General features: G+C 45.7%; 3 protein-coding genes across 3 annotated transcripts; all 3 read right to left on the bottom strand.

The window, feature by feature from the left end:
- Positions 1-58,786: 58,786 nt before the first annotated feature.
- Heatr6 (HEAT repeat containing 6) lies at positions 58,787-91,545 on the bottom strand. The gene is made up of 20 exons (XM_057774818.1): positions 91,303-91,545; positions 89,409-89,516; positions 87,341-87,481; positions 86,446-86,561; positions 85,292-85,406; positions 83,588-83,689; positions 81,992-82,129; positions 79,787-80,085; positions 78,953-79,130; positions 77,102-77,308; positions 76,650-76,749; positions 73,519-73,874; positions 71,510-71,632; positions 70,867-70,953; positions 67,238-67,372; positions 66,332-66,454; positions 65,632-65,756; positions 64,265-64,361; positions 63,580-63,784; positions 58,787-61,869 (listed from the first exon to the last, which is right to left on the bottom strand). Exons 1-20 carry the CDS (start codon positions 91,519-91,521, stop codon positions 61,298-61,300), a joined length of 3,546 nt encoding a protein of 1,181 aa, XP_057630801.1. The 5' UTR covers positions 91,522-91,545; the 3' UTR covers positions 58,787-61,297.
- A 1,133-nt stretch (positions 91,546-92,678) lies between these two features.
- LOC130878603 (protein Wfdc21-like) lies at positions 92,679-96,630 on the bottom strand. The gene is made up of 3 exons (XM_057776639.1): positions 96,406-96,630; positions 94,264-94,364; positions 92,679-92,821 (listed from the first exon to the last, which is right to left on the bottom strand). Exons 1-2 carry the CDS (start codon positions 96,500-96,502, stop codon positions 94,270-94,272), a joined length of 192 nt encoding a protein of 63 aa, XP_057632622.1. The 5' UTR covers positions 96,503-96,630; the 3' UTR covers positions 92,679-92,821; positions 94,264-94,269.
- Positions 96,631-136,370: 39,740 nt separating this feature from the next.
- LOC130877042 (WAP four-disulfide core domain protein 18-like) lies at positions 136,371-137,211 on the bottom strand. The gene is made up of 2 exons (XM_057773954.1): positions 137,130-137,211; positions 136,371-136,519 (listed from the first exon to the last, which is right to left on the bottom strand). The coding sequence occupies exons 1-2, from the start codon at positions 137,209-137,211 to the stop codon at positions 136,371-136,373; spliced, it is 231 nt and encodes a 76-aa protein (XP_057629937.1).
- Positions 137,212-144,179: the final 6,968 nt, after the last annotated feature.

Raw genomic sequence — 144,179 nt, 5'->3', positions numbered from 1 at the left:
GTGCCCACCCCACCAGGGACCTGTGTAGGCTCTGCACAGCTCTGACCTCTCAGGGGACCCAATCAGGAAGTTACTGCAAGCCCCAGACAGAATCTGAAGATCATATTTATTGCTAGTGAAAGAAAGATCCCTAGGGCAGCCTAGTCAAATACAGATGAAACTATTGTAAAACATTTTTAAACTCTTTAAGATTAAAAACAAACAGGTGCACGGTGTCAGAGTAGCAGAGGGAGAGAGAGAGAGAGAGAGAGAGAGAGAGAGAGAGAGAGAGAGAGATCGTCACTGGGACACGACAACTTTCAGGCGTGACAACTCATGAAGACTCAGATTGCCAGCTTGATCCTTGTTAATGCCTCCTTATTTCAACACCATCCCAAGAATTCAGGCACTCACGGCTTTTATAGAACGGTTATTCAAGCAAGGGCACCTGGAGGACTCAGGGCACTGCCATGTGCTTAAATGATGTGATGTAGTTAAGCCCATCACTTATAAGTGTTTGTAAAGATGGGGCCCCCAGACCCTGGTCACGTGATGAGGAAGGCTGCCTCTGCCCTCTGCACACTTCAGCTTGAGGACCCAGCAAGGGGAAAATCATGGCATTAGTCACCAGGGAGGGAAGTCACTAACCTGTGAAGGAATAGACAAAGGCTCCTTTTCAATGGCTCACCCAGGGAAAATGATCTGTTCTTCCTTTGGGGGCTGCTTAGGATACCTGTATATGGAAAAGGGGTCTCCGTTATCACCATACCTGTGTCCAGCCTGCATGCGCCTGAAGCCTCTTGTATTCTAAGCTTCGAGAGTCTGGATCTTTCTAAACATTGCTGCACTTTTCTACCCACTGCTCCCAATTCCCACTGTCTCTGCACCGGCCCCTGCCTGGCTTGTATTGGATCACAATTGGTCTGGGTATGGTCCATGGGTCATGGCACCAGCATCATCTGGGAGCTTGTTAGACTGCATATGCAGATCATCGGGTCCAGCCTAGACCCAAGCAGGGTCGATGTTTCGCCAAGCTCTCCAGGGGAGGAGTGTGAGAAGCCCTGAATTAGGGAACTGATGTTTGATGAGTGTGAAAGGGTGGTTCACCAAGAGGCACGGCTCACCCAGCGGCTACCACTATCTATCCGCAGGAATGAGCAAGCCACTGAACAGCGTTAGGCCTTGCATTTTTCATGTTGACATGAGGTGTATGGTCTGCACCAAACGATACAAAAGTAATCTGTGATCATTTATAACAGATGGACCGGCATGAGCCCGGCCTTCAAGGAGCTTACGGTCGAGGGCTGACAAAGGAGACAGATCAGCAATGATAATACAAGATGAAAAATGGAAGTGGCCCAGAAGAAGAGCCACTGTGGTGCTCCCAGACTCAGAAAGGGAGGCGGTCCTGCCAGCTCAGCCTGAAGAGTCCTGCTCAGAAAAACAGGTTTGTGAGCTCCTGTGGAACACGCACTTGAGACCTCCAACTGTTGCCCAGGCTGACTGTCCTAGGTGACACCGTAATTGCAGTGGGACCGATCGAGGGGATTTAGGTTCGTGTCACAGATTCTAGCCTGCTGAGTAAGTGGAAATAAAAAGAAAAATGAAAGCTCAAAAAAGCTTTCGCTTTCTACCCACGATAACCTGCAGGTAACGAGGGCAGAGCCTCCCCCCTGCTCATCTCCATGGCCCCAGGGCATGGGCACAGGACAGGAGGATCCAGCAAGAGCGCAGTGTGTACAGAATGGACCACACTGGGAAGGGAATAGAGCTCTCTGATCACAGAGAGCTTTCCTGGGAGGCCTGGGCTCAATCTCTAATAGCATAAACAACATAAAAAAATCTCTCCTAAGAATGGACCCCAAGGGATGGTTTCCATGGACAAGCCAAGTATGCACTGGGAACCTAGGGAGCAAGGATCCTTGGGCAGTTTCAGGACCCTGACAGTTTGCTACACTGTAGCAAATGGTTGGTTATCCTGGTTTCAGTTTAGCAGGCACACCTTCAGTCTCAAGCATGGACTTGAGTTTTCTGAGGATCATATTTCAGTCTCTCTCCAGTGGCCTAGGGCATTTCTAAAGCCCATAAAGACAAGGCAGTGGGTGGAGGGGATGATGTTGGGATTACAATTGTTGAGAAGAAGTCACAGGGCACAAAACTTTCATGTGGAAAGTTCTTTTAAGAAGTTATTCAGGACCATGAGGGGTGCACCCAACCACTGAGACAGTGGGGCCGATCTATTGGGAGCTCACCAAGGTCAGCTGGACTGCTACTGAAAAAACATGGGATAAAACCGGACTCTCGGAATGTGGCGGACAATGAGAGCTGACGAGAGGCCAAGGAGAATGGCACAGGAACTTTCAACTGGCGATGGATCGAGAGAGAGACAGAGACCCAAATTGGAGCAATGGTCTGAGCTCTTAAGGTCCAAATGAGGAGCAGAAGGAGGGAGAACATGACCAAGGAAATCAGGACCACGAGGCGTGCACCCACCCACTGTGACAGTGGAACTGATCTATTGGGAGCTCTTCAAGGCCAGCTGGACTGGGACTGAATAAGCATGGGTTGAAACTGGACTCTCTGAACATGGCGGACAATGAAGGCTGATGAGAAGCCAAGGACAATGGCACTAGGTTTCGATCCTAATACATGAACTGGCTTTGTGGGAGCTTAGCCTGTTTTGATGCTCACCTTCCTGGGCCTGGATGGAAGTGGGAGGACCTTGGTCTTCCTGTAGGGCAGGGAATTTGGACTGCTCTTCAGTATCGAGAGGGAGGGGGAATGGACTGGGGGGAGGAGAAGAGGAGTGGGGATGGGGGAGTGGAGTGGGGGGAGGGAGCAATGTGTGGGAGGAGGGGAGGGAAATGGGAAACGGGGAGCAGTTGGAAATTTTAATTAAAAAAGAATAAAAAAAATGGTCAAAAAAAAAAAAGAAGTTATTCAGGGGACTGGAAAGATGGCTCAGTGGTTAAGAGTACTGACTGCTCTTCCAGAGGATCCGGGTTCAATTCCCAGCACCCACATGGCAGCTCACAACTGTCTGAAGATCCAGTTGCAGGGGATCTGACACCTTCACACCAATGCACATAAAATAAAGTTAAATAATAAAACCATAAAAAATAAAAAAATAATAAAAAAAAGAAGTTATTCAGAACTAGATGCAAAGAGATCCCCAACCAAGCACCAGGCCAAGCTCTGGGAATCCAGTCAAAGAGAGGGAGGAAGGAAGGAATATCTGAGCAAGGGAGGTCAAGATCATGATGGAAAATCTACAGAGACAGCTGAACCAAGCTCGTGGAGACTCAGGAACTCTAGACCGACAGCTGTGGAGCCTCTATGGGACCGAACTAGGCCCTCTGCATGTGGGGGACAGTTGTGCAGCTTGGTCTATCTGAGGGGCCCCAGCCAAAGGACTAGGATCTGTCCCTGGTGCATGAGCTAACTTGTTGGAGCCCATTCCCTATGGTGGGATGCCATCCTCAGCCTCAATGAAGAGGCGAGGGGCCTGGTCGTGCCTCAACTTAATGAGTCAGATTTTGTTGATTCCCCATGAGAGGCTTACCCTTTGGGAGGAGTGGATGGAAGGGACTGGGGGGCAGGTGAGGGGAGTGGGAGGGAGATCTGGGGTTGGAATTAAATTAAAAAATAAAAATATATTTTAAAAGTCATTTGGTTCTCTTCAGCACACTATGTCCATTGTCCCCAAAACATAGCTGGAGAGGAGCTTGGTCTGCGGTGTTCATAACGTTGTCCTCCACTCAGAGGAGCTTACCAGAATCACCAGACTGTCCGTGTTTCCTCAGGAAGAGAGACGTGGGAAGAAGGGCGGCTTAGGGATTTCTGTTTCTGATGTTAAGCCGCCTTTTATGCACACAAGAAAGATCAGATTGCAGAACTAGAAACTCATATATTAGCAAATGTCTGGAGACTTCTAACTGTGCTTACTTCTGTTATAAAAATCTGGATTAAGGAAAACCACACAAGATTTTCTTTTCCAAATACATTATTAAATGGGAGGGAAAGTGAGTCTCAGATTCAGTGATAGGTCATGGGGGTTAAGTTTTTAAAATTATTTTTTAAATTTTGCACACGCACACACGTGTGTGTGTGTGTGTGTCGATGTTGGTGTCAGTATCAGTGTATGTGATGTGTCTGTGGAAGCCAAGGGAGTCAGAGTCCCCTTGAAGTTGGAGTTACAGGTAGTTGTGAGACATGGGTGCTGGGAACTGAACTCAAGTCCTCTGCAAGATCAGCACACATTCTTACCTGTTGAGTCATTCCTCCAGCCCTAGAAGTTAATTTTAAATACTCAATGGGGACACAGAAGGCAAACTCTGAAGACAGGGGGAAGTGGAGTTGAGGCCTGGATTGCAAGGATTGGGACTGGAAAACCGCTCCAGCATGGGGAACAAGGACGCAAGTAGGAAAACAGACACTGAGCAAAAAATTCTACCTTGATTTATCTAATTTGAAGGTGTGGCATTTGAATCAGAGGTGGGGTAGTAAAGCAACTCGTTCATAGGTCTAAACTCCCCAGGCCCCACGAATCAGTGACACAGGACTGAATGTGTCTGCTGAAGAAGATTCCAAAGAAAATCAACAACTTCGCTGAGCCGGAAGGGTAGCTCAGGGGTAGAGCATTCTCTCTCTCTCTCTCTCTCTCTCTCTCTCTCTCTGTCTCTCTGTCTTTCTCTCTGTCTCTCTGTCTCTCTCTGTCTCTGTCTCTCTCTGTCTCTCTGCCTTGTCTCTGTTGTTAACAAAGTATATCAGGAACAAGCACTCTGGAGTCAACAAAATTGTAGAAACAGAAGATTCTGAGATTATGAAGTGTTTAAAACAAGCCAAGAACAGAATAGCAAAACAAGAACAAACATTTAAAAGTGAACATTTTAAAGTGAAAATAGGCCGGGCAGTGGTGGCGCACGCCTTTAATCCCAGCACTTGGGAGGCAGAGGCAGGTGGATCTCTGGGAGTTCGAGGCCAGCCTGGTCTACAAGAGCTAGTTCCGGGATGGACACCAAAGCTACAGAGAAACCCTGTCTCTAAAAACCAAAATAAAATAAAATAAAGTGAAAATATAGTTATTGAAAGAAAGAGATGGGGAGACTTTGTTGAATGTGGTAGACACGCCTATAAGCCCAGCACTGAGGATGATGAAGCTGGAAGATTTTGCATGACCAAACTTTTCTTAGGAAGATACAGCACACACTCCAGATAGGGAGCCCACGACAGACTAAAGGATGGACACCACCAAAGAGCAATTTGGTAAACAATGAGTTTTATTGGGGGTACTTACAAGATTAGGGTGAGGGGTTATTTATAGAAGCAGAAATGACTTAGAGACAGTTGCATCACCAAGACCCACCCCAGCACGGGTGACAGCTCACAGAGCTGGGAACCTAGAACACAGTGCACAGCCTGCAGGCAACTCAACAGGCTGGAGAGGGTCCTTTCCAGGTGACCCTTGTCTAAACCTCCTGCAAGCAGCTTGGCTGGCTTCTGCTTTCCCCCAGACTGGGGCTCCGGATCTTTGCAGCTTGGCTCCTCCCGGAGTCTTTGCAAGTCGGCTCATCTGAGAGTCTTGCTGGCTTGGTGGCTCTTTTCCCTCAATCTTTAAGGGACTCTAAACTTTTCTTGCTAATTCAGACAGGGAGGAGCCTAGGGGATCTGGTCATTTTCAGGGACTTCCTGGAGGTATTTTGTGCTGTTTACCTTCCCGTTTTGGAGTTTCCCTGCAGGAAGAAATGCTTGTCTCAAATGAAACTGTTATGCAACACAGGCTAACCTGGGTTATAAGATGCTATCTCAAAAAAAAAATTACTTTTTGAGTCAGGGTTCCTCTGTCCTGGAACTCCCTCTGTAGACCAGGCTGGCCTGGAACTTGCTCTGTAAACCAGGCTGCCTTGGAACTCCATCTTACTCAACAGAGATCCGCCTGCCTCTGCCACTGAGTGCTGGGGTTAAAGGTGTGCATCACTACTGTCTTGCAAAAAAAAAAAAAAAAAACAATTTTTGTTTTTTGTTTTTTGAGACAGGGTTTCTCTGTAGCTTTGGAGCCTGTCCCAGAACTAGCTCTTGTAGACCAGGTTGGCCTTGAACTCACAGAGATCTGTCTGCCTCTGCCTCCTGAGCGCAACAAAAGAATTTTTTTAAAAGTGTGTTCCACGACAGGCACCAAAGCTACAGAGAAACCCTGTCTTGAAAAACCAAAAAAAAAAAGTGTGTCTGGTGGTGAAGGTCTGTAATTACCAACAACTGAAGAGGTTAAGGCAGAAGGATTGAAAGTTCAAGGCCTGCCTGAGCTACAGAGTGAGCTCAAGAGTGGCCCAGGCAACTTGATGAGCTCCTGACTCAGAAACAAGAGCTGGGCCTAGAGGGTGACTCAGTGGTTAAGACGGTGAACTGATCTCCCAGAGGACCTGTGCTCTGTCCACGTCTGAGTGACTTACAATCACGTCTGACTCCATCAGATGCCCCTTCTGGTCTCCTTTGGCATTTGCACTCACAAGCACACATACACACACAGTCACACATGCGCACACACACATTTTGTTTTTGTTTTTGTTTTTGTTTTTTGAGACAGGGTTTCTCTGTGGTTTTGGAGCCTGTCCTGGAACTAGCTCTTGTAGACCAGGCTGGTCTCGAACTCACAGAGATCCGCCTGCCTCTGCCTCCCAAGTGCTGTGATTAAAGGCGTGCGCCACCACCGCCCGGCCCACACACACATTTTTGTCTTAAAAAAGGATAAAACACCATTGCAAGAATTGGTGATAGAAAGTATGACCCTGAAGAAGTCACCTCAGATGAAATATGGGTGCCTAATGAGGAGGACATTGGGAAAAGGAAAAAAAAAGACAGGAAGGGCAGAATGAGGAGGTCCAGCATGCTTCTGATAGATGCTCCAAGAGACAACATAGAGAAAGCATCCAGGTGATGGTGTTAAACAAACTCTGGCATCCAAACTAAAAAAAAAAACTGATGTGAGCTGGGCGGTGGTGGTGCACGCCTTTAATCCCAGCACTCGGGAGGCAGAGACAGGTGGATCTCTGTGAGTTCGAGGCCAGCCTGGTCTACAAGAGCTAGTTCCAGGACAGGAACCAAAAGCTACGGAGAAACCCTGTCTTGAAAATTCAAAAAAAAAAAAAAAAAAAAAAAAAAAAAGAAAGAAAAGAAAACAAAAAAACTGATGTGAGAGAACTCAGGTAAAGAAACAGACAGGGAAAAGAAAAACCACTTTACAGTTGGACACAGCACAATGAAGCAGCAGAAAGAGAGATAAAAACAAAAGCCCTAAAAACTAATAGTTCATGTTTATAATCCCAGCACACAGGAGACTGAGGCAAGAGGATTGCCTTGAGCTCAAGACTAGCCTGTGCTATGTTGAGACACATACATACATACATTTTTCAAGATAGGGTTCTTCTGTGGAGCTTTGGCTGTTCGGGAACTCCCTCTGTAGACCAGGCAGGCCTTAGACTCAGAGATCCACCTGCCTCTGCCTCCTGAGTGCTGATTAACGGCGTGCACCACCACCACCCGGCTAGAATTTCGATATGTGATTTTTGAGGTAGGGCTCACTGGCCTGGGACTCTCTGTAGACCAAGCTGACCTATATCCACAGAGATCTGCCTGCCCGTTTCCTGAGTGCTGGAATAAAGGGTGTGCTCACCACACTCAACCTCTAAACACGTTTCTTATACAGCAATGTCAGACCGACAGCAGATTTACCAACTATCAAAGATGCTGGAAACCAGTGGGAGCGATCTTTAAAGTGCACAAGAAGAATAGTTATTAATGTTTAAATCCATGCCTAGCTAAGACATTAGTCAAGAGCGAGAGCAACATAATGGCGTTTTTCAGATACAGAAGAGATATCTGTTATGATCCCTCAATGGGAGGATTACTAAAGGTGTGATTCAAGAAGACAACTGAGCCCATATGGAGTGGCATTATAAGAAGCAACACAAACAAAAATAAGGTGAATGTATAATCATACATTTAAATAATATTGACTATAGAATGATTTCATACAAGAATTTTGTTGGATAGAAAAATAAGATAAAACTGAAGAACGAAGACATGGCAGAGATTTGGGGATAACTAAAGTATTCTAAGGTTTTTATATTTGGGGGGACGAGCTGGAGATATCAACTTTAGCATTAAACATATACGTTAATATTTCAAGGGTTCCCATCTTAGAAAACCAGAACAGGAAATGGAATGTGGAGTTTCCAAACCAAAGGGAAATAAAGGAAATAGGATTCGTTTGCTCGGGTCGAAAGAGAGACGTGGCCAAAGAAGTAAAGATGAAAGATAAGAAACAGAGGTTGGAGAGGTGGCTCTGTGCTTAGGAGCAATGGTTGCTCTTTTGGAGGACAAAGTTTGAATCTCAGCTCCCACAAGATGGCTCACAAAGGTCTTTAACTCAAGCCACACCCTCTTCGGGCTTCCTTGAGACCCAGGCACGAATATGGCCTGCAGACATACACGCAGGCAAAGCAAAGACCTCATACACATAAGATAACTAAAAAATAAAATGGACACCACTAATGGAAACAATCCTCATTGGTTGAAACCTGACATTTCTGAGGGCATTTAGTACCAGACACTCTGCTGGGATAGAAGAGCTAAACAACTTCTTCAAGCTCAGTCTAGCTAGGCGCGACTGGACGTGATATAGGCTAAGTCATGAAAAGGGGAGCAGCGCCCTGAAGCTTAGGGAAAGGGCATGGAACGTGGGCCAAGGATGGCTTTCTGAAGATGGTGACCCCTTTAGCTGTACCCTGAAGGATGGGTGAGAAAACAGGAAAAATAGAGCATCCCAGGCCAAGACTACAGCTCAGCTCATGCGAAGACATGGAACAGGGCCCAATCTGGTCGCAGTCTTCTTTGGTTATGGATGAGGAGTTTGAAGCCCCAAAGAGGTAAGGAGAATGCCCCCACGGCCACCCAGCTAATTGGTACCAGAACTGGAATCTGTCCTAAGATTCTGTGCTTCACACCCCACCCACACCCACCCCCCCTCCCAGGGGACCCCAGCGCCTTAGGTTTGCTCCAGAAGGGCCAGAGACTGCATGTCGTTGAGGTTCCAGTCAGCTTTGAGAAGGTACTGCCTGTGGGTGTGGGAGCTGGATCTGTCTCGGGCCTGTGCCGGGCTGGAGCTGAGCCAGGAACCGGGGCAGTTTCCAAGACGGAGCTGCCTGGTTCACCCCAAGGAAGCTTCGGCTTCCAGCCACTGCACCGGCGCTGGCATTAATCATTAACTCCAGGTTCATAGGACTGGAGTGCACAGGATCTGGGGAGCGGCCTGGGTCTCTAGGGAGCCAGGAGAGAGATGGCTCTGGAGGGGAAGAGGGCAAAGTTTAGACCGGACTTGCTCATCCCTGAATGGAGGCACGCTGAGCACAGGGACGAGGGTGCTGGCTGCGACTTAGTTTTGCAGGAGTTTTTAGAATGTTTTGTTAGCTAGATTGCAGGGTGTCCTTTCAATGTTCACAGTTCTACTTTGGTCTGCCACGGGCTTCATCCAATAGGACCAGGATTTACCCACCCATTTTGCCCAACTAAATGTAGCCCATGGAGCGCAGGACTCCATCTTTCTTCCCAGCAGCCTCAGTGCCTGGCACAATGGGGAATATAATTAGCGTTGATTAAATATTTGCTGATTGAATGAAGCACCAGCTCTGCCTAAAAGTGTTTTTAAAATGTCCCCCTTTTAAAAGAGAAATGGAAACTAACTGATTTTAATTTTTGTATTACTCTTGAGACAAAGCCTGGCTCTGTAACCCTGGCTGGCTCGGAATTCATAACAATCCACCTGTTCCAGCCTTCCAAGCGCTGGGATTACAGATGTGAAATATCACCCAGCTTGTTTTCATCTTTTTTTTTTTCAGGCAATGTATTACTATGTAGCCCAGCCAGCATTCAAACCTTCTTTTCTCCTGCCTCAGCCTCTTGAGTGCTGGGATTACATGCGTGCACCACCAAGACAAACAACCGATTTTATTTTAAAATTCCAATAGAGCAGGACATTGGTGGAGCATTCTTTCCATCCTAGAACTCAGGCAAAGGCAGGTGGATCTCTGTGAGTCCAAGGCCAGCCTAGTCTACATACAGAGTTCCATGCCAGGCAGGGCACAGTGAGATCCTGTCTCAAACAAAGCAAAACGAAAAACAGCGGCAATAATAAAAAATTCAACAGAGGTGTGTGAATATCTCTTGGATAGTAGCAGAACCTGGGTGAAGTCCCTTGGCCTCAAATGAGGGGCAGTCTTCTCCCCTTTGTCCCTAGCATCTGAACAAAGACAGCGTACGTCTGAAGGTGCTTTGGCCTTCTCCAGACACAGGTGCTATTCAAGCACAAGGCCACATTTGATTGAGGAAACGAAAGCCCCGTAGGGATAATAAAGGTAACTGCCCCCTCATAATTTCTGCAATCTTGCAATGGGAAAAACTGTTGGCGGTGGCGTTGCTACACCCTGGGGATGCAATCTTTTAGAAAGGTATTTCTGTATCCTGCTAAAGCAAAAGTGCAAACGCAGACCAACACGACCTCCCCCTTGGGAAGGAAGATGCAGTTGGTAGGAGACGTCTACTTCCGGATGATTTACCCACTTCCTGGTGGGTGGAGATCGTCAGGTCTTCTTCACAAGGTATTTGTGAGGAGTTAATGACCGGATGGCATGGGAAGTCCTTGGTAGCTAAAAGATGCTCTCACAGGGTGCAAATACCTCTGTCTCTCAAAGGTGAGACTCCGGCCTGTCACAGAGCCTGATGTGGAGACATAACTTGCACCTAGAAGCCACATGAGCTGTGGGCGTCGGTTCAGATCCCAGTTGCAAGGGAAGGCTCACTCTGCTGATACTGGCTTCAAGGGTAAACATCTGTTGGCAGTGTGACTGTAGGGGATGCTGGGAGAAGAAGTTCCTTTTTCAGGAATAGCCACTGTCCTGGAAGAGCCAGCTTGCCTTTTTGGAGCTGGGCCAAGAAAGCTGATTCTCCTCTCCAGCAAAATCTGTATCAGGCCCAGGTCCCAGACAGTGGGGTCACCTGGTCAATATCAGGGAGCCCCCATTTGTACCTCCTCTGGGTGTTTTATGTTTTCAGGGTGGTGGCATATATAAGACAACCAGTCTGCCTTCACCTCATTCTGTAACTGGTGCTTCCTCAGAGTTCTGAGAGCCTTTTAAGGTTCTAACCTTCTGTGGTAGTCATATCAGGAGGTAAATTTGTTCAGAATGGACCCCAGCATCCTGCTCACCCTCGTCCCAGCTCCGGAGCCCACAGTCTTGGCGGAGAGAACTCCCTGAGCACAGGTCTCCTGCCCCTCCCCCCTTAAGTCTCACTCTCTCTCCCTAAAATCTGAGATGAAATGAAAAGGAGATTTCCAAGGGAGGTCCTCTCCTGGGGCAGAGTTCCTGTCTTTGCTTATGAGCACGGAGACCCTGAGTCGGGAGGCCAGTGGCAGGGCGCTCTCCCAGAACCAGCCCTGGGGTGACAGGTGTATTACAGATTGACTCCTTCAGTGGTGGGGGAGGGAAGAATTTTTTTAAAAAAAAAAAAGAGGAGGAAGAAAGATCCTAAGGGTTGCCCCTGTTTTTCTCTATGCCACCCAACTTGAAACTGCCTCCAGGAGAGAGAGAGAGAGAGAGAGAGAGAGAGAGAGAGAGAGAGAGAGAGAGAGAGAGAGAGAGGTGGGAGTGGGAGTAGGAGAAAGAAAGAGACAGGGAGGGGGAAATCAAAGAAAATTACAAAAGTCAATGGCCTGGAACCAAAGACAGCCTCAGCAACTGCAGTGTGACTTTGATTCTCCTATCATAACCCTGAATTAAAAATTCAGGCAATTATCTGCATGGCTTCCTTCTGATTAGAATGACCCAGAGCCTCATTAATGCATCGGCACAGAGGAAAACCATTAGGGTCTGTGAAATGGAATGTTTCTCTGAGAACAGGTTCCGCTTGATGTAAAATGCCCAGCAAAAAGAAATTTCACACATTTTTGAGCTCAGAGTCACAGGACAGCACCCTGCGTCAGGGCTACAGATCATGCCATAGCCATCCCCTCGCATCTGGCTCTGGGTGAAAGCCACCTTTGTCTCCCAGCCTGTCTCTGGTGCCTCCACTATGTTGTTGTGTGCAGGGAGGTGAGGGTCCTGAGACAGCGACTCAGCCTGGATCCCCAACCATGACAAGTACCTGAACTTGTCTGGGAACCTACTGTCCTCCTTTGCAGAAGAACTAGAAGCCTGCTGCCCAGGACAGTGAAGGTTTTAGACTCCAGAAAAGACCAAAGTATCTGCAATAGCCCCAACCATATCAGTATTTTTTTGATCCTTGTGATGACCTGGGCATCCCAAAGTAACCCAAGCAGGATCTGGTGAAGCTGGACTAGCACTGGAGGCTGGTGATTGAGAAAAGGTGAAGGGTTGGAGGTAAGGAAGGCATCCTTGTTCATCCCTCAGGCTGTAAGGACTGAACATCTGGATATACACAATTCTACTGCTCAGTGCCTGGTGCCTGTGTGAGTAGCTATCCTTCAGTGTTTAGAATGAAAAATAAAAAACAAACAATAAACCCACATTTTTTTTTAAAAAAAAAAAGACATGATCTAGTGTATTCCCAGTTGACTTGAACTCACTTTGTAGCTAAGGCTAACCCTTAACTTTTGATAACCCCTGCCTCTACCTCCTGAGTGCTGAGATTATAGGCAAGCATTACTCTATCTGGTTCATGAATGCTGAGGATCAACCTCTATACTCTTCCAGAGACTAGCCTATTCGTGGTAAGCTCTTAGATATATTTCTAGGGGTAGCCTTCTTCCCTGGGATTATAGGTGAAATAAGAGTAATTTTCTCAGTGTTTCCTGAGGTCATTTGGAAGGGGAGGATTTGACCCTACTTTGTCTAGATTGCTTTCAAGCTAGTGAGTAGGACTTGGGTTCCCTCATTCCTGATGGGTCCACATTCCAGCATAAGGATTCTTAGGACACCAAATGTTTGTCCTTGAGACAAATAGCATCGATAACTTCTTCAGGAGTGAGGCCAATCTTGTGTGGCAAAGTTCAAAATGAGAATGAGATAATTTTGTAGAAAGAGAGCCAGCCCCGGCCAATAGGATGCCAACCAGGAAAAGATCACCCTTCAAACTGAGAGAGCCACATTCTTCTCCTGGCATAACTACTAATTACTCAGAATAGGGATTTGCACGATAAAAACAGTCTGCTGTGCCTGTAATGGAGTCAACGAGTTACTGATATACTTTGTATCAACGGCGCCCCCTACCGCCCACCCGTGCAACAGGACAAGCACTAATAATTTATGTTTTTTTTGTTTTGCTTTGTTGTGAAAGCATTTTCAGCCAACCCCCATCTTAGAGGGGTGCATTCCTGGTCACCAGGGAGTTTTTTATGAAGCGTGTTTTCAATACTGCAGACAGTTTTATGGGTGAAGGCTCCCATAGTTTATCTCACTATCCAACACAAATAAGAGACTTGGTGATTTAATCATGTGCCCCCCCTCCCCCTGCCGAAAGCTCTGAGCCACGTATCTCTCTAACATTTTGCTGGACCAATACACAACACAACTGGATGCACCTGAGAGCTCCCGGTGACTTCTGATGATCCCCTTGTCAAGGGCCAACTTCTAGGCACCCAAAGTCTAGAGTGGGTGGGGTTTGTCTGGTTGGGCTTACCAGTTGGAATGAAAATGAAAGGAGTCAGCCAATGGTCAGGAATGTGGACCTTCCAGACCAGGCAGTCCCTCCCCAGCTCTGCAGGACAGGCTCCCTTCTGCCTCCGGAAAACAAGAACCTTAGCCTGTCCAATGTGTCTCTCGCTATGTTAGACATGGTTCCTCGTTCCATTCGTTTTGCTTCCGGGGAGGGCTTACTTCCTACTGCTGGATAACCATATCAGGCTTTATGCTGCAAGCAAACACAGCGGGAAAGAAGCCCAGGGTAAAGATGGAGACTGCCTTACAAAGTGACTTGGGGAAGACCTCTCTGGAAAACTTTCCTAGTACATCCTGGCAACTCACCGTTCTTTCTCAGCTCCCAAACATGCATTTCCTCTTTGACGAAAAGCGCCCGATTACCTTTCCTACTTTCCTTGACTTACCCTTTAGCTAGCTGATGATTCCACCCTTCATCTTGTGCAGATTCAGCCATAGCTTTGGTTATAATCTTGAGGGCAAGGATCCTGTCTTTTTTATGTGATCTTGAGATGCAAGGAAGGGAAGCAAGTGTGCTAAAAGCATGAACCCTTCAGTTCACTGAATGCCCCACGAAATTCCTGCAGACTCTATTCATGAATGAAGAAAGTAAGGCTGTGTTTACCCAGGGACGTACGATACCGAGTGGTGAGACTGGCTCTGGGCTATTGGGCAGCAGAGCCTCCACTCTTTTCATATGACAGAGAGTGGACCCTGAAGTCTGACAGTGTCTTATGAGTATGAGGAAGGGATGGGCTCAAGAACAGCTGCACAAAATGACTAGACATCCCCTTCTCTCTGATTTTAAGTCTTCCTTTTGCTATGAATCTGGCAACTGACAGCACTTTATCTCCATTTTCTGGGCTCATGAGCCTTCCCCGTAAAGGAAGGCGAGAGGGGATGATTTCCCAGGAGATCTCTGGCTTTCTAAGGGATGGATCTCATATGAGCTAGGTGTTCAGTGGGCTCTACGAGCCAGGCCCCCAAGCAGTAACGGTTTGAGCGTTGTGCCTGAAGTAGCACACAGAGTTGGTTCTCCCGGAGCCTGCAGGGTGACAGCATGCCGCTGTGGGTCTCAGAGCAGGCGGGAGTGGGTGGGAGAGAGGCCTCAGCCCAGAAGTTTCCCTGGAGCATAACACAGCAGCCAGTGAGATGAACACACATCTTTCTGGGAGGCATGTGGAACAAATGGACAGTTACTAGACCTTAGGATGGGAACAGGAGAAAACATAATCTGGGGGACATGGTGCCTGCGACCATGAAGTGGAGGGCTTGTCTCATGGTTGCCGTAAGCAGGAAGTGGCTGGAATTAGTCAAACCAAAGCTCTGTTGGGACCTTCTTCTGCTTTCTTCACTGCTCCGTCCTGTCCACCTAGGTTAGGACACAGCAATCAGTCAACATCAGGAGACTGAATATTTGGTGGCAGCTCTGTCCTTGGGTCTTTGATTTTAGACCTCACTGTACCTCTTCCTATCTCTGCAACCCTCTACTTTCGCTTTGCCTCATCTGTAAAATGGGGATAAAAATGGTGCTAGCTTCTCACTAAGATGGACATGCGTGAAGCACTTCCTGGTCTTACTAGCAGTCCGTGTCGCTGCCCCCACCCTGACCCATCACTGACTTAGAGTTAGAAAGATGGGGTTCCCACTACAGCACAACAGGGACCTGATAGAAATTAAGCTAAAGCCTTTAAAAAACGTGTGTGTGTGTGTGTGTGTGTGTGTGTTAGAGGATAGCTTACGGGCATCGGTTCTCTCCTCCACGTGGTTTCCAGGAATCGAACTCAGGTCTTCAGACTTGGTGGCAAACACCTTTATCTGCTTAGCCATCTCAATGGTCCTCAGGCTTTAGAAAAACAATGTGTGTGTGTTGGTGTATATTTGTGGGTGGGTATAGAGTCCAGAAGCCAATCTCAGCTATCATACCTCAGGAGCTGTCCACTGGGACCTGGGGCTCACTGATTAGGGTAGGCTGGTTGGCCAGTGAGCCCCTAGGGAGCCCACAGGGCTCCACTTCCCCAAGGCTGAGATCACAAGACTTTTCTATTTTATTATTTATTTATTTATTTATTATTTTTTGATGAGAGTGTTGAGGATTGAGCGCAAGAGCTCACGCTTGTGAGATGTGATAGTTAGCTTTACGTTAATTGCCAACTTGAGTGTGTGGGAACTAACTGGGGAAGTGGCCTCTGGGCATGCCTGTGGGTGAGGGCTTATCTCTATGTTTAATAGATGTGGAAAGACCCGTTCCCTGGGCATGGCATTCTGGATTGTATGAAACAGGGAAAGCAATCAGGGCCCTTGATGAGCATCCTTACTGTCCGCTTTCCCACTGTGGATTCGTGCATTCAACCCCACCAACCCAGTCCCAGCAGCCTAGGCTTCCTTGGACCTGGAGGCAGAATAAACTCTCTTACCCTAAAGTTGCTTTCATCAGGGAATTCTATCGTAAGGACAGAAAACAAACTAAGCCAGGGTTAGCCCTTTACCTACAGAGCTGTCTCTTCTAATCTCTTGAAACAAAACATTTACTCAACTTTGCACGATGGATCGATTTTGTGTGATATTCGTATCCGGCAAGGGAAACCAGGTCTCCCCAGGGGAGCCTTGCTAACATTTAAAATTAAGCATCCTTCATTCTCCCTACCAGGCATGTTTATATACACAACAACGTACTTGCTACTTGCTCAGCTTTCTAGAAAACCAAGTCCTCAGTGACTTGTCATTTACAAGCCTGTTGACAAAGAGCTGAGCCCGCAGGCAGGGAGGCAAAGGTGAAGACACAGGCCTTTTCCACGCTCCCCGAGGTAAGTTCCATGCAGATCTGTGTTTGTTATTTAACATGGGGTTTCCTGGAGGTGAGTGGTGGTATTTAGATTTTTTTCATTAGCTTTTTATTTGAAAATATCAGTCTGCACTTACCTTGCTTCACAGTGATCTAAATACACATTAGGGTAAACCAGCATCGTCCCTGTCTGAGCATGGAAAACCCCACTTCCTGGAAAACCTGGCAAGATTGGGCAAACTAAGTTGCTTCAGCTGTCCTGTCTGTCAATTAGGTGGACCTGCCAGTCCCAGCGGTGCTGGGAGAGGGGCACTGATGGAGAAGGACGTCCACTCAGGACAGCAGAAGAGCAACGAGTCTAGAGTGGGAAGACAAATGGTGTCAGTCTTTCCCACGCGTTCCCCGTCTCCCAGGTTTGGCAGGCCTGGCCCGGAGAAGTCCAAATTCAGAGTTTCTCTGTAGGGAGTGCTTTAGTCCTCCGTGAAGAAGTGGGAGGCGGAGCCGGGCAGTGGTGGCCCATGCCTTTAATCCCAGCACTCGGGAGGCAGAGGTAGGCGGATCTTTGTGAGTTCGAGGCCAACCTGTTCTACAAGAGCTAGTTCCAGGACCGTGTTCAGGGCCCGTCACGCCTGTCACACCCTTCCCAAAAAAGTTTTTGCTTTGGCTGAGTCTGTTGCCTGGCCCCACAATAAATCCCAGCGGCTTCCCCGAATTTGTCTGCCTGGGCAGGGGCCCTGAGATTGGTCTCTGTAGAAACACACAACCCTTCATATTGAGGCTCCTCTCTGCACACTCACAGTGCCATCTAAACCTGTGCCCCTACTTCCCTCAGGACTTAAGGCTCTTGCATAATTGTGATGTCCTCACACCTCCCCAGCGGGTGCCCTGCACAAGAAGTTTCTGGTCGCAGAGCGTGCAGCCCAGGCTGATCTGCTTCATATGGGAGCCTCAGCCAAGTGGGCAGTGTGAGGTCTGAGGTGGGGTTCCTAAGGCTGTGGGTTGTTTCCACAGGCCAAGCCTGGGCAACCAGCTTCTCCGCTGGCTGGGATGGAGCCATGACTTCTCACTTCAACCCTGAGCATCTCCCAGACACAGTAGAGAAGAAAGCCCTACCCTTTCTTTCCTGGGAACCACTCCATTCAGACTCACAGGTTTTAAAAAACAACTTCCATGCTGTTAGGAACTGTTCTCCACAGGTGAAATGAACAGGCTTGGCTGCATAACCCACGAGGCCGATAGGAAGAGGAAAAGGCAAGGGGTAAGAGTGAGCTGACTTGCTATACGAGCCTGGCGGCTTGAGTTCTACCCAAGGAAACCAGGTAAGACACTAGACCCAGTGGAGTATGCCTGTCCTCCCAGCACTCCTGAGGGAGGAAAGGAGTTGTGAACTGGAGAATGGCCTGTAAGCTTGAGAGTCACCTAGCCTGGAGTACAGAGCTCATCGGCACAAACGACAAGAGAAACCCTGCCTCATCACCAGGAGGAAGGAAAGAACTGATTAGTGAACAATTGTTCTCTAAGCTACACACATGTATCATGTGTGATCACATGTACACACACACCCCTTGCCCGGCTGTTCTGGCTCAGACACAGGAAGCTGGCCAGATGGGGAAATGCGCAGCTACCCACGCTTTTGCCGAAACAGGGAGGTTGTGAATTTGAGGCTAACCTAAGCTACATAGTGACAATTTGTCTCAAAAAGAAAAATAGTATGTTTTTAAAGTCAACAAATACTGCAAACATCACAAAATTCAGAGAAATTGTGATTTAAAATATTAACCAAGTTGGGCAGTGGTAGTGTATGCACGCCTTTAATCCCAGCACTCGGGAGACAGAGGCAGGCGGATCTCTGTGAGTCTGGGTCCACCCTGGTCTACAAGAGCTAGTTCCAGGACAGTCACCAAAGCTACAGAGAAATCCTGTCTCAAAAAAACAAAGAATAAAATAAAACAAAACAAATATTATCCAAGTGTACATACCTTTGAAACACATTCTTATGTAAACTTTGATAGCTTTTTTTTTTTTTTTTTTTTTTTTTTTTTTTGTCTTTGTGCAGCAGAGCCTTACACAAGCCAGGCTGGCATCACTGTCTGTGTAGCTGAGCTGACCTTAGACTCCTTATCCAGCTGCTTGCATCTCCCCAGTGCTGGGATCTCAGGAGCGCACCACCCGGCCACCATGTCCAGCTCCCGCTGCATGATTTCTCATCACTGCTCCAAATGACAATGGTTTGTACTATTTCCCATTCTTGCACTGGCAAGAGCATTCCATTTGAATTAGCATGGCTGATCAAAATGTGGTTTCCCCTGAGAGTTTCTCTCTCAGTGTCAAAGCTCATTATCCATCATGTCACACACACTTTTGAGGTTGTCAGCTTTGGGGACCCCCTCCCTGGAAGTGCAGTGAGGGACCTGGCATGGGGGAGGGTCTCAAGAAATGGGAACAACTGGGGACAACCATAAGCTTCCTGCTCCATTGCTTCCTTCAGGTCAGTTTCTTCCTTCTCCAGCAGCGCCCTGTGGCCCCGAGGAAAGGGATCGGAATCTGCCATCGTTATAGTTGCAGAGAGAGCTCTGGACCGTCTGTGTGACTTTGGACAAATTACACCGTCTCTCTGCGGTGTTTCCTCGTCTCTGTGCTAGGTTTGTGGTGTTAGGGATGACTAGCCGGATCAAATAGAAGGACTTTGAGAACTGCCAAACAATTTTACTAATATAAAGAATTTTTATTTGGGTACTGGGGAATCAGATTGGACATTATCCAACGTCTGTGAGCATCTAATGTTCTTTGTTCTTGGAGGCCTGAAGGAATTGCAAATTCAAATTTTGGACTTGAATCAAGTTTGGCCTAAGGACCCAGACAGCAAAGCAAGTCAGCTATTGCCACAGAAATATGTATAGAGCCTTAGCTATTGGCTTTAATTTGTAGGCAGAGACAGATAAGGCACACTCTTCACCTTTGGGGAGGGTGGCTTTGGCAAGTGGAATCCCAGATAGGCATTTTGGAATGTGGGTTCCGCTCCCTCTCTCCTAAACTCACAACCTGGGCATCACAGGGCCTCCGTGTCCCCTTCTGCAAAGGCCCAGCTGACTGTGAAAGACTCACGCAGACAAATGAACTGGGCTCTGCAAACCTGGGAGCCTATGTGGACAGGTGTCTGAGAAGACAGGCCAGGCCCAGGAAGCCCCCTGCCGAGACTGCGGCGGGGCACGCTTTGAAGTGTCTCCCTGGTTAGGGAGGCTGCCTCTCTTGTAGGTTCCATCACTTGTCATCTACTCCTCCTTTCCGACTTTGGAGGCTGCTTTCATAAACACAGGGCCTCACGCAGCCTGCTCTGTGCAAGGGAAGACTGACGGAGGAGGCTGGAGCCACAGGGGAGGACTCGCTGAATGAAGGAGGTCGCTGGGAGCCAGTGGCCTAGTGACACCAGACTCCCAAGCTTGTCTCCTTGGAGCGTAAATATTTCCAACTAAGATCACAGACTCCCTTTCCACAGAAATCAATGAAACCGCAAGGACAACGATCTCCGCATGGCTGCCCCGTAGCTATCTCAGACGGTCGCTTCCCCTCCTGCAGACCAGCTGCACTAGAGCACGGTGTAGAGAGATTCTGAAGCTGTGAGGACATCAGGTGGCTTAGTCCCCGCCGATCTCACTCTACTTGCAGAACAGAGAGCAGAAGCTCCATTTTGTGAGGGATGGCTCTGCGTCCCTCTTTCCTGCAACACTTGCTTGGCATTAGAGACCTGGGCTTGCAGGGCTCTGTGGCATATGCCTTTAATCCTAGCACTCAGGAGGCAGAGGCAGGTGGATCTCTGAGTTCGAGACTAGCTGTCCTGAAACTCATATCTGGCCTTGAACTCAGAGAAACCTTGTCTGGAGAAACAAAAAAACAAAGTAACCAAAACCCCAAGAGACCCGGGATTAGGTTCTCCCTGAGTGATTACTGATTTAGTGTTTAGGGCAAAACAGACATTCTCCAAGCTCAATTTTATGTATATAATGAAGACGGTTGTGTCAATCCTACCTGTCTTAGAGAAACAATGAGATCAAAAGACGTCTGTCTATGTGCGTGTCTTATAAAGCTTTTGATACATAGCAGGTTTTATGAAGAGATATTGTTAAAAGATTAAAAATAAAGTACTTAGAAGCCGAGAGGTGGTGCTGCACACCTTTAATCCCAGCACTCAGGAGGCAGAGACAGTTGGATCTCTGTGAGTTCAAGGCCAGTCTGGTCTACAGAATGAGTTCCAAGACAGACTCCAAAGCTACAGAGAAACCCTGTCTCGAAAAACAAAACAAAACAAACAAACAAAAAGTACCTGGAATGTGCATGGTCTTGCTATACCTCCTTATGCTGGTCCGGAACCCTACTAGATCCCCTTCAAAAACGTCCAGCTACCCGGGTGGTGGTGGCGCCCGCATTTAATCCCAGCACTCGGGAGGCAGAGGCAGGTGGATCTCTGTGAGTTCGAGGCCAGCCTGGTCTACAAGAGCTAGTTCCAGGACAGGAACCAAAAACTACAGAGAAACCCTGTCTCGAAAAATCCAAAAAAAAAAAAAAAAAAAAAAAAGTCCACTTTCTGTAGTCAACCTCTTTCCCAAGAAATATGGTCTAATTCATCCGATAGTAACTATCTGGGTGACATGCAGTTCCCAGAAGTGGAGCTTTTCGTGGTCCTGGGAGGCTAAATGGTTGAGTCTGGTCACCAGCAATGCACTCAGCTAACAATGGTGGAGACACAGGAAGTTGTGAGTGAAAACTCTCAAGGGTGCCGGGAGCTGGTTTAGTAGATAAATCACGAGGACCTGAGTTCAGATCTCTAGACCCGTGTAAATGCCAGTTTGGTGCAGTGGCCCACCTATACTCCCAGCACTCAGGAGGCTGAGACAGGGTTCAGAGCCAGCTGGCCAGCTAGACTAGTCCAATCAGAGACTCTGTGATCAAGTGAGAGGCTCTGCCTCAAAAAATAATATGGAGAGCGATCAAGGAAGACACCCAATGTCATCCTCGGCCTCTACATGTATGGAGCACATACATACATGCTTGAACACCTCCACATGTGTGCCCACATAGATGCAACCCGTACAACACACAAATGCCTCCCAACCCCGATCTCATTTGGGAAATGAAACCATTCCCTGCGGTCACTGGTTTGTTCTCTACTGTGTTCTTCCAGATGCCACACAGATGTCATGTTCTGGACGTGAGGACATGGCTTCCCCTGTGTCTCCCCTGTAAAAGGCTCCCTTTCCCTGTGGCCCCAGCTTTTCTCTTTAGGAAAATCTCTCCTGTGGACTGTTTATCTCGTATGGGATCACACAAGGTGCACACCTGGGAGGAAGTGCCCTCTGAATAAGAGACGATTCTGCTAGATCTCTTCCTGTGCCTGTGAGTCTGGGGTCTGAAATCATTATCCCAGATCATCGCGCCTCAGGCTTGAGGTTTCTTGGGCCAAATGACACTGTTAAAACATTCAGGAGATTCTGGCTTTTGGGGCTTCTGGCCAACACTGTAAATAGTCAGAGATCTTATCAGAGTCCAGCTTTGAAAGAAGAACCTCCTGTCGTCCTGCTAACGCTGGACCAGGTGCCCTGGCATCCCCTTGTGCCTCGAGCATAATGTTCCTGTCTTGGCCTGGAGTCAAAAATATGCAAAACAATAGGCTTGGGGTAGTGAGTAGCTCACAAACTCACCCATTTTTCACAATAATCACAAAAATATTGAGGGTGGCATTGTCGATCACTTGATGTTGACTTTCCTTCTCTCAAGCCTCATGATAACCCCGGTGAGACAGGAAACTGGAATCATCAGCTGTTTGGGAAAACTAGTTACAAAGCAAAAATAAAAAAATCAGGAAACAGAGATTACATGTCGGGGCCTCTTGTTTCCAATTCCTTCTGTTTGTTTTTGTTTCTGTTTTGTTTTGTTTTTTTCAAGACAGGGTTTCTCTATAGCTTTGGTGCCTGTCCTGGAACTAGCTCTTGTAGACCAAGTTGGCCTCGAACTCACAAAGATCCTCCTGCCTCTGCCTCCCGAGTGCTGGGATTAAAGGCATGCACTACCAACTCCAGGCTCCTTCTGCTCATTTTAACCTAAAGGAGAGAACACAGCTTTTCTCCCACTCCCAGACAACGGCTGTCCATTGGCAAACAGGCAGCTCTCTGATACCCGTCTTCCTCTCATGCTTTCGAGGCCGCCTGGTTCTTAGTTTTCTTCTTTCTTACCCTTCTCGTTCTTCAGCACACTCTAAAATACAATACTTTTCTTACCATATCCTTCGGTGTCACAGTTCCAGGAAGCCAGGAAAGGCTTAATAGACAATGATTCATTTGTGCATTGCAATGTAACAGAGAGTGGCCAAATCCCCTTATCCTCATCCTTCTGCTCAAACGCCAGCACTTAGCCTCATAACACCCTACTTCTAATACTAGATCTTGTATTACCCAGGAGTCTTTGCCACTCAAACGAACTTGAGCAAAACAGTTTATAAGACAGGCACGGTGGTGTAGCTGCTCAGATGTGGAGGGAGGAGACTTACTTGAGTCCAGGAATTTGAGGCCAGCTTGGGCAGTATAAGGAGAGGAGGGAGGGAGGGAAGAAAAGAGAGAAGGAGACTGTGGTGGTCTGAATGAAAGTGGCTCGCAGAGACTCACAGGGAGTGGCATTATTTGGAAGAATTAGGAGGTGGGGCCTTGTCATATGGTGTGGCCTTTTTGGAGGAAGTGTGTCACTGGGGATGGACTTTGAGGTTTCAAATGCTCAAGCCAGCCCTAGTGTCTCCCTTTCTATCTTCCTGCTGCCTTCAGATCCAGATGCTGATCTCTCAGCTACCTCTACAGCACCATGTCCGCCTATGTGCCAACATGCTTCCTGCCACCACAATAATGGACTAAAGCTCTGATCCTGTAAGCCAGCCCCAATTAAATGTTTTCCTTTATAAGAATGATGTGGTCATGTTGTCTCTTTACAGCAATAAGAACCCTAAATAAGAAAGAGAGAGAGAGAGAGAGAGAGAGAGAGAGAGAGAGAGAGAGAGAGAGAGAGAGAGAGACAGGATGAATTGATGGATGGATGGATGGATGAATGGATGGATGGATGAGTGGATGAATGGATGTGTTTCATGGCAGGCTACCAGGGGCTTAAAACATTACAGGAAGCTACAGGATGAGTCTTGGAATCTTGTCAGGAACCCAGGAGGGGGCTCTGCTTGTCAGTGCTTGCCAGAGTACCACAGCCAATGCCTGCTTATTTGCTCTTTGTTCAAATTCCAGCCCAAGAAAGGAACGTCAGATTGATCAGTCACCTCCCCAAGTTCTCAGCCAAAGATCAGTAGGACCCACCAGACTGCCTGGTGCAGAAGAGGAGAATCCAGGAGAGGTGACTGAGAAGAGTGTAGGGGAGAGTGCCCAGCCAGTGATGTGCAGACATAAATCCCCAAGATCAGATTCCCAAAGCCTAAGTCAAAAACAGATGTGGGCCGGGTGGTGATGGCGCATGCCTTTAATCCCAGCACTCAGGAGGCAGAGGCAGGCGGATCTCTGTGAGTTCGAGGCCAGCCTGGTCTACAAGAGCTAGTTCCAGGACAGGAACCAAAAAGCTATGGAGAAACCCTGTCTCGAAAATCAAAAAAAAAAAAAAAAAAAAAAGATGTGGTAATCCACATCTGTAATCCCAGCACTAGGAAGGCGGAGACAGGAGGATTTCTGGAGTTGCTGGATGGCTAGCCAGTCTGAGTGAACTCCAGATTCAGTGAGAGATTCTGTCACAAAACTAAGGTGGATAGCTCAGTGGTGATCACATACCCAACCAGAGGGCACAGTTTCGGTTCCCAACACCCACATGCAGGCTCACAACTGTCAGTAACTCAGTTCCAAAAGGATCCAACACATTTTTCTGACTTCTGTGGGTATCAGGCCTGCATGTGGTGTACATATATATTAGCAGTCAAAACACTCATACACATAAAATGAAGAAAAACTGAATTAAAAACAAAAAGAAGGTGGAGGCGAGTTGAAGAAGACACTGACATTGATCTCTGACCTCTCTACCCACATGCACACGCATGCATGCACACCTCTACACTTGTGCAAACACACTCAGTAGAATTAAGGATAAACAAGAATGTCATTAGATGGCAAGGGGCACAGGGCAAACAGCCGGCATGCAGCCAAGTTCTCTGTTACCTAGGACTCCTGGTCTTCTGGCAGCATGGCTGCTCTCCCACAGCAGTTGTGGTTGGGGAGGATGCACAGAGGCCCAGAGGACATCAAGTAGGCAGGCAGTAAGACTTAGATTCTTGGCAGAGTTGAATGTCATAGAACGACATTTCTTTAATGCTGTCTTTCATGAGCTATTTGTATCTAGGGAATGCTGATGGATGCATTTGTTCTTTGTTTTTCACTCGCTCACCCCGTGGCTGCAATAAGCAGTCATTTAAGTGTTGAGGGTTTTCTTAGTCCTAGAACCTGACTAGGAGCTAAGAAGACACAACTCTGCATAGTATAATGTGTCTTCAGATAGCAGTGGGTGATAGCAGCAGGAGAAATTCTTTAGTCAGAGTGAAGGGCTCTGAAGTCAGGTGGAGAACAGCACAGAGCTGGGTTCAAACCCTGACCACATGGCCTTGAGCAAGTTACGTAATCTCTTCAAAGCTCATTCTGTCATTTCTGCATTGGGGATGGCTCCACGTGCAAACACTATGATCTCCTCATATGCATGGCTACATGAGTATGATTTCAACCGAAATATCAACTTAAAAACGTGTGTGTGTGTGTGTGTTTGCTCATGGTGGGGACATGTGCTCTGTCACATGTGGAGACCAGAGGAAGATGTCAGGTCTGTGTGTGTGTGTGTGTGCGTGCGTGCGTGCGTGAGAGAGAGAGAGAGAGAGAGAGTATGTGTGTGTGTGTGTGTGTGTGTGTGTGTGTTTGCTCATGGTGGAGCCATGTGCTCTGACACGTGGAGACCACAGGAGGATGTCAGGTCTGTGTGTGTACTGCCTTAGTTCATTGAGACAGGGACTCTGACTGTTTTTTCCACAGCATGGCAGCTAGCAAACCTGTGACCTTCCCTCTCTGCTGTCTTCCCCTCCCCAAATGCTGGGATTACAAGAGCATGTGGCCACTCCCAGTTTTGAATGTGGGTGCTGGGGATTTGAACTCAAGAGATCTTACTCTCTGAGCCATCTCTCCAGCCCCCTGAACATCATTTTAATAAATATGTTTTGATGAACACATGCACACATGTGCTATTGGATCTTTACCCCAAAAGCATAATCTTTTTAAAAAAATATTTATCAAGTATACAGTGTTCATTGTCAGCCTCTTATTAATCTTTCTTATTAATTGTGAAAATGATTTGTATATTTTAAAGATGAGTATCTGTGTTATATATTACATAACTTGGTATCTTCCTTTTACTCATCTAATGTCTTTAAATCAACATGAAATTTGATTTTAATTTTAATTTAATCTAGTCTGACTAAGTTTTGTCTTAATGGTCTATATTTTTCGTGTCCTGCTTAAGATTCAACCGTCCTACATGGCTATGAAGATTACTTATATTTTATTCTAGAATGTTTAGAATAGTTTCTTTACATTAAGAGTGATAAGGCATGTGGATTAATTTTCAGGTATAGGGTCAAGTAGGGATTTGAAATTCTATGTTGCTAGGGTTTTTTTGTTTATATGAATTGAATAGAAAACAAAAAAGGGAGATTATTAATTTAGTATAATCTAAACACCAGTTTCCTTTGAATTCATTCCACAAAATCCTAATCAAATTAAACTTTATTTTAAATTAGTTTTAAATTTTACACCTATTATTTGCTAATTTATCTCCATTGATATATTAGTGACTTTTTTTTTTTTTGGTCACTTTGACAAAATATCTGACAGCAGCAACCTAAGGGGAGAAGGAATGATTTTGGCTCCTGGTTTGAAGGGACATAGTCCGGGGCACAGCAATAGGAGGTGCTCAGTCTGTGTTGGTCAGGTTGAGTGAGGGGGTTGTCTGTATCTCGGCTGACCAGGAAGTCTAGCTGGGACAGCACCTTGGAAGGATTGCCTCCTGTCACCTCCATTCACCAGAGTCCCACCTCCCCAGGCGGTACCACCAGTTGGGAGGAAGGGTTCAGCAGGTGAACCCTGGGGGCTTTTCAGGTTCAAGGCATACCACTCTGCCTGTGGCACCGACAGGCACATGGCCGTCTCATAACACGTGGTGCATTTAATCCTATTAAGGAGTCTCCACAGACTTGGCGGTCCCAGAACAGCTCAGAAGTCCAAAGCTTAACGCTCTTCCGAAAGACTCAGAACCCTTAGCTTTGATTCTCACCAAACAAACAACAAACCAAAACACCTCACCAAGGTATTTATTTCTAATACAAGACGGCACAGAGTGAACGATTCACGCCCAAACAGGGAGAATGGGAACAAAAGACCAGACTAAACCAAGACTGAAAGAAACCCAGCAGGGTAGACACCAGGGGCACGCCATGGCAGGATGAGAGCTCCAACAGGCTTGGGGGAGCCCCATCCCGGTGGCTATGCCACCTCCAGCAATGCCTGGTCTCTCTCTTGGGCCAGTTCCGATTGGTGCCTGCAACTTTCCCTGGTCCTGGGATTTCCAACATCTCTAGGGCTCCACTACAACTTGGGCCTCACCTTCATGGCTTTACACACGGGGCCCTCTGGGTCTCCCTGCAGGGAGGCTGACCCTGCTGCGCAGCACTTGAGGGTATTCAGGCGGTGAAGGCAGGAGTGCCTGATTGGGGCTAACCTAGGCTACACAGGGAGGCTCCGCTTCAGAAAGAACCAAAGAAAACAAAAGCATCTGCGGACAAATTATAGACAGTTCAGGAATTCCGAGATTTAGCCAATAAAGCAGAAGATGGGAGCTGACGCAGGGAGAGAGTGAAGCCAGATGCCACCATCTGACAGCTCAACTCATGTCCCTGGAGAACAGCTGGAGGGGGATGGGAGCAGAGCTGGAGCCAGTGTGGGAGATGTCTTTGAATAGTATCATTTCTGCTTCTGTAGCCTCCACCCCACTTCCCACAATGTGGCGCCAATGAACTCCGTCACGTTTTGGAAGACCTTCATTGCCTCTTCGTTTAAGAGCCCTAAGTGGCTCCTTGGGGGTTTCAAAATAAAATCTAATCTCCGGCGTGTATAAAAGGCCCTTTGTTGCCGACTCCTCTTCATCTCCCGCCACGGGTGGAGCCTCCACAGCCTGTCTGTTCTCTCATCTCTACTGCTGATACAGGCTTCCTTAATTATCCACTCGGTTATCTGTTCTCGCTAGATTATGATCGCCTTGAAAAAAGGGTCTGAATTCGAATTGTTGTGGGAGTCAGCCTGCTGAGGGTAAAGTCTCTGCCTCTGCATCCTGTCTTCCCTCTAGCAAAATGGTCTGGTAGTTTTATCTGAGGCACGTGGCATAGAAAAGGTACTCAACACTGCGTGCAGAGCGAGTCTGTGCGGGTCCGCAGAGATCCCAGGATGCAAAGGGGCTTCTCCGAGGGGGAGGGAGGACAGCCTGTTTCAGGACAGCTTCCTGAGCAGGGGTGCTTTCTGGCTGCTAGGACTGTGTACCCTGACAGTGGTGAGGAAGATCTGAAAACTGTTGGCCCTGTTCCCTCCCATGTGTATCCATGTTCATCCAAGGAATGCAGATGCTCACAGACCATTCTTCGATTTTTTTTTAAGTATGTTTATTTATTTCTCTCTGTGTGCGCACATGAGTGGGTAGGATGGGACAGGCACGTATGTCAAGGTCAGAGGACAACTTGCAGGAGTCAGTCTTCTACCACGTGGGTCTTGGAAATTGAACTCAGGCCATCAGGTGTGGCAGCAAATGCCTTTACACACAAAGCCATCTTGCTGGTTCCCCCAAAGACCATTCTTTTTTTTTTTTTTTTGATTTTTTTTAATTGATATTTGTTGAGCTGTACATTTTTCTCTGCCCCCCTCCCTACTTCTCCCCTCCTCCCTTCAATCCCCCCCTTCAACCTTCACCCCAAGGTCCCCTTGCTCTCAATTTACTCAGGAGATCTTGTCTTTTTCTACTTTCTACTTCTCTTAGTGTCCTCATTGTTGTCTGAGTTCTCTGGGATTGTGGTTTGTAGGCTGGTTTTCTTTGCTTTATGTTTAAAAACCACCTATGAGTGAGTACATGTAATAATTGTCTTTCTGTGTCTGGGTTACCTCACTCAAAATGATGTTTTCCAGCTCCATCCATTTTCCTGCAAAATTCAAGATGTCGTTGTTTTTTCTGCTGTGTAGTACTCTATTGTGTAAATGTACCACATTTTCCTTATCCATTCTTTGGTCAAGGGGCATTTAGGTTGTTTCCAGGTTCTGGCTATGACAAACAAAGCTGCTATGAACATAGTTGAGCACATGTCCTTGTGGCACAATTGAGCATCCTTTGGATATATACCCAAAAGTGGTATTACTGAATCTTAAGGAAGTTTGTTTCTCAATTTTTTCTGAGAAATCACCACACTGACATCCAAAGGGGCTGTACGATCTTGCATTCCCACCAGTAATGCAAAAGTGTTCCCTTTTCCCTCTCCAGCATAAGCTGTCATCAGTGTTTTTGATCTTGGCCATTCTTACAGGTGTAAGATGGAATCTCAGAGTTGTTTTGATTTGCATTTCTCTAATGACTAAGGATGTTGAACATTTCCTTAAGTGTCTTTCAGCCATTTTAGATTCCTTTGTTGAGAGTTCTCTGTTTAGGTCTGTACTCCATTTTTTTTATGCATTCTTTTTGTGTCCAATTTCTTGAGTTCCCAAAGACCATTCTTATGAGGTTATCAAGCAGGATATTTATTTAGGACCCATTTTTTTTCGAGTGTGAGTATACCGATTAACAATCCCTGAGAGGGGATGAGGGATAGCTCAATGGTAGAGCACTTGCCCAGCATATGAAAGGCCCTGGGTTTGGTTCCAGATCTATGCTGAAAAAGAAAGCAGCCGCTAGGGAAAGCACAGGGGTGTGCACCAATCCTGCCGCTTTGTGATCCTCTCTAAACACCTCAGAGCCTGAAACCTTACACAGCTTGTCAGGGATCTACCAGAGGTCCCTGCCCCCATGCACCCTGTCCCCTGGTTAAATGGATGTGGTCTTTCTTCATGTCCTGATAGTGGAGACAGCACTCTGTGGGGCTGTTCTACTTTGAAGGAGTTTCAGGACACAAGTGAGTGGATTCCTCTCAATCTGCCAGCAGATTTGCGGAGTGAGGGCTGGGTTGAACCGTCTGGTGCTCTTTCATGCATCCTGCAAGAAGGCAGGGATAGAGGCTTGAGGCTGAGGCGTTGGACCCTTCCTCTTCCTCAGAGGAGAGTAACACTGCAGCAGAGTTGGCGTGACGGCATGACCTCCAAGGCCCACTTCACTCAGAATTTTCTCAACTCCCTTCCTTCTGTCTTCTCCTTCTCCTCTCTCCAGGGACACAGTATTCATACAGAAAGAGCCATGGACTGCACTTGGAGTCACAGCTGTGACATGCTTGTGTGGGCAGTATAGTGAGCGCGATGCTGATTTGTGGGGGAGTGCTATGATTTTGAGGCTGTGTTGCAGCTTTGGTATTTTCTAAAGACCCAGTAGGGATCCTGTGGTCAAGCAGGGAGAGAGGCCAATGCCTATGGAGAAAGTCGGGGATTCAGGTCACTTCCCTACTGTTCTTTCCCCCCACGAAGTGTTAAACTTGAGGTTGCCCAAGAGATATTAGCTAAAGGCAGGGGTGAGACAGAAAGATTTACATTGTGTGCCGTTTACAGTTTTGATTAACATATAAACCCTTTCTTACACATGGCTATCTATCTGTGCTGTTCCGTCAAACTGAACACTGAGGTCCTGGGCTCACACTAATGCAGGAGGTATAAATTACACCCAGCCATTGCCAAAGAAAGCAAAGGAGGTCAGTGGAACATTCCAGACCTTTGTCTTGATTTTATAAGAGGTGCGGTCAGTCAGGAGCATGGTGACAGGAGGCAAGTCAGGGGACCAAGGGTCAGGCCATGTTCAGGCTTTTGGGCATTCTAAATGTCACACAATAGTTGTGACTGCATTGTCATAGTTGTTGGCTGATTCATGTCACTTTGAATGTGTTTGTAGCATGCCATACCCAAACCCCAATATTGGAAAAAGCTAACAGCCATTTACATCCGTAAGTCACCAGCTGAATTCAAATTCCAATGAACATTGAGTAATATTTTTTAGTATACATAAGCTCTGTATTACTTTAAAATTTTGTATTAAATTAATTCTAATTTAATTAGGAGTTGTATATTTTCATTTGCTAAATCTGGTGCACAGCCCCCACCCCCACCTCCACACTCACTGACTTCTAGTACTGAAAACTGACCAAAGGAGACCCACAAATGGCTAACTTTTGGACCGTGCGCCCCCTAGTGACTGTAGGAGCAAGGAGGCGAGCAAGAGACCCAAGACCAACTATAAACAGCAATAGAAAGTTTAAGAAGAAACAATTACTCTCTAATTAAAAACAATTTTTAACATTCTTTTTTACTTTCATCTTTGGATATATTTTTTCTTTATTTTATATTTATTTATTTATTTTTTGGTTTTTCGAGACAGGGTTTCTCTGTGGTTTTGGAGCCTGTCCTGGAACTAGCTCTTGTAGACCAGGCTGGTCTCAAACTCACAGAGATCTGCCTGCCTCTGCCTCCCAAGTGCTGGGATTAAAGGCGTGCGCCACCACCGCCCGGCTTATTCATTTATTTTTAATACAAGGTCTCACTCTGTATCCCTGGCCGGCCTAGAATTTTCTATGTGGACCAAACAGGCCTTGAACTAGCAGAGGTCCACTGGCAGAGATTAAAGGCATGCTTATCTGGCTTTGGGTGGTTAGATCAACTGCTTAGATTGAGCAATGAATATGTAAATCCCTTATGAGCCAAGCCTTTGAACAGCCACAGGTCTTGGGCTTTTCTATTAGCACATAAAGTCTGGCACACAGCCTTGCCCTTGTTCTGCCAGAGTTCCTCGGGTTCTTAATGATTATCTTGCAAGAAGTATATGACAGACATCCCTGCTGTAGTGGTCATACACAGTGTCAGGCAGGTGCCATATTAAATCCATGGAGGAGGCCGGGAGGGACGCAGAAGAAGCAAATGTTTCCAGTTTACTGTTTGCTGGACTGGTGTGGAGTTCATTATCAAAGGCCGTGTCTCTGGTTCATAATTATTATCACCTAGGGCTAACTATTTCTTACGGGAAATCGATGCTGGGAAGTGCCTCGGGGGCAATGGGAGACAATGTCACTGATTTTCACACTTAGAGTGTGAAAAGTCTTTTTCTTTCTTTCTTTCTTTCTTTCTTTCTTTCTTTCTTTCTTTCTTTCTTCCTTCCTTCCTTCCTTCCTTCCTTCCTTCCTTTCCTTTTCTTTTCTTTTGGGCAGTGTCTCTCTATGTAGCCCTGTTGTCCTGGAATTCAATATATAGACCAGGCTGGGTTTGAACTCACAGAAATCTGCCCAGAAATAATTCCCTGGAGTGCTGGGATTAAACGCCTGCATCACCCTGCTGACGTCTTTCTTTTTAAAAAGGTGTCCCAGAAATGGAACCAGGTTGAATGATTCTACTAACTGAAGTGTCACTGTCGGAAGAAGAGGTATGATCTTCGAACAAGTTACTCACCCTTCTGCGTTGCCATTTGCTCGTTTAACTCACCTGCCAGGGTCTTCGATGTGACTGCTGTGTTCAACAGTCATCCTGAGAGCACAGGGCAGGCGCTCAGAAAATGGGGCTATGCCTTCACACTAAGGTGAAGGGGTAAAGTCCTCCAGGAAACCTGTCCCCCCGGGGCAGAAGTGAGACCTGCCTTGGGCAACCAGGAGGCAGAATTGGCTCTGAGGCCTAGAAGGAGCCCCAGCAGGAACCTGAAGCTTGGCTGCTTGTCTACGCAGCCGGCAACAGAACCTGCAAACAGCCTGCTAAGGAACCCACTCCCAGTCACCAGAGGCTTTTCAGCAGCAGGCCACGGACGGCACGGGAATTCTGCAGAATGTGAGGGTGGGTTAGAAACCACAACCACCAGCCACCCATTTCCTGAGTTAACCTCGAGGTTAAACCGAAGCGTGATGGATGTCCTCTACAGATCAAGGGGAGAGAGGGTCAGATCCAGAAGGCAGGCAAAAGACAACTTCAAACTTGTGGGGATTTGTGGAGAAGTGTATGCTAATTGGTAGAGTCCAGTAAAAACAACCTGGCTTCTGGAATTCTGCTTGTGACAGACACATCATCCTCGATCTTCTGGAAACATCCAATATTATGTAGGTGTTCTTCACAAGGGATGGCCAGGGCTTACCCTCACGGCCGCTCCCTCTTTTTCTGCTTTAAACCATGAGCATTTCCACATAGTTAAGCTGCTGCTTCATGCAATGTTGAAGACATAAGAATAAACATCGAGGAGCTGGAGAGATGGCTCAGTGGTTAAGAGCACTGGCTGTTCTTCCAGAGGACCTGGGTTCAATTCTCAGCACCTACACGGCAGCTCATAACTATCTGTAATCTCAGTTCCAGGACATCTGACTGACACCCTCACATAGACAGACATGCAGGCAAAACACCAATGCACATCAAATAAAAATAAATCAGTCATTTAAGAAGTATAGAAAAAGAAATGAACATGAAAATCAGATTTTGCTTTGAAACTTTAGGTATTTGAGTGTCAAAATCTCTCACCCCTACCAAATCCACCAAGACCGGCAGGATTTGTTTCATTTGCTTAGTTATTTAATTTTTGAGACAGTCTCTTGTAGCCCTGAAAATAGCTGTGTAGCCACAGATGGCCTTGGACTGATCCTCCTGCATCCACCTCAGTGGGCTTGTAGTATCCACTTCCTCATTCACGCAGTGGTGGGAGCCAATCCAGGGCTTCACGCATGCTAGACAAGCCCTTTCTACTGAACTACACTTCCAGCCTCACTTTGTTTTATAGACAAGGGTACCGGGAAAAGGGGTTTTAGTACCTAAAATTCAGCCCTGACAGTTTTGGGCTTTTCTTACAACTTACCCAATACAAAACAGTCCAGACACTCCATTTGCTATTTAGTCCAGGATTTAAAAAAAAAAAAAAAAAAAATCTCAGTTTTTTTTCTATGAATAGGTTTTATAATAAATTAGAGAGGACTTAAAGTTTTTTATTATGTTTTCATTTAGTTTGTGTGTACATGTGAGGCCCACATGTGTGAGGCACGCGTGTGGCACCGTGCTGGTGTGGAGGCCAAAGGACAGCCCGGGGTAGTTCTCTCCTTCTGCCATGGGCCCTGGTGACTGAGCTTACCAGGCTGCAGCAAGCGCCCTTGCCCACCAAGCCATCTCACTGGCCCCAGAGAGGGTTTTCTATGACAAAGATTTATTTTCATTTTGGATTTTTGTTTTGACACAGGATTTTACTACATGGCTGAGACTGACCTAGAACTCTCTATGCTGCCTAGACTGGTCTTGAATTCACGATTCTCCTTCAGGAGTGTACCACCATGCCCAGCATGGAAATTTACTTTTAAATGATCCAAACTTACAAAGTGCCTTTATTTATTTATTTTTTTAAATTTTGTTTTTTCAAGACAGGGTTTTTCTGTAGCTTTGGAGCCTGTCCTGGAACTAGCTCTTGTAGACCAGGCTGGTCGCGAACTCCCAGAGATCCGCCTGCCTCTGCCTCCCGAGTGCTGGGATTAAAGGCGTGTGCCACCACCGCCCGGCACAAAGTGCCTTTATAGTTGCGATACTGATGATAAATATGCTCATAGCATACTGAGTCTTTCACTTGGCCAGCATCAATGAGGATGATTTTTATAATCCTTTGTATCTCTCCCCTCTCTCCCTTCCTCTCTCTCTGAAGCAGGCTCTTTCTATGTAGCCCTGGTTGTGCACAAGATGAATGAAGGAGTCTCTAATTGACACACAAGTGTGACTTGACATTCATTTTTTTTTATTTTTTCTCTCTCTTTATTTTATTCTTTTTTAATTAAGATTCTGCCTCCTCCCCGTTTGACATTCATTCTTGTTCCCTTCACTGTCTCTTTGGGGTGACGTTGGACCACCCCAGCCCTCTGTCCTGGTCTCTATAGGATAGGAGGTTGGCTCCAGCCCTAAGTTAGGCCTATCCCCCTTTCCACTGTGCGGCTGGAAATGATCCCAGCTCCCCTCCGTACCCAGTGACCGCCACAGCCTGGGTTCCTTTTCTTCCGTATCGAGCCAGGCTGTTGTGTTTGGGCGACACACCCTCTACTCCAATCTCATGTCACAAGGGAAACAAGCCCCAGAATGTCACAATGTGTGCTCCAGGAACCCAGTGAGCATCCCAGGGCGGCAGCACCCAGATTAGGACCCTTGTCTCGGCTGTCTCCACACCCCTGCTGACAGAGCACAAAGGCCAGAATGATGAGGGTCACAGACAAATCCACACACGCAGTGCACCCACAGTGGGGACTCTTTCACCCCAAGGGACTGTTTTGGTTCAGCAGCTCCTGTGGCTCGAATAAGTTAATCACTGATGACAAGAGATTAATTTATAACTGGACAGCAGACAAGATAGTTCAGGTCTTAGCGGGCGGCACTGAACTGTGGCGGGGCACGGCTAGAAGACACCTGGGCGTGCAGGCGGGTGCTGAGGCTGGGAACTCCCAGATCCTCGCTGTTTCCTCACAGGCACCTGTTGAGGCCTCTCCCTCTCCCTAAGGTAGCCGGTTGTCTTAGAAAACCTTCCCAGGCAATAGTCAAGTCTGCTAGGCCAGAAAGCTAGCCCAGCCAGGCCGGGGGGGGGGGGGGGCATTGTGTGGGACTGAAGGTGGGAAGAAAGGAGGTGACTAGGAGATGGGAAGAGGAGAGTGGGAGTCAGCCAACTTGTAGGATCTCCAGGAGAGGACACGCTTCCCCATCCTACAGACCTCCCTTCTGCCGCTCCCTGCCTCGGCTGCCTTATTCTGGCTTCCCCAAAGACCGAAGTTAGCACAGATATGCAGGTCCATCTGTGGCCTGCTCCCATATTGCATAAAATGACTCTTCCAGCCACACCAGAGCTGTGCGGCTGTGGGTGTCAGGGATGGCGACCACTACACTGTCGGCTGTAGGCACGTCAGGTTCCGTTCACTCACTCTCCATCCTGGCTGGCCTCAAACTCACAGAGATCTGCCTGCCTCTGTCTGCCTTCTGAGTGCTGGGATAAAAGACAGGTGTCACATCTGGTGGGGTTGGGATTTTTAAATCAGGCTTGACCTGTAATGAGGGTACCAGGTCAGGCAGGGCCAGGGGGCCAGGCTGAGCCTCGGGTGAGAGGGAGCTCCTTTTGTCATGTACATGGGAGGCATGGGGGTGGGGAGAGTGAATCCCTCGAGTCAATGGAGACCATTTTAGAAACAGCAGCTCCTGGTAACCCCTACCCCACAGCCTGTGCGTTCTCATTTCCTGTCTCTGCTCTGGTTCAAGCTTTTGGAAAACAGCATGGATATAATAGGCAAAGGTCCATTTGCCCATGCCGGAGCCTGCTAGTACACAAAGGTGCCCCCGTGAGTTCCCCCAGGACCTCCATCTGAACTGACAGAATGAGACATAGGACTTGGTCCCTGTTCATGTTCTCCAACCTGCTCTCCTCAACCTGACACCCCTGTGTAGCAAACAGTGCGGACAGCTTCTGGGGTGGCTCTGACGAGGTGCCTCTTAAGCAGAGTGGGTTGTCTCTCGGCCCTTCCCCACTGCCGGAGAGTTCCTTTATCTCACACCCTCTATGGGCATACATTGGTCTGGCTATTTAGAGAGCATTTGTTTGTGTTTCCCTAGAAATCGTTATTTTTCTTGACTAAGTTGAAATGATGATTTTAACTAGGGTTCAACTAAGTTCCTTCATATGGTGGTAATTCATGCACGTGCTGGCTGATAAGTCTTAGACTTGACGTAAGGTTCAAAGCAGAAATTGAGTTCAGATGAGGAAGGGGGATTCTTATAGTCACTGGCATTGGGACCAGTTTGGTCTCTGTGGCAGGTGCAGGGTCAGGGGGTATGGAAAACCTGGTAAAACCCCATCTTGTAAAAGAGAACCCCAAACATAGCACTTAGAAAGTATAGAGGAGGTGTTAGGGTTTGGGAGAGCTGGACAAGGAAACACTGTCTGGAGAAAGAGGACACTCTCATATGGTCACCAAGTCTGAGACTTCACAAGGGTGACCCTTAAGGGACACCTCTTTTGGATCCATCATCTAACAGTGGAGAAACTATGGCTCAGAAAGGGCTTTGGCTTAGGTCACATGGTGGGTGGTAGAACCGGGCAGGTGCTTGCTTCTACACCTGAACATGGTGCTGGTGACTTCTTCAGAGAGAGGCCATGGTGCCCGTGGTGAGGGTTGTGGGAGCTAAGGGAATAATGGCTTACAAGTCTCAGTGTGGCATCAGGGACAGTGACCACCGGGAGGGAGGGAGAGAAAGACAGAGGCTATGCTCACAGAGCATCTGGGACTTAAACACTACAACCATCCCCATTTCCCAAGGGACTGGAATAATTGATTTTGGGGTGTTGGAGGGTTGGAGGAATCAAGATGGCACCCATGCTGTGGTACTCCTCATTTCCATATCGGACACCCAGAAAACATCTTCAGTGATGTGCACGCACCTAGCACCTTGGGGGACTTGACAAAGGGTAGCCTCTCTCCATAGACCCTGCTAGAAAAGGGGCAGAGGAGGGGAGCTGCATACGGTAATCCTCTTAACAGTGCGTTAAAAAGTATTATTTCCCATATCTCACAGGGGAACAGACAGGATGCAGCCCCTGTCTGAAGTCAGCCCACCTCTCCTGGTTTCGTGCTGCTTCTTTAGGGCCAGGCCAGTGGTCTTTTAGACTCAACTTCTGCTTCCCACTCCCCAGGGACCTCCAAGCATTTGCATAAAAGGGTGGGTCAGGGAACCAGTTGCCCAAGTGGCTCCAGTACATGGGAGTCCCTTTCTTAGAGCTGTGAGGTCTAGGACCACTGTAGAATGCATCTAGGCAGGAATCTGTTTTACACCAAGACCACCCTGTTCTCATAGGCCTGTGCCCCAGCGGCGAGCCAGGACCCTTTCTGGGTCATACTTTGAAGTCAGTGTAGGGACTGAGGGAGTGGCTCAATGGTAGAGTTCTTGTCTACATTGCCCAGGGCGCTGGGTCCAATGTCCAGGACCACACAGGACAACCTCCGAGTCAGCAGTCTTCTGGGAGGCTGCTTCCTGTTGGCGAATGTCACTGTCCTTTGTTGGGGCCTCTTCCTTCCCTTGTCTCCTGGTTACTGGATGTCCCAAGGAGGGCACAACTTCAAGTGAAGACCACTAGAATTTCTTCAGTAAAACTGTCTGGTAGAAAAGGCAAGGACCTAAAGCCCAGTGGGCAGTATTTCCAGTCTGGTTAAATGTGCGCACAGACATGGACGGATCAGTGCAGAAGGGCACAGATAGGAGGGCCGCAGCCTCAGAGGGAAGAGGCTTGCACTGTGGGATTAATTCTGCAAGTTGCTTAACTTCTCTGGGCCCAAATGCCTGCTAAGGATCCTTCTTGGACAAACATATATTATAAATACTGTGATATCTGTGATACCAAATTTCATAATTCTCTATTAATTTTTTTGTATTCGTTTGTTCATTCGCTTTTGCTTGTTTATTTCAGGGCAGGGTCTCACTATGTGAGACTCCCTTTGCAGACGAGAATAGCCTTGGACCCCACTTGCCTCTGCTTCCCTTATGCTGGGATTAAAGGCGTCTGCCATTATGCCAGCCTTAGACTCTTCTTTGATTGGAGCAAAGCATATAAACCATGGCCTCTTTCTAACCACGACCCAGAACCTGAGTCACAAGCACATATACTGTAAAAGCATCTCCCAGTTGTTTAAAGTCAAACCCTGCAGATGCACAGGCGGGGCCTCTGAACTGGAGAGCTGGCCCATGTCATCAGATGTTCCCTCTGCTCAGTTTACCAACCGGGTGACCCAGAGTTAAGGAGAGAGGCCCTCAAAATCCAGGAGAGTGCGGGACAGACCTACCACATCCCATCCCTGCCTGTGATGGCTTTTCTGCATGAACGAAATCCGGCAGGAGGGACAAAGGACGCCAGAAACGCAGCGCCGCGGGGGCCACCTTACCACGTGTAAACAGAGGCCCCAAGAGTGTGAGTCGCAGTTTCAGCTTAACACACATCTTCGAATATCACTCTGGACGCTTGATTTGCATTTCCTGAAACCTCCAGGTGAGCAACTGTGAAACAGCGCTAAAGAGAATCAGGTCAAGGCTGAATGCCCACGGAGGTTTCCATGTGCCTCACTCAGCAAGTTCAGCTCTGACCCCTACAGAGCGTGGACTCTGGACAGCACCGGCATTCTCTGCGTTCAGTGACCATTCCGCACAACGAACTCACCTGTGCGGTTGTGCTTAGCTGTCCCGGATTAACTCTGTGTTTGCATGAAGATCAAAATGCTTACTTTAAGTTCGGTCGTCTTCAATGGCTGTCTTATCTGGAAAGGCATTCCCTCCTGGAATTTCCTGGGCTTTTTTTTTTTTTAATCTCTTGGAAAGTTGGAGCATGTGAGGGCAGGGGTGGAGGGGTGGGGTGCTTTCACTCTTATTGTTCTGTCCCCCACCAAACAGCAATTGTCAATCATTCTTCACTCTCCTGATGTTTTCTCTGGAGAGTTGGGATCTTACAGTGGTCATAGCTCTCTTGCTTGACCTAACCCAAATCCTGCCTTGGTTCTGCCTTCATGTTTTTCTTTTGAATTAGGATTGACATGCATAAAAAGGTTCATACACACAGCACTCATATGGGGGTCAGAAGACAATCTGTGGCATCAGTTCTTGCCTTCCACCATGGATCTTGAGGATCGGGCTCAAGCCCAACAGTTTGCTAGCAAATGTGTTTACTCACTGAACCAGGCCACTGACTAGGTACACATATATTATTGTTTCAATTGTATCTTCAAGTTCATAGCTACCGGGTCTGGGCTTTTCCAAGGGTAGGCACAGGTTAGGGAGGAGGTAGACATTCCATACGGCATGGCAATAGCATGATCCGTCACCTCCGCTCCAGTCGTTGGGAAAACACTGGCAGGTGCATGGTACTTGGGCTCTCAGTGGTGCTCTGTAGGGAAAAGGGAGCCTTACTGAATGGGCTAGACTTAATCATTACACTGCTGACACCAATGAAAAGCAAGGAATGCATGGCCCCAGCACAGGACCCACAATGAGCAGAAAGAAGGACAGATTCTGAGTAAGAGCTGGGGGCAGAGGCTGGGGAGGCAGTGTGGCATGAACCGCAGCCTCGCCTGCAGTCATCTTCATGGTTAAAGGTTGCAAATGGCCCTGACTATTTCAGAACCCCAGCAGGAGAGCAGAAGTGTGCTCCCAGAGGGTGAGCAGAACTCAAGGCAGCTTTGAGAACAAACACGTCTTTCCTCCAAATAGGAAGCCAGCTGTTTACTTATGCTTACGGGATGCTATAAAAAGGCTGTATATGCGGAATCATGGCTCCTGAGCTTTGGACTGACCCCTAGATAGGTTTCCAGAGGACGAAGAATGCTGGGCTCTTGGGTTGAGTGCTGGCCCGATGAATTAAGTGGAGGTGGCCCAGCAAATACCATGAAGACAGCTTTCTTAGCAGGTGATAAGTATAGCTGGGGGCCTGTCAAACTACAAAATCACCAGTCTGAAGCAGCCCAGGCAAAGTAGAGGTCATTATAATCTGGTTTCAGAATTTATTTTGTGATGTTTTAAAAATTGGACGCGGGGGCTGGAGAGATGGTTCGGTGGTTAGGAGCATTGTGATTTTCCAGAGAACCCTGGTTCAGTTCCCGCACCCACACGGTGCCTCACAATGGTCTGTAACTCCAGCTCGAGGAGATCCAATGCCCTCTTGTGGCCTCTGAGGTCACCAACATGCACTTGGCACAGACATACATGCAGGCAATATATTATGAAATAAAAAATAAAATAAAAATAAGTTGGGTGGCGATAGCACATGCCTTTAATCCCAGCACTCAGGAGGCAGAGGCAGGCGGACCTCTGTGAGTTCAGGGGCAATCTGGTCTACAAATTGAGTTCCAGAACAGCCAGGGATGTTACATACAAAAACTCTGTCTCAGGAAACAAAACAAAATGGGGGCGGGTGGGGGTGGGGGAAGCAGGGGCAGCCAAGATGGCTCAGTGGGTAAAGGCGCTTGTTGCTCAGCTGACAACCTGAGTTCAATCCCTGGGCCCTACAAGGCAGAAGAACAGAACTGACTCCTCTGGGTTCTCACTGGGCTTATACCTGCCCCTCCCCAGAGAATACTAAATAAGATAGAATCTGAAAACCTTAGACAAGTAGAACAGGAGCATGGACAGGATCCTCAAGTCAATGACACTGAGTGGGACCAGGCCATATGACCTGCTTAGGGATGTGGAGCCTGCCGGCCTAAGGGCCCAGGCTGGGAGTTTAAAGTGAGAGCAGCCAGCACAGATCTTGTTCAGCAGCATGGAGAAGGTGTGAGTAGAAAGGAGGCTTAACCAGGATTGTGCACTGCGCTGAAGAGAAAGGGGAGAGGGACCCGAAAGTTATGATCTGACCTCCATGTATGTCACACAGAGGGAGGGAGGGAGGGAGGGAGGGAGGGAGGGAGGGAGGGAGGGAGGGAGGGAGGGAGGGAGGGAGGGAGGGAGGGAGGGAGGGGATCATGGTCTTTAAAAGTAACCTTTATTCTTTTTGAAAGTTACATTTGTTTAGTGTGTGTGTGTGTGTGTGTGTGTGTGTACCCTCATGTCACAAGTCTTGTGTGGAGGTCAGAGGAAAATTTGTGGGAGTCATTTCTTTCCTTCAGCTGGGTCATCGGGCTGGGTGGCAAGTGCCTTTACCCACCAAGCCATCTGGACAACCCCAACTTCTTTTCTTTTTAAATGAACACCAACCTTGCATTCCAGTCCTTGCATGGCTGATTCTCAACCAGAGGAGAGGCCGGTCCTGCTTCCCCTTGGTCCTCCATCCTCTGTCTAAGATGAGATCCCTTATCATCTTACAGAGAGAGAGATGGCCTGTGTGGATCTGTCCAAATGAGTGCTACAGAGATCGCACCGCCACCCCTAAAGTCCATGTCCCCACAGCGGGGTGGACACATCCCTGATGTGTCAAGAACCTGAAGAGAAACACTCACAGGACATCTGGTCTCTGCTGTGAGTGCCTTAGATTGCAGGTTTTGGTCTTATAGCGAGAAAGGTGTAAAAAGGGCTCCTCGGATGCCTGAGGAGGAAGAGAGACATCAGACTGGGAGTGAGACCTGGATTCTAACCCAATTGTCCCTCTCCATCCTCAGTTTCCTCATCTGTGTACTGGGTAGATGCAAACTCACTCAATTAAAAAATACTATTTTATTTTATGTTTATGTGAGCATGTGCCTGAGTGTATGTAGGTAAATCGCATGTGTGTGAGAGTCTGCAGATGTCAGAAGAGGCATAGGATCCCTGGAATTGGAGTTAAAGATGACCGCGAGCCACCATGTCAGTGCTGGGTCCTCTGTAGCAACAGTAAGCGCTCTTAACCATCGCAGAACTCGCTAGCCTCTCAACTTTTTTTATAAACATTTTTTTTAAAAAAAAAAATCACGTGTGTAGGATTAGAGAGATAGTTCAGCAGTTAAGAGAACGGGCTGTTCTTCCAGAGGTCCTGAGTGTAATTCCCAGTACCCACATGGTAGCTCACAACCATCTTTAATGAGATCTGGCGCCCTCTTCTGGCTTAGAGGCATACATGCAGGCAGAACACTGTATACATAATAAATAAACAAATCTTTAAACAAATTACTTGTGTAAACTGTGGGGAAGGGAGGAGATGCCATGGTGTGTGTAGATGTCCAAGAACAACTTGCACAAAATTCTGTCTTTCCCCATATGGGTATCGGGGATTGAACTCACGTCATGAGGCTTGACTGCAAGCACCTTTACCTGCTGAGCCATTTTGTTGACACCCCCCCTCCGCCGCCACCATTTGATCTGGCCTCCACCATCTCCTGAACTAGTGGCCTCCTTTTGTCCTTATCTAACTTGCCCGGCCTGTTTCAGACTCAGAACGGGCACAGCCCTGACAACGTTATGGGTTTACAGGCCCCGAAATGTAAATACAAGGCCAAGACGCTGACAGTGATCACAGACAGACACCTGGTTCTTGGACAAGGAGGCCCTTTGGGACTGCAGGAGGAATGGAAAGTGCTGGCAGTAGAAACGTCTGTCCCCGAGTGTGAAACCAGGACTACAAGGATCGTAGACCAGACCATGAACCCCACAGGTGCTGGAATAATGAGCAGCGCTCGCCAGGATGCTGCGTTTGCACGGCAGATGGGCAAAGCATTGGGAAACAGCACAAGGTCTCCAGTGAGGGGCTCAGTCTTTCCGAAGCCCTTAGGCATTTGTTGCTGGGATGAAACGTAGCGACTCTTGCATCCCTTCCCATCCATCTCTGCGAGAGGGAGGAAACGGGCATCTGTGCAGAAGTCTTATCCCTCCACCATTTATAACATCACTTCTAATTAATGGCAAGTAATGTTACCTTTTCATTGCTTTTAGAATAGCTTAAAATGTTTTTTGTTTTTTTTTTTAATACACATTCAAGTTGAAAAAAAAAGGCTTGCTGGGCAGTGGTGGCGCACACCTCTAATCCCTGTGCTCGGGAGGCAGAGGCAGGTAGATCTCTGAGTTCGAGGCCAGCCTGTTCTACAGAGCTAGTGCCGGGACAGCCATGACTGTTACACAGAGAACAACAAACAAGCAAAAACAACAAAATCTCTTTATAGAAATATTAATACTGAAGGCTCTGCACAGATATGGCAGCGTCTGGCAAATGCTTCCTGGAGTTTGGAGGGCACTCGTGTTGGCACTTCTTCATGTGGGTAGACCAGTTAGGGCCACTGCGTCCTGACCCTTCCCAGTACTCAGGTCTTGATCTTAGAAGAGAATTACCCTTTCCTTATCCCTTAGGAATACAGAAAGACACTAGCATTTGCTTAGAAAAATATGTAGATTAGAAAGACAAAATAGGGGCTGGAGAGTTGGTTCAGTGGCTAACAGCACTAAGTCAGGCTTAGTGGTGCACACCTTTAATTCCAGCACTTGAGAGGGAGAGACAGGTGGATCTCTGTGAGCTAACCTGGTCTATATAATGAGCTACAGGCCAGCCAAGGCTTCATAATAAGATCCTGTCTCAAAAAACAAACAACTGCCGGGCGGTGGTGGCGCACGCCTTTAATCCCAGCACTTGGGAGGCAGAGGCAGGTGAATCTCTGTGAGTTCGAGACCAGCCTGGTCTACAGAGCTAGTTCCAGGACAGGCTCCAAAGCCACAGAGAAACCCTGTCTCGAAAAAACAAAAAAAAAAAAAAAACAAAAAAAAAAACAAACAAACAACAACAACAAAATAACAATGGCTGCCCTTGCAGAGGACCCGACATCCACATGCAGAGGAGCTCACGATCACCCGTGGCTCCAGTCCCAGGGGCTCTGATGCCCTCTTCTGGACTTCACGGACTCACACACAGGGCACATATACACATGCAGGCAAACATCTATACACATAAAATTTAAAAAGGAAATACAAAAATCACCCATTGTCTCAGCTGTCAGAAATAGCCACTCTAACATGTTGGGAAAATCTCTGTGTCGGAGCTGTTGATACTATGTGCGTGTAGATATGTGTATGCACATGTATGTGTGAGTATGTGCAGCTTATTCTATTTCCTTAGTACTATAGCCCAAGCACATTCCCCTTGTTTTCTTAAGGTGGTTTTGTTTGCTTATTTTATTTAGAGACAAGGTCTCTCTATGTAGCTCTGTCTGTCCTGGGATTCACTATGCAGCCCAGGCTGCTCTTGAACTCACAGAGATCCTGCCTGCCTCTGCCTCCAGAGTACTGGGATTTAAGGCATGCACCAGCATGCCTGGCCATATAAAAGTTTTTTTCTAAATAGTTCTAACATATTTAAAGTAGAGAAACCTCATACATAACGAGTTTAACCTCAGCTGTTGGACTGTCTTTGAAATAACCCATAAATGTCATGAAGTGTGTGTTCACATACACATCTTTGTCTTCGCTTCTGGAAGAAGCTGGAAGAAGCGTTTCTGGGTGGGAGGACTGATTTTTAAGCACTGGGATACATGTTGGAAGGCTTTTCTTATAGTATGGGACCTGAGGTTCCTCAGACCTGAAGGTCATGGTAAGACACAGTCTGTGTGCAGGTAGGGCTGGTACTGAGAATGAATCGGACCCGGTGACTTTGGCGAGTCCATCACCTTCACCATCTCCTGCAGGTGCAAAACCAACTGCCCCCTTCTCAGAAGTCCTAGAGTGAGCATCCGCACTGCCCATGCATCCTGTCACAGCTGGGAAGTGCATAAGCCATTAGCCACACCCTGAGAAACTTTCCCTTCATGTAAAGGGATCAAAAGAATCTTCTGGAAAAGACCTGCCATGGCCCAAGATGCCTTGTTGTCAGCAGGGGGTGGGGAGGTTTGGAAAAGCCTCCCATTTCAGGAGAAAAGTTCAAAAAGAGCTCACACTAGCTGATTCCCGCTGTGCATGTGTCAGGGGCTGGAGCTGTGCCGCCTGCACCGTGCTTAGTGACCTATTGGTCCCCAAGCAGCATCCATGCCCTGTGTTACAGAGAACACTATTATATTACTCGGGTCATGAAGAGAGAGAGAGAGAGACAGAGAGACAGAGAGACAGAGAGACAGAGAGACAGAGAGAGAGAGACACAGAGAGAGAGAGAGACAGAGCAGAGAGCAGAGATGAAACAGAGACACAGAGAGAGACAGGAAGAGACAGAGAAAAAGACAGACAGACACGGAGAGTTGCTTAGAAAAAACTGTGGATATGATCCCTCGGATTCACATGGTAGAAGAAGAGAACCATCTCCTATACGCTGTCCTCAGACCTGTGCAGGCAGGCTGTGACATTTGCTCCCCCCACCAGTCAAGTAAAATTGATATTAACAAGCTCTATGATTTAAGAAATAGCCCCGCCCCGAGTTGCTGTAATTTCCAAACTCCATCCAGCAGCTGTGACATCTGCTCCATTTCCCCAGCCCACTTCCACCTGCACGGACTTCAATGCTAAGCATAAACCATACTTTAGCATCGGGCATGGGCGTTGAGGAGCATGCGTCCTGGCAGTGATCTGAGACTGTTATTCAGAAGTTTCCCAATCAGTGAGTCATGGAACAGGAAGGGTGATATTTGCCCTCGCTGTTACATTTTGTTTTCAGACGACACCATGTTGGTGAAACTGGCTCACAAATAGAAGATAATCACAAGTGCCCCATGAGCCTCCTCCCAGACAACTGGAACTCCTTCTTCATTTCTCATCTCACTCACTTCCCTATACTGTTGTCTTTCTATGCTTGTGAGGTGGGACCAAAAACTCGAGCGATTCTTCTGGTACCTTCTCCAGCACCTTACACGCAATCCTTGTTCGAGGAATTAAACTTAACCAAGCCTTTGGGTGTTGCTCTTTTTTTTCCTTCCTCCCGTGACATTCACCCCAGGGTGTGGAAGTTGCCGAATTCTGTCTCACTGCTTGAGAGACATCCTGTCTTACAGGTCTTGTGGCCTCCTCAAATCCAGCCTTTCAGACCAGAGCTTCCTGGGCATGCCCCCTATAACCTAGAGAAAGGGTTCATCACTGTGTGTGTCTTAGCTCTCCAGAGGACATTTGGCAAGGTGTGATACACTTTGGGTTGTCGTACCTGCATCTGATAGATAAGAGGTCTGAGCCCACAATGCATCACAAGAAACTAACCTGCCCCAGGTGTCAATAGTGTGTCCTGGCTGAAAACCTTGTCTTGGAGGGCCTTCCATAAGGAGGGGTCTGCTCACAGCCCATGGTTCCCATATTCCTCCTTTTTGCGTGGGGGACAGGGCCAGTAGGGTCCCACACCCTGGTTGCCATGTCCACCTTCTCCTTGCCCTCCTGTCCATCTGCTGATCTGCCTGCTGTCCCTCTAACGAGCCCTATGTGTCCTGCATGCTACCTGCTTGTATTACTCTTTCCTGGTCAGCCCTGAATTCAGCTCCTGCCCGTTTCTGCTCGGAGCTCATCTTCCCAGGGAGGCCTTCCCTAACATTCACGCTGAGCTACAGTCTGCCCAGCGTTTTTCACCCTCCCTTGACCTGTTTTTCCATTGACACCCAGTTCACGATTGTGTTATTTCATTGTCTTACTGAAGTGTGAGATCTATGGGGAAGGATTATTTCTTTCCATCTTGTTCCCTGATATTTTCTCCTGCCTGGTTCTCACAATATGTTTGCTAGGTTTGGTATCTTCTCCAGTGAAAGAATGAATGAAAGCCATACTGTTCCCAAGCTGCTCCTTTGGCCATGTTCTTTCTGCCACCAAGTGTCACGTGACCACAGTTGCCCTCAGAGTCCACAAGAGGGCACTGGATCCCTGGGAGCTAGAGTGACAGGTGGCTTCGAACCTCGTTCAGGTACTTCCCCCTATCATCCCCAACACCCGTTTCTCCTAGTCTCAGGCAATTGCTTATCTGTTTCCACCCGTGGGGTTTGCCAATTCTGGACTTCTCATGTAAATGAAAACCTACAATCTATGTGACCGGCTTCTTTAACTTAGCATAGCGTTTCAAGGCTCACCCACGATGTGGGGTATATTCGTACGTCACCTTTTCTACAGCTTAACACTATCCTGTTGAGTAGACGTGCAGTGTGCCATTCTCCAGCTATCAGCTGGCCAGCTGTTTCCAGTTTGTTTCTGTCCTGCGTGACGCCGCTATGGGCAGCTCTCTGCTTGTCCACATCCTCATTTCTTGGGGAGTCACCTGGAGTTGCTAAGTCACATGGTGACTGTGTGGAAACTTCGGGGGCACTGCCCGCTGCACTTTCTTCCTAGCTTTATGAATCTACGTCCAGCCAGGGGCTGGGTTTCTTCCGTCCATGTTGCCTTTAGCTCCACCTAACCTCCTCTGTGGTTCCCAACTGGGAGGCTCCTGTGCCTTCTGAGGGGATCCCTCTACGGCCAACGCCTCAGTCACAAGGGAGGGAGTTTCACTATCCCAGGGTCACACCTGCAGCAGGTGACAGCCACTGGAACTTCCTCACACTTTGAGTGACACAGTGCAGCCTTGGGTGGGAACACCCCCTCCCCCACCCCATCCATGTTCCACCTGTTATCTGTGTGTTTCCTAAAGCAAACCTGTTCAAGGTACTTCAGAAAGTCTCCCCACACCACTGTGACATCTACCCTCTCACCATGCCCAGCAGTGCCTGTCTGCTAGGCCACACCTCCTCGCCTTGGGGTAGGCCACTCCCTTCTCCTTCCTTCTACCCTTAGGCAGAAAGAACTGCCTGGCTGGCTCTCCTCGTTGGTCTGGCCTCTGTCCAGCCCTCACTGCCCTCATCTGGGAGTGCCTCTGGCCTCAAATTGGCTTAACACGTGCCTTTGAATCTGCAAAACCCTGCACCTGCCTGGATTTTACTGGTTTGCTCTGGCTGTGAGTTAGGGGAAGTAACAAGTGTTGGGATGGAGGAGGCTGAGTGTCTGCTTAGGTAGGAGAGGGGCCATCAAGGCAACCCTGCCGGCTGCCCCACGTCCCGATGACAATGCCAGGGTGGGGCAGACACGCCCTGACTGTGAGTTCCACATATTTCCACGCCACAGGGACACCTGCCTGCATTTTTCCAGCTGTGTGTCTGGTGTGTGCCCCTTCTCTAGCCACGAGTACACGTACCAAGCAAGTGTTGCAGGGTCAGGGAGGACAGTTCTTGAAATTCGGGGTTAAAGTCCCAACCCGAAGATTCAGGCCATAAATCTACATTGAGTGGAAGGTTCCTTGTCCTCCGTCACCATCGATCTCTACATTTGGAAAGGTGATGCCCTCCTCTTGCCAAAGCAGACCACAGAAGAGATGGTTCAGTGGTTAAGAGCACTGGCTGTTCTTCCAGAGGACCCAGGTTCAATTCCCAGCACCCACATCGCAGCTCACAACCATCAGAAATTCCAGCTCCAGGAGATCCAGTGCCCTCTTCTGGCCTCTGCATGCACTGAACGCATGTGATAGTCACATATCAGGCAAAACACACATACACATAAAATAAAGTGTGCGTGCGTGCACACACGTGTGTGTGTGTGCGTGCGCGTGTGTGCGTGCATGTGCGTGTGTCTGCGCGTGTGCGTGTGTGTGTGTGTGTGTGCACGTGCGTGCGTGTGAGTATCCCCCTCTCACGGTTTGCTTTGTGGTGAAGGGAGGCCAGGGAGACTAGAAGCCCCCAGAAGCCGCACTCGTGCTCTATTTCAGCACTTAACCTTTCTGACAGTTTTTAAACCAGGTCCTGAGTACTCGGAAAAGCCGTGTTTGGGTAGACCATAGTCAATGTGGTAAAAACAAAATAAAACCCCAACCTTCATATGTTGAATTCCCTCATATCTGGGTTTCACACATGTGCAGGACTGTGTAGGAGACAGTATCTCTGAGATCTGAATTCCATTCCTGCTGACCCCTGGTGAACCTGGACATGGGAGCCACCATTTCTCCCTCTGGGGTGTCAGTGCTCATCTGTACAAGGGGGTGTTTGATATCTTACAGATCATTCAATAGGCTCTTGCCAGAACCTGTTCAGTGCCTGGCTGGGCTGGCCAGGCAAGAAAGGTCAATAAGACACAAAGTGACTTATACCCAGCAGGGAGACAACAGAAGCATACACACCAGGATGGTAAAGGACGTTCTTAAAAATGAGAGCTGGAGGTAGCGAGGAGAACAAGTTATTGGTTTATGAATAAAGCTGTTTTGCCCAATGGCTTAGCAGAGTAAAGTCAGGTGGGAAATCTGAACAGAGATAGTAGGCAGAGTCAAGGAGACGCCAGCCAGCAGCTGAGGAAATAAGACATGTAGAAAATGAGGTAACACCACGGCCATGTGGCAATACGTAGACTAATAGAGATGAGTTAATTTAAGATGTAAGAGTTAGCTAGAAGCTTCCCTCTTCTGTTTTTTTTTTTTTTTTTTTTTTTTTTTTTGGCGTGCACACGCGTTTTCTCTGGCTCTTTCCCTCTTTCTCTCTTTCTCTTCTCCCTCTCTCTCTCTGCCTCTCTCCCCCAATAAAATGCTTTATGCCCACAAAAAAAAAAGAGTTAGCTAGAAATACACTTGAGTCATTGGTCAAATAGCGTTGTAATTAATATAGTTTCTGTGTAATTACTTGGGTCTAGGCAGCCAGAAAAAAAAAATGCAGTTTCTGTTTATAAATGGCGCCTAAATGTTTGGCAAGAATTTCCACATAAAGCCTGAGAAGGTTTTAAAAAAGGATTCTAGATAGATGAGAGCAGAGTCAAACACAACTTTTTGGTAACCATCTTTTCTCAGGTAGGCTCTGATTGCTAGAGGCAAGCGTAGGCACAGCTTCTTTAAGAGAGGCTTCCTGACTCAGTTTTAGCCACAAAAACCTTGCAGCTCTTTGAAGAGGCCCTGCCACCAGACACTTACATGGTGTTTATGAGCAGCCGGCAGCAGGATTCTTGGTGGCGGCATGGACCTTGAAACTCCACAGAGTTGTGACAGTAAACATGACTCCTGCCAATACCTCCACCAGGAAACTAGACTCTCAGAAAGCTAAGGAATGGGGTGGAGCCAGCTGCCAAAGCCACAGCTTTAATCCAAGCCATGCTGCTTAGCAAATTTAAGACTCGTGTGCTCAGAAAAAGATAGTTAGTTATACAGTAAAGACAAATTCAGACAGAAAAAAAACCCTCTAAATGGTTTACAGTGTGTTTAAAAATATATGTAGACTTGGGAGAGAAAAGAAAAAGGATAGAGAAAGTCCTTAGAAAAAAGAAATAGAGTAGTCAGGTGTGGAGGCGCATGCATTTGGGAGGCAGAGACAGGCAGATCTCTGTGAGTTCAAGGCCAGCCAAAGATATACAGAGAAACCCTGTTTCAAAAAATCAATAATTAAAAATAAAAATAAAAGAAATAGAATAAGAAGAAAAAGCCATGTAAAGATGGAAAATAAACAGAGAATCTGGATACTATATGTTATTGTGTTGTCTTTAAATTGTTTGACTGCTAAGGAAGGAGCAACAGCTGCTAAATGACATTCAATTATAAATGCGGCTGGGTTAATCTATAATTAATTAACCTATATATTTTAAAAATACCTTGACTTCAAAATTAAATGTTCAAAAGATATATTACTTTGGCAAAGAGGTTTTGCTTTTGTTTTCACAGGAAATGAGAGGCTGTGGATTCATTCTTGGTTAAGAAAAATAAGGTTTGTTCAAGGAAGACCCCTGAAAGTGGGAATGGATAGCCCAGATGATTCAACATTTCAAAGCACCTTGTTGCAGTTTCTTCTAAGTTCTGCATCCAGAACAGTTTCAAGGCTGCTGGCTGAGATGATCCAGCCTCACAGAATGCTCCAGTCAAGACTTCACCATAATCCTAAATTTTCTTTGTATCCCTGTAAGATTATCAGCACTTCTAATCGGCAGGAAGTAGCCTAGAAAACTAAACCCACATTAACAAAAATGAATTATGGATGTTTGTCTTTGTTTAGCATGTTGATTACAAGTTGTTATGGATAATAGTCAGGAAAAAAACTAAACAAAGGAGATTAAATTTAGAGTTCTTGTTTTGAAAAAAAAAAGGGAAATGCTGTGGGATAATGCTCTTGTACCCTGTAAAGATTTGTCATTCATATTGGTTTAAGAAAATGCTGAGTGGTCAGTAGCCATACAGGAAGTATAGGAGAGTTGGCCAGACTAGGAGAATTCTGGGAAGAGGAAAGGCAGAGAGTCAGTCACCAGCAAGATGCAGAGCAAGCAAGATGAGAATGCCTCACTGAGAAAAAGTACCAAGCCATGTGGCTAAGCATAGACAACAATTATGGGTTAATTTAAGTTGTAAGAGCTAGTTAATAATAATCCTGAGCTAATAGGCCAAACAGTTTATAATTAATATAAGCTTCTGTGTGTTTCCTTGGGACTGAATGTCTGTGGGACTGCACAGGACAGAAACTTCTTACAGTTTTCCCCTCAGTTGGGAAGGACAATTTTGTAAGCCAATACCGAGTGTTCGGGGATGACTACCTCAGTGGCTGCTACCAAGCAGAAAAGGCTCCAGGAAGGTAAGGATGTTATCTGGAGCAAGGGGTGTTCCAGAAGGGTGTCTTGAATACTAGACCAGTGGTACAGGGACAGTCAGTGAAGTGATTGGAAACTCAGTTACATTTCTACTTCAGACCTGTGTATTGAAAGATCCAAATGCCTACTAAAGAGTTATGTAGCTGAGTGTGCAGCCAGTGATCCCATTACTGGGGAGGCTAAGGCAGGAGGGTTAGGAACTTAATTAAATCAAGCCTTCACACATGCTAATATCCCATCTCAAAACAATATCCCCCCAATAAAAATCAAAGCAGGGGTCTGGAGAGGTGGCTCAGTAGTTAAGAACATTTGCTGTTTTTGCAGAGGACCCAGGTTTGGTTCCCAGCACCTGAATCAGATAGTTCTTTGTTGACTAAGTTTTCTGTCCTGTCCGGTTCCCACAGTCGTTAAGTCCCAAAGAAATCACACAGAGGTCTACATTAACTATGAACTGATTGGCCCATTAGCTCAGGCTATGAGAATCATATGTTTACATGAAGTTTTTTTTTTTGTAAATGAAATTCTTATGTATGTATGTATGAATGTATGTATGTATGTATACATACACAGGGTCTCACTATGTACCCCTGGCTGGCCTGGAACTTGTTATGAAGAACTGACTGGCTTTGAATTCAGAGATCTGCCTGCCTCTGCCTTCTGAGTGCTGGGGTTAAAAGCATGAGCCACCGACCTATCCTGATTATGTTATTAACTCAGGTTTACTATATTAACGTCTTAGAATGCACTGATTTTTGAGAATAAAGATTACAACAGTCAGGGTTTCATAAATCTTCCAGAAGATAATGCAACATACCAACTTGAGACGCGTCATTGCTGCATGTTCTGACGTCTTAGACTTTGCTGGAAGTAGAGGCAATAACATAGTCGACAAAACAAAACAAAACACTCAAAAAACCTCCTAAAGGCAACGTCATGTATACTTCAGACGACTAAACTCAGAATCTGGACTGTCATAAGTTACTAACGTTTTTCCAGTTGATTTCAATGTAAAGTTCGGTCCCGCCATTGTTTCTAATGAGAGAAACCTGATACCCACACCTATCCCATCCCCAACACACTGGCGATCTCAATGACTTTGTGTTCTCTGTCTCCATCTGCTGGCCATTACGCCAAATTGCAGACACTCAACTGCTATTTGTATATGAATGAATGAAATTTATGCCCTGGCAAAGCATGCATGGGTAGCCCGTATATGGCGGTTCATATATGTCCATATTGGGTTTTATGGTTTAAGTTGATGAGGACGACTGACCAGTCTCTTCCTCAAGAGGGCACCGGTTATTTGTATATATTCCATGTATATTTGCTACATGGTTTCTCTATGTAGTCCTGACTGTCCTGGAACTCGTTTTGTATATCAGTCTGGCCTAAACCCAGAGGTCTGCCTGCCTCTGCCTCCTGAGTGCTGGGATTAAAGATGTGTGCTGCTATTTGTACTTAAAAAAAGTTTGTTACACGGATAAAACAAAAACAAAACAAATCAAAACAAAAAAAACAGAGTTGAAAATCTTAAGTAATAAAAATATGTACAAAATATATCCTTTCCTATAATGAGGTTGCCTGTGTTTTAATACATTAGTATAAAGCATGTAGGAGTCTGGGGAGTATTTGAAAATAAAAAGCCGCCAGTAAGTGTCACTTAACTGCCACTGAAACTAAGCATAGGTTATGTTTCCTTTGTTGGATACCAGTGATTCCTTTTCAGTGAATTGTTTTAATGTATTCAAAGTATATTTAGCCCAATTTTCTCTCATATATTGTTATGGGTACTTAGTGGCGAGAGGTGGTGGTGAATACAGGTCTTGGGGCTAGATAGATAGCTTAGTCGTTAAAAGTATTTGGTGCTCTTGTAGAGGCCAGATTTGGTACCCAGCCCGGACAAGGCGGCTCACAACCTCTTATAACTTCTGCGGGGGAAATCTGATGCCCTCTTCTGGCTGCTGCAGGTACTGCAGTGCTGTGCACAGGCATACAAGCAAGCAAAACATCCACATTCGTACAAAACAAAATGAGAGAAAAAAAAATCTAATTTGGGTGGCTGGGGAGATGGCTCAGTGAGTACGAGCACTTGGTATACAGGCTTGAGGATCTGAGTTCAGATCCCCAGCACCATGATCAAGTACATGTGAGGGGTGGGAACTGGAGGAGGATGGGTCACTGGGGGCTTGCTGGCTGCCAGCCTAGCTCAGTTCAGCAGGAGACTCGGTCTCAAAGAAATAAGGCAGAGTGAGGGGAGAGCACCAGACGCCTTTCTCTGACCAATGTCTACAGATGCACCACCCAAAACTTACCACACGTGTATACAATCACCACACACGGATACACACCTATCAGTACACACCCAGACACATCCACCACATCCATAAACACCCACAGACACACCCACCACACCCACAGACACACCCACAAAACACCCGCCACACCCTACAGACACCCATAGACACACATACCACACACATACACATACAGACACACCTACAATACCCACAGACATACCTACCATATACACACATCTACCACACACACATACACAACCACCACACACACAGAGATACCTATCACATACAGACATACAGACACACTTAATACACATACAGACACCCACAGACAACACTATTACACCCACAGACACAGCTATCACACACATACACACCTACCACACACACCTACCATACACACACACCTACCACACACATACAATCACCACACACACAGACACTCACCTACCACATACACACATGGTCATACCTAACACACATACAGACACCCACAGACACACCTACCACACACATATACACAGATACATCTATCACATAACACACACACAACCACTACACATACACACACATATACCACACAGACACACCTAACACAAACACACACCTACCACACATATACACAACCACCACACATAGCTCTCTCTCACAACACAGACACACACCACACAAACATATGTACACACAAAATCTAATTTCGACCCTGATAAAATACAAATTATAATTTTTTTATACTATTGAGTTCTTCAGTCTGGGAACATGATGTATTTTTCTCTTCTTGTGTCTTTTTTTATGACCTTTAGTAACATTTTTTATTTCCATCATAAAATACATGCAGGGATTTTCATTGTATTTATTCCTGGGTATTTTATTATTCATGTTGCCACTGTGAACAATGACACAAAAAAATGAAATTGATTATTGCTGATGCCTAGAAAGGTCGCAGATCTTGGCATATCTACTTGTAAGCCCTTATATAGTCTGTTATTTTCCTGAGTTCATTTTCTTGGCGGTCTGTATATGTTGTACCTCACAAGAAATGATCATTTAGAATCTTTTGCAAAATGTTTCTTAAATGTTGTTTTGTTTTAATTTCATTAGCCATTAATTCTTGCACAATGTCAGCTGATGGCATTGAGTTAGGCTTGTCTGGTTCCTATTAGATGAAAACATTTTATTATGTTAATGGATATCTTTTGTTTTATTTTTGGAGGTAGGTCTTACAATGCAGTCCTGGCTGCCCTGGAACTCACTCTGTAAACCAGACTGGCTTCAAACTCACAGAGATCTGCCTGCCTCGGCCTCCTAAGTGCTGGATAAAAAGTGTGCACAACTACACCCAGCTAATGGACTTTTAATTCCTCCTACTTTTACATTTATTAAAAATAGATTCCAACAAAAAAATTTAAAATACGTGTGTGTGTGGGTTTGTGTGCAAGAGTGAGTGCCCACAGAGCCAGAAGAGAGTACTGGATTCATCCCTGGAGCTGGAGTTCCAGGAGGCTGTGAACGGTCAGAGGTGGCTGCTGGGAACCCAACTCATGTTCTCTACAAGAACACACAGCATTCCACTGCTAAGTCATCTCTCCACCCTTCCTCTTTATTTGCAGAGGGTTTCTGAGTGGAAAAGGATGCTACATTTTACTGTTTTATCATCCACAAAGATGAGCACTCAGTTCTCCTACTGGACACACTAATATGATGCTTACTGATAGAACTGTCTGCAGTCCCACAGTCAGGCCTTACTGCCAGGCTTAGACGAGAGCAGGAGCTCACAGGAGTCTGCCCAGAGATGGGTCCTACCACTGCCCTCCTCTTCTCACCCCGCCCATGGCCACTGTCACCGAGAGCCATGCTGTGGTCCTCTGCTGTGAAAAGAGATGACAAACACATGGGCATTCATGATGGGAGACTCAGCCCCAACTACTGGAGCTGAGTTCCTTTTAGCTAAGCTGGAGGACTGGGGGGACTGGAGGGCTGGGAGGATTGGAGGACTGGAGAACTGGAGGACTGGAAAACTGGAGGACTGGGAGGACTGGAGGACTGGAGAACTGGAGGACTGGGAGGACTGGGAGGACTGGAGAACTGGAGGACTGGGGGGACTGAGAGGACTGGGGGGACTGGGAGGACTGAGAGGACTGGGAGGACTGTGAGGACTGGGAGGACTGAGAGGACTGGGAGAACTGGAAAACTGGAGGACTGGAGAACTGGAGGACTGGGAGGACTGGAAGGACTGGGAGGACTGGAGGACTGAGAGGACTGGGAGGACTGGGAGGACTGGAAAACTGGAGGACTGGAGAACTGGAGGACTGGGAGGACTGGAAGGACTGGGAGGACTGGAGGACTGAGAGGACTGGGAGGACTGGGAGGATTGGAGGACTGGGAGGACTGGAAAACTGGAGGACTGGAGAACTGGAGGACTGGGAGGACTGGAGAACTGGAGGACTGGGAGGACTGGAGGACTGGAGAACTGGAGGACTGGGAGGACTGTGAGGCCTGGAGGGCTGGGGGGATTGGAGGACTGGGAGGATTGGAGGACTGGAGGGCTGGGAGGATTGGAGGACTGGGGGGATTGGAGGACTGGAGGACTGAGAGGACTGGGAGGACTGGGAGGACTGGGAGGACTGAGAGGACTGGAGAACTGGAGGACTGGGAGGACTGGGGGGACTGAGAGGACGGAAGGACTGGGGGGACTGGGAGGACGGGAGGACTGGGGGGACTGGGAGGACTGAGAGGACTGGAGGACTGGGAGGACTGGAGGACTGGGAGGACTGGAGGACTGGGAGGACTGGAGAACTGGAGGACTGGGAGGACTGGGAGGACTGAGAGGACTGGAGAACTGGAGAACTGGGAGGACTGGGCCAAGGAGAGGCTGAGAAGCGACGTCACGTGTTATTAGTCTAATGAATGAAGGCTACTGTACCTCTTTTATTTTTAAATAAAGATTTATTTTTATGTTCTGTGTCAGTGTGTGCCTGATGCTTGCAGAGGCCACAGGAAAGCTCTGGGTCCCCTGGGCCTGGAGTTACAAATGGTTGTGAGCTGGTATGTGGGTCCTGGGAATCAAACTGGGGAACTCTGGATGAGCAACGAATGTTCTTAATTATTTGAATTATCTAGTTCATGTTGGGAGGCTGAAGAAGCTGGACTCTGATGCCAGCAAGGAGTGGCAGGAGCCAGGAGGTTGGGAAGAACAAGGAGGAGGAGAGGGAAGAGGAGGAGAAGACACTCATTCACCAGTCAGACACCTGGTAGGCAGGCAGGTAGGCAGGGCTGTGGAACTCTTTCCCCTCAGCTCTCTGTACCTGGGTTCTGGGAAGAGGCTATCCTCTCTGTGGGAGGGGTTTGAGTGAATTCTCCCTGCTCCACATGGCAAGGTGACAGGATTACCCGTCATTTGCGGTCCTGGGGAATCAATCTCAGCGCCTCACAGAGGGTTGCCAAGCACTGGGCTACACTGGAGTCTGGAATCCACCACTACTCTGCTATTTCTATATTACAGAAAATCCTATGGATGTAGCCTGTGCGGCAGCAGGCTGTACTCACTGCTCCTGCACCAGGTGGCTTGGGAAAGGTGTTGCCTTGTGCTACAGGCCCAGGATGCCCGAGTGAGAATCTGTCCCCTGGAGACAGAAGTGGGGACCCAGACACCTGAAATATCTAGAGGTGATTTTATATTGTCCTCTTTAGGTGAACATTGGGTCCATAGACCCAGAAACCAAAGGGTCACAAAGAAATGTGAAATTTCATTCAAGACAGGAGCAGATCATCAGACGAACTGGTAAGAGCCTGTTTCACAAATATTTTTGCCAGATATACATCGGCAAAAACTCAAAGAACCAGAGAAAGCACAGTCTCTTGCTCTTATGAAAATACGTTAAAGAAGCCGTTGTAAGAATGCATGGGGAGAAAGAAGGGAGTCCCAAGAATGTGAAGAGTCATGGCAGGCCAGGGCAGATTTAACTCGAACCCTGGAGCCCTCTGTGGTAATCCATTTCAAAATCACCCCTACAGAAATGCAAGGTCACAGGATGGTCTATGTGGGCACCTCACATGATGGGGGACCCCTTTAGAGAGGCTAGCCCTCTACCAATGGAACGTGAAGACTTTAGTCAGTGTGAGTGCTATGTTCCCCGACCACTGTCTACACAGCAGTCTGAACCACTGTGACAGAAGAAAAAAAAGCAATTTAGGGGCAAAGGAAAAAATTGTGTGCATGCCCTTCCTTAGGTATGTATTTTAAGCTAAATAACAAGTTTGGTTTCTGTCGTATTCCTCGTGTGTGTGTGTGTGTGTGTGTGCGCACGCGCACACACACACATGCCTGAGGTAGATGTCAGGACTCTTCCTCGATTGGTCTCCATCATATTCACTGAGGCAGAGTATCTCAGCCGAACCCAGAGCTTGCTATGGGGATCCTGTCTCTGCTAGCATCATGCCCACCTGGCTTTCTGGTGGTTTCTAGGGATTCAGACTTTAGTTCTCACGCTTGCACAAGCGCTTTTACCTGTGAGCCTGTCTCCCCAGTCTCTGTCGGGTATTTTTATTTGTTGAGACAGGTTCTCACGGGTCCTAAAGTCCTGGCCCTCCTGCCTTAGCCTCCTCAGTGTGGGGGTCTCAGCTGTGGACACCACAGCCAACGTCACTTTAGATTTCGGAGGCAGGGTCTTGCTATATATATAGCCCAGGTTGGCCTCAAGCTCGTCATTCTTCTACCTCAGCCTCCAGAGTGCGGGATTACAGAAATGTGCAACCATACCTAGCTTCAGTCTCAATAATTAAACATTATTGCCAGAACTAAATCTCTGCATCTTTTTTTTTTTTTTTTTTTTTTTTTTGCCTAAATGGCTAGCTTTTGTCATAAAGAAAGTAAACTCTATAGAGTTGCTTCAATGCCCATCATCTTCTCTGAAGTATATTGGTGCTGTCAGGAGCAGACATGTCTCATTGTCATGAAAAGCCTTAAACATAATAAATACCACATTCTGTAGGTCTTTGAAGACCATCTATCTAAATGTTTATGACCATAAAAACATGTCTAACATGACTGTAAGTTTGACTATTATAGATGACTATTAATTTATATTTAATTATACAATATATTTTTAAATGAGCTGCACAGACATAACACCACAAACAAGAGTAAAAATATACATACAGTATAACAAAATTAACATTAAACTTGTATCAATATACAAAAATGCATATCAATGTAAAATATTTAAGACTAGTAGTTTCTTTTCTATTAAAAGTAGATTCAATAATCTACCTTTTTATCCTATCACTTCTATATCTCCCCTTTTTATTTTCAGAAAGAGATCTTTGAATCTAATCTCTTTTGTTCAGCTTTTTTCCTAACCATTACCAATAACGATTGTAGCCAACCCCCCTTAAATGATAATAAATATCCATAACCCATCTTTTGGGAATGTGGGTGTTGTTCTCTAAACTACTTCCTATTGTTTGGGGGCCCTGGTAATCTTTAGGGGAAGCTTGAGAAAATCAGGATAATTGTTAAGTCTTCTCTAGAGTATTCTGTGAGGATGGATCATTTCAGGCAGCAGTCTTGAAGCTGTTCTGGATGCTGGATCACCTGGGCCATCTGTTTTTATTGATGTCCAGTCCCTTTGGTTTAAAAATATGTAAACCTTAAAAGGTAACTTATCTATCTGCATTAATACAAGTACAGACTGCGCATTGTATATAGTCCACCAAAGACTAAATTTTGTTTTATGTTTGAGCAGGTAAAATATGCATCATGTGTCTTGTAGTTCTTTTAGGTTTATTTCTTTATGTCTGTAATCAGAATTTCAGGGGGGTCTTCCCCAATCAAGCCTGATCCATACCAAGTTAGAATGATCCCACAGCCTCTCATTTCCTGTGGAAATAAAAGGAAAACGTCCTCTCCAAAGTATCATGTTGTTTGACTTCCTTTTAAAAGTCAAGACATTTAAAAATATATATAGATTGGTTTAATCCAGTAGTTTTCATTATCCAATGTCTCCTAGCAGCCAAAAAATTTAAAGACAACACAGTAACATATAGGATCCAGACTCTGTATTTTCCATTTTTACGTGGCCTATTTCTTTTATATTACTTTACTCCCTTTTTAAGGACTTTACAATTATTTTAAAACTATATATTTCTTTTTCTTTTTAAGGCGGGGTTTCTCTGTGTAACAGCCCTAGCTGACATGGAACTAGCTCTGTAGACCAGGTTGGCTTCAAACTCACAGAGATCCTCCTGCCTCTGCCTCCCAAGTGCTGGGATTAAAGGTGTGCGCCAACACCTACCATACCTTCTTCTCCCAAGCCTACATATATTTTAAAACACGCCGTAACCCATTCAGAGTTTATTTTCCTCGTCTGAATCTGTCTTTACTGTGTCTCTGTCTTTTTCCTGACGGCATGAGCACTTTCTGTATGTGGCTAGTATGAGAGAATGCAGGAACGCCATGCAGCTTTATGCCATGGTGCACTGGCAGTTCAAGTCCATAGGCAGCAGCCAGGAGAAATGTCCCTGTGCTGTGGCCAGCATGAAAGACATGAGACTAGGAAGCTGCTCTTGGCTCTGTTTTAGAAACCCTTTTCAATGCTTTCTCAGGTTTTATATAGAATTTTTTGTTTGTTTTTGCTTTTTTGAGGTTTCTGCGTAGCTTTGGAGCCTGTCCTGGAACTCACTCTGTAGACCAGGCTGGCTTCAGACTCACAGAGATCCGCATGTCTCTGCCAAGTGCTGAGATTAAAGGTGTGCACCACCACTGCCCATTTATGTGGAAATTCTTGCCTAACATTTGGGTGCCATTTGTAGACAGAAGTTTCTATCCCATCAGCAGCTCCCAAATAAACACACTGAAGCTTATATTAATTATAAATGCTCGGCCGATAGCTCAGGCTTACTAGTAACTAGTTCTTACAAGTTAAATTAACCCATTTCTATTAATCTATTGCCACGTGGCTTGTGACCTCATTTTCTACATGTCTGGACTCCTAGGTGGCCGGCTGGTGTCTCCTCTGGCTCCGCCCTTTTTCCTCCCAGCATTCTTAGTTTGGCTGTCCTGCCTATACTTCCTGCCTGGCTACTGGCCAGTCAGTTCTTTAGTAACCAATGAGAGTAATATATATTCACAGTGGACAGAATTATTCCACAGCGACCTCAGTTTTTTGGGTCCACACTACATGTACCCTGACTCCTCCTATCTTGGTTATTACAACTCTCCAAAGTGGCTTAGCCCTTTGAGAAAAGTTAAATAGTCACTAATCCATTCTAAATAAATGCGAACCGGATGTTCCTGCCCTAGAATAACACTCCATGTATCAAATGCACAAGCTCAGTCTCTGATTCCCATTTGTGACATGTGAACTGAGGGTGGAAAAGTCACTGATCTGATGACGCAAGGAGTGCCACTTGTCCTCCTGAGGAGTCACAATGAACAGCCAGGATGTCTTCTAAGAAGGCCACAATGACCCTCGTAGCTGTGTCTCCAGCCGGTGTCTGCACACTTTGTATGTGCGTCAGGGCCACTCTGACCATCTGGTCTCTCTCCTGCGGGGTGTGGACTGCACCAGGATCATCTCCCTCTGCTCCTGATTTTAAGAACTGCAGGACGTAGGACTGGATCATATCCCCATTCAGCTCAAGAGTTTCTAGAATGCAGGGGAGGTCGGAGGCACTGGCTAGACTCAAGAGGTGAAGCAGCGCCTGGCAGATGTGGGTCCGTAGGCTGGCACAGTACTTGAATTCCAGAAAGTCTGTGGTGTCCTCACTCTTCTGCAAGGCAGTGACCAATGCATTCCAGATCTGAGCAAACTGTTCTAGGGACCCGTACTGCGCTCTCTTGCCTGGGATGGAAAGGGCTGCGGCAGATCTGATGCGCACTTTGAAGTTCTTGCATGACATCACAACTGATGTCAGGGCCTTGTAGGCCTGGGAGGTCCATGGAGCTGACCCTAGGAAGAATTCACAGTCACTGAAACTAGAAAAGGCTTAGAGTTAGACAGGGTGAGCAGGGGAGGGGTGGAGAAGCATGTATTTTATGTTTACTCCACTCTCATCATGGCCCCCACATGGTGGTCTGAGGAAGAATGGCCCCACTGGCTCATATATTCTTAGTCATCAGGGAGTAGCCCTGTTTGAGAGAATTGGACAAAGTGTGTCACTTGGGATGGGCTTTGAGGTTCCCAAAGCCCATGTCAGGCCCAGCCTCTCTCTCTGCTTGTGGATCAGGACGTAGCTCTCAGTTACTGCTCCAGCACCACGAGTGCCACCATGATCCTGCCATGAGGACAAGGGACTAAACCTCTGAAACTGTAAGCCAGCCCCCGACTAAATGTTTTTCTTTATAAGAGTTGTGGTGGGCATCATGTCTCTTCACAGCAATAGAACAGAGACCAAGGCTCCTCATAGGAGCAGGGCAGCGAAAGTCAACCTGTGGGATCCCAGGTAAGGGATCAAATACTGATCTCTGGTCTCCTGCTTTCCCTAGACAAGCCTGAAGCATGATCAAAGCCTCTGCTACCCAAATAGGATTTTATCTGTCCAAAGGGGCAAAGCTTGGTGGGAAACGCATGGATGGAACTGCACCCAAACTGCTCGTGGCAGTGCAGGGCTGCACATGTATGAAACAGCCCTCTTCCTGCTAGCAAAAGGAGTATTCCCTCCCCAGATAGCACCAGGCACTGACTCGCTGCAGCACACTGTGCATTTATTGTTAAGACATAAGAACATTTCTAATGTCAAGAATATGAAGCTTGCATGGTCTTTTCCCCATTTCTGTGCCCCCAGCCCCTCCCCCAATAGCATGCTTTCCACCCCCTCAGAGGTGCTGCTAGACACTCTGGCTTGACTGTCTCACTCCTCAAGATGGATGGCAGTTCTCTCCGTCTGTCCCCTTCTTTGCTGCCCACCCTCCAAGAGAAACAGATTCTCTCTATTCCGTGAATGCCAGTGCCACCCACAAGGGCCTCGGGTCTCAGTGTCCCGCTGTTCCTGCTCCATTCTTACATGCATCCTCATAGCTCTGCAGCCCCCAGGCAACTTCTCCACTGTCTCCCAGGCTCTGCTTTGCCTGGACAGCCCCTCACATGCTGCTTACTCTGCTGGCCCTCGTGGTTGTCCCTTAGCTCTCCAGTCCTATCAGAGGCAGAGATGTAGGGCCAGTGCTGGCATCCCCAGTGGCTAGGGTCTATGCCCAGAAGAAACTATTAGCCCAAGATGACTTGTTAAGCAAGGTTCATGGGACAGTATGAAGGGGAAAGAAGCCCTGAGCTTCTAGTTCTGAACCCACAACTTGTGAGATTTGAACCTGTGCTCTCTGTGCCAGCAGTGACACGGTAGATTTGGACACTTTCCTTCCCATCTTTTCTCCTAAGTACTTAATGAGAGGACATTGTAGAAACGAGTTAATATCCTGCTTTAGTTTAACATATGAAGAAGTATTTTCTCAGATTATAAAAAAGATTTTTGTAAATATACTTTAAAAATGGCAATAAAACACCTCATCAAACACACACACCCAATGGCGTATTTTATCATTCCACTAAACTTGATTCCTGTAGTTTTCTAGTTATGTGACAAAAACCATCATTGTTAACAACAGCACAGACGGTGCATGCTTTCTGAAGAACTCTGGACAGGCTGAGAGAGGGAAAACATCTTACCAAGTGGCAGAGCAGGGTTTTTAAAAACATTTCCAATCGCGTAGCAAGCATTCCATCGGACTTTCATGGCAGCCTCGTTTACAACAGTAGAAATCAGAGCCTGGATAGACTCCTCGATGATTTCAGCAAACCTGGGTCTCTCTATGTGAGACGGTTGTAGAAAATGAAGCAAATTCCCAAGGGCCCGGACTGCGTTGCTTTTGACCTAGAACAAAACATAAAAGGCCTTAGAGTTAATTTGCTAGAGATGTTTCAGACAATATAAATTCTACTTTAAGAAAGACCCTCCATGTCTTAAAGCAAGAGAATAAACGAGACATGAACCCTGTGAGGGTGTGAGTCCTTGGAACTGTGCATGCTCACCTGACCCATGTCTGAGCCCATGCTTTTTAAATGGACCATGTAATAGGCACATGCAAGCTTTATCTTTCTTACTTATCAATTCTACTTAAGGATTTATTCTCTTTCTTTTCAAATAACAGATAAGCATGAACATATCATGCAGTAGATAATGAGAGAGTGCTGGTACTTTCTATGGGACATAAGGCAGTAGAATAAACTGTACGAGTATGGCATGGACAGCACTCCCCTGAGTGCCTGTGGACACAGGATGGTTTAGAACCATCAGGCCACCCTGCTGGAGCAGCACAGTTGCAAGTGTGCACCCTTAACGTCTTGTGTGTACCTTGTCTTTGTCCGTGGAGGCTTGTATCGCAGACTGCAACATTTTCAAGAGCAGGAGCCCAGAGAACTCATCCTGAAAACTTGGATCTGGCGTGTCCCTGTCCCACCCAAGGCACATGGCAGGGTAAGAAAAAGAAATACCACTTAAATGTGTGCACACAAAGATACAGTCACCAAGTGTATGAGGGTAAAAACGTCAGGAAAACAGCCCAACAGACCTTTTCAGATTACACTGAGAACTCACACATCTCTTTGTTTGTTTCTTTGTTTTTGAGACAGGGACTCATTATAGGGCTTAGGCTGGACTGGAACTTGGTATGAAACTTAGGTTGACTTCAAATTTGTGATCCCCCTGCCTCAGCCTCCTGAGTGCTGGGATTATAGGTACATGCCATCACACCTAGGTTTCAATGGCAGTTCCCCATTTAAGACTGTAACCACAGGGGAACATCTCAAGATGGACATTTTATGCCCGGAAATATTCACTGCATATAGACGCCCACAAGCCTAAGTAGAACAACCATTCAAGAAGAGGATGGGTCAGGATGCGTCCTGTGGTGGAACTGTGTATCGTGTGTTTATTAAACATCCAGTGCAGAGAATGTCTGTGCGCTACACATGCTTCTTATGCAGAAGCAGGTGACAGAAAGTACAGCAGCAGCCACCCTAGGGAAGTGACGGTGTTGCAGAAAGGAGGCAGATTTTACACTACATACCCCTTATGCTCTTCTAGTTCTTTTGACCTATGACTCTATTCCTTAAAAAATACAAACTGCTTTCTCCAGTAGAATGCCACTGGGTATCAGGTATACCCCTGGGCAGGCTCCACGTTCAGGAGTAGCTGGTGACACAAAACAGACTCCATGGGGTTTGGGGGCGTAATTTCTGTCTTATTGGGTTTTTTTTTTTTTGATCTTTATTGAGAGAGAGAGAGAGAAAACAAGCATGAAGTTGGGTGGATAGGGAGGAAGGGAAATCTAGAAGTTGTATTAAGGGAAATATGATTATATATTATATGTAAAAAATTTAATAAACAAATAAACAAACAAAAGACTTTTGTGTCCAAAGAGCAGGGTATGTGTTACTAAGGTTTCAGATTTCTACTGTGATATTTTTTATAATGTGGGTATACGCTTATGTTAGCACATGGTATTTTTGAATATATATATACTGTTAATGAATCATATGTATCTGAATACACAGTAAGAACCAACTAGATTTATTGCTTAAAGGAATATTAAAACAAAGTAGTAAAGCTGTTGGTATGACATGGGGGAACTCTTGCTAATTCTTTCACAGTAAGGAGGAAAGACCCCTTTCAGAGCTCTGAAACAGTGCCGCCCTTGGAAAGCAGGCTGAGTCACTTACATGTTGATGATGAGAGTGTCTGTCAGATTGCCCAGGGACCAGGCTGCTTTGGCACGCACGTTTAATGACTTATCTTGAAGTGACATCAATATAGCATTTGCTGTGTCTGCTACAAATATGACGTCCTGTACAACAAAGCAGGCTGTATCACTCAGGGAGTTCACGCTGCTGCCGCTGAACTTTTCACAGAAAGCTGTGAGCCTTTATAATAGTTTTGATTTAGAAACCAAATTTATCTATGGAATTGACATGAACCTGTGAGTTACCTGTGCGTTCTGTGCTTGGGTTGTCTCCACCCCCGGCAACAATGTTCTGATAGTGAAGGCATTGCCCAAACACATTGTCTACACTACACACCCTTCCCACGGATGAACGTCACAGAAGGAATAAAGGAAAACTTCACTGCCTTCTTAGAAAAATGGGTATTAGCTTTCTCAATCATTACTCCCATGTGTGTAATGTCCTCTTTTTCATCTTTAGTTAATCACTCATTAATTAAACATTTGCTGTACACTACAGTCCCAGGCAGTGTGTCAAATAATTAACAAATGAAGCACGGGTACTGCACGTTGTAATAGCAATTAAGGAATCTGATTACACAGCGGGCTTCCTTCACCACTCAATGCGGAAGCTATATGCCCACAAATCCGCTGGTGGTAAAGGCTCTAAGGAAACAGGGGCAAGCCAGGCTCACTCTCACCTGTCTGAGGCAGGGGAAAAGCACATAGACACCAAGGGCCCTGGAGGTCGCAGCTTTCACTAAATGGTTCTTGCTGTCGTTCAGGCCGAGCAACATTGTAATACACAAAATCTGCTTGTCATTCTGCAGAGAAGGTTCACAAAAGGAGAAGTCAGACAGAATCACTGCGAGCCAAAGTCTGCCACAAGTAACTGAGCACTGTGACCCTCAGCTGACCACAGGGCAGGTGCCTGGACACTGGGGCAGCTATCTGAGGCATGATTTTGGGCAAGATACGTACAGCATCTCATCACATTGCATGTATGTGTAACGACTATGTAACAAGGTCATTTTTATCCTTGGCTCTTTTAGAAGGAGCCGCCTCCTTTAGAAAAGCTAATTTACATAGCTAAGAACAGATCAAAAGCCACTGAGGGATAAAGAACAGGAGCAGAATTACATGCTTGTGTACCCCAAATCAGACACGAAATCCTCACCTAAAGCGGTGGGATTGGGAGGTGACAGGCTAAGCGAATACCCCATGTGGAGACCTTAACCCAAGTATTTTCACACACTGGCTTCTCACGTGACTCCCCTGTGAAGTGCATCATACAAAGCTTTAGAGAAATTCAAGGAGTCAAAGAGCTGGGGTGGAAAGGCAAGGATGCGGAGCCAAGACTTTTAACTCGGGACACCAAGTGCTTCCTTCGGAAATCTCATCAGAGCCGTGTCGCTCACACCCACACCTGCCTTCTAAGGCAGAAGCAAGGCTTTCCTGGGGGAGTGGACGGCAATGCTCTCACGGTAAACTCAACAGAAAACAGTTCTTTTTTCTAGAGAAGAGGTTAAAAGATTTCAAAACAGAATCACACTGGAGCCCTGCTGCCCAGGATATGGTCCAAGAGTGAGGACATGAGGTTAGGTTACCGGCAGACTGCTGAAGGCCTCTGGCAAGATAGAAGACAGGGCGTCACAGGCGCTCGCTTGCAGAGTTGGGTGCTCTGAACTCTGTAGGGCGCGGGGCAAAGGACCATTCAACATCATAGTCCAGAACATCACCACCTAGAACAGAGGCACAGTTGGAACCACAGCACAGCACCCACAGCACAGAACCCGTTGAAGCCATGCCCATCGGGTGTAGCCTTGGAGAGGAAACATTTTCTGTAGTAGCTTTTTACAGGTGTTTTCACTGGGCATCTTCCACGGTGATGGAAACAACTTCTGAAATAACTAGCCAGACCCAGTAGGGCACACAGTGTAATCAAGGTGACAGCAGCAGTGATGGTGATGATGGTGATGATGGTGGTGATGATGGTGGTGGTGATGGTGGTGGTGATGGTGGTGATGATGGTGGTGGTGATGGTGGTGGTGATAATGATGGTGGAAAAACAGCAGAAGGAGCTATTTCGCGGAGGTTATCATAGGCCAGGCATTATTCTAAGTGACTGCCATACATCAACCCATTTTAATCCTCAGCACAACTAAGTGAAGTCTATACCACTACCACAATTTCTACCAAGAAAACAGGCACAAAATACATTGTAATATGCTAGTCAGCAGCAAGGTCACTGAGAATCCGGATGCGCCGCCATCTTGCTGGGTTCTTTCAATGTGACCCTGTTTGGGGCACATGTGCACATCAGTCATCAGGATCAGGGGGAGAGCTGGAGCTGTTTCCTATCCCTTCCTGTCTGTAGTACTGCCTGGTGACTTCATCTGTGCAAGCCTTAACGCCTCTTCAACCACACCGGCAAAGACATCTACCCTGAAGTCTACAGTAAGACGTGACATTGTGCTGAGGTCCTGGCACCAGGACAGGCTAGCTCTCAACTTGAGAAGCAGGCTCTGCTGTAGGCACTTTGAAGACTCATTCCTTAGCCCTCAGGAGGGTGTCAAGTTGACATGGCCCTGCCATTCCAATTCCTGACCAGCAGAGACTGCAGAGAACAAATGTTCATTGTCTAAAGATGCTACGCGCTTAGGGCTACTCTTGTGCTTGACTAATGCCAGGTAAGACAGAAAGTCTGTCTTCTCTCTAGGGGAGGCAATAATAAAGTTGTGAGCAGTTAAGAGGCTTGCCCACAGAGACGGGAAAGAAGGTTAATATCACTTGCTGCTCTTCCAGAGTTCTTGAGTTCAATTCCCAGCAACCATATGGTGGCTCACAACCATCTGTAATGGGATTGATGCCCTCTTCTGGTATGCAGGCATACATGCAGATACAGTACTCATATACATAAAATAAATCCAAAAAAATTATTAAAAAAAGAAAAAAGAGGCTTGCACACAGCAACTTGTCTAGCAAGTGGGGAAATCTGGATTCCCATCCAAGTCTACCTGATGTCCAAACTCACTCCATCTCCTTGCACGTGGTTCTATGAAAGCTCGAGTTGCTGTCTTGGAAAGGAGTTTGGGTATTTAATTCACAGCAAAGATGATGGACGTGTAAACAGCAAAGAGAAGGCAGGATGAGGAGGTCACAGGGAGAAAGCTTCACCAACACTGAGTTCATTTGGGTTTTGACACCAAGTAGAGAACATTTTGTGGGATTATATTTCTCATCCAGAGAAGTGGCAGTGTAGGGTGCGACAGAAGCAGCCTGACCATAGATTTCCCTTTTTAAACTCTCTATATACACATACATGGGAAGGACAAACCTGGCTGTCATCTTTAGGAACACTGGTCACCTCCTTTGAGATAGTTTCTTATTGGCTTGCAGTGCCCCAGGGATTCTCTTGGCCCTCCTTCCCAGCACTGGGATGAGCACCTGCCACCATACCCAGCAACTTTTTTGACATGGGTTCTGGGGATTGAACAAGCCTTTTATCAATGAGTGCTCGCTCTCCCCACTTCCCTTTTGTTCAACTTTTGGTAGGAACCATACAGCGAGAAGTGAGCAGATTAAAGAAATTCTATTCACTGGGCACGAGCATCTTCCCATTTTAAGCTTCTTTAAAAAGAATTGGTTTGTGAATTAAGGATTGTTATTCCTGTTCACAGTAGCAATGTAAGCTCATAAACACACGCCCACTGAACGATGCTTCCCAGACCTGGTTCCCTGCCTTCTCAGTCACACTCCCTGCCTTTCCCCACAATTCTAGTTTGTGTCTTGAGCAGGGAGAATAACCAAATTAAGCTTTCTTCAAGCAAACACCGGATTTATCATTGCTGGTTGGTTGTATAAATAACCGTGCTACATACTGAACTGCACCCTATTCTGGTAGTTTCATGTTATGCTAGATTACACATTGGGTTCCTTTTAAAGAAACATTAGCGTGCACATGTATACTGAAGTGCACTTCACAACAGCCAAGATATGGAAACAACCTAAGTGTCCATCAACTGGTAATATAAAGAAAACGTGGTATATAATATAATATATATATATACACACACACATACACACACACACATATATATACACACACAATCACAAGAGATTCAGCTTCAAAAAAGAATGCAATTCTCTCACTGACTGCAACATGAATGAAGATAATTATATTAAGTGAAATAAGCCAAGCATGGAAATATAAAAAAATCCACACACAGTATCTTTAATTCTTGGAGCCTGTACAAGTTAATCTCACAGGAGTTGAGAGTAGTGGGTGTCTACGAGGCTTCATCAACAGGTAGCAGGTTACAGTTCAGTAGGAATAAGAAGTCCTGGGTCTGGTGAGATGGCCCAGCAGGTATAAAGATACTTGCTGTACAAGCCTGGTGACCTGTGTTTAATCTCTGCAACCCACATAAAGGTGAAAAGAGAGAACCAACTTCACAAATTATCTTCTAACCTCCACATGTGGCACTGGTATATCCAGTAATAAACAATTTTAATAAAAAAGTTAAAAAGTTCTGTTGTGCTATTCTGGTGTAGGAGGTCCTTCTGTTTATGTGTTGCTTTCATTGGTTAATGAATAAAGAAACAGCCTTGGCCTGATAGGGCAGAACTTAGGTAGAGGACAGAACTGAATGCTGGGAGGAAAAAGGGCAGAGAGAAAGAGAAGCCATGGATCCTCCACCTGAGATGGATGCTGGTTAGAATCTCTGGTAAGCCACTGCTACATGGCGATATACAGATTAATAGAAATGGGTTAAATCAAGATGTGAGACTTAGTCAATAAGAGGCTAGAGCAAATAGGCCAAGCAGTGTTTTAATTAATTCAGTTTCTGTGTGGTTATTTCGGGGCTAAGCTAACCGGGCAGCCAGGACGAACAAGCGGGCCCTCCTCCTACAACACTATTCCACAACAGGAACACCATGGTTTGTTCTAAATTTTATTTTTTATTATTAGTAGTAGTGTGCACATGTATGGCGTTTGTGGACACATCTGTCAAGGTGCACATGTGGACATGAGAGGAAAACCTTGCAGAATTGGTTCTTTATGTGGGTTCTAGGGATCACACTTAGGTTGTCGGGTTTGCATCCTTGGGTGGCAAGCACCATGGTTTTTAACACTGGAAGAAATGATATCATCTGCTCCACTTTATTACTGAGCCTCAAACTAAAAGCACACTAGAGCATGCGGAGAGAACACTGGGAAGGGAGGTATGCTCACCACACTGATGGGCACTCTCTGCTCAGGAGCTGTGCTGGAATCAGGCTTATACTGCTGTATCAAGCCTGTACCCAGTTCTTCCAGAAGCTGCCAAGACACAAAAAATGAGCTGTCACTGTAGAGGCCATGAATACCATGCCTTCAGTTTGGAGAAATCTCAAATCAACAGGAAAAAATTGTTTCTTTTTCCTTCTCTCTCTTTTTTTGTTTGTTTGGTTTTTTGAGACAGGGTCTCATTATGTAGCCCTGGCTGGCCTCAAACTTAGAGATCCACCTGCCTCTGCCTCCCTCATGCTGGGGCTAAATGTGTGAACAGAACTTAGAAAAGGTAATTTCTGTTTGAGACCAGCCTGGTCTACAAGAGCTAGTTCCAGGACAGGCTCCAAAGCCACAGAGAAACCCTGTCTCGAAAAACCAAAAAAAAAAAAAAAAAAAAAAAAAAAAAAAAAAAAAAGAAAAGGTAATTTCTAACTGGCTTTTCTCTTCTCAGCAACTATGGCAGAAATATTCTTTGAAGGAGTAAAAACCAACACCGACGGTGTTAGCTGTCCCTGAACATAAGAACCAGGATAGGAATACATCCTCTCCTTGCCTGAAACCCGAGAAACCACGGAAGAAGATGTGTCCCTTGTGATGCAATTACCTTCACGCCATGGAGCTGAATGGAGGGGTTTGCTTCACCCATGCACTTACAGATCACCTCGCCAAGCTCCATCAGGTACAGCTGAGCCATTGAAAAATAGCCCTTTGCCAGGTGAGCCAAAACCTACACAGAGAACAGGCAATTAGCTCATCTGAAAGCAGGTAAGGCTGCAGAATCCAGAAGTGCTTCAACATTTTGGCAGCCACTCACACCTAACATGGACCTTAAGTCTGGCACTGAAGACGTGAGAAGCCGCCATAATCTAGCTATGGCTGGCATCAGTTTGCAATGTCTCACTCAAGCCTCAGGGCAATCGTTTGATGTAGATGTTTATGGAATTTATAGCTGAAAGGTCCAAGGCTGAGGATAAAGGGTCCTCAGTGTCCTCAGACAACCAGCAGAACTTGAGCTGTGATGGCTGCTCTTGGTGGTCACTAAAACCCAAGTGGCTAGGGCGTGCCTGTGAGGGATTTGTTTGTTTTTTTTTTTTCTTAATTAAATCATTTGAAGTGGGGAGACCCACTTTTAATCTGGATCTTTTGGGGAAAATCCACCTTTAATCTGGGCCATGTTGTAGGAGGCTGTTTGTTCCTGGCTGCTCAGACTCCCGAAATAATCACACAGAAACCATATTATTTGCAAAACTGTTTGGCCAATAACTTAAGTATATTTCTGGCTAACTCATATCTTAAATTAACCCATCTCCATTAATCTGCGTATTGCCACAAGGCTGTGGCTTACTGGGTAAAGTTCTGGGGTCTATCTCCAGTGGGGCTACATGGCTTCTCCTGGCTCTGTCTTCTTTCCCAGCATTCAGTTTAGTTTTCCCCACCTAGCTCTACTCTGCTCTATCAGGCCAAGCCAGTTTCTTTATTAACCAATGGTATTCACAGCATATGGAGGAGAATCCCACATCAGGGCCACACCTTTGCTCTCAGTCTATATAAAGGACATGGGAGGAGGAAGTTTTTGCTCTTTGCCGGCTTGCTCTCACCTTTACTGCAGGTCCATTCCTCCACTAGAATTAGAGCCTACTTTTTTGGGATTCTGGTTTATGCTGAAGACCAGTTCAGACATCCATCCTGATGGACTGAACAACCACTGGATTCTTGGATCTTCTCTTGGTAGACAGTCATTTTTGGGCTAGCTGGACCACAGTCTGTAAGCCATTCTAATAAATCCCATATATATACATATATATGTGAAATGGATATACATGTTCATTCTGTCAGTTCTGTTCCTTCTAAGCACTGGTTCTCAACCTTCCTAATGCTGCAGCCCTTTAGTACAGTTCCTCATGCTAAGGTGACCTCCAACCATAAAATTATTTTGTTGCTACTTCATAATTGCAATTTTGCTACTTTATGAATTGTAATGTAAATATCTGATATGTAGCCCCCAAAAGGGTCATGACCTATAGGTTGAGAAACTCTGCTCTAGAGAGCCCTGGCTATACACAACCCTGTGTTTTAGACTACATCCGAGTACAGGGGTATTTTCCTTTTTTTTCTTTTCAAAATTTTTATTTGTTATTTATTTACTTTGTGATGAGTTCTTACTATGTAAACCTGTGTGGTCCTGGAACTTGCTATGTAAACCCGATTGGCCTTGAACTCTCAGAAATCTGCCTGCCTCTGCTTCCCAAGCATTCAAATTAAATACACAGACCAACACACTCTGAAAGGGGTATTTTCTTCCTTCCAAAGAGCAATAATTTTGTTTCAGTAAATAGATACAATATGACAACAAAGAATTTATAGAGAACTAACTTTAGTTGTAGAAGTCAAACTTAATGGTATCTACCTGTCATACAATACTTGAAGTGACTACAGTAGTCTGGAACAAAAGAACAGAAATATACCCAACAATTTACAAGGACTGCCCTAAACAAAACAACAGAGCAAAAGCCACACCTAAAGGGGCGGCCACTTCATGTACCTGCCCCTCAGTCACTCTCCTGAGAAGGAATGGTCCCTTTCTAACAGAGAGGAAGACACTGCGTGTCCTACCTGCAGAGCCTCCAGCCGCATGGGGGATGGTTCATAGGTGCTTCCCAGGGAAGAGCCAGCATCACTACCTGAGCAGGAATCCTCCCTGGGCAGCACCACAGTGGAGATGCAAAGTCGGATGAGCCAGCAGGGCTCTGAAGACGCCTTTGGCGAGCTGACTGACGCTTCCTCCAGAGAGGGTCCTGCAGGGACTTTCTTCCAGCAGTCAGGAGTGCTGAGGTGGGGAGTTGCTGAACTGCTGCTGCTGAGCCCAGAGGAGCAGGGCTGCTGCAGGAGCAGCTGAACTTCCGGCAAAGGCGCATGAGTAGACACTATAGCTCCTAAGAGTGTGAGACTTGATACGCGAACATTAACATCTGCCCAGAGAAAGACAGAGCATCACAAATCACTGACATAAATGTCATAAGTGCTGTAGTTATCCCTGCTAGCAATTAAGAATTGCTAGATTCTTCTTTAATTAGGTATAATTAAACTCCTAATTTCAGTTCATAGAAAATATGGGACAATATCATGAAAAAAACCACCATGACAAATCAAGAACATTATTCTACAAGACAACTGACGAGGAGTATCCAAATATGAATACTAGGAAAAAAAATCAAAATAGGTGGTGAGGTTTCTTGATTTAAAAAGAGCACAGAACCCAGGCATGGAGCTGTAGATCTGAATTCCTAGCACTTGTGGGTGGGAGAGATGGTTCAGTTGGTAAAAGCACTTGCTGCTCTTGCGGAGGACTAGAGGTTGGCTCCCAGCACCCACACAGTGCAGCTCACCACTGCCTGTAACTCCAGTTCCTGGGGATTTAGTGCCCTCTTCTGGCCTCCTAGGTATCTGCATACACATGCACATACCCACAATCACAAAAATAAAACCAGTGTGTCTTTACAATGCTAGCACTCTGGAAGCTAGGGGAGGAGGACATTTGAGGCCAACTTGGGCTACATAGGGAGACCTCACTTCAAAAATAAAACAAATAGAAACACTATAGTGGTACATATAGTAACAAAATATTATTAATCCATGAACATGAATGATCACAGGATTTAAAAAAAAAAGCTATTAAAAACAAAAAATAGGGTTGGGGGTATCTCAGTGATTGAAGCAATTGCCCTAAGCATGAGGACTGGAGTTCAGATCCCCAGAACCCATATACATGCTGAGTGGGTGTGGCGGCCCACACATTAATTCCAGTGCTCAGAAGACCAGCGATGGGAACCCAGGAATAAAATGTCTATCCAGAGATCTGGTGCAACTGAGAAATGTTCTCAATGAAGTGGACAGACTGAAGAACATGCCTGATGCCAATCTAGGGCCTTCACATGCGTGTGACCCCCCACAAAAGATCATATACACATGCACTCACACCACACATACATAACACATGAGGGGGAAAAAGCTAAAAGGTCTGCATTTGAGTTCAGTTTTCTGCATCTGGTTGTCTAGCAGCCCTAGCACTATTTACTGAAGAGTTATTTTGGTTATTTTGCTGTATCAGCTAATGGTGATGGATGTGGCTATGTTTCCAGGTTTTCTATTCTCTTCTGACCTATATTCGACACTGTCTTTATTGTAGTTTTATAGTAGGTTTTGAGGTGCTGACACACCTGGGGTCTTGCACCCTCTAGGCAAGTGTTCCACTGAGTTGGATCTCCAGCCTAACTTCTCTATCAGTACTGTTTCCTATTCCAGGTCTTTTGCCTGATAAATGTGAGAACCTATTTGCCGATGCTATACAAAATGACCTGCTGTGCTTTTCACTGGGATCAAGTTTGGGAGAACCGACACCGAACCCTATCCACGAACAAGGACTCTTCCATTTCATCCATCACTTTCTAGTGTTCATATGAACCTGCTATAAATTTTGTTAGATTCACTCTGAAGCATTTTAGAATTTGCTCATTTTAACAATGAAAACATTCAAGTACAAAGTCAAATATTTGAAAGGGACTGTTGAGATGTGTCCATCTCCTGGGGCTAAAGATGCAACTAAAGAGAAATAGGCACCGTTAGACAAGCAGCTGCCTGCACCAGGAGCCTTGGGCTCTAACTTGTACCTCTGCCACCACTGTGACGAGAGACCTCAAGGCAGGACTTATCTTCCTGTGTCCTGATTTACAGACTCGTGGGCTGAACTTGGCCTCTTATGTCAGCCTTACAGAATAGGTGCAAGTCTTCCTGTTATAAGGAAATGGGGTTCTGGATGGGCCATAGCTGTGAGGATGGAAGAAGAGGGGGCTGTAGATCCTCAGACTGACTCCGGGGCCAGTGTCTCTCCCATAGTGTTCCAGAAAATACTGCACATTCCACAAAAAGCTCTGCAACACTGAGTGAAAACTTAGATGTAAGAGGGAGCCTGATCTGAAATCTTGCAAACAAAGAGGAACATTCTAGAGGCAGGTGCTGACAGCCCATATATATGTATGGGACATTCTAAAGGCAGGTGCTGACAGCCCATACACATGTGTGGGAACAGCCAAGACATATAAGCAGTATCTTTGCAGTCAAGGAGATGTGAACCAACCTCAAAAGACCTTATGTGAACCACACGGATCGTGTTACAGAAGTTAGGATTTTCTTTTCTCCTCAATACATGATATCACCCACCTATCCATCTATCCACCCGTCCATTCTGTCTATCCACCCTTCCTTCTATCCATCTACCCTCCCATCCACCTACCCACCCATCCATCCACCCTTCCCCCCACCCACCCATCCATCCATCATTATCACTCTAAGATGCAGTTTGCTCACTGTCCTAAGACGTCGAAGCAGCACTCAACTCAGTTGGTTCTCCAGCTCCTTCCCTTCTCCCAAACATCCGTCTAGTATTAGTTGACACCCTTGACAAGCTGAGACTAAGCAAACATCTTAGAGCTGAAGAGGTGTTCTCAATACTTCTCATTCTTTTTTTTTTTTTTTTTTGGTTTTTTGAGACAGGGTTTCTCTGTGGTTTTGGAGCCTGTCCTGGAACTAGCTCTTGTAGAGCAGGCTGGACTTGAACTCACAGAGATTCGCCTGCCTCTGCCTCCCGAGTGCTGGGATTAAAGGCGCACCAACGCCCGGCTACTTCTCATTCTTTTAAACACTGATATGTACATTTGAAAGACAAAGAAGCAGTTAGCACTACTAACCTTTGTGGCGGATGTAAGGTTTTATGTGGTTCCAGACTTTGGTCAGCAAGCTGAGTTTCAGGCGGTTGTAGGGGGCATTTGATACTAGATTTGCAAGGCACTGTAACAGAGCAGAAACATACATTTACACAAACACAATAACATTTTTTATCTTTATTTTTGTGAGTATGTATGTGTATGTGGAGGTCAGAAGGCGACTGTGGGAATCTGTTCTCTCCTCCCACCACATGAATTCTGAAGATCAAACTTGGCCTGCTGGCAAGAGCCTTTACCCACAGAGCCAGTTTAAAAGGTCTAGTTACTAGAAGAAAACCAGTCTTTTTAATGTCTACAGTAAGATTAAGTACAGACTTCCAAACAGGTCCTTTAATATAATTATTACTTATACTTTCAGGTGATGTAAGACATACAAACTGAAGCCTCTCTCAAGCTGAAAGTAACTTGGGACTTACCTTAATTATCTGAGTAAGGGTCTGGGACGATGACTCTGCCACCAAAGCTAACAGAAGACATCTGTGCAACTCTCTAATGCTGGATGCAATTGTTACGGAGAAAGGAGTGAAAGCCATTTTGTGGTCAGTGGTGTCCTCAGCAACAGAAAGAAACTGTTTTGAGCCTTCCAAGATGGCAGACAAAACTTGCAAGGCACAGGCACGTGTCTGGAATGTCAAGATGATTCACGCAGGTCAGTTAGAAGTCGGGATCCAGGCTCCCTTCTTTCCACAGGCTCAATTCTCCAAGTATGGCAAGGGGAAGCTGCATCAGGTACTGAGGGCAGCTACAAGGTAGTCACTTGACCACACATAAGGTTGCTATGGGACAACAGTGAGGCAGAACCACTACCACAGCACACGGATCTGAAGTCCTAAGTGTGGGAATGATTAGATCAGAGACCTACATATCTAAGTATCAGGCTGATGAAAAGAGAACTCAACAGCTCTCAAGAGTACCTACTTACATTCTACTCGGAAGCATCTGAGTGTGTGTTTGTGTATATTAGCAATGGTAATTCAATGTTTAGAAACACTTGGGTGTATCTGATAACGTATGTAAGCTGTGTATGTTTATGGTGTGCACATCTGCATGCACATGTGTCTTCCTCAGTTGCTCTCCACTTTAATTTTTGAGACAAGGCCTCTCACTGAACCTGGAGTTTACTGATTTGGTGGGGCTGGCTGGTCAGCAAGTCCTAGGGATCCACCTGTCTCCACCACCCGGTTCTTTACAGGTGCTGGGGATCTGAACTTATGTCTTCATGCTTGAACAGCAAGCACTTTAAGCACTGGGCCATCTCACAGACCCTAACTATGATCTTATGGATGGAAAGGGAAAAAAATACATTTTAGTCATGGATTGCTGTTTATTTAAGGAAGAGTCAGTTACAGGTGACTGTGAGCTGACAAGTGGGTGCTGGAAATCAACCCTGGGTCCTCTGGAAGTGCATTCAGTGCTCTTAACCACTGAACCATCGCTCCAGCCCCATCTTATATGTAATTAACAACTCAAATGATTACAGAGTATTCGAATATACTGTAGATTATATTCTCCTTTTAGAAAAAAACCTTAAAAATAGGTAAAATATGTAATAGGGCTAATTAAAGTATTCACTTCTGGTGGGTTACCTAAGGAAAGCGTGGTGCTCCTCAGTGTGACTTTTTAATATTCATTGCTGCACGGCTGAGAGCAGACTTTTTTCTTTCCTTGTTTGAGAGCTAGTTTCCAGAGAGGATTGAATGTATCTATCTAAACAGAGGCAGACACTCCATCGGCCACTGGGTAGTTGCTGATCCTATCCAGACTGCCAAACTATTGTTTTCTCTTTCCTGAAATTGATTTTTTTTCCCATTAAAATATGTAAATCTTTTATTTATTTTTTTAAAGATATGGGGAAATTGTTAGGACCTTATTTTATGTATAGTACTATCTTGGGTTGTCACAAAACAATACAGGCACTTTTCTAAGCTTTAGATGGCCTCTACAACCACGGACACCCTACACGCCACTGGGTTAAGCATCTAGAACCAGGTATACTACATTCTATTGAGTCAAGTCACTCCTGAGCAGTTCCTAACACCACAGCTTCAGTGGGGCTCATGGGAGATACAGAAGTGATAGCTCAGTGTGCTCTGACTTCAAGCAAAACCCTGGGCTAAGACATAATCTTAATATGCGGTCCACAGAAGCCTGTCCCCAGCCATTTCCTGCTAGCAAGGTTCTCAAGTCAGGAGCTGGGACGGTGTGAGTGAGAGCAGTATTCAGAGACCAATAGGGCAAAGGGGGAAGGACATAAAACTGTGTCTTACCTTTGGAGATGGGTCCTTTAATGTGAGCGTCATTAAGGACACAGACTGTGGGCTTCCAAGCTCGGGCGTGTCAGGAACAAAGGCCGACCAGTAGCCATACAGAACTTTTTTTTCTATGGATTTGATAGTAGAAAGAAAACAAGCTAATGCTCCTTGGCGAACCTTGGCTTGGTATGACCTTTCATAGTGAGAAGAAAGTTTAATAAGTTTTTAAAAATGCAAAGGAAGCGCTATTTATTCCAACCAGTCCAAATGATTTGAGAAATTAAGCATCCTGACATCACTAAGGATGTTACCATCCCTTTCAAAGTATGATCAAAACACATTAGGTAATTTTGCTACAAGCTATTAATAGTAAGGCTGAACCAGAGTGAGACAAGAAACAGCACCGAGTGTCCACTCATCTACCCAATGGATATGCCGAATGACCTCATGTGAGCCACAGCACTTGAGGTGGGGACACACACACAAAACCCCTGCCCTTGACATGCTTTTTAGTGGAAGTGACAAATGGTTCAAGAAAGAACTGTAACACACTTCACAACACTAGGGCAAAGGTGAACTGCAGGGTCATGTAACAGAGAGTCTAGGTCAGAGTGGAGGTGCAGGAGAAGCTTCCCAGCAACTATGACTTGTGAGCTCACTTTGAAGAGGACTAGTGGCTAACAAGACGAAAAGGCCAGAGAGAGGCAAAGAGTCATGAAAGCAGATCCAGCAGGCGGCCAAGGGTCAAAGTGAAGTTGACCTTTAAGGTCAACGCCACACGGCAGGCAGGTTCTTAAGTCACATGCAACTACAAATACCAGGTAGAGCATTATAACAAAGTACTACTACCTCATTTTCCCCTGCATGCCTCCTTCCGAATCGGAGTAGTCTGACTCACTGCTGCTGGCTCGTTTCCAGCCGGAGGAGGCGAAGGGCCAGACCTGTTCTCTTCCTGCAGCTCTGTCTCCATCCACAGGCAAACTCTGGGCGCCCCGGGGGGAGAAGCGCCAGGTGTTCTCGCCACATGTGTTCACCCTGCCCCTGCTGAGGCCTGGGGCCGCTTCGACTTCACCACTGGATTCTTCCTCCTCCTCCTTCTCTCCTTGTTGGGCTTTCTTTGGTTTTACTTTGTGCTTTTTCTTTTTGTTCTAATTTTAGGAGCAAAGACAACACACACACACACACACACACACACATATATTATGTATGTATACATACACATACACAACGTACAAACTTACATATATTGACATATATATTATATATATTATGAATCATTCCCAAACTACTTTTTAATTGACATCATAGGTACTCCCTCATTTGAAAGTGACTGGAGATGACCCTAACAAGCAGTTTGAAGAAAGGAGAAAAAAGAACGAAAGCAGAGTGGCAGGATGTGCCAGGCACAATGCATGACACAGTCCTGAACTAGAAACAAGGAATAAGGTTCCTGGACACAGCAACCACATAGCCTAGGCTTCTCCAAGTGACTCTGGAACCACTTCTGAGTATCACTCCCTCACCTGGAAGCACCAGGCACAGCTGTAGAGAAGCTGGCCTTCTCCAGAGCTTCTGCCAGAGCTGGAAAGCCTGTGGAACGTGAGCACAGCCTGTCACGCTCTAGGCAGAAGCACCCTCATCTACTGCTTAAACTGGTCCTGACCTACACTCTCTCTGAAAAAAATCTGTGCTTCTTCTCAGCCACAAATCTGACCATGTCATTTTCTATGACTCCTACATCACTTACACATAAACCACAGACTCTGTAACACTGTGTAAGACCCTCCACACACCTGCAAGCAACAGAAGCCACATGCGCACTTACTCCGTGTCTATGCAGCTCTGATTCCCATCCCTCCACCTTGTTATTCATTCTGGAGTCTCCATTTAGCTATCACATCTTAACCAAACCTCACGTATACACCAGTTTTGTTTTGCTGTTTTGTTTTTTTAAATATAGGTGACAAGGACATGAACTCAAGTCCTTATGTTTGTGCAACTGGTACTTTACCTAGTGAGCCATCTCTCCAGGCCCTAGTGCCTCAACTTTTCATGCTTCCCCCAATGTCTCAGTGCTGTGGGAGAATGCTCTTGAACACTGTAAAGATTTGTCACCTGTATTGGTTTAATAAAACACTGATGGCCAGTAGCCAGGCAGGAAGTATAAGTGGGGAAATCAGACTAGAATTCTGGGAAGAGGAAAGATAGAAAGTCAGTCATCAGCCAGACGCAGAAGAAGCAAGATTAGAATGCCTTACTGAGAAAAGGTACCAAGCCACATAGCTAAACATAAATAAAATTATGGGTTAATTTAAGTTGCAAGAGCTAATTAATAATAAGCCTGAGCTTATAGGCCAAACAGTTCATAATTAATATAAGCTTCTGTGTGTTTCTTTGGGACAGAATGGCTGCAGGACCAGGAGGGACAGAAACTTCTGTCTACATCTTAGTGTAGTCCATGTATAAATGTTGAATAAATAAAGGAATTTCCAATTTAAGCACTCTTTGTCTGCTGTCACATTTCTAGAAATAAATCCCGGTCACCCCTATGAATGCTCCAGAGTCTCCAAGAAAAGACAGCTGTCTAGAAAGGTTGGGAAATGTGACAGGAGCATCATGGCTTTAATGGCTCTAAGGAATGACTGTGACATTATGACCCAAGGCTAAGTGCAGCCCACCCTATAGCCTGTTTCTATTAAGCTTTACTGAAATGCAGCCCATCTGCTTCCGCAGAGAATTCCTGGTTGCTTTGCACTATGTTACCTGTGATAGCCAGCCCTTTACAAAAGAAGTGTACTGATCCTTCTTGGCTTTGAGGGCCTAGAAAGGAGTCTTCACAGCACTGATGTAAAGCAAATGCTTGTTTGTAGCGGTTACAATGCCTAGACCTCTCAGAAGTACAAGGTACTCTAATTGGCATTCTCAGCAATCTGATCAATTTTATATTTCTGTATTAACTACACTAACTTGAAAACAAATTCCTAGTGGCACACACATGCACACAGTAAGCACGCGAACAATCCACAGCTGAAATCTCAATGGACAGAAATATACCGCAGATAGTCGAGGAGCACTGGGCTCTGGTTGCTGTGGTTTAACAGGTGATCGTCCATCATACTGCGGAAGTGGAGTTGGGTATAGCACTGTGGGCATTTCTATGTTTAATCCAGGGAGTCCGTGAAACATGGCTTTCTGACAGGGAAAGGTAAGGAAAAACAAATGCCATATAAATCATAAACAGAATCAGCTCGTTCTCACTAAAGCACAGACCAATGTTTAAAAACTATTACAGAGGGCTGGAGAGATGGCTCAGAGGTTAAGAGCACTGGTTGCTCTTCATAGGTCCTGAGTTCAATTCCCAGCAATCACATGGTGGTTCACAACCATCTATAATGAGATCTGGTGCCCTCCTCTGGCATATAGGCATACATGTGGGCAGAACACTGTATACATTAAAAAAAAAAAAAAACTATTACAGAATAAAAATGATGGTGGTACATGCCTTTAATCCCAGCACTCAGGAGGCAGAGGCAGGTAGATCTCTGTGAGCTCAAGGCCAGCCTGGTCTATAGGAGTTAGTTCCAGGACAGGCTCCAAAGCTACAGAGAAACTTGTCTCAAACCGCCCCCCGCAAAAAAAAAAAATGGGGCAAAGGAGATACCTTATGGTTAGTGCTCAGAGAAATACTTAACCTCATCTATGTCCATGTCCCCCAATGCTCATGATTTCATCTGATTTCAGAGACTGGGTGTGGCAAGTAAGTACTGGGATGGGCAAGATTGCAGTTGGATCTGCTGCACTGGTCACACCAGATTAGGTTTAGTTTTAGTGCATCTGTAATTTTTATTTATCAAATCACTTTTATCCTGTTATTTTATTGGTCACAAATTGTTTAAACTAATTTATTATTTTTTTAAAACATTTTTTAAGGTTTATTTATGTGCATGAGTATTTTGCCTGCCTGTATGTGTGCCATGTGTGTACCAGGTGCCTGTGGAGGTCAGAAGAGGGGACTGGATCCCATGGAACTGGAGCTGTGAATGGTTGTGAGCCACCAACTATGTGCCGGGTCCTCTGTAAAAGGAACCAGCACTCTTAACCACTGAGCCATCTCTCCAGCCCTAATTTACTGTTTTTATTTATTCATCTATTTCCATATTTGTTCTTCTCTATTTAGGGATTAAGAGAAAGTAATTAAAATATTGGCCACAAAACTAGACTGTCACAGATGGTTTGACCTGAGGTGAACACCGTGTCTCTGATTCTTCCTGGATGAACTGAAGGGCTCTGGGTCTCAGAGGGTGACCCGATTTTCCCATTGTGTGCAGGCTCAGGAGCTAGCAATGGCAGCCTACTGCTCCTTAAGTACAAAAAGGGAAAGGTGGGTTCAAGAAAATCTGTAATTAAATCATTTACAGATTATATCTCACTACTGATTCTTTTCTGAGATTCCAAAGTAATTCTTAAAACTTTGATATATTGATTGTGGTTGTCCTCTGCTCTTAATTTGAACTGAGTACACTTGAATATGAACAATTTACTTTGCTCTTATAATCCACTTGAGACCCTCTAAGCCACAGAGGGGCTGGCCAGAGAGGTGAGAGGACAGGAGAGCCCACACTTGGGTGTGAAGCTGAAGACTCGCCTCACCTTCAGCACCGCGAGGAGCGCGCCCAGGTGCTCCGTTTCCGCCATTCTCATCTTCCCGCCATTAAGAAGGGACTGTATGCCTTTCAGTGCGTTCTGTAACAACTGAGGGGAGGGCGGCAGAGAATCAAGTTAGAAGGCAGAGTAAGACCTGGTTCCTCAGGGACCAACTCTGTGACAGAACGGAAGAGAAGAGCCCTCTAGACAAAGGAACACTTCATGTAGCATACACAGCAGAGACAGGGACCAGAGACCAGGGCTGATGGGCGCCCTGGGCATCTGTCTAGAAGAGCCCTCTTACTGTGTACACTTCTAAGTCAGCAAGCATAATTGAGCAAGAAACATAATTGAGACTGCAGAAGGGGCGCAGAGGGCCTGTGAGACAGCTCAGCAGGTACGGTTGCCTGCTGCCAAAGCTGACAACCTGAGTTCAGTTCCCAGGACCCACTTGGTGGAAGGAGAGAACCAACTTCTCCAACATGTCCTCTGAGCTCCACACAAGTGCTGCGGCATGCCCACATGCTCACATACACAATACATAAAGTGCACTTAAAAGTTTTTAGCTAGGCAGTGGTGGTGCATGCTCTTAATCCCAGCACTCAGGAGGCAGAGGCAGGCAGATCTCTGTGAGTTTGAGGCCAGCCTGGTCTACAGAGCTAGTTCCAGGACAGCCAGAACTGTTACACAGAGAAACCTTATCACAAAAACCAAACAAACAAAGGAGCAGAGAGATGTGAAAAGCTCTGTAATAAATTGAAATAAACACCCTGGGTGGCTCCTAAAGGCCAAAGCACGGGTGGGAGGGCAGTTCTGATCAAGACTGATTTCTTAGCTCGGTACCCTCACTTCTAGGACGCCATCCTTCAGAAATCCCCCACAGGGGAAGCGGTGAACTGCAGACTTGTTGACTTGTTGAAATAGTGAGAGAAGTTGACTTTCATGAATTACAGCTATGACAATTACATAAACTAATGCCGGCTAAACGTGAAAGTCAACAACACTGACATGATTCTGTCATGCACTTTAAATGCTTTATCTTGTGCACCACATAAAAGCCCCACAATATGGTTTTATCAATCCAACTTTAGGGCAGAACATGGAGGCACCAGGAAGTTAAGTAATATGCCCAAATTATTCCATCGGCAGCCACCAGAAACCATGACGCATATAAATATGCACAGGGAAGTTGTCTAAAAGTCATTAAAACTTAAAAAATGGGAAGGTTGTAAAACAGGGCACCAAATGATAAACATGCTCTTTAAAAAGCTGGGGCCACAGGATGAATTATTTCCAGCAGTCATATCTCAGTCAGGTACCAAAAATAACTTTTACTACCTTAGATCGATAATGTTTAAAATATATGCTTCTGAATTAAAATATCTTCATATATCATCATATTTGTCATTAAAAATGATATTATTAAACAGATTTTCTTTCTTTTTACCCTAAAATCATTCATTATCATTGTATTGTTTTTAGATTCAGGAGGAGAAAGAATATGGTCTTTTAAGTTGTCAAAACAACATTCAGAGGAAACCAAAGCAAGCAAAATGGTTCCTTATCATTTAAATTCCAAGGTGTGGCCTCAGTGCTGATGACTTACAGACACCATTTACACATCCCTGTAGCTCTATCTTTCCAGATGAATCTAATAGAGCAGTCAAATCCTCTAGTCTCCGTTTGGATGTTAACTGCAGTCCCACCTACCATGCAAAATGTTATATCATCCATATCAGACGACTTTGGAGACTGTAAAATGGTCAAGAAAGCTTGGAAGCAAACATTCTGGTAGGACTCCTCCAGGTACGGCTGTCCTGGAGCACTAAAACACAAGCAGAGAGAACAATTCAAGCAGTCTGCTTTGAAACGGTTCTTAGAGATAAGAATTAACGACAGCAATGCAGACTGCTAAGTCTAGCACACATCACTGAATGCTACTGTACTCTAGAAACGCCACTTTGGCTGATTAGGTACTGCTGAACTAACACAGGCTTGAACTACATGAAGGTGGAAGAGAAATATGTCACAGAAGCATAGTGGAGGAGGTGTGGAGAAAAAACAACCTTCTTTTGGTTCTGCCATTCAGTCATAGGAGAGAAATACCGCAGACAGATCCTGCGGAGTGAGAACAAGACCGAGTCTGCTTTCCCAGGCACCGGACAGACAGAGCTACCCAGAGACAAGGCCAAGTTTATGCTGCCCATCTGTTACTATCAGCTGCATTTTTTCTTTTTCTTTTTTTCCTGACACAGAGTTTCTCTGTAGCTTTGGAGCTTGTCCTAGAACTAGCTCTTGCAGACCAGGCTGGCCTCGAACTCACAGAGATTCTCTTGCCTCTGCCTCCTGAGTGCTGGGATTAAAGGTGTGTGCCAACCATTGCCTGCCAGCTCCATCTTCTTAAAGAATATGGACTTAATAGAAACTCTCACAAGAGCCTAAATTCACATAAATATTCTTTCTAAAAGAATATGACTAAAATTTATACCAACAGAAAATAAAACTGACTGACATATTACACACCTATCACTTCTAGCATGCATTTCTCCCTTCATTTCTTGATAGGTTTTCTTTAATTAAAAACAGACAATACAAGATAACCCTGCTAAAAAGCATGGAAAATGTAAATTAGGTTCTCTCTTTTTGTTTACTGAGACAGTCTGACCTATTGCCCAAGCTGGTCTGGAACTTGCTATGTATGATAGCCTCAAGCTAAGGATCCTCTTGCCTCAGCCTCCTGCGTACTGGGATCAAAGTCATGCATCACCAGGCATAGCTTAAGCTAGGTTATTTTTCTACAATCTACGAAAGGCCCAGGAGAGTCCTACCTTCTACTGTTGGGAAACCAGGTTGGATCCACATACCTGAGACACAAGTTTGCCATACAATGCACTGCAGCTCTCCTGACCTCAGGATCAGAGTGAGCTGAGTCACTCAACTTCATCAAGAGGCCGCTCTTGCCTAGCAGGTCTGGGAGATACTGAAACAAAATATCAACAGTATGGGTATAAGAACAGCTTCTAGGAAGACTGTACCTGTTAGACAATATTTTCTTAACTAAAGAACAGTTAAATATCAAAAAATTAACCATTAGGTAAATCCTTCAATGGCTACCCAAACATATGCCAGGAATCAGCAGTAAGAATCATGAGTAGGTAATTGCTGGGGCTCTTATAGTCTTGGAGACATGGACGAAGGGTAACGATGATAATAATGGCCAACAGTTATAGCCAAGCACTGTTTCATCCTCAGAGCAATATCTTACCATGAACAAACAAGGGATCCAGGAAGGCTATACATGCAATTGTGGCAGGATGGATATTTGAAAACAGGTATCTTGGCTCTCAAGTCTGTGTTACTAGCCTTTCAAAGGAAAGACATAACAGTTTAAAATACCTAATGCAAACCTAGAGTCACCTGGAAAGAGGGGACCTCAACTGAGGAACTGTCTCCATCAGGTGGCCTGGAGAAGCGTTTGTGGGGAGTTCCTTTAACTGCTAACTGATGTAGTAGGCTCCAGCCCACTGTGGGTGGTGCCATCCCTAGGCAGTTGGGCCTGCACTGTATAAAAGAGACAGCTGAGCAAGCCAGAGGAAGCAAGCTAGTAAGCAGCATCTCCCTGTGGTTCTGCTACAGTTCCTACCCCAGCTTCTTTGGATGATGGGCTAAAAGTTGTAAAATGAAATAAATACTTTCTTCCTTTAGTTGCTTTTGGTTGTGCTGCTTGTCACGGGAACAGAACACAACCTAAGACACTACCTTTTGACATTTTGAACCATTGCAGTAAACCAGAGCGGCCAGGGCTTGAAGAATTTCCACGTGTGTCCAAGAGCTGCACTGCTGGGCAGCTGAGATTGTATAGGTCAACAGGAAATCCAAGTTCTGCTCGTCTACGACCACCTAACAAGAAAGGACAAGACAGAGATGATCTAATGGAAGAGAGTACACATTCATCCTTTTTGTACCAAAGCATTGGCTCTAAGTTTGATCAAGAATAGGGGGAGATCGTCTTCCTGCTATAGGGTCTTGATCACTTCTGTCCCTTTGATATCTCCAAATTAGAACCTGGTAGTCCTTGTAACTTTTCCTGGAACTAATTAGAAACTGACAACTATAAACGCAGATACAAAATTCAATACACTGAAATGTCTTAATTCAATTAAACTGACTTAGTATATAGTAACCATTCAACTAATACGTAGCAAACACATCTGCTAACTACGTATTGTCATGATGTGAGGAATACACCAAGAAGATATGACAAATCCCTATCCCCTAGAGTTTATAATTTTCTCAAGAAAAAGTGGGCTGACCAAAACCCAATTTATGGACATTCAAGTCCATATTTAGTGTCATCAAATGTTAGAAAGTTGGTTATGGGCTCTGGACGCCACAGGTGTCAGGAAGTTCTCCAATTGCCAGTGACACAGAGATGAAGCACATGACAATAGTGAAAATTCAGAAGCCATCCCACATCTGTCTGTGACAGTCTAAACCTGGAACACACGCAGCCGGTCACACGCCAGCATCTAACACACGCAGCCGGTCACACGCCAGCATCTAACACACGCAGCCGGTCACACGCCAGCATCTAACACACGCAGCCGGTCACACGCCAGCATCTAACACACGCAGCCGGTCACACGCCAGCATCTAACACACGCAGCCGGTCACACGCCAGCATCTAACACACGCAGCCGGTCACACGCCAGCATCTAACACACGCAGCCGGTCACACGCCAGCATCTAACACACGCAGCCGGTCACACGCCAGCATCTAACACACGCAGCCGGTCACACGCCAGCATCTAACACACGCAGCCGGTCACACGCCAGCATCTAACACACGCAGCCGGTCACACGCCAGCATCTAACACACGCAGCCGGTCACACGCCAGCATCTAACACACGCAGCCGGTCACACGCCAGCATCTAACACACGCAGCCGGTCACACGCCAGCATCTAACACATGCAGCTGGTTACACGCCAGCATCTAACACACACAGCTTGTTACACACCAGCATCCATCCCCTTGCCCAGCAGCAGGGTTCTGCTTTTATTTGGATGCCCTCCTCTCTCGCAGTCTGAAGGATTCTGGTTGAGAAAATGCTAATTGATATTCGTACACTCATCTACTCATGAATTCACTTAGAAGTTTTACAGATGGAGAACTGCAGAACAGATCTTGGCAGAAATAACTGTGGACTTTTTATCCTGGGGCTCTCTGTTCCCAAGATACTTGTGGGGTTTTATATAGATTTCAAAAATAATAGTTTCAGGAAAAGCAAATAATATGGTGGGAAAGACATAGGGAATCATGCGACTGTGTTCTGGGATATAACTCAATCAATTCTATTTTCCATGGGAAAAAAGTCTACATTGGCATGAATGATGTTGGTTTATTGAACCAAACATAAGAGAACATTCTCATAAGCAAATATCTAGAATTTCTCAGAAAATATATTCGGTCAGAGTTCTACTTGGTCTTAATGATATACTCTTATTAAGCATTGGTTGGTACTGATGCTGGGATTGAACCCATGGCCTCATGTGTGCCACGCCCTCAATTAGGCTCTACCACTGAGTTGAACTCCCAGTTCAAGGCATTTTGTTTATTTGAAGCTTTTCAAAAGATTAGACAACTGACCTGGGCATGGTAGCAAACATCTGTAATCCCAACACTAAATAAACGTGAACAAAAAGATCAGAAGGTACAGGTCTTTCTCAGCCAACCTGAGCTAAGATCCTGTCTCCAAACAGAACAAGGAGCTGAGCCCACCATATCTGCATTCACAGTCTGAGCCCTGAAGTGACACATGTGCTTACCTGCAGTCTGTAAAGTAAATGGTGGATCAGCTGGGACACTTTGCTGACAAGGTGATTCTGACTAAGAGGCACCAACTGACAAGCCCGTACAAGAACAGCACTGACATCCTAAAAAAAATAAAAATAATAATAAATGCATCGGTTAGCCGAGTGAGCACCCCGAACACAGTCAAATGGGAAAAGTATAATGAATGTTCCACACCCAGCGAGGGTAATAGCCCAGTCAAAGCTGAGGCAGAAAATAAGGGTTGGGGGAATGAAATAACAAAAATTAGGAAGTAACAAAAAGAAGGGAAGGAACTTTTACCATATAGTACAATTAAATAACAAAAGAAGGGATTCCAGCATGGAAAAGCACACGTGCTACAGCTAAAAGTACCAAGCGAGTCAGACATTCAATGCTATGGGGCAAATCAGAAATACACTTACGTGACTTACATAAAATTAGAAAAATTACAACAATAAAAAAGGAAGAAGACGCTAGCCACAAATGACACTACCTAATGATGCTTGCTAAGTAAAAAGGCTCTGAGCCAGGCTAAAAGGCTAACCAAACATTTCCCTGAACTGACAGTCTACTGAGGGAAATAGAAAGAAACACACATAAAGTAAATTACGAACAGAAAGAATTCCACAGAAACCCGGTAGATAGGGCTCCTGAAGGTGAATTTTAAGCAGAATCTGGAATGATCTGAAGAATGAGCAGAACTTTGCCAGGCAGACAAGCAATCAAAAAGCCAAATGATGGGGATGGAGGATGCGGAGCCTTGGAGACTGAAAAGCCCTCAGGGTCGCTCAACAAGTTCCGGATGACTGCGCCCACCCGGGGGAAAGCACACCTTGTCGCTGCTGCACAGAACATCAGAGTGCACAAATAAAAGTCCCCCTAACTTCACTCTTCATTCCACTCTGCTCCCTTAGCCGTGCTGAGCTCGTCTGGGTTCTCCCCCTTTCTATATAAATGTACAATTATTTAAAAAAATCTCCTCCTTCCTTGAGCTTCATGTACTGACTGTTTTATTAAGCAAGTTGCTTCTGTCATTTGCCAATGTACATTGAAAATCTCTGACTAGTTTTACACTTTTATGGGTTTTTTTGTTTGCTTTTTTTTTTTTTTAACTAAATAGTAGATTCTGGCAAAGAACAGTCTGGAAAGGGGCTAGGCTGGAGAAGACCAGTGAGAAACCAGGGGAACAGTTTAGGCAGGAATTAGTTTACCTAAAGCACAGACAATGAGAATAAATAGGAGAGCGAACTGAGGAACATGTTTGAGACAGATTCTAATGGATTTTAATCCGACAGGCCCCAGGATAATGGAAAGGAACAGCATGTCCGCCTTGTGTGCATTTCAGGTGGGTAGCGTAGAACGGACTGGGACTGTGGGAGAAGAGCCAAATAAAGTCACCTTTGAGAGATCTCAAGTTGGAGGTGTTTGGGGGCCATGGTAGGACTGCCTCAAGGATTAGGGAATTAATGATATACAAAGTCTGATGTGTATCGGTAAGATTACTCTGACAGTAGAAGTGAGGCAAAGGAGGAGGCGCTAGCGCGGAAACAAAATAGAAAACACAGGCACCAGGGCAAACGTGGGCTCCAATCAGCCAAAACCGTGACGCTGGATCTCTGTGAGCTTCAGTGTGTTCATCAACGAAACCAACAAAAATTATTCTCGACATCCCTGGAATCGTTCGCCAGGGATGGCAGCCTAGGGCGTCAGAACAGCAGCCTTTGAAAGATGCTAGCTTGCAACCCTTCAGATGGAGGGCGGAGAATACGGCACAGACGAAGGGAGAAAGCCAGCCTGGAACTAAGGCACTCGGTGGACCGGCGACACCCGGAGGGTCCGGAGGAAAGAACCTGTCGTTGTCCAGGAAGGGTGAGGCGCGCCGCCTACCTCGGGGGCCACGCCGCCGCCCTCACTGTAGTTCTCGGAGATGAGCTGGTCGAAGAGCAGGTGGATCTCCATGCGGGACACGGTGCTGTCATCCGGCTGCAGCTCGCGGAGCCTGGCTGACAAGCGGCGGAACCCATCGTCCTGCTCGGGCGACAGCTCCCGCGGGGCCTCTCGCGGCTGCCCACAAGGAAGCGACGATGCGACCTGCACAGCCGCCATTTTTCCTACGTGAGCCAGCTGGGAAATACTTCCGGGGCACCGCTTGGGGGCAGGACTTCGCTGCGAGCTCTAGTTCCGGAAAGTATTTGCACTACCGGTTGCAACTGTGATGATGAGGGTATCATTCCATCAGCCTGGTATCTTGTAAAAGGTGGCAGAAATAAGGCTTGAAAATTTCGCCCCCCCCCCCATCCTCTCAGAAAGTTCGCTCCTGGTCGGGCTGACATTCCTAGAGTTTCAAGATTCTGTGAAGCTGGAGAGCACTGTGACATCCTTGTACTCTTACTTACATCCTACCAGAATCCTTGATCTTCCTTATCCCCAGTGAGATAAACTGATTGTTATAGCAGCGGTTCTCCTTGCTCCACACCAAGAGTGTCTGAAGCAATCCTCAAGACCTGTTCAAACATTGCACTGAGCTAGGATGTAGGGCCTCGTTCTTACCACAGTAGAGGTATGAAGAGACTGTGAACAGTCTGGGTTTAACGACATGGGTGACCCACATAAAGTGTTATTCAAGACTGAATGACCTTGGTATCATAGAGTATACTTCTAAGCTGTGAACTTCCACAGTTTTAGGATAGGAGGTTGGTGTGTAGGGGCTGCCATCATGTAGCTCAAGTCAATGCAAGCAGTCTTCAAAGGCCTCCCTGGGAACTCTGCATATAGTTTTCCTTCGTTTGGTGATGACCACAGGATAGGGATGTTCATTTTCTTGGTGGACTCACACTGCCATCCACAAGGATAGATGTTATCAGAACTCAACACATTGGCATTAATTAGTAGCTTTTCTGCTGTTAGGATTAGATACCCGAGAGGGACAGATTAAAGGAAGGAAAATTTATTTTTGGTTCCCTATTTCAGAGGTTTAAGGCTGTCTGTGGCTGGCTCTCCTGCCTTGCTCTGTAGTAAAGCAGAATTATCTTGACAACAAGCGTGTTTGGTTAAGGCTGCTCACCTAAAGCAAGCAGGAAGTGACAAGAAGCAAGGCAGGCCCAGGACAAAATACCCCAGTGATGTACCTCCTTCAGTAATGAATGCTCTGTTTCCTGAACAGTGCCATCAACTATGGACCAACTGCCCTCAACATATGAGTCTGTGGGAGACGTCATAGTCAAACCACGACAACCTCCAAATAATGCAAGCAATGTGGAGACTTTTACAATAATGATTTATTAAGAGAAACACCTCCTTGCCCCTCCCCCACTGTGTTCCTTGTAATCTTCATCCATGGCCTCCATTTTCAAGAGCTTTCTTGGGCATGGAGTTCCAAACAGGCAAATTTTTTTCAAGGTAGAAGCTGTAGAAAGAGAGGTGCAATTATTAGAGAAGATGACCCTCGAGATAATTCTTTGTTGGAGAAATAGATATAAAAAGTATACTTGTTGCCAGGCAGAGGTGACATATGCCTTTAATCCAAGCACTCAGGAGGCAGAGACAGGCGGATCTCTGTGAGTTTGAGGTCAGCCTGGCCTACAGAGTGAGTCCCAGGACAGGCTCCAAAGCTACACAGAGAAACCTGTTTCGAATGTTCTTGAGACCTTCTGTTTTGGGGGATAAGTAGCTACCTAGAATGCAAAGAGAAACAGCAGTTCCTGATTCTGGAAACCCATAGCACTGTATAGAAACCAGCAAGCTCTACAGGTGGGTGGGACAAATACAGTGTTCTGAGCATGAACAGTTTAGGTTTGTTTTGTTTTGATTTATTTGTGTGGATATTTGTGTTTGTGTATGTGCAGTTACGTGCGTGTTGTGGCCTAAGGGGACAGAGGACAGATTTTGAGGCCAGTTCTCTCCTTCCACCATGTGGATTCTAGGGATCAAACTCAGATCACCAGTCTTGGCAGCAGGAGCTTTACCAGACTGTTGATCCGAACAGTTTGGTGTTGAGAGTATATGCTAAATATGCTAATACAATTTAACCTACAGAAGCACTCCCATGACTCTAGACTGTCTTTTCAAGTCCTGTCCCTTAGACATACCATATAGTAGTTTTTTATTCCTTTTTTCAGTTAGTAGGTACTGAAAATTAAAAAGGGAAACTTATACAGTATTATGAATCCCATTAAATATATTACAGAAAAAGCATCTGCTTAGGTCAATATGGCAATGTGCATGAAAGGCTTACTATGATTATTCTTTGGTCATTGATTATATATATCAGGTTGTATCCCAAAGGAATTAATAAGGGTGTGCACATCTTAATAGTCATACAGTCATATTAATATTATAAAATAAATGTCGTAAGCTTATATTTACAAAGATTGTTGACAGAAGAGCATATACAAAGGGCCACAGAGAAGGCAAAGATGAGGACTGAGGATAAATACTGATATTAAAATTGTTGGTTAATTATTTTTAAATAGAAAAGCTAAGGAATTAAAAAGCTACAAGATTCTTGTTTTTAAATATATTTTTTATATTTGAACACAGTTAAATACGTGTCACAGTCATAAACAGACATTATTTTTGGGGTGATGAATAATGGGTGATTTTATCTTCTTGCTCAAATCTTGTCTGATTTTTCTCCTGGGTAGACTGGGTGGGGAAATTATTCTAAAGGTTTGGAAAGCGCCATCCTGTGGTAGGTGCATCTTCTTCATGGAGGAAAAAGGGGAGATACTCTAGGGAGACACATGGGAGTCTATCCTACCAACTCCTGGAAAGTCCCATGGGGTCAAAGGTCTAACTTGCCTGGTCTAGGCGAGATGTGTGGTAACAGTAAGGGTAAGATGGTTTTACCTGGTCTTAACTTGTAGCACAGACATGACCACACCCAGTGCTGACACACTGATCCCCTTGTGCACAGTCCCAGTCACCTCTGCAGAGCTCAGTGCAGGCACCTAAATCAGAAGAGATCATCTGAAAGCCAGGCAGCTCATCGGCTAATGGCCAGCCTGTACTACACAGTAAATTTACCCTCTCACAAACAGACAGACAGATGGTGAAAGCCACTGTGCTTTAGGCTCAAGTTCTGGGGATGACAGTCCTCGCTTAAGGAGTAGATTTCACTAGTTTCTTTTCGCTCAAGGCAGAGTATAATTTGTAAACTGTTACCGTTTAATTCTGTTAAAAACAAGGCACACACATAACCTCATTAAAGCAAGCCCACTTTAGAGATGTGGATAGAGGGGTCGTATTTGTGGAAAGGAAGGAAGACGGTGGCGTAAATGACAACACGTCCCCACACCATAGGACATGGAGCAGAACGGGAGATTTTAACTGTGAGGTCAATCTCCCTAGCTCCGCTTTACAGCATGGTCCCCCATGTTTCCAGTGCTGATGTTTTTCTGAGATGAGAAAGTTCAAGACCCCTTGACCCTATTCACAGTAGTGTGGTCAATCATTAAGTATTTGTGTTGAGCCTTTTCTCTATATAAAGCTTTTTCTATACATAAGGCCCCTTGGCGCCTTCCAATGCAAGTAAGACTGCCATTTAAGGTCCTGAAAACAAAGCAGTGTGTCGCAAGTGTCCTGCAAGGGGAAACTGGAGGACTCAAAGGGCTCAGAGGAGAAACGACATTATTTCTTGTTCATCAGAAAAAGCAAGCCTTGAAGTGCAGGAATAGTCTCAAGGAAGAGTAATGGGGAAAAGCGGACGGAGTGCTGAGGAAAGATGCAAAAATTCCCAAGGGGAAAATGTCACAGGGCACGGCTTCTGCAGGCCCTACTGAGGCGCTTCCACGGCTCTAGAATGACTCTTCAGGTGGTGTCCCTTAGACACACCTAATTTGCCTCTGTGTTCCCTGGAATATGGGGAGCTATGAGCAATGGCAAGGGGAGTGGGGGAGAGCTGGGCAGATTTGGGAGCGGCTGGAAGAAAAGCAGGAGAAGCAAGCACTGCAGAGGGCAAGCAGGATTTGGGGTTCCATTTGACAGGCCAAGAGAATGAGGTGTCACTTGAGAAGATTATCTGCTGCGAAAATATAGACAGAACCAGGATTCAACTAGTCAACACACCGAAGAAGGAAGAGAGGGATGGGGAGAGCTTTTGGGAGGAAGCTGTTGCAATGGCAGAACCTTGGAGTAATCAGGGCTGAACACAGTGAGATGGGAGAGCAAGGGCCGGACAAGACGCAATGTTTCAAAAACAGGAAGTTGATGGAGTAGGGAAAAGAGTAAAGAAGAGAGGCCTAAGCTGGATCTGAAGACATTTCGGAGGATACATTTCAGTAAAAGATAAACCAGGCTGCATGGTGTGGGGGGGTGCAGGGTGGGGGAGGATCAGTGTCCGGGCTGAGAAGAGTCAGGAGACTCATCCAGAGGACCCGAGAGTAATGCGTCAGGAGTTTAACGGGACAGAATTTGAGGCTGCAGTTACCAAAGGGCTAAGGGAAGAATGGGCAGAGAATTAAGACTACTCCTTTGAGAGGCCAAAGGAGGTGAGGTGGATCATGCTTGTATCCAGCATAGCAGGACCAGGTAGGAAGATTGCTGTAAGTTTGAGGTCAGCTTGGGCTACGGTCTGAGAATGTCTCAAATGAACAAAAAACCAAACAAACAAATAACAAAAAAACTATGGCAATAAAACCCTTTTTGAGAATATCGTTGGTAAAGGAGATTGACATAATGAGAAAAATGCCTTCTGTAGACAGGAAAGAAGCTGGTGGAGAGGGAGAAGTGGGAAGGTGGAGAACGGCTGTTGAGCAAGCGGGAGCGGAGAGTTCACATAGGTGACCCAGCTAATGGAGGGAGAAAAGAAAGAGGCAGAAAAGGAAGTCTGTTCTAGGGAACTAAGAGGTGGCCATCTAGGAGGATCCTAAAGAGAGCTTTCTTTCCTCCCTCTCTGCCCCACTTCCTGCGCACATGCGCAGTGGTTCTGGATGGCCTACTTCTGCCACCTTCATTTAAGACAGAGCAATGCTACCTTTTGCCCGAACTTACCTAAGAGATGCAATGGTCTCACTGCAGCCTGAAGCTCCTGAACCTCCAGACTGAGGGTGACGAGGGACACCAAGAGAAGGAAGGCCCCCAGCTTCATGCTGCCGGTGGAGGATTTCAGCAGAAATGCAGCAGAGCTGAGAACTGCTAGAATTTAAACCTTCCCACCCACTGAGCTAGAATGCTAAGTCAGGGGCGGGTCTGCACACCATGGAAGCCAAATCCCCGCCCGGAAACTAGCATTACTGGAAACAAACCACGTGTGCCCTGGGTGGTGCCACGTTACCCAAGCCAGGTTCTGTGCCAAGAACACTCTCCTCTGTCCCACAAACAGGACTCTTGAAGTTGGAAAGTTGGAGGGCCTGAGAGGCTCTCATTCATTTTCAACAAAGCATTAGAGGCCAAGTCTGGGCACGGAGCATGCTGGGATAAGGAAGGTGTCCTTAGGGAATTACAATCTGGAAGCTGGCTGTCATAGGAAAGACCTCGTCTCTCCTCACTGCTCTAGGACAGGGAGTAAACTGAAGACAGGAAGAGACAGTGGGAGAGCTAGTGGGGTACAGTCACCTGTTGATGAGACAGTAAGCCGCCGCAGTTTTCCTCTGCCTTGATGTGATTGTCTCTGCTGCTTGGAGCCTTGGTTTTGGGGAACCCTAGCTGGCAATATCCATGTTAATCCCCCACCCCAGGATGCCTCTCAGGCTGCCGCACTTGGAATGGGGCGATAGTGACACCCAGCCTAAGTGTGAACTTTCCTCCTCCTTGTAGACGTGCCTACCAATCTAGATGAGTGATTGTGTACCTCAGGCTACCCTTGGTTTGGGTGCCAGGGCTTGTACCCTCTTTCTTCCCCTAGTGGTGAGGGAGGGGCGCATGTAATGTTTGACCATGAATACTGTGTCTCATAAAATACCTTAACATGAAATGAGATGAAAGCCGGGGGTGGTGGTGAGGAGTGATGGGTAGCAGAGTCAGTTTGTTGTCCCTTGGTAGGTTCCTGGGAAGATGGCTAATTTCTTTAGAGTCAAGTACTTGGGTGGGGACTATAACTTAATGGTAGAGGGCATGAGGCCCTGAGTTTAGTTCCTAGGATCTCACATACATGCACACTCATGCACGCACATGCACACACACGGGAGAGGGAAGAGGAAGGGAGAGAACACTTGATGTTTCACAAGAACCCTGGTTCCTATTTCTGGGCTCCGGAAGAATCCCTTCCTTTCATTTGTCACAAGTCAGAGGTCCTTTGGATAAACAGCTGACTCCACACAAGCTAGCTCTCCCAAGGGGGTTAAAAGGCAGAGTTATGGGCCATGCAGAAAGTATTTTTGCAAGTTGTTTTAACCCCACTCTGTCTAGCCCAAAGGAAGATCTGCTGGGGTACAGTTTCTGCAATAGGTCTAATGCCTGGCACATCGCTGATGCCTCGTCTCTGTGATAGAATACCTGGCTAAGGCAGGTGGAAGGAGGAAGGTTTTCTCCGCTACACTGTCCGCTGTTCAAGGGTATTGTTGTGGAGAAGGCATGGTAGAGTGTGCCACCGGGACTTCTCACAGCTTTGCAGATGAGGAGAGAGAGGGCAGACAGATGCAGAAACACACAGAGACTCAGACAGACAGACAGACAGACAGACAGACAGACAGACAGACAGACAGTCAAAGAGAAATCACATAAGCCCCATCCCCAGTACCCCATGTCCCCCAGTCAAGTTCTAGCTTCTCTAACTTCTGAATCCTCCCCAGGCAGCACCAGTTAGGGATCAATTGGTTCAAACACCAAAGCCCATGATGGGGACATTTCATGCTTGATCCATAACAGCCAGGAGAGAGTTTAGAGCTCTTCAACCCTGAAACGATTACACAGCTCCTTTCCATGTGATTCCGTGTTTTTACAATCCGGAGGCCTGAAATAAAATTGTACAAACATCAATGGTATATTGAAATCATTCTCATTTCTTCTTATATAGCCTCATTTTGATTTTTTTTTTCTGGTGGCCTAAACATGTGCTTATTGGATCCTGAGGAATCCTCAGATCAGGTGGGGACTTCGAAGTTTAAATGATGTGTTCCATCCTGCCCTCTCATCTCTTCTCTTATTGGATCCTCAGATGAGGTGGGGACTTCCAAATTTGAATGATGTGTTCCATTCTGCCCCCTCATCTCTTCTCTTATTGGATCTGAGAGATCCTCAGATCAGGTGGGGACTTCCAAGTTTAAATGATGTGTTCCATGCTGTCCCCTCATCTCTTCTCTTGGGTCCCGTTGTCTCTGCCATCCAGGTGCTCCTGGTTGCTCTGTTCCATGCACATGGGTCAGTACAGTAACTTTTAACCTGCCCAGCTCGACTGTGCCTGGGACATGGAATTCCTTTCTGTTTCTTCTCTGAATGTGGGCATTCTTGTCTGTCAAAAGTCAAGTCCTTACCTATCAATCAATCACCCTAGGTCAAATGTCACCTCTAGAACTTTCCTAGGTCCAACCCTGGGAGAGGAACCGGGTCTTTGGACTTGGCATAGTTCTTATTGAGCTCTGTTAACACCTTATACTTAATTACTACTGACTCTGCCTTGCATGTCTCTCCTGGGAAGGTCTTGACAGCTAGGGTGGGTTTGTGTTCAGGGCTCCTTGACAGGTGTTTATTGTCCTTAGTGATTATTGGGGGTGGGTGGTTAATTAATCTATTTATTTATTTATTTATTTATTTATTTTTCTAACCAAATGATAAAGTTAGAGAGAAGAACAAGAATGGTGAATGATAGAGGTGTGTGTGGGGGGAGACAAGAAGTGGAAGGTGGGCCAACCTAGGGCCCATCCTGGGATCCTGAATTCGCCGAACCAGATATTCCATAAAGGTCCGCACTCTAAAACGACAGCACTGGAGCTCAATAAACCCCACTGGAATCCCACCTTTTTGCCACTGAAAGTGTGAGTGTGGAGAAGAATTCGTGTTAGTGAAAAAGACACAGCTGGCGTTCAGTGCAGGGACTATAGAGGCAACCAGTATAGGACTTAATTTTTTTGTTTTGTTTGTTTTTTCAAGACAGGGTTTCTCTGTGTAACAGCTCTGGCTGTCCTGGAACTCACTTTGTAGACTGGGCTGGCCTTGAACTCACAGAGACCTGCCTGTCTCTGCCTCCCGAGTGCTGGGATTAAAAGCATGTGCCACCAGGACCAGCTAGGACTTACTCTTAAGGAAGCTTCCTCTTTAAGGGAGGGAGCTAGAAACCAGCAAGTAGCCTGTGAGGAAAGCAAATGTCTAGAAACCCTGCTGACTGAGAACAAAGATAGTGTCAACTTGACACAGGCTTGAGTCATTTTGGAAGAGGGGGCCTCAACTGAGAAGCCACTCCCACAAGATTGGCCTGTAGACAAGTCCGTAGGACATTTTTAGAATTAGTGAGTCACGGGGGAGGGCCCAACCCATTGTGGGGGATGGCATCCCTGTGCTGGTGGTCCTGGTACTTTAAGAAAGCAGGGTGAGCAAGCCATGAGGAAGAAGCCAGTAAGCAGCACCCCTCCATGACCTCTGCATCAGCTCCTGCCTCCAGGACCCTGCCCTGTATGATTTCCTGCCCTGACTTGCTTCAGCAATGGAGTATAACCTGAGAGCTGTAAGCTGAAATAAACCTTTTCTTCCGAGAGTTGCTTATGATCAAGGTGTTTCATCACAGCAACAGAAAACCCAGCTGAGACAGAGAGTATTTTATTTACAGAAATAATAAGTAGAAACCAAAAGTCACCTTGCTTGCCCAGGACTACCAGAGGTGACTCCATTTGCATTTTGCATGAGTGACAGGCTGGGTTCGCCACCAGCTCTCGACTGTCTGTGCACAAATGCCCTTGCTATATTTAACTTGTGCTGACTCGTTTTAGGCTGCCAACTAAATAGATACTTAAACTTTGTAAATCTATAGTGCCTCGGGAATTTAATTTTCTCTTGTGGAGACCAAGAAGTCAACAAGACCGGTGCTTGAGTAGAGGCACACTCCAGACGTGAGCCAAGGGTGTGACTATTCGTCTGCCTTTGCTGAACCTTTGAGTTAGTCCAGACTAAGCCTCTCCACTGCCATTCTTTCTTTTTTTTTTAAATTTTTAAAATTTTTTTTGAGACAAGGTTTCTCTGTATAGCCCTGGCTGTCCTGGAACTCACTCTGTAGACCAGGCTGGCCCCGAACTCACAGAACTCCGTCTGTCTCTGCCTCCTAAATGCTGGGATTAAAGGCGTGCGCCACTGCCACCCAGCTTTACACAGACGTTCTTGCAGACATTCCTGTACTTAATGTTCCAACAGGTGGTAAGGTGGTTTGTCAGTCAGTGTTGATTGCCCAATGGGAGAATTTGAGTGAGGATGTGTCAGAGCCAGGTCTGCTTCATCGTCACTTCAACTCTGTCTTCACTCTCCTCTAATCCCCTTCCTCTGCCTCAAACCCTGTGAGGGAGAGTCATCCCCAGGATACTGAAGGTGAGAATTCGATCAGTGTGGCTCTAGTCAGTCATCTTTCTAGCCTTGGCGGTTTTGTCTGTGAAGTGGGATGAAGTAGGCTAGAAAGCAAAGATGAAGGGTCATAGGAAGGGAAAGGAGCCGCTCACCCTCGGAGCGAGTTTGTATCTCCTGTTGTCAAGGATGTTTGAAAGAACAAATCCTGCTTATTTAGGGCTAGAGTGTTTGTGGCCCTTCCTTTTCATCTCTAAATCTAAACAACACACCCCACAAGCCATCTTATAATTTCATTTGCACACAGACTTACTTCAACATTGGGAGCTGGAGAGATGGTTAAGAGGACCTTGGTTTGAGTCCCAGCACCCACATAGTGGATCACAACTGTCTGTAATCCCAGTTCCCAAGAAATCTAATGTCCCCTTCTGGCCTCTGTGACTACCAGGCACACACATGGTACTCAGACATACGTACAGGCCAAACATCCATACACATAAAATACTTTTTAAAAATTTACTTGATTAAAAACATTACTTAATCTTTCAACCTTTTTATAAATGACATTCGTTAATGTAGTTTAGAAATCACAAACCATATAAATAGGTGTTGCCAAGACAATTGAGTGTGATTCTTGCCTTGAGAAGCCCACACTCACGTCTTTGTCCTGTATCATCCTTTCCCTGTCCATCTTCCTGTCTAAGTACTGAAACTCACTAACCTTGCCCTCTTCTGCCTCATCCTGAAGTTCTTTCCTGTAGAGTCAGAGGTCTGGCTCTATTTGGATGAAAGTCTCTGAATGGGCAGGGAACTCCTTAGGTTGCTGATGGCATTTCTGGGCTGCTTTCCCTGCTGCCGTGATCAGAGGCCATTTTTTATTGGGCATATGAGAAACACACACACATGTGTTGTGTAGTATGTATGTATTCATACTCTTGGCACCGCATCCTTTGAACTGTCGGCTGTCAGTACTATGAACATCTACAAGAGGGACTGTTGTTTTGTCTTCCTCGTCTCTGCAGCAGGCCTCTTTGGGAAACTTGTGCAATGCTGTGTGAGGGACTGAGGAAAGACTACAAAGTGAATAAATAAAAATGAGCCAGAACCTGTTCGCGTCTTATTCCACTGGACATTATAATTAAGCCATGAAGAGACTCCAGGGCTTAATCTAGCATTGCTATTAACTCTGTGATCACACATGGGTTCATGCTTCCTACACAAAGGTCAAGAAGTATAGCATGTGATCTGTTTCTGATAAAGAGTCATTCCCTGGGACAAGATTTAAAAAATGTCACAGGCAATAAAGAGCACAACATTGACTAGAGGGGACTGTCACCACCCACCACCCAAAGTGCCTTCGTTCTTGATGAGAATGCTTGCAAGACAAAGGGATTGTTGCCAACTAATGATTAGCAAGAACCGAACTGTTCCAAATACCAGCTCTCCTGCCCCCTTAGACTTTGAAACTAGAGCGTGAGACCTGGCAGGGACCACAGTGTAAGGTCCGCACCCTGGGAGAATGAGAGGCATGTTTTCTCCCACCTACACCTTCTCATCTGAACCAGATCTAGACAGTATAAGGGTCTGCTGGGCCAGACCAGACCAGACTGTCTGCACTTGACCCCAGCTCCAGCCTAGCAGACACCTGTGCAGGACTGAGAACACGGTCTTTAACTCCAGCATCGTGTTGCTGTGTGAAGTCTCCTTTGATATGGCACAGATGGTCCGAGACAGAGAGAGGATGACACATTTCCTCCCACTGAACCAGGCTGGCATCTGCTACCTAGGTCAAGACAGGCATGTGAGGCCTAACCCTGATAAGTATCTGATGTTTCTGAATGAAAGATCTTTCTTCGCATTGAGTAATGCCTTACTTTCATACCAGCATGCCAAGTGGAGGAAAATAGCCGCTGTCTCATAATTAAAACCACCAAAGAATGGAAACCACTCTGAGTGACAGAGAGAAATGGGGTGGGGAGAAAGGGAATTGACACATACTGGGCACTTGTACGTGCTGTATTTTACACACACACACTGTGCGTGTGTGTATCTCCCAGCTTTATCCCTGTTGTTAATGTTATTATGCTATCAATGTTAAATATATTATTATCACCCCTGTTATTAAAATTCTCAAGGGCTAGTTCCTTTTCGCACATGGCCTTACCTAGTCTGGTTTTACACAGCTGTTGCCCCCTCCTCTCCCTCCTCCTCCTCATCATCATGTTTGCGGGCTATATGTGCATCGGTGTGTGCATGTGTGTGTGCAGGTGCACACACGCGTGTGCTCATGTAAACAGGCCAAAGAGGACATCAAATGTTCCACTCTGTCACTCTCTGCCCTACTCCCTTGAGACAGGGTCTCTCACTGAAGTAGAGCTGTGCTGGCAGCCAACGAACCCCATGATCCTCCTGTCGCCGCCTCATGGAGTGCTCCAAACTCATAGGCACAAGGATGTCACACCTGCCTTTCAGTGTCGATGAGGGATTTGAACTCATGCCATCACATTTGTGCAGCAGGAACTTTCCCACTGAGTCGTTTCCCTAGCCCCGATCCAGCTTCTTAATTACCTGTCTTTCCATCTGTAAGCTCTCTCCTCCACACCTCCCCTCTGTGAACCTGCATATCCACACTTTACCTCTGTGTAACTTGAATAGCTCCCCATCCATTCACCTGGCATTAGATCCAAATCTCAGTACAGTAGAGCACAGGGCTTTGCCTAGGAATAGGGACTGGAGTCCTCTTTGTTTCAATGCCCAATATGCCTAGAATTGCTCACGTGGTTGAACTACATGAGATGCTAACAGTGCCCCACACTGCACTCCGAGGGGCACAGGTGGTTTAGAGATCTCATTTCTGAGTAACCATGGCGGGGCAGCCATTGAGGAACACCACATTCTTACTGCGTTTAAATAGCACCATCCTGTGCTGTAATTCTGTTGTAACTTTGTGCCTGCCTGTTAGATCACTTTCTGTGATTGTGATGGCACATATCTAAGGTAAACTTACAAAGAGACAAGGTTTATTCTGGCTCGTGGTTTTGCAAGTGTCCGTGCATAGTCAGACAGCTCCATTGCTTATGGCGCCTGGAGCAAAACCGTGCATCACGATTGGACCATGTGGAGAGGAAACTGTCTACCTCAGGGCAGGCAGCAGGCAGAAAGAGAGGGAGCAGCCCTGAGTGGCCCCGATATCTGCTTCAAGCTCATGCCTTCAGTGCCCTAACTTCCTCCAATTGTGTGGCACCTCCAAAAGGCTCCCCCATCTCTGAATATGCTAGAGGCTAAGGGCCATGCCTTTATCACGTGGGTCTTTGGATGGCCATTTGTCAAAAACCATAGCACTTTCAGACAAGGGAGGCAGGGGTGGATGGGAGGGTGGGAATGGGGGTTATGTCGTTATAACTGTTTTGCCACACAAGAGAGGGAATATCTGTGACCCTCTAGGATTTCAGCAAAGAATGAGGCAGCGAAGTTCAGAGGGAAGGGCAGGGCTGACAAACGCGTTGCAGTTAGCCAGCAGTAAGAGCAGACTCATGGGCCACCAGTATCTGTCTGTTGCACAGATCCATTGAAAGAAATGAAGATTCTTGGATTCCACATCAGACCTACTGAAGCAGGAACCCTGGGTTTGGGGTACACTGGTCTAGGGTTTAATGAGACTCCCCTCAGTTAGGAACCTTATGCATGCCCTTGCTGCACAGTGACCCCTTCAAGGCCTTCGTACTCTATCAGGATAGCACCGCGGAAGATGCAAGCTGGGTATTATACTCACAGAATTAAGTGACTACTTTGGGTGAATCAAGTTGGTGCCTCTTCGTCAGGAGGATTCCCTTGCATTCTGTCCCCGCCCCTACAGATCTATGCTTGACCTGTAAGCCTGAGATTAAGTGTTTGCAAGCTGTTCTTGGATTGCACATTCAGTCTCAATTCCCAGGCAATTCTGACGCACCTTCAAGATTTACAGGGGCAGCAATCAATCCTAGGCTTTCAAGAAAAAGCGAGGGGTGCAGAGGTACAGTGACACGGTGTATCCACCAGGTGGCAGTATGAATGGTGGGGAGTAGTGGAATGAATGAAAGGCCATAGCGTTTCACATCAGTCAGGGAGCAAGGTTTGGGCTAACTTTCTTACGACCCTCTTTTTCCCCCGCTGTTGTTGAGAATAAGCTGATAACTAATGCTATTTAAACTTTTTTCTACTAAGAACATTCCCACTCTTTTAAATTTATAAAGACTTCTAAGCAAGGTACTATCCATCTGTATCTTCATGGGTCTTCGGATCATAGAGAAATGGTATGTTTCCTAATTCTCAGAGGCCGTAGCTGCCTTCTTTCTCTAGTGTCTAGACAGGCCTTACTGCTATGATGTTGGTTTTGACATCAAGCAGGTAGGTCTATGTCCAGCCATGGATACACAGGATAGGGTGTGTGTGTGTGTATGTATATATGTATGTGTGTGTGTGTGTGTGTGTGTAAGCTTTCCTTTAGGATGTAATGTGGCTTTCTACGTGGAAAGACTGTGGATAATACCTTTTCTGAATTTTCCACAGTGAACACATATGTCTTGTATAAGAAGAGCAGGGATTGAGTTCCGGGTGGCGGAGGCACCAGCAGGCAGGCCTAGGCGGCGGAAGCACCAGCGCGCAGGCAGGCCCAGGCGGCGGAGGCACCAGCACGCAGGCAAGTCCGGGTGGCAGAGGCACCAGCGTGCAGGCAGGCCCGGGTGGCGGAGGCACCGGCAGTCAGGCCCGGCAGGCAGGCCTAGGCAGCGGAAGCACCGGCGCACAGACAGTTCCGGGTGGCGGAGGCACCGGCAGGCAGGCCTAGGCGGCGGAAGCACCGGCGCGCAGGCAGGCCCGGGCGGCGGAGGCACCAGCACGCAGGCAAGTCCGGGCGGCAGAGGCACCAGCGTGCAGGCAGGCCCGGGTGGCGGAGGCACCGGCAGTCAGGCCCGGCAGGCAGGCCTAGGCGGCGGAAGCACCGGCGCGCAGGCAGGCACAGGTGGCGGAGGCACCGGCAGGCAGGCCTAGGCGGCGGAAGCACCGGCGCACAGACAGTTCTGGGCGGCGGAGGCACCGGCAGGCAGGCCCGGGCGGCAGAGGCACTGGATGCAGGATAGTGCGGGCAAGAAACAGTGAAGCCTGCACTGAGAACAGATTGCCCCGCTACAATTAAATCAAACCCAATAGATAGCATCGGTAAGAGGAGATGGGCAGACGCCAAGGCAAGAATTCACCCAACAATCTGAAAAACAACATGAAAACACCAGAACCCAATGATCTTACAACACAAGGACTTGAACACCCTATCACAGGAGAAGAGGAAAAAACTGACTTTTTGAAAGCAATAGAGTCCCTTAAACAACATGTAAAAAACGCCCTCATAGAAATGGATGAGAAGTATAACAAAAAGTTTGAAGAAATGAGTAAATACGTAAATGATACCCTGGGAAGCCAAGAAAAAACGATCAAACAGGTAATGGAAACAGTCCAAGAATTGAAAACTGAAATGGAAGCAAGGAAGAAAACACAAACTGAGGACCAGCTGGATATGGCAAATATAGGTCAACGAGCAGAGACTACAGAAACAAGCATAATCAATAGAATACAAGAGATAGAAGAAAGAATCTCAGATTCTGAAGACAACATAGAGAAAATAAACGGACTGATCAAAGAAAACACCAAAACCAACAAATTCTCATCAGAAAACATTCAGGAAATATGGGACACAATAAAAAGACCAAACCTAAGAATAATAGGGATAGAAGAAGGAGAAGAGGCACAGCTCAAAGGTCCAGAAAACATTTTTAACAAAATTATGGAAGAAAACTTCCCCAACATAAAGAAAGATATTCCTTTGAATATTCAAGAAGCATACAGAACACCAAACAGACTGGATCAAAAAAAAACATCCCCTCGCCATATAATAATCAAAACACAAAATATACAGATTAAAGAAAGAATATTAAGAGCTGCAAAGGAAAAAGGCCAAGTAACTTATAAAGGTAAACCGATCAGACTTACACCTGACTTCTCTATGGAAACCATGAAAGCCAGAAGGTCCTGGATAGAGGTACTACAGAAACTAAGAGACCATGGATGCAAACCCAAACTACTATACCCAGCCAAGCTATCGTTCACTATCAATGGAGAAAACAAGACATTCCAGGATAAGAACAAATTTAAACAATACGTTGCCACAAATCCAGCCCTACAGAAAGCAATAGAAGGAAAATCACAACCCAAGGAATCCAACATTGCCAACACTGCCTACAATAACCCAGGCAACTAGTGACCCTTCAACAGCACAACTCAAAGAAGGGAGACACACAAACTCTTCTACCAAAAGCAGTAAGAATAACTGGAGTTAACAACCACTGGTCATTAATATCACTTAATATTAATGGTCTCAATTCACCAATAAAAAGGCACAGGCTAAGAGATTGGATACGAAAACAGGATCCAACAGTCTGCTGTTTGCAAGAAACTCATCTCAACCACAAAGACAGGCATCTACTCAGAGTAAAGGGTTGGGAAAAGGTTTTTCAAGCAAATGGTCCTAAGAAAAAAGCAGGTGTGGCCATACTAATTTCTAACAAAACTGACTTCAAACTAAAATCAATCAGAAGAGATCAACAGGGACACTTTATACTCATAACAGGAACGATTCAGCAGGATGAAGTCTCAATCCTGAATATCTATGCCCCTAATATAAAAGCACCCACTTATGTAAAAGAAATATTGCTAAAACTCAAGGCAGACATCAAATCACACACACTAGTAGTAGGAGACTTCAACACACCTCTCTCACCAATGGACAGGTCAATCAGACAGAAAACTAATAGAGAATTAAGAGAATTGTTGGAGGTAATGAATCAAATGGACTTAACAGACATCTATAGAACACTCCACCCAAATAGGAAAGAATACACCTTCTTCTCTGCAGCTCATGGAACCTTCTCGAAAATTGACCACATACTTGGAAACAAAGGAAACCTCCACAGATACAAAAAAATATCAGTGTCCACCTGTGTCTTATCAGATCACCACGGATTAAAGTTAGAAGCCACCAACAAAGCTACCCCCAGAAAGCTGACAAACTCATGGAAACTGAACAGTCAACTACTGAACCACACCTGGGTCAAGGAAGAAATTAAGAAAGAAATTAAAGTCTTCCTTGAATTTAATGAAAACAAAGAGACAACATACTCAAACCTATGGGACACGATGAAAGCAGTGCTAAGAGGAAAGTTCATAGCACTAAGTGCCCACTTAAAGAAAACGGAGAAAGCATACATTGGGGACTTAACAGCACACCTGAAAGCTCTAGAAAAAAAAGAAGCAGACGCGCCCAGGAGGAGTAGAAGACTGGAAATAATCAAACTGAGGGCAGAAATCAACAAAATAGAAACACAGAAAACAGTCCAAAGAATCAATGAAACAAAAAGTTGGTTCTTGGAGAAAATCAACAAGATTGACAAACCCCTATCCAAACTAATTAAACGACAGAGAGAGAACACGCAAATAAATAAGATCAGAAATGAAAAGGGGGACATAACCACAGACACAGAGGAAATTCAGAGAATCATTAGATCTTACTACAAAAGCCTGTATGCCACAAAACTGGAAAATGCAAAAGAAATGGACACTTTTTTAGATAAGTACCATATACCAAACCTAAACCAAGACCAGGTGAACGATCTAAATAGACCTGTTAGTCGCGAAGAATTAGAAACAGTTATCAAAAATCTCCCTTCCAAAAAAAGCCCAGGGCCAGATGGTTTCAATGCAGAATTCTACCAGAACTTCCAAGAAGAGCTAATACCTATACTTCTTAATGTATTTCACAATATAGAAACAGAAGAGTCATTGCCAAATTCCTTTTATGAAGCTACAGTTACCCTGATACCAAAACCACACAAAGACCCAACCAAGAAAGAGAATTACAGGCCTATCTCACTCATGAACATCGATGCAAAAATTCTCAATAAAATACTGGCAAACCGAATCCAAGAACACATTAGAAAAGTTATCCATTATGATCAAGTAGGCTTCATTCCAGAGATGCAGGGCTGGTTCAACATACGCAAATCTATCAATGTAATCAACCATATAAATAAACTGAAAGAAAAAAACCATATGATCATTTCATTAGATGCTGAAAAAGCATTCGACAAAATTCAACACTCCTTTATGATAAAGGTCTTGGAGAGATTAGGGATACAAGGGGCATACCTAAATATAATAAAAGCTATTTACAGCAAGCCAACAGCTAACATTAAATTAAATGGAGAAAAACTCAAAGCCATCCCACTAAAATCAGGAACACGACAAGGATGTCCACTCTCTCCATACCTCTTCAATATAGTGCTTGAAGTTCTAGCAATAGCAATAAGACAACATAAGGGGATCAAGGGGATCCGTATTGGAAAGGAAGAAGTTAAGCTTTCATTATTTGCAGATGATATGATAGTATACATAACCGACCCCAAAAACTCTACCAAAGAACTCCTACAGCTGATAAACACCTTTGGTAATGTGGCAGGATACAAAATCAACTCCAAAAAATCAGTTGCCTTCCTATACACTAAGGATAAGGAAGCAGAGAGGGAAATCAGAGAAGCATCACCTTTCACGATAGCCACAAATAGCATAAAATACCTTGGGGTAACTCTGACCAAGGAAGTGAAAGATCTATTTGGCAAGAACTTTAAGTCTTTGAAGAAAGAAATTGAAGAGGACACCAGAAAATGGAAGGACCTCCCTTGCTCTTGGATTGGGAGGATCAACATAGTAAAAATGGCAATTCTACCAAAAGCAATCTATAGATTCAACGCAATCCCCATCAAAATCCCATCAAAATTCTTCACAGATCTGGAGAAGACAATAATCAACTTTATATGGAAAAACAAAAAACCCAGGCTAGCCAAAACAATCTTATACAATAAAGGATTGTCTGGAGGCATTACCATCCCTGACTTCAAACTCTATTACAGAGCTACAGTACTGAAAACGGCTTGGTACTGGCATAAAAACAGAGAAGTCGACCAATGGAATAGAATAGAAGACCCTGACTTTAGCCCACAAACCTATGAACACCTGATTTTCGATAAAGGAGCTAAAAGTATACAATGGAAAAAAGAGAGCATCTTCAACAAATTGTGCTGGCAAAACTGGAAGTCAATCTGTAGAAGAATGAAAATAGATCCATATATATCACCATGCACAAAACTCAAGTCCAAATGGATTAAAGACCTCAATATCAGTCCAAACACACTGAATCTGATAGAAGAGAAAGTGGGAAGTACTCTACAACACATGGGCACAGGAGAACACTTCCTACGTACAACCCCAGCAGCACAAACACTAAGGACATCATTGAATAAATGGGACCTCCTGAGACTGAGAAGCTTCTGTAAAGCAAAGGACACTGTCACTAAGACAGAAAGGCAACCCACTGACTGGGAGAAGATCTTCACCAACCCCGCAACTGACAAAGGTCTGATATCCAAAATATACAAAGAACTCAAGAAATTAGACCGTAAAAGGTTAATCAATCCAATTATAAAATGGGGCACTGAGCTGAACAGAGACTTTTCAACAGAAGAAGTTCAAATGGCCAAAAGTCACTTAAGATCATGCTCAACTTCCTTAGCAATCAGGGAAATGCAAATCAAGACAACATTAAGATACCATCTTACACCGGTCAGAATGGCTAAAATCAAAAACACCAATGATAGCCTCTGCTGGAGAGGTTGTGGAGAAAGGGGCACTCTCATCCACTGCTGGTGGGAATGCAAACTTGTGCAACCACTTTGGAAAGCAGTGTGGCGGTTTCTTAGGAAAGTCGGGTTCAACCTACCTCTTGACCCAGCAATACCACTATTGGGAATATACCCAAGAGATGCCCAAACATACAACAAAAGTATATGCTCAACTATGTTCATAGCAGCATTGTTTGTAATTGCCAGAACCTGGAAACAACCTAGATGTCCTTCAATGGAAGAATGGATGAAGAAAGTATGGAATATATACATATTAGAGTACTACTCAGCAGTAAAAAACAATGACTTCTTGAATTTTGCATACAAATGGACGGAAATAGAAAACACTATCCTGAGTGAGGTAAGCCAGACCCAAAAAGAGGAACATGGGATGTACTCACTCATATTTGGTTTCTAGCCATAAATAAAGGACATTGAGACTATAAATCGTGACTCTAGAGAAGCTAAATAAGAAGGTGAACCCAAAGAAAAACATATAAGCATCCCCCTGAATATTAACCTTCATCAGGCGATGAAAGAAGACAGAGACAGAGACCAACATTGGAGCACTGGACTGAAGTCTCACGATCCAAAGGAGGAGCAGAAGGAGAGTGAGCACGAGCAAGGAACTCAGGACGGCGAGGGGTGCACCCACATACTGAGGCAATGGGGATGTTCTATCGGGAACTCACCAAGGCCAGCTGGCCGGGGACTGAAAAAGCATGGGACAAAACCGGTCTCGCTGAACATAATGGACAATGAGGACTACTGAGAACTGAAGAACAATGGCAATGGGTTCTTGATCCTATTGCATGTAATGGCTTTGTGGGAGCCCAGGTAGTTTGGATGCTCACCTTAATAGACCTGGATGGAGGTGGGTGGTCCTTGGACCTCCCACAGGGCAGAGAAACCTGCTTGCTCTTTGGGCTGAGGAGGAAGGAAGACTTGATTGGGGGAGGGGGAGGGAATGGGAGGTGGTGGCGGGGAAGAGGCAGAAATCTTTAATAATTAAATTAATTAATAAAAAAATCAGCAAGAAAAAAAAAGAAAAAAAAAAGAAAATGGCATCCAAAAATAAATAAATAAATAAAAAAAAAATAAAAAAAAAAAAAAAAAAAGAAGAGCAGGGATTAATACTTCTATCTGATTCTCAGGCTGGAAAGCAGACAGGACTGTGCTCCTTCTTGATATATGATTCCAGTCCCAGGTCCCTTGGCAGCAGCCTGCATAGATTCCTCAAGACAGAAAAGCTTCCATGAACACAGATAAACCTCAGAGACATGTCTCTGGAAGCATGGTGGCAATTAGGCAATGAGCCTCCTCATAGACAGTATGTATCATACATTATAATAGAATATGAAATAGGATGTATATAAAGGCACATAATTGCTGGTGTACTGTAGAAGAAATGTGTATCATGTCTGACAAACTATAAATGATGATTATGTCAAAGATAGGAAATTATAGACAGATCTAGTATCTTGACTTATAGTTCTTTAACTTTTGCATCAAATTTATAGATTAACATGTGTCGTGTATTAATACCTATGAGTATTGTGTGAGAGTTCAGTTTACATATACAACATGTAGTGAGCAAATCAGGATAACCGCCATTCGTGACACCTAAAAAATTGATCACTCTCTGTTTGGGGGGCCTTCAATCTCTTATAGTTATCTGAGATAGATAAGAAATTGATGCATACTGCAGAATGATCTATTGTGCTAGGGAACCGAGGGCTCATTTCCTCCACTGTCTTCTGGTAACCATTATCCAAACTCCTTCTCTTGTGTAATGTTTCCTACGTGGTCTCTGATAACCACTGTTCTACTCTCCACTTCCATGGTATCAACGTTTTCCTGCTGTGGGACAATCCTTCTGTCTGCTATGAATATGCATTCTTCTCCCTGGTTGATAGATAATAAAGCCGATTTGGCCTATAGCCAGACAGAATGAGACTGGGCGGGAAAGCCAATGGAGATACAGGGAGAAAGAAGGTGGAGCTGAGACGTGTGAGCCAGCGCCAGAGGAATAAGATGTGCTAGAGGACAGGCAAAGCCACGGGCCATGTGGCAAAAGGTAGAGTAATAGAAATGGGCTAACGTAAGTTAAAAGAGCTAGTTAATAGTAAACCTGAGCAATAGGTCCAACATTTTGTAATTAATATAAGCTTTTGTGTGTTTATTTGGGACTGAGCTGCCAGGACAAAACAAAAACAAAAACAAAACAACAATAACAACAACAACAACAAAAACCCTCCGTTTCCGCTTACATTTTCCTTGCTATAAATGAGTGAGGACACACGGTGTTTGTCTTTGTAAGCCTGGCTTACTTCACTTAACACAGTATCTTTTGGCTTTCTCCATGTTGTTGCAAATGATAGTACCTCATTCTTTTCATGATTAAATACTATTCTACCACCCACCAATATATACGCCACTTCATTTATCTGTCCATCCATCCGTGGACACCTTGGTGGATTCCACATCTTGGCCATTGTGGAAATGCTGTAACAGGGAATGTAGGCATGTCTTTAATACGATGATTTCATTTCCTTCATGTGTATACCCAGCAGTGAGGATCGCTGAATCAGATGGCTGTCTCGTTTCATGTTTTTGAGGAACCCTCGTGCTGTTTTCTGTAATAGCTGTACTAATTTACATTCCTGCTAAGATTTCCCCCATGGGAGTTCCCCTGTCTCCACAGTCTTACTAGTCTTTGCTGTTTTGGATTTTGTATGCTAGTCATTCTAACTGGGGTAGATGACGTGACGTCTCTCGGTTTTGGTTTGCATTTTTTGGATGACTATTGGCATTGAACACTGCTTTTTCTTGTTCCTGTCAATTCTTTACAAAGGCTAAAGCTGCTTTGTGTCACTACAGCTGTAAACTGAGGCAGGCGAAGACACTGGAGTCGAGGGGCCAAGGCCTCTGTCCCTGTGCCATCTCAACAGTAGAAGTGCCTGATTCTCTTCCTGACAGTGGGTGCCAAGCGCTGCATGTGAGAAACAGGGCCAGGGGGCCAAGGAGTGGTCCTTGTGCCACACATGTGTCCTCTTGAAGAAATGGCTTCCCTTGCTTTAATATTTGCCTGATCCTGTTCCTTATACTTAGAGGGTCAAATGTCAGGACTGAGCCTTTCATTATCCCCCTAGATAGTCAGTGGAGGCCCCCACCCAGAAAAAGTCAGGGTGGTGGCACACGCCTTTAATCCCAGCATTTGGGGGGAGGTGGGCAGAGGCTAGAGGATCTTTGATTTCAAGGCCAGTCTGGTCTACAGAGTGAGTTCAAGGACAGGCAGGGTTACACAGAGAAACCAAAAAAAGGAGAAAGACTTTGCCATCAATTTAGATATGAAGAAACTACACAGGGCAGGAAAGACGATCCGAGGAATTGCCTGTGGATAACAGAGAATGACAGTTTGGGGCTATAGCTTGTAAGATGTCCCAGATATTTTTGTGATCCAGCTGTCCAGGGAATGAAGGAGAAAAGTTGCTAGGGAGATGGAAGCAGGAGAGAAAAAGCCAAGTTAAAGGATGTGCCAACCAGTCTTTTGGGGGTGCAGGGTAGGACAATGCTTCATGCCCAGCATCGGAGAGCAAACACAAGAAGTTTATCTTTTCCAGAACCCACATGGCAGAAAAAAAAAAGAAATTTATCCTGGTGGCCTGCAGGAGAAGAGGGCACTTTGTCTATCAATAGAGAGATGGGTATCGTCATGGTGTTGGGAAACCAGGCCAACCTCAAGTCCCCCACCTCACCCAGTGGCCTGGCTCCGAGGCTCCTGTGTCTAAAGGGATGGGACCCAAGTTTTCTGAATTCAGGCCGGTGGCTAAATGATATCTGCACTGCACCCTGCACACACTCATTCTCTAGACTGACAAGACGTTCAGGGAATAGACATGTCATCTACAATTCTGGAGCTTTCCAGACCATGGAGAAGAGAGAAAGTTGGAGGCAGAAGAGACGAGCTCTCTGCTGCGGCTCTGCAGTGCTCAGATGCTGCCCTTCTACTGTCTGTGATTTTTCTCGTTTCCTTGTTGGAAATGGGGAGTCCTTTACACAGTTAAAGAGACGTGGAAGTAGAAGCCAGAGCATGTCAAACATACATCATCCCTGCTTGTCAACTTCAGGTTCATCTCCTCCTTCTGGGTGACAGGAATATGACTAAAGAGGAGGTGGGGTAGTGGTGGACCATGGCTTTCCTTGCATCCCAGCTCCTATGGGGCCAGCTGCTATTTTAAAGAGATAGAGGTCACCTGATGTGGGGTCATGGTGGAGGTTAATGGCACATGCTGGAAGCTCCGATTGCGTCCTAAGCACTCAGCATCTCTCCCCATCTCTCCTCAACCATTTCAAAACTCTTATCTTCAAGGAAATGAGATCCCTCACCTGTCGCCATCCTTGGCCATCTCATCATTTTTCTTTTGTAGATTCTTTCATTTCAGTGGTTTGTGTAGTGGGAACAAAGTGAGCCTAGTTTGGTAACATTCACAATGCATGTCCAGGGAGACTTTTGCTCTTTTGCTCCTCCTCCTCCTCCTCCTCCTCCTCCTCCTCCTCCTCCTCCTCCTCCTCCTCTTCTTCTTCTTCTTCTTCTTCTTCTTCTTCTTCTTCTTCTTCGATTTACTTATTTATTACATATTGTGTTCTGCCTGAATGTATGACTACACACCAGAAGAGGGCACCAGATTTCATTACAGATAGTTGTGAGCCACCACATGATTGTTGGGAATTGAACTCATGACCTCTGGAAGAGGTTTTAACCACTCTTAACCACTGAACTATCTCTCCAGCCCCGAGTTTTTTGTTCTTATCCTTCCATACTTCTAGCTGTTCTGTGGTTCCCCTAGTCAGTGGCAGCTGCTAAGTGTGTGTGTGTGTGTGGGGGGGGGGTGCCATAGTCTGGAATAAAGGGCCAGGGCTCAACAGGAAAATTTCAGATTAGCCTTGGTTGAATTAGACTTCAGTAGGCCTTATTGAGAAAGAAAGGGTTTTTAAAACTTGGGAAGCACAAAAGTTTGAGCAAGAGTCAAGGCGAGAGAAGATGCAGGATGTGAGCAAGCTTTTGTCCCAGGGAAAGAGGAAGTGCTTCCGGCTAGCAAGGAAGAGGGTGGAGCTACTGGAGCAATGTGGTTCAAGGTAGCAAAGGAAACCTATGGCTTACACAACTTAACGTCTTAGCTCTCTGATTCTTCATGGAAATGTTCACTGAGTTCCCGGTGTAAATAAAGAGAAAATATCAGAAAACTCATCTGTGGTGGAAAAATAAAACACACTAATATAAATTTGTGTGTGTGTGTCTGCGAATGTGTGCGTGCACCTACGTTTAAAAGTAAATTGTTTGTAAATAATGCCAATGTATGCTGCAGCTGTGAGAAAATGGTTCAATACATACTAGTAAAAAAAAACTAAGAAAATCATAACCTGCAACCACATGTGATTATTCTGTACAACCGGAAAGAAAGTAAGAATCACATGGCCCAGCAAGTTAAGCTCTGCTGCTGGTGGCATTAGAGCTTGGTTTAAGATCTTGTTTTTCTGTAGATTCTGACTTATCTCTGGTGAGTATGGATAAATATGCATTCATTGAGAAATTAAAATGTTAGCCACCCCTAGAGAGTCTCATATTTGAGAATGGTGGCTCTGAGTTAGCTCTTTCCTTTGGGAAGGGCAAGGGGATTCACCCGGATTCAGCTAGATTTCCGTTGCATTTTTAGTAACCACATGAAGGGGAACCACAGTCTTGGCCAACCGGCAACTAGTAGTTCTGTAATGTTTACATGGGACACAGTTTGCTTCACTGTCTGTAGCTGAGCAGAATTGTACTCGACATTATAATGTCTTTGTCCTAGATAAAACTTTAACATATGTCACAATATAATTATATATTATAGCATACAGTTACTATATTACGATTGACTTATTCTTGTGGGAAAAATAAAAGGTATGAGAAGGAGGCAGTTGTCGGTGGGTTACAGTAATTGGAATCCTTCCTTAAGGCCTGAATTTAGATGTATTGTTTTAAATAGCTCATATGGGTAGGTGTGGCATATGACAGGTCACAAGGGAGTTGGAAGCTGGAGGATCAAAAGTTCAAGGTCATCCTCAGCTACATAGTAAAGTTAATAAGTTTGAGGCTAGCTTGGGCTGCATGAAATCTTGCCTCACCCCCCCCCCACCTCCCAAAAGAAAAAAATCAGAAAACGCCTAGTAGAAGTATAACCTTAGAACAGGATGGTGAGCAAGTGTGGTGGCTCATGCCAATCGTCCCAGCACCTGGGGAGTGGAGGAAGAAGGATTGTTTCAACCTTGAGACTAGCTTGGGCTGCTTAGTGAGTTCTGGGCCAGCCTGGGCTACAAAATGAGAGCCTGTCTCAAACAAACAAGCAATCTTGCTGATTCTTCCTACGATGACTCCTGTCTTTCTGGGAAAGTAGTTTATTACATGAGGCTGCGTATCCCTTATAAACATCGAATAGGACAGAGCAACTTCACACTGTTTCTCAAACCTCTAAAGACAGTAAAATCACCTGCATTAGAATAGTGTACTGTGTGGCTTTCCCAACAGTTCTTAAATTATGAAAGGTTCTATGAGGCAGTTTTAAGAGGTATTAAAACTCATAACTGTATCCAGGGTCGGTGCTGTGGGTTTGCATGGAGTACTGTCAGTGAGCCTTGTCTTAGTCTGTTTTCTGTTGCTACCACAAAATACCTGAATCTGAATGGTTCTCATTTTAAAAAAGGTTTATTTGGCTTATAATTTCTGAAGCATGCGTTCTAAGATTAGGTGTGGTCTAATCAGCTACTGGTGAACACCTCAAAAAGTGGATGGCATCCTGGCGCTGTGTAGGAGGGAGCGATCACGTGGTAATTCAGGAAGGGAGAGCTTAGGCACCCACATTTATAAGAACCCATTCTAGATAATTCTAACCCACCCTTGTAAGATTCAACCCGCCCATGAGACATATATTATGAGGGTGGTACTCCATTGACCTAGCTAAAGTCCATGGATTCCCTTTTCCATGCCAATACCGTCACACTGGGGACCAACATAAAGGCACGGGAATCTTTGGAACAGATGCTATCCAAACCTGTAGCAAGAGGAGAAGACTGCTGGCCTGCTGGGATTTCATTTGAGCTTCACACACAGCACACTAAACATGGTGGGTTCTCTCCAATATGAGTTACGCTCCCTCTCGATGAAGGGTGTGTCTGCTGATAGAGGCAACTCTCACTTTCATTTCCCCGTGTGGTTTCCCTACCATTTTCCAAAACAGTATCGTGCCATTTCCCGATAAAGGTTCACATCGAGATTCACCCATTTGTCATGAGATTCCTATAAAATGAGTAGCCTATAAAAAGAGATTTATTGTTTTTCAAAACTTTTAATTGTGCATGCGTCTGTGTCTAGGTCCGTGCTTGTGAATATAGACTCTCACGGAGACCAGTAGGGGGCAGCAGATCCCCTGGACCTGGAGTTACACGTGATTGTGAACTGCTCTAGGTGGGTGCTGGGAACTGAATTCCGGGTTCCCCATATGTTCAGTTTCTGCTGTGGGGAGAGGGCCCCTTGCTCCAGCCCGCAAATAGGTATTATTGACCCAAAAAGTATAGAACTAGATCCCGAGGGCATAAACCACTTACATGAAAGCAAAGAGCTAAGAAAGAATGGGCAGAACTTTCCAGCCAAAATTCCAAAGCGAGATTTAAAAGGAAACCTCACACCTGCCAAGTGTGTGGGGCCAGGGGCCATTTTTGCCCACACACTAGAACAATGACGACAACCCAGGGATAGCTGTCCCCACTGCCCATGTCAGGAGGCTCATGGGTATAGTAGCTTTGGGGCCCTGGCTAGGGAAGTGGGGGAAGAACGTCCAACCATCCAGGAAGAGGACACACTGAGAAGAATTTCTCTGTCTTTGCTCAGAGCTGGAAAAGGTGAATGTGAACGGAAGAAATGGGCCCAAATGCAGAGCTTTGCTGTGAACAAGTCGGTAGGGGCAGCCACGGCCACTCCCATTTGTGGTCGCTGCTCGGAGAAGCTGGGTCTTTTGCTTTGTTCTGTACAGCTTAGAGGAAAGTGTAGAAAGAGGAAGACACTGACTTCTCCTGGTTGCTGTGTTTGGTGAGATAGCATGGTTTGCAGGAAAGAGTTTTGGTTTGGGAAGCAAAGACATCGGCTAGGCCATTCATAAACTTTTTGGTTTAGGACACATGTGACATGTCTCTGAGGCCCAATTTCTCTGCGTTTGAAATAAGAGTGGTATGTATTTAGGAAAGGTGTGTTGATTAAGGGCGGAAAGGTGAGTTTTACAGGTAGTCCCGCGTTCTGCACAGGAACAGCCAGCAGATGGCGCAATGGACCGCACCACCATTCCTACCTTTGCTCTTGAGCCAAACGCCAGGTTCTGTTTCCTCAGAAGGGGCCATTACACTCATCTTCAGGGTCAGTTGGGAGACAAGGGCTGCTAGGTACAATTTGATGAAGCCCTTAATTCGGATCAAGCGACTATACTAAGCCTATTGGAAGCTGCAGTTTACTGGTGTGTGGTTTAACATCAACACTTGCTGGAGACTCCGTAAACCGTAGTTTAGTCGCCTTGTTTCTATCTGGCCCTTTCCTGTCTTCTAAATACTGCTGTATGGTATTATTGGCTGGTGTTCTCGGAGCCTGCTTGGTTGAGGACATTTGTTAATTGTTTTTTTTCCGTTGATTTGTTTAGTTTATAGTTGTTCAAACTCTGAATGAATTAGTTTAAAATTGTTTTTGTACTGACAATGCCCTCCCGGGGTCAATGCAGTGTTGTTTAAATGACTCAAGGAAGCAGTTGAGAGCAACCACAGTGAAGTGGCAGTTGGTCCGTTTCTGGTTCCCCCCCCTGTAAACTGGGGTGTTATGAATATTTACGTCATAAAAAGTCTTTTTTTTTCACATCACCCATTTTTTTTATTTTTCCATCCAAAAATTTACACTTCCTCCCCTCCTCCCATTCCCCACTCACCCTCCTCCCTCCCCTTCCCTGCTTGAGAGAGGGCAGGAAACCCTGCCCTGTGGGAAGCCCAAGGCCCTCTCCCCCTACATCCAGGCCTAGGAAGCTGTGCATCCAAATAGACTAGGGCCCCAAAAAGCCAGTACATGAAGTAAAAACAAGTTCCAGTGCCTTTATCAATGGCTTCTCAGTCAGCCCCCATTGTCAGTCACAATCAGAGAGTCCAGTTTAATCACATGCTTGTTCTGTCCCGGTCCAGCTGGATTTGGTGAGCTCCCATTAGATCAGTCACACTGTCTCAGTGGGTGGAACAACCCCTCGCAGTCGCGGTCCTGACTTCTCCCTCCTTCTGCCCTTTGGTTATCTCACTCAGGATAGTGTTTTCTATTTCCATCCATTTGCATGCAAAATTCGCAGGTAGCCACAGCAAAGATCGGACCAAGCCGCCAAGACTCTCCTAACACATTTGAAGGAAGAGATGGGCAGGCGCCAATGCAAGAATTCCTCCAACAATCTAAAAAGTCTTTAAGATGGACCAAAATAATGTCTTTGAAAGACCTAGCACAAAGAGGGTGCCAAATACATTTTCATTCTTTTTCTTCCCTGGAAGTGGTTCCTTGCCATGAAGAAACAATTTGAAACACTCCTAAAAAGAAGTGCATACTTCATAAACACAGCTGAAGTTTTAAAACGCACGCCATCTAAAACAGTAAATATAGCCTGGCGGTAGTGGTTCACACATTTAATCTCAGCATTTGGGAGGCAGAGGCAGGTGGATCTCAGTGAGTTCTAGGCCATGCTGGGGCCAAAGGAAGGAAAGAGTGGCTGATGTCTCCCTAAACTGTCATGGAGGTTTTTGGAGTTGTCAAACTGTTCTGTGTTCGAGAGTGCTGCTGGCTGGCCCAAGCTGTGGATGCACACAAACCTGTGCACTTTGTGAGTATGTGAATTTTATGCCATTAAGCATGTTACACAGCTGGAGACATCCAGGGGACTGATTTAATGAATGGGAATCAAGGACACGGGTATGGGTGTTCTTTAAAAACTTCCAGAGATGGCCTCCCGCTGAGAATGGAGTCTACTAGGGTGAGCCTCCCAGGCTGGCACTCCACGGATATCACCATACCTTATCACTGGCAGACAGGTGGTGGCGCACGCCTTTAATCCCAGCACTCGGGAGGCAGAGGCAGGCGGATCTCTGTGAGTTCGAGACCAGCCTGGTCTACAAGAGCTAGTTCCAGGACAGGCTTCAAAACCACAGAGAAACCCTGTCTCGAAAAACCAAAAAAAAAAAAAAAAAAAAAAAAAAAGATGTCCATATGACTTGATGATTGGGCTCTCTCTGCCCGGAGCCTTTTGGATCTTGGCCTAGGTACCTCTTCTCTTTGCCAGTTTTTATGTGTAGCTGGTTGAAGTTAAGAATAAAAGCCATGAGCATGGATGTAGTGACTTTTCTGAGATCTGTGAGTTCTTCTAGCAAATTGTTCAATGTGAGCATGCTCTTGGGGGTCCCCTGGGTTTCACCAACTGGATGATGGGAGGACCGAGAACTAAGACACTCATCGGCATGAACACGCTAATATACAGGAGCCTGCCCAGTGTATGTCCTTATGCACGTTTTGGGAGTTGATACAGTGCAAATTTCTGAAACGCGGGAACACGGATGATGGACGGCTGACAGTGGCTTCAGCAGATGGCTCCTCATCCCCGAGGGCTTTTCCTCTCTCTCATTTTCTTATGTTGAATTTGGAGATGCTGCCTTTGATTGAGCTGATTTTTTTATTGATGATTTATTTATTTATGTGTATATGAATGTGACTGTGTGTGCATATGACACAGATGTTGGTACTTCCTAGAAACCAGAACAGGGTGTTAGACACCTCACGCCTGGAGTTACAGGTGATTGTGAGGCATGCGTGTTTGGATGCGGGTCTTTAGAGTGTGTATGTGGGGTTGAGGACAACCCGCGGGAGTTAGCTTTCTCATTCTGTCATGTGTACTTCAGGGACTGAACAGTCATCATGACTGGTGGCACGCATCTTAACCTGTGAACCGTCTTACAGGCCCCAGATTTTCATTTTTTCCCTACATGTATGTCTGTGTGAATGTGTTCGATCCCCTAAAATGAGAGTTACAGGCAATTATGAGCTATCATGTGGGTGCTGGGAACTGAACCAGGGTCCTCTAGGAGAGCAGTCAGTGCTCCTAACCACTGAGTCATTTCTTCATCTCTCCAGTCCCACAAGCAAACTTCAATCATCAAACAAAATGTCTGCATTTAGTTTCAGAAAAGTATTTTTTGTAGTATTAGATACTGTTTTTTGTTTTGTTTTGTTGTTTGTTTTTCGAGACAGGGTTTCTCTGTGTAGTCTTGGCTGTCCTGGAACTCACTCTGTAGACCAGGCTGGCCTTGAACTCAAAGTTTTGCTCTCCTCTGCCTCCTGAGTGCTGGGAATAAAGGCCACCACCGCCTGGGCCTATTTTATTGTTTTAATTGTGTTACTTTACTGTCCTTATTAGATCATTTATTTGGCCTTTATGCTTTTGTAGAAACCCACAAGGGCCTATATCACCTCATCCATGGGTTCTTCATAAGATTTGCAGAGTCTGACAGGAGTTCCCTCCTGAGGCGTGGGCCTCAAATGCAACCAGAGAGCTACTGGCTGTCCCCATAGCAGTCACGCTACTGGTGTACTGATGGGCATGCCTGCCAGACAGGTCACTGCTGCAGCCGGATATGACTATTGTTGAGTTTTCTTCCCCAACAGCCTGCATAGCGCCTCCCAGTTCTACGAGAGCTGGTGGGCAGAAAGGAATCGTCTAGCTGACATTCTGATTTCTCAGTGTCTTACAGCCCAGGTGCTATCTTCAGCTCCAGGATCCTATGCTGTGATAGACCTGGTTAGAGTCAACAGTCTCAGTGTTTTCCATTTAACAAGCAACAAGCCCCCAAGGAAGAAACAATGATTTTTTTCTCTTTTTCCCCCCACACCTGGTGCTTAAGGTTGAAGCAGGTAAGTGCACTGCCACCAAGCCACGTGGCTATTTGTTAAGAGGTTTGAACTTGCTGGGCAGTGGTGGCACACACCTTTAATCCCAGCATTTGGGAGGCAGAGGCAGGTGGGTCACTGTGAGTTCAAGGCCAGCCTGGTCTACAGAACAAGTTCCAGGACAGTCAAGGCTATTCTACAGAGAAACCCTGTCTCAAAAAATCAAAACAAACAAAAACAAACAAACAAAAAAGGGGGGGGGGTTGAATTTTAGGTAACACATTCGTCTTGATGAGGCTACCCAAGATGAAAATGCCAGAGGCAAGAGTCAACTCTTCCCTGTCTAACCACCTAATCCATGCCATAGCCCTGGAGGCTTGGCTTTGTTATCATTGAGAAGCACCCCTGGGAAATACCTGCCCCTCATAGGTCTATGGGTGCAAAGCTTTTACTTGGAACAGTTTTTAGATTTACAGGAAAGTTATTTGGAGATAATACAAAGAGTGCTCTTACACTCTTCCTCCCCCAACTCCATTCACAAGTTTTCGACAATGTAAAGTCTCTACAGAGTGACATGGGCAATTTTGATTGTACACATAATTTATAATAAATCAGAATTCCAAGCTGGGCATCCACTGATTCCAATTGTGTGTCTTGATTCTTGTGCTGGGAGCTGTAGTGGCCAGGCGTTTGCAGGGTTCTGCAGAGAATCCAGGGGCATCTTGAGCTCCAGAGATTTCCCGTATTTCACTGTTGAAAGAAAACTTATTTTCAGTCTGTCTGTTTTTCTTCTTATTCCACAGCCTTACAAACTTAACCCATGGAGGCTGGGGACAAACTGAGGGTGCAGACATCACACCTGATTTGTTACCTCTCCTTTTGCGCAAGGTGCTGTGGCTGGGCTCTGCTCATTTTTTGGGACTTCCTTCTTCCTTCCAGAGGAGTCTATTCTCTGTTGCTCTGGACTCATTCAAGTCCAGAGAGTACGTGGCAGAGCTGCCTGACTGCTGGATTAGAGACAGACAAAAGAGAGGTTGAGGAAGTAATCCATTATGTTCTCTAGCCCAATGCCTCCCTTGTAGTGAGAAGCGGCGGGCTGTGTTCTGCCCGGCTCCCACATGGCTAGCTTTACACCCGAAATAACAACACACAAATTGTATTCATTTAAACACCATCTGGACCGTTAGTTTCAGCCTCTTATTGGCTAATTCTCACATCTTGCTTAACCCATTTCTAATAATCTGTGTAGCACCACGAGGTGGTGGCTTACCAGTAAAGATTCTAGCCTACGTCCCTCTTGGGTGGGAGAATCATGGCGTCTGCCTCACTTCCCTTCTTCCCAGCATTCTGTTCTCTGTCTACTCCACCCACCTAATTTTCTGCCCTATCAAAAGGCCAAGGCAGTCTCTTTATTAACCAATAGAAGTAACACATAGACAGAAGGCCCACCTACATCACTCCCTTCTGAACTCTCTTGGCGACAGTAGTATGGTTTCTCTTATGCCTTTTCTATAGAGTGAGGCTTGATAAGAATGAGTGCATTGTGGTCCTTGAAGAGTCTTGCATGTTTGAGAGTATCTGGAAAGAAAGGGATAGGCTCAAGACACTAATGGCTTCAGTGAGCAGATTGCCCATGGGGAGCTACGTTGGCATGACATGAGCTGACCTTGTCTGGTTATGTAATCCTTGGTACATCGTTAGAGATGCTCAAAACATGCATGTAAGTATATGGACAGGAATGGACTCCAGTGGGAGGTGATAAATACTAACAGCAAGAGGAAGTATGAACAAAGAGAATGCTACTGTTTTTTCCCAAGTCCACTGGGGCAAAAGGACATTGGGGTTACACAGACCTGCATATGAGTGTTCAGTTAAATTCCCAACAACTATACATACAGACATGAGAGCTGGAAATGGAAAAGGAAATAGCAAGGAAAGAAAAGGCAGTAAAACAAGCAGTACTCTTGTTTGGTTCACTTACACACTAATGACTTGTTTACTACGTTTTATTTTTTGAGATAAAATTTTACTACATAACCAGACTTGTGATCTTTCAGCCTCCCAAATGCTGGGATTGCAGGGCCCAGCAAGCCCCATTTCTGAACTCAACACTCAATGTTCAATCAACGCCTGAGGCAAGCCTGTTAAAAACACTCCAACAGTGAATTCGTTCTCTGTAGGAGGGGTTCCATAAAGGAGGCTAACTCTCGGGCCGCCAGGGAACCGCTCTTTCCGTCCTCAAGGCTGGTAGTCAGCTTGAAAGCCCTAGTGAGGACCGTGTTGTCATTCTCTACAGCCTTCACTACCTTAGACAAATGCCAAACACCCCTTATAAAAGGTTCTAGGAGCCAGGCATGGTGGCACAGGCCTTTAATCCCAACACTTGGGAGGCAGAGGCGGGGAGAGCTCGTGAATTCCGGGCCAGCCTGGTCTATATAGTGAGTTCTAGGACAGCTAGGACTATGTAGTAAGACCCTGTCTCAAAAAAAAAAAAAAACAAAAAACAAACAAAGAAAAGAAGAAAAGGAAGAAAAAAGAAAGGAAGGAAGGAAGGAAAGAAGGAAGGAAGAAAGACAGGCAGAAAGAAAGAAAGGAAGGAAGGAAGGAAGGAAGGAAGGAAGGAAGAAAGAAAGAAAGAAAGAAAGAAAGAAAGAAAGAAAGAAAGAAAGAAAGAAAGTTAGTTCTAAGCTTTTTGAGAGACTTTGGATGCCAGGTCCCTTCCCTATGAACCAAAGGAGAGCTCACCCAAAAGTTGGACTGATGCCCAGGTGAGAACAATCTGGAACGGCCTGCCCTACAGTCAATTAGCCAGTCAGGTTTACTGGATTTCACTGAATCTAAGAAACAATCAGTTTTTAGAAGTACCACCATTTCCTGTGCAATTAAGAAGAATGAAAGCTTGCTAACTAAACTGTGACCTGACATCTACCCCAAGATTTATCCTAAATTTTTTGTTTTGTTTTGTTTTTTGAGACAGGGTTTCTCTGTAGCTTTGGAGCCTGTCCTGGAACTCGCTCTGTAAACCAGGCTGGCCTTGAACTCACAGAGATCTGCTAGAATCTGCCCCCCTCCCCCAGCACGTGTGCTGGTATTAAAGGTGTGTGTGTGCCACCACTGTTCGGCTCCATTTATCCTGATTTTTAAAGATGTTTAGATTTGAAGAAATGTGTATAAGCAGTAGATGAAATGCAGTAATTTCCAAAACATCAGTAGTCACAGGCCCATCCCATTTCCACACTGTGACTATCTATTAAACAAATGTAGAAAAGGGTCCTCCTGTGCTAAATGGGGAAAACAAGACCCCACAGAGAGCCCTTGTGTCTCTATAAACTCACTTCTTTACCGGACTCTCCCTTTCATAGCATCTAAACACTGAATTATTTGGTTAGCTGTTCTTTTAAGTATGATTTGAAGATGATTTATTTTTGTCTAATGAGCAGTGAGATGTTCAGAGCAAGTGAGGCATGGGGAGGTCTGTACTTTCCTTTTTTAGGATCCTGGAATCCTGCCACTGACATCCAAGGAGCTTGATGTGGACCACTAGGTGACAAAGCACTTGTGACCCAGGCATTCTGACAGTCAGTCCAACCCGTGAGTTGCCTTCTGACGTCTGCATGTACACTGTGGCGTGTGCTTATACAAACACGCATACACACAAATAAACAATCGTTCAGAAAGTCACTAGTTAGCAAGGAAACACTGCCCCCCCCCAGCCCTACCCCACAAGGCAACATTTAGCTTCTTCGGGTATCTCTGGAAGCTTTTTGCAGTGAACAGAAAGACTACAAGACTCTTGAAGAGAAACTCTGGTGTATTGTGTTGGCGAGGGGTAGGTGTTCAGCTTGGTACAGAAAGGGATGGGACCATAGAGAGACGCCACACTGGAGGGTCATGTTCTGTGCTCTCCTACTGCACCTTGTCCCAGGAAGATTATTGTTGGAAGGAAGAGTCCAACAAAACCAGTCCTGTATGGGTCAGAATGACAAAACATAGTTAGACACACAGGAGAGACTTATGATGGATGGAGGCTGATCTACCATGTCTAAGGAGAGTGTGTCTCTTCCATTTCCCATCTCCCTATTCCCTAATGCTGAGATTTAGCTGATATAGCACCCAGGGGAGACAGTTATTAAAGAAGAGATGCACTCAGTCAGGGGCACTGTGGTGATTAATTTTGTGCACCAACTCAGTTATGTTACAGCCTAGCATTCAAATGTTTATCTAGATGTGACTGGGACCATATCGCATAACAGTCATTTAATCCAAAAGCAATAAGCTTAAGAGAAATCAGCTTAGACAAGCTGGGATGGGGAGACTGAGTCGGAGATGCTTGAAGGGCAGAGCCAAGGCTCCCGTGGTAAAGGCATTCTTGCCAAGGGATTCTGAGCTATCACGTTGGCAGTCTGCCTAGGTTTGCAGCTGGCAAGGCAATCCCCAAGCACACACAACGATGCCATTCTTATTAATCTTTAACCTATTTATCGGATTGAACCCCAACTGGAAGAGGTTGAGAGAAGTTTCCTGATACAGAGTCATCTACTGAACAAAATGTGCTTGACAAATTGGGACTAGATGAGCCCAGATGATAATATCCTTCTCTTTGACAAGATGTCCTACTCCGTAGGGTGGGCAGTCCCCCCAACCCCAGATGGTGTCACTAGGAAGGAGCTGGGGATCAGCATATGACTAGCCACAAGGGGGTGAGTTCTCGGGGCAAAATAGGAACTCTGCGAGGGTGAAAAACAAGACACTTGAGAATCAGAACTGACGTGAAGAGAGAGGCTTTAGAAGAAACAGAGCCAGTGAACCAGAGAGAAGACAGAGCAAGCATTCTAGAGGGAACTACACAGAAGGAGACACAGGGCTTCCAGTTATAAGAGAAGCCCTGTGAGGTGAAGGAGCAGTGTTGTGATAGAGACAGACACGGGACACCAAACTTTGGGGGACAATATCAGGGAACCTAGACAAGATAACAGAGGCTAGATGTTTCCTGGGAGATTCTCCCCTGAAAAAGAAAGGTTTACTTTTTCATCACTAGTCCTTTGTAGCCATCCTCTATAAACCCCAGCAATGCTGAGGGAAGCGGGCAATCAAACCTGAACACGGCTTGCAGGCATCCAGCTAAGGCCAGGGGAGGGGCAGAAGCCCTTCCCTGCACCAGTGCTGGGTTCGAAGGATAGGGAAGGGCCCAAGACTCCTGGAGGTATTTCACTTAAGTTCTAACACCTAATGTAGACAGGAATGGGTTCTTCTAATCCATGCTTCTTAATGATTTAAAAGCTAATTTAAATTATATGTATTATGTGGGGTGAGGCTGTATGAATATGCATGTATGAGTACAGCTGTCTGAGGGGGTCAGAGGTGTCAGATCCCCTTTGAGCTGGAGTTGTAGAGAGTTGTCCCTGTTATTGATGTCAGGAACTGACATGAACCAGCTCCCCTACCTCTTTACTCATGAACAGCAGAACCACACCCCAGAGGTCATGGTCATGCTCCTGGAGTAGGAGATCCAGTCCAGAAGGAGGTTGTACTGCCTTAGAATAGGGAATTCCTGAGTCCTTCCTGCTCTTCCTGAATCATGACCCAGTAAATGCAGCCCCAGCAGGCCTGCTTGTTGGGACATGCTCACTTCATTTTGTTTGCTTGACCAGACTTAAGGTCACAGAATGCACCCAGAAAATACTCTTCTGTCTTTTGCCGTGTTTGCAGGCACAGACACAGCATGGGAAGAGGGATTATTTAGGATTAATTTGTACTGATCTGCTGGGATCCTGTGGGCTCAGTGAGCATGGGACTCTGGAGGTTACAGGATGGCTCTGCTAATCAGAATAGTCAGTAGGATGCACAAATGAAAAGAAATCTTCAACAAGACAATGCTAAGGATCATTTATTTTGGACACAAAGACTAGAAAGCAATCACAACATTATAGGTTTTCATCTTCTAAGGGTACAATTCTAGGGCAAGAAAGTAGCAGGCATGGATTCCGTGGATTCAGAAAAAAAATCTTCCAGAGGTGGTTAACATACATGCTTATGGGTATCGAATCCATCTTTCCACCGTCTGTCATCCGTCTACAATACAGATTTGATCATGATTTTCATCTGTTTAGAAAGATCCAGCCACTCAGCCCTCATGCTATGCTGGGCAGCTCATTACTGTTTGGATGTGGCCTTGTTGTCCTGTCCCCACCTTCACCCCCACCTCCATACAACACAGCTCTCCATGGCTATCATTTTCCCATCTTCCATGAGGGTTGGCTTGTCTCCCACCATCTGAACTTGCCGTCCGTGTCTAGTGGGCTCTGTGTATCCTACCTTAAGCTTTCTCATGCTGGATCTCCACGCTTGCATCTCTCCTGCCTCTCCTCAGTTAAAGCGGGTCTCCATTATCAGAACTTACTAGATACTGGTACAGCGCTCATGCTGACACCCAGGGCTGATTCTCCAGACTAGTTACATTTACCGCTTAATCTCCATTCTACCACTTGCTACCTGACATATAAAGTATTCAAATGGATGACGGTTCCCACTCACTTTCCTATCTCTCCTTCCCCTGAGCACCTGCTCTCTGGGAGAATCAGCCCTCTTAGTCTGGGGATGGGAAGAGTGTGATATCCCAGTTTATGGCCATGTGATACTTGTCACGGTGACTTGTGTCGTTGTAGTGGGGATCTTTGCAGAGGAGAGGACACAGAGCCTGTACCCCAGTGTCCTGCTGCCGTTTACTTCCAGTTTCTTTCTCTTTGACACATCCAGAATCTTGTGTGCAGTTAATGGACAAAGCAACATAAAACTATCCCTTCAAAGTCCCCTAGACACTCAGTTACTCCTTTGGACATACCTTGACTGGATATGGTAGTTTGAATGGCAATGGCTTCAATGTGCTTATATATATTGGAACACTTGGTCCACAATTATTGGCACATTTGCGGACGGTATAGGAGGTGTGGCCTGGAGAGAGGATTGGGGGTGTCAAAGGCCCACACTATTGCCAGTTATCTTGCTCTCAGCTTCATGATTTTGTGTCAAGATGTAAGCTTTCCACTACTGCTCAGCACCATGCCTGTCTGCCTGCTGCCATGCTCTCCACCACGAAGGTCATGACTCCCTGTCTGAACCTGTGGTCCCAATAAACTCTTTCTTCTCTAAGTTGTCTTGGTCATCGTGTCATAACAATAGAAAAGCGAGACCCTGGACTGTACTCACCTAGTACACAGGAGCTTTGCAGACACGACCACACGGATTCTTGCAGCACTTATAATCCTTAGGGCAAGAATCATCTCCAGAGCAGTTCACAACACAAATTCCACCACTAAATGGGCGCAACGTGGGACAAGTTCCAGGTTTTTCTAATCCTGAAATACACAATGATGTTTATGGAATCTGAAGCAGTCGGAAAGACAAGACTGAGAATTGATGCTAGAGGTCTAAAGCCTGGTCACCTGCAGGAAAGCAGCTAATTCTGTCTTCTCCTTTGCTCCCCAGGGTTCTTCCCTCAGCTTCACCAGCTCTAGTCTCTCTCTGAGGCCTGAGTGTTACCTGGCTGTGGGAGAGTGTGCTCCCTCCCCAAAGCCCATAGAGTCTCAGCAGAAAGAACCTTCCACCATCCCACCACACTCCAGCTTCATCTCTGAGCAATGGCTCCTGTGACCCCCACATTCAAGGCACATCTCCAAACTGGGTAAGGTTTTCTGATCTTTAACCCAGCTTCTGTCAGATCAACTCTCTCTCTCTCTCTCTCTCTCTCTCTCTCTCTCTCTCTCTCTCTCTCTTTCTCATATAAGAAATGTGGTATGATCACTCATAAGGGTCAAAAGAAGTGAGTTTTGATCCACACAGTAAGCACATGGCTTTCCCTTGTGGAAGCCGAGTCTCAGGCCCTGGTGACCTTTGAGTCCTCTCTACTCTCAGCCTGTCATTCCTTAGCACCTTACCTGTGGTAGAATCTAGAGTACAGGCAATCAAAACCAGCAGAACCAAGACTGTGGATGTCTTCATGTTGACTCTGACTGTGTTGAATACACACACACACACCAATTTATAGTCTCAGCAACTTTAGAAGCACCCGTGTGACAGGAGGCAAGCAATCAGCAAGTACAGAAAAAAGTAACTCCAGAAAGTGCCTGCGGATATCCTGACTCCTTCTATTTTGTAACTGGCTTCTCTTCAAATACAACTAGATTATTGTTTCTTGATACGTAGGCTAGATAGCCAGGGGGGAATCTAAGTCTGTTTGAACACTGAGTTCCTCCTTACAGCACAGATTAGCCCTTTATGAATCGGTGAGCAAAGGACAGCTCAGAGTGAGAGCTGAAGCAGAGAGGCCACCATGAAATATCAGGGCCATGGGGGGCGGGTTCCCAGACACCCAGTTGTGTAAGACTGTATGGAGCCTGCTTCTGGGAGAGACGGAGCTTGTGCCGTTTGGAGCTCTATAGATGAGATCCCTAAACAATTGTGGAATTGATTCCCCTCTAACCTGCCGAAGTAGGCAATGAGGTTTCCCCTGGAAGAGATGGATACTCAAAGATTAGCCAGTACAAAGCAGGCAGGCTCTGCTGTGATGGTCGGTCTTCTTAGACCCATGCTTTTCTGTAAGACAGGACTTTGGAAAGAAAGCTGCACTGGTAAGCAGAGGAGGGATGGGAGCCACAGGAGAACAGGCTGCATCCCTAGTTGCTGAAGAGAGTGCCTGTCTCGTTTGTTGCCCCAATTATAGCCTCCCAAGAAAGAGCTGTAGTGGAAAAATGCCACCAGCTGTGCAGGTGCCATAGCCATCAGGTGGCTAGCTTTGGAGTTGTCTTTGTAGGTTACTTCTCAGGGACCGGGATCTTTGTTTGGCCACAAACTTTGCTCCATGTGTTCCCAGTCCTTCCTTCGGATTGAGGAAAACAGTCTTGGTGCCTGTAACTTTTCCCGTTCTGCTGTGAGCATCCTATGTCAGAAACAAAGGCAAATCATGTGCATTTGTTTATAATGTTATAATTTATGGAATAACCATAAGTTCATAAGATCCAGCAGTTGTTTTCTATTTACTATTTCTTTTCTTTTCTTTCTTTCTTTCTTTCTTTCTTTCTTTCTTTCTTTCTTTCTTTTTTTTTTTTGTGACAGGGTTTATCTGAGTAGTGCCTGGCTGTCCTGGAACTCACTCTGTAGATCGTTCTGGCATCCTGCTCATAGAGAGTGGCTTGCCTCTGCCTCCTGAGTGCTGGGATTGAAAGCATGGGCCACTACCACTTGGTTTAAGACATACCAGTTTTAATGAAAGAAACTGGCCAGGCAGTTTTTCTTTCCCTTGTAACCCTGGCCAATGCAAGCACACTTTCTTTTATTCCCACCTGAATTACCAATACTAACTCTCAATCACACATTACACAAAACACCGTAAATATACCGCTTCATCAATATGTACATATGGACTTATACATGTGCTACAGAAATGGCTGTAAAGGGTTAATAGACCACCGCAGAATTCAAGAGGTTTTAGAAGTCCTGAGGAGCAGACAAACAGAAGAATCTAGGTTTAAGCTAGGTTGACAGGTAATGACCCAGGGTGGAGAGAAGAGGCTGGAGAAGCTATGGTGATTGCAGGTCAGGTCACATCAGGTCACCTGTTTGAAAACAGAGCTGTAAAGTTGAGTTTGGCTGCAGAAGCAAAGAGCAGGATCAGCCTGGCTGAAGGGACTGGAGATCAGAAGGATGGCAGATCCTGGTGGTGAACAAAAATTAGACAGATGAAGGAGCTATAAAGAAGACCTAGTGTAGGGTAATAGGGCCATCCGAAGAAATCCACCCTGGCCCTGAAACCAGGGTCAGCCAGCAAAACAAAACAAAGCAAAAAAACTCACCCTGGCCTTGACACCAGAGCCAGTGAAAGAAACACACCCTGTCCCTAAAACCAGAGCCCCTGAAAGAAACAAGTTGGCCCTGAAACCTGAACCAAAGAAACACAGACCAGAGCCAGTGAAAGAAACACACCCTCACCCTGAAACTGTTAGGGTCTTAAAGAAGTCCCTCAAAGACCACCGGACATGTATGCAATTAGCAAGAGTGTTTAATGTTCGAGATAAAAAGAGATCCGGTGAGGGCTGGAGAGATGGCTCAGCGGTTAAGAGCACTAACTGCTCTTCCAGAGGTCGTGGGTTCAATTCCCATCACCCATATGGCAGCTCACAACTGTCTGAAGATACAGTCCCAGGGATCTGACACCTTCACACCAATACACATAAAATAAAGTTAAATAAACCATAAAAAAGAGAGATCCAGCATGCAGAGGCCACACACCGGACACAAAGGTAAAATGACAATGTTCCTAAGAGAAGCTCCAGGCTCCTTTTATACACAGCTAAAGGAATTCTAAAGAAAGTGAGGTCATTCTATCTAGGATTGGCTTACATGAGTGCCAATCAGACTAGTACATTTCTGATTGGTTAGGGTTAGCAGGGTCAAACTAAAGCTATAGTCTGCAATTTTGGGAAGGCTTGGACAAATCCCAGGATCTGCCCTGTTTTGGTCATTGCTTTGAGATACCGAGAGGCTGGCTTAGATCTGGTATTGAAGTTTCCCTGGTGACTTCACCATCAGGGGCGTTGGTGATTGATTGTCCATAGTCCATGGCTTCCTCAGAAACTGCCTGTTCAGTTTCTAGAGGAAGGAACTGAGGCCTAATTTTTAAGTGAGTTATTAGGATCTTGGTATGGTATGATATCCTGGCCCTCTCAAAAGTAGAGCCAAGAGGCTAAAACAGATCAATGAAAGAAACACACTTTGACCCTGAAACCAGAGCCAAATCTGCCCTTGACTAACTGAACATGAAACCCACCAATCACTGAGCAGAAAACCTACCAATCCTTGAGCAGAAAATCTAGACGATCTAAGATTGTCCACGCTCCTGGGGATCAAAATCAGACCAACCCCCCCCCCAAAATCTCTGGCCCTAAGAAGGTCCATATACCCCCTCTGCCTCTGCAGTTGGCAGCTGTCCTTCTCTATCCTGGCAGAGGCAGGCACTCTCCTGGATTCCTGCTTCCCAGAAAAATCTTCTGAAAGAGTTTTGGGTGAAATCTTTCTCCAGTGTGGAGCAGAATCTCTCTCTCTCAGAGAGGGAGCAGGCTTGCCACATCCTGCAGGGAGAGCATCCCCCACTGGATCACAGCTTCAGGTACACCCTAACTTCCTGACAAGTCAGGATACCTTTCTCCTCGCAGTGCAGGTACCCAGCATGTCTTCCCTTCACAGCTGTAGGTAGAGCCTGAATCCCTGAAACGTCAGGAGACCTCTTCTTTTCCTCCAGAGCTGTAGGTACCCAGGATACCTTCCTTCACAGCTGCAGGCAAATCCTGACTCCTTTCCCTTGAGAGCTGTGACACTTTAACTCCCTGACAAATCAGGATTCTCTTCCCTCTGGAGCTGTAACCCTGGTATGGGGGTGAGGGTGGGGTGCATGGGCACTTAAGGTTGGTGTCTGAGGACATCAGAGTTTGGTGTAGGAGTTCCTTCTGTTTGTGTGTTGCTTTCATAGGATAATGAATAAAGAAACTGTCTTGGCCTAGTTGATTGGGCAGAACTTAGGTAGGTGGAGAAGACAGAACTGAATTCTGGGAGAAAGAGAATAGAGTGAGAGAGCTGCCGTGGAGCCACCAGGTCAGACGTGCTGACTCTTTCCCAATAAGCCACAACCTCGTGGTGATATACAGATGAATAGAAATGGGTTAAATCAAGATGTGAGAGTTAGCCAATAAGAGGCTAGAGCTAATGGGCCAAGCAGTGTTTTAATTAATACAGTTTCTGTGTGGTTATTTCAGGTGTAAGCTAGCTGGGTGGCTGGGACAAACAAAGGTCCCTCTCCGGGCAACAAGAGTTGTCAACATGCCTGAAGCAGGAGTTATGGGAAGTTGTCAGCCACCTGTAATAGATGTTGGGAACTGACTTCAGGTCCTCTGAAAGAGTAGCATGTGCTATTAACCCCTGAACCTACTGCCTGATCTTATGAAACATGCTAAGCAGAACCCACAACCCAGAGGTCATGGTCATGCTCCTGGAGTAGGAGATCCAGTCTAGTAGAAGGTTGTACTGCCTTAGAATGGGGAATTCCCTGAGCCCTTCCTGCTCCTCCTGAATCATGACCCAGTAAATGCAGCCCCAGCAGGCCTGCTTGGGGTACATACTAACTTATTTTGTTTAGTCGAGCAGACTTAAGGTCACAGAATGCACCCAGAAAATATTCTTATGTCCTCTGCCATGTTTGTAGGTACAGACACAGCAGGGGAAGAAGGATTATTTAGAAACTACTTGTCCTCTATTCTGGGACCTAGGTGTTAATGGGACTGTCTGGAGGCTACTGAGATGGCTCTGCTCATTGGAATAGTCAATAGGATGCACACATGGGAAGGACTGTTCAGCAGGAGAATGCTAAGGAGTGTTTATTTTGAACACAAAGACTAGGAAACAGTAACCACATTGTAGGCTTGTATCTTCTAAGGATGCAGTTCTAGGATGAGGGAGTAGCAGGCGGGCTCCTTGGATTCAGAATCTTCTGGGGCTGATCATCAGTCAGGCTTATAAACATCGATCCATCCTTCTTAGGGCTGCCAGCTGTCTACAATACAAATTTGATCACGATTTTCATCTGTTTAGAAAGGTCCAGCTGTTCAGTTCTCACGCTATGATGGACAGCTCATTATTGTTTGGATGTGGCCTTGTTGTCCTGTCCCCTGTAACGACGTAAATGAATGCAGACAGACTATAAAAATATATACAGCTTTAATGGGGAAATAGACTTAGAGGACCACAGGTTCCAGCGGAGAACAGGAAAGCAGAAAAATGGGCTGCTGGGTTCACGCCCGGCAGATTTATCAGTAAACATTAGCCCGAGGCGAACACGCCCCTTATGGGTGGGGCTTATCCCTACAGTCCCCACCCTCAGACACCCCAGCTCTCCAGGGCAATCATTTCCCTATCCCCCAAGGAAGGTCTGCAAATCTTCCACCTTCTCAACTTGCCTTCCTTGTCTGCTGGGCTCCGTGGAAGCTGACTTAAACTTTCTCCTTATTGATCTCACTCTTGCAATCTTCCTCCCCCACATCCTGACGCCATGCAAAGCTGGTCACCATTATCGGAACTTAGTGGAGTCTGGTGCAGCGCTCATGCTGACACCAAGGTCTGTGTCTCTAGTTATATTTACATCTTACTGTCATCCCGCACAGGCCTACCGACTGCAGAAGGCATTCAAATGGACGAATATTTCCATTTACTTCATTATCTCTGTCCCTCCCAGGAAAGCCTGCTTGTGCGAGAGTCAGTACTCCTGTGCTGGGGAGGGTAACAGTGAGATATCCCAGTTTATGGCCATGTGGTCCTAGTGACGTCATATGACTGTGTCACTGTAGTCACTGTGGGGATCTTTGCAGAGGGGAGGACCCAGAGCCTGTAGCCCAGTGTCCTGCTGCCATTTACTTCCAGTTTCTTTCTCTTGGTCACATCCAGATGTTTGTGTGCAGTCAGTGGACAAAGCAGCATGAGACTGCCCCACCAAAGTCCCCTGAGAACTCACTCCTCCCTTGGAAATATCTTGAAAGGGTTTGGTGGTTTGAATGGTTAAGGCACACAAAAGCTTATATATTTGAATTTTTGGTGCATAGTTGTTGGAGCTCATGTGCAAGGATAGGAGGTGTGTCCTCTCTGGAGGAAATGTGTCACTGGAGACAGGAGCAGGAGTTTGAAAGTTTCTTCTCTAAGTTGTCTTGGTCACGGTGTCCCAACAATAAGAAAGCGAGACCATGGCCTGTACTCACCTAGTACACAGGATGTTTGCAGACATGACCACACCCATTGCTGCAGCACTTCATTTTCCTAGGGCAGGTATCATCTCCAGAGCACCTCTGAACACACGCTCCAACAACACGTGGGGGCACCTTGGGACAAGCTCCAGGTTTCTGCAATCCTGAAATACACAGTGATGTTTATGGAGCCTGAAGCAGTCGGAAAGACAAGACTGAGAATTGATGCTAGAGGTTTAAAGCCTGGCCACCTGCAGGAAAGCAGCTAATTCTGTCTTCTCCTTTGCACCCCAGGGCTCTTCCCTCAGCTTCACCAGCTCCAGTTCTCTCTGAGGCCTGAGTGTTTCCTGGCTGTGGGAGAGTGTGCTCCCTCCCCAAAGCCTGTAGAGTCTCAGCAGAAAGAACCTTCCACCATCACAGCCCCTTCTGCACATCTGAGAAGATACTGTAAACCCTGTAGTGATAGCCAGACCTCTTCCATCCCACCATACCCTACCTTCATCTCTGAGCAATGGCTCCTGTGACCCCCACATTCAAGGCACATCTCCAAACTACATAAGGTTTTCTGATCTCTAACCCAACTTCTGTCAGAGGTAACTCTCTCTCTCTCTCTGACAGAAAGATAAGAAATAAAGAGTGGTCACTCCTATAGGACATAAGGAGTTTGCTCTAAGCAGATGGCAGAAGACTTTGCCCTGTGGCAGCCGAGTCTCATCCTGTGTTGACCTTTGAGTCCTCTCCTGCTCTTAGATTGTATCCCCTTGGCACACTTACTTCCAGAAGAAGACAGAGGACAGGCCGTGTCCATCACTGTGGAGATCAAAACCACCAAAAGCAAGACTGTGGGTGTCTTCATGTTGGCCCTGGCTGGGCTGAGTGCACAAATCAATTTATACCCTCAGTAACGCCATAAGCCTGGGTGTGACAGGAAGCAGTCAATTGGGAAGTATAGGCAAAAGAGCTTCCCAGAAAGTGTCTGCTAATGGCCGGACTCCTTTTTCTATTTCATAACTGGCTTATCTCTAATTACAATTAGAGTACTATTCTTGATCGGTAACATAGATAACCAGGAAAGAAAATTATGTATGTTTTAGCACTGAGCTCCTCCTTAGAGCACAGCTTAGCTCTTTATACACGTTGAGCAAGGAAAATAATTGCTTCTGTGTAACTCAGCAACTCACGGAAGTGAAGCTGACACAGTCACTGTGGAGGGTCATTGCCATTTCAGGCTTCCTGGAAATCCAGTTGTGTGTGATGTGGCATGCTTCCGGGAGAGAAGGTGCTTGAGTCTATTGGAGTTCTGTAGATGAGACCTTTAAAGAGGTGTGGAATCTGGGCCCCTCTCACCCGCAGTAGGCAATCAAGTGTACCCTGAAAGTGATGGATATTCAACCATTTCAAAGTGGCTAGAGTCAGTTCAAAGGAGTCTGGCTTCCCTGTGATGGTTGATTGTCTTAGACCAATGTTTCTCTATAAGACAGGTCTTTCATGAGAAGGCTGCACAGGTGAATAGAGGAGGGATGGGAGCCATAGGAGACATGCGGTGTCCCTAGTCCCTGAGGAGTGTGCCTGCCTCTTTTGCTGACCTAATTATGGACTCTCAGAGAAAGAAGTGAGGTGATAAAATTCCATGAGCTGTCACAAAATTAGACAGATGAAGAAACAATAAAAGGAGACCTAGTGTTGGGTAATAGGGCCATCCAAAGAAATCCACCCTGGCCCTGAGGCCAGAGTCACCCAACAAAACAAAGCAAAACAAAACAAAACAAAATCCACCCTAGCCCAAAGACCAGATAAGTTTAAGAAACAATTTGGCCCTGAACCCAGAACCTCAGAAACATAGTCTGACCCTGAACCAAAGCCAAGGAAACACACTTTTACCCTAAGACCAGATCCAGTGAAAGAAACACACCCCGGTCCTGAAACTGTTAGGGTCTTAAAGAAGTCCCTCAAAGACCACCAGACATGCATGCAATTAGCATGAGTGTTTAATGTTTGAGATAAAAAGATATCCTCAGTATGCGCATGTGGGTCCCCAGGCTCATGGGGAGTTTTGGATCCACGCAGGGACCCCATCAACTTTAACAGCCCCCATCTCCCAAGGAAGGCCTGCAGATCTCCCAACATGTGAACTTGCCTTCCTTGTCTGGAAGGGCTTTGTGTAACATATCTTAAACTTTCTCCTCATTGATTCATACTCTTGCATTTCTTTCTCCCCCTCATCCAAACACCAGGCAAAGCGGGTCTCCATTACCAGAACTTAGTAGACACTGGTGCAACGCTCATGCTGACACAGAGGGCTGATTCTCCAGACTAGTTACATTTACCGCTTAATCTCCATTCTACCACTTACTACCTGATGTATAAAGTATTTAAATGAATGACGGTTCCCACTCACTTCCCTATCTCCCCTTCCTTGAACACCCGCTCTGTTAGTCAGCCCTCTTAGTCTGGGGATGGGAAGAGTGCGATATCCCAGTTTATGGCCATGTGGTCCTTGTCGCGGTGACTTGTGTCACTGTAGTCTCTGTGGGGATCTTTGCAGAGGAGAGGACACAGAGCCTGTACCCCAGAGTCCTGCAGCCGTTTTCATGCAGTCCCTTTCTCTTGGACACATCCAGACTCTTGTGTGCAGTCAGTGGACAAAGCAGCCTGAGATTGTCCCACCAAAGTCCCATGGAAAGGTAATGGCCCACCAAAGCTAATCTTTTTAAATACTATGTGCACAGTTGTTGGAGCTTTTGTACAAGAATGAGGAGGTGTGGCCTCGTGGGGGAAATGTGTCACTGGAGATAGGATCGGGAGTTTGCAAGGCCCACACTATTGCCAGTTATCTTGCTCTCAGCTTCATGATTTTGTATCAAGATGTAATCTTTTTACTACTGCTCAGTGCCAAGCCTGTCTGCCTGCTGCCATTCTCCCCACAAAGATGGTCATGGACTAACTGAAACACATGTATGAGTATGTATGTGTATATATATAGAGAGATGTGTTTCTTATGTGTTGTGTAATATGTGATTTAAGAGTTAGTATTAGTAATTAAGGTTGGAGAAAAAGACCCTGTGTTTGCCTTCGCCAGGGTTACCCAGGAAAGCAGAAGTGCTCGGCCAGTTGCTTCACTAAAACTGGTGTGTCTTGAGGCAAATGGTGGTGGCCCATGCTTTCAATCCCAGCCTCGCTGTTCAGGGGCTGGAGGATCTCTGAGATCAAAGCCACCCTAGTCTACACAGTAAGCTCCAGGACAGCCAGGGATACACAGATAAACAATGTCTAAGAAGAAAGACAAAACAAACAATGCTGTATCTTGTGAATTATGATTGTTCCATAAGTCATGACATTATAAACAAACACAAATGAATTTGCCTATGTTTCTGACATAGCATGTATGTAACAGAGGGGGAAGAGTTACAGGCACCCAGGCATGTCTGCTCAGTCTGAAGGAAGAATGTATGAAGTAGATCATGTGACCAAAGAAACCTCCCTCAATCTTTGAGAAGTAATTCTACAAAGCCCAGTACAATTTTTTTACAGACATTGAAAGAACAATAATTAACTTCATATGGAAAAATGAAAAACCCAATATAATTAAAACAATCCTGTACAACAAAGGAACTTCTGGAAGCATCGCCATCCCTGGCATCAAACTCTATTATCGAGCTATAGTAATGAAAACAGCTTGGTATTGACACAAAGACAGCCAAGTGAAGCAATGGAATGCAATAGAAAATGCTGACATTAATCCACACACCTATGAACACCTGTTTTTTTTTTTTAAAAAAAAAAAGAAGCTAAAATTATACAATAGAAAAAGAAAGCATCTTTATCAAATGGTGCTGGCAAAACTACATGCTGTTGACATGTAGAAGAATGCAAATAGACCCATATCTATCCCCATATACAAAACTCAAATCCAAATGCTTCAAAGACCTCAACATAAATCCAGCTACACTGAACCTTATAGAAAAGAAAGTAGGAAGTAGCCTTGAATGTATTGTCACAAGAGACCACTTCCTGAATCTAACACCAGTAGTATAGACACTGAGATTGACAATTAATAAACGGGACCTCCTGAAACTCAGAGCCTTCTGTAAGGCAAAGAACACAGTCAACAAGACGAAATGGCAGCCTCTAGAATGGGAAAAGATACTCACCAACCCCACATCTGAGAGTGGGCTGATCTCCAAAATATACAAAGAACTCAAGAAACTAGACATCAAAATACCAAATAATCCAATTTAAAAATGGGGGTATAGATCTAAACAGAGAATTCTCAACAGAGGAATCTCAAATGGCTGAAAGTCACTTAAGGAATTGCTTAACATCCTTAGTCATCAGGGAAATGCAGATCAAAACAATTCTGAGATTCCATTTTACACCTGTTAGAACGGCTAAGATCAAAAGTACTAATAACAACTTTTGCTTGAGAGGATGTGATAAAAGGGGAACTCTCCTCCATTGCTGGTGGGAATGCAAAGTTGTACAGCTGCTTTGGAAATCAGTATGGCTATTTCTCAGAAAATTGGTGATCAGTCTACCTCAAGACCCAGCAATAGCACTCTTGGGCATATATCGAAAGGATGTAAACTCATACCTCAAGAACATTTGCTCAACTATGTTCATAGCAGCATTATTCATAATAGCCAGAATCTGGAAGCAACGTAGATGCCCCTCAAACAAAGAATGGATAAGGAAAACATGGTACATTTGCACAATGGAGTACTACTCAGCAGTGAAAAATAATGACATCTTGAAATTTGCAGGCAAATGGATGGAACTAGAAAAATACATCCTGAGTAAAGTAACCCAGACCCAGAAAGACAAACATGATATGTACTCACTCATAAGTGGATACTGGACATAAAGAATAACCAACCTACAATCCTAAAGAAGCCAAGAAGCAAGGGGGACCCTAAAAGAGACATACATGGATCCCCCTGGGAAGGGGAAATAAACATCTCTTGAGTAAAGTGGGAGTAGGGAGAGGGGGAGGGGAGGAAGTAAAAGGGTGGAGGGCGGAGAACATGAGTGAGTGATTGGGAAGGTCGAGTTGTGGGAAGGACAGAGAGGGAGAGCAAGGAAAGAGATATCTTGATAGAGGGAGCCATTACGGAGTTAGTGAGAAACCTGGCACAAGAGAAATTCCCAGGAATCCACATGATGACCCCAACTAAGAAACTAAACAATAGTGGAGAAGATGCCTTAACTGCCCTTCCTCTGTAGTCAGATTGATGGCTTCCTTAATTGTCCTCATAGAACCTTCATCCAGTAACTGATGGAAGCAGGTGCAGATTTGCACAGCTAAGCACTGGGCCAAGCTCCTGGAGTCCAGTTGTAGAGAGGGAGGAACAATAATATGAGCAAAGAGGTTAAGACAACGATGGGTGATCCAAGCTAGTGAGAGCTCACTGACTCTGGACTGACAGCTGGGGAACCTGCAGAGGACCAAACTAGGCCCTCTGAATGTGGGTGACAGTTGTGTGGGTTTGACAGTTTGTGAAACTGGCCCATGGAACCAGTGTTTATTCCTAGTGCATAAACTGGCTTTTTGGAACCCATTCCCTATGGAGGGATACCTTGCTCTGTCTAGATACAGGAAGAGGGTCTAGGTCCTACTTCAAGTGATGTGACAGACTTTGTGGGCTCCCCATGGGAGGAATGGCTGGGAAGTGAGGTAGGGGAGGGTGGAGGAAGCAGGAAGAGGGGAGGGAGAGGGAACTTGGATTGGTATATAAAATAAAAAAGATCGTTTTGTAAAACGAAAAGAAAAACAAATTAAATCAACGCAAAACAATCACCCCAGCACTGTAGAAAGTTACAGGGAGGAAGAAAGACGGCCTCCTGCGTGCAAATACATCAGAATCGACACTCCAACAGAACTGCAAACAAACAGACTAGATCGCGAAAGAAACAACCACGCCCAGCCCAGTAACTCAGCAAACCCTCAAAATTAACACAGGAGAAGGTAAAGAACCACGAGTAAGTCAACAAAACAAAACATCACCTAACACAGTCATAGGAAACAGAAAACCCTTTTTGTAAATAACAGTAAATGTCCTCAACTTACCACAAAAGTTATAGGCTAATGGGCTGCATGAAAAGCCAAGAACCAACTATATATGGTCTCCAAGAAACACGCTTAGAAAAAAATAAGACACCAAAAGCTTAGTATCCAAGGATGGAAAACACAAAAAGCAGGCATAGCTGCCCTTGTATCAAAGTCAACTTCAAACCTAAACTAATTAGAAAAGATAAAAAGGGACAGCACACATTAATCACAAGGACAATTCATCAAGAAGATATAACATTTGTAACTTCTATGCACCAAATATTGGGGCCTTTTACACACCTAAGTCCTGATGGAATACTAGTGGGGGCTTCAGTATTCCAGTCTTATATTTAGTTAGGTCTTCTAAACTAAAACAAAGAAACTTCAGAGCTAACATTGACCATGAGTGAACTGAACTAATATTGATTTAATGTTTGTACCCAGCAGAGAGGAAATAGAACTTTTCGTAGCAGCATATGCAACCTTCTCTAACATCGACTACATCACAGAAATTAAGTCTCAACACATACAAAAAATTGAGATAAATCTTTGTCTCCAATCAGACCATAATGCAAGAAAACTAGAAATCAACAATAAGACAAACCAGAAAAAGACTTGGAGACTGAACTGTACATTTTTGAATGAACAGTGGGTTATCTAAGACATCAGAGAAGACCTCAAAGTCTCTTAGAGGAAAATGGAGATGAAAACATGTCCTACAATGACTTCCTGAATTTTGCAGGCAAATGGACGGAAATAGAAAACACTATCCTGAGTGAGGTGAGCCAGACCCAAAAAGAGGAACATGGGATGTACTCACTCATATTTGGTTTCTAGCCATAAATAAAGGACATTGAGCCTATAATACGTGATCCTAGAGAAGCTAAATAAGAAGGTGAACCCAAAGAAAAACATATAGTCATCCTCCTGAATATTAACCTTCATCAAGCGATGAAAGGAGACAGAGACAGAGACCCACATTGGAGCACCGGACTGAAATCTCAAGGTCCAAATCAGGAGCAGAAGGAGAGCACGAGCAAGGAACTCAGGACCGCGAGGGGTGCACCCACACACTGAGACAATGGGGATGTTCTATCCGGAACTCACCAAGGCCAGCTGGACTGGGTCTGAAAAAGCATGGGATAAAACCAGACTCGCTGAACATAACGGACAATGAGGACTACTGAGAACTCAAGAACAATGGCAATGGGTTTTTGATCCTACTGCACATACTGGCTCTGTGGGAGCCTAGGCAGTTTGGATGCTCACCTTACTAGACCGGGATGGAGGTGGGTGGTCCTTGGACTTCCCACAGGGCAGGGAACCCTGATTGCTCTTAGGGATGACAAGGGAGGGGGACTTGATCGGGGGAGGGGGAGGGAAATGGGAGGCGGTGGCGGGGAGAAGGCAGAAATCTTTAATAAATAAAGAAAGAAAAAAAAGAGTTTCAGCTTACATGGTAGTGACAGTCTAATGCGTACTGAACTAAAGTAGCCCATGGGCAGGACTACCTTCAAAGATCTTCACAAAGATGCCTCTGTAACACTGATACAGCTCAGCTAGCATGTTTCCCACATAGACCTTTGTTCTGCCAGCTGAACACCGTGCCACACTGCCTGGCATATAGGAACCATGTGTTATACAGTATCGACTTTTCAACCTTGACATTATCTTTAAATGAGCAGGATCCTGAGATTCTCAACAGTGCACAGAAGCGGCAACCACTGGGCTAACAACAGAGTCACATTCCTATGGCAAACTCCCATAGCGCCGTGGTG

The sequence above is a fragment of the Chionomys nivalis genome, chromosome 7 (assembly GCF_950005125.1).
Source record: "Chionomys nivalis chromosome 7, mChiNiv1.1, whole genome shotgun sequence".
Taxonomy (NCBI): Eukaryota; Metazoa; Chordata; class Mammalia; order Rodentia; family Cricetidae; genus Chionomys; species Chionomys nivalis.
Note: the sequence above shows the minus strand (reverse complement) of the source record. Positions and strands in the feature narration are given on the sequence as shown.

Coding starts and splice junctions, on each gene's coding strand:
- Heatr6 (XM_057774818.1), bottom strand. CDS start 91,521: ATGGCGGCTGTGCAGGTCGCATCGTCGCTTCCTTGTGGGCAGCCGCGA. Junction 86,562..87,340: donor ATGGTTCAAAATGTCAAAAG/GTAGTGTCTTAG, acceptor ATTTTGTTTCAG/TATCTCCCAGACCTGCTAGG. Junction 66,455..67,237: donor AGGCCTTCAGCAGTCTGCCG/GTAACCTAACCT, acceptor CCTTCTCTGCAG/AATGACAAGCAGATTTTGTG.
- LOC130877042 (XM_057773954.1), bottom strand. CDS start 137,211: ATGAAGACACCCACAGTCTTGCTTTTGGTGGTTTTGATCTCCACAGTG. Junction 136,520..137,129: donor TCCTCTGTCTTCTTCTGGAA/GTAAGTGTGCCA, acceptor TGTGTATTTCAG/GATTGCAGAAACCTGGAGCT.
- LOC130878603 (XM_057776639.1), bottom strand. CDS start 96,502: ATGAAGCTGGGGGCCTTCCTTCTCTTGGTGTCCCTCGTCACCCTCAGT. Junction 94,365..96,405: donor GAGACCATTGCATCTCTTAG/GTAAGTTCGGGC, acceptor CTTCTGATTTAG/GTGCCTGCACTGAGCTCTGC.